General features: G+C 47.7%; 2 protein-coding genes and 2 long non-coding RNA genes across 4 annotated transcripts; 2 read left to right on the forward strand and 2 right to left on the reverse strand.

Moving 5' to 3' along the window:
• Positions 1-25,981: 25,981 nt before the first annotated feature.
• On the reverse strand, positions 25,982-31,427 carry LOC146254533 (uncharacterized). The gene is made up of 3 exons (XR_014731535.1): positions 31,289-31,427; positions 30,857-31,062; positions 25,982-26,815 (listed from the first exon to the last, which is right to left on the reverse strand). It is a non-coding gene; the product is annotated as an uncharacterized LOC146254533 (long non-coding RNA).
• A 19,271-nt stretch (positions 31,428-50,698) lies between these two features.
• Positions 50,699-77,759, forward strand: frem1b (Fras1 related extracellular matrix 1b). Its single transcript, XM_084676290.1, has 36 exons — positions 50,699-50,877; positions 52,243-52,685; positions 52,768-52,862; positions 52,977-53,275; positions 53,431-53,630; positions 53,841-54,164; positions 54,302-54,410; positions 54,707-54,838; positions 57,144-57,488; positions 57,751-57,893; positions 58,144-58,340; positions 58,603-58,693; positions 59,085-59,252; positions 59,465-59,673; positions 59,820-59,913; positions 60,096-60,348; positions 60,747-60,941; positions 63,076-63,261; positions 63,459-63,655; positions 63,883-64,108; positions 65,339-65,483; positions 66,533-66,674; positions 66,770-66,965; positions 68,187-68,451; positions 70,580-71,006; positions 72,416-72,620; positions 73,004-73,148; positions 73,344-73,473; positions 75,140-75,212; positions 75,318-75,467; positions 75,826-76,184; positions 76,376-76,423; positions 76,511-76,699; positions 76,931-77,049; positions 77,161-77,246; positions 77,332-77,759. Exons 2-36 carry the CDS (start codon positions 52,452-52,454, stop codon positions 77,541-77,543), a joined length of 6,588 nt encoding a protein of 2,195 aa, XP_084532416.1. The 5' UTR covers positions 50,699-50,877; positions 52,243-52,451; the 3' UTR covers positions 77,544-77,759.
• A 211-nt stretch (positions 77,760-77,970) lies between these two features.
• On the reverse strand, positions 77,971-94,491 carry grin3bb (glutamate receptor, ionotropic, N-methyl-D-aspartate 3Bb). Its single transcript, XM_084675782.1, has 8 exons — positions 93,860-94,491; positions 90,459-91,551; positions 90,128-90,273; positions 88,049-88,164; positions 83,874-84,025; positions 80,112-80,276; positions 79,377-79,444; positions 77,971-79,161 (listed from the first exon to the last, which is right to left on the reverse strand). The coding sequence occupies exons 1-8, from the start codon at positions 94,471-94,473 to the stop codon at positions 78,537-78,539; spliced, it is 2,979 nt and encodes a 992-aa protein (XP_084531908.1). The 5' UTR covers positions 94,474-94,491; the 3' UTR covers positions 77,971-78,536.
• Positions 94,492-106,865: 12,374 nt separating this feature from the next.
• LOC146254536 (uncharacterized) lies at positions 106,866-108,157 on the forward strand. Its single transcript, XR_014731460.1, has 4 exons — positions 106,866-107,000; positions 107,112-107,210; positions 107,677-107,909; positions 108,047-108,157. It is a non-coding gene; the product is annotated as an uncharacterized LOC146254536 (long non-coding RNA).
• Positions 108,158-132,975: the final 24,818 nt, after the last annotated feature.

A 132,975-nucleotide genomic window follows, 5' to 3' on the forward strand; every position in this document is an offset into this window, starting at 1 on the left:
ATAAACAAGCACGCCCGTCTGTGGATCCCCTTACTGTAACCCCACGCTGGCCTGCAGGAACCCTGGCACAGCCCTATCTGATGCCTCCTGCACAGCCCCGGAGTAGGGGGCTTATCAAACACATGCACGGAATTATATCGCTTTGAAAAAAATTCATCATTACACAGTAATAAGACATCAGACGTCTCCCATTACAACTGAACACTGACCTCACTACAACCATTTAGGGGCTTGAGTGTGTCAAAGAACCAATCGGGAGAGAGATGTAGAACGTGTAGGAATTGATTGAAATATTGGAAAGTGCTGAGCTAATGATTCTGTTCGATGTGTCTGTCCATTCTGACTGTTTAAGAACCAAGACCCGGCAGGGGGATTTTCTAAAGCTTGTAAGGGGATATAAACAGTACAGATTAGACTAAACACAAGAGAGGGAGTGTATGTGTTTGTGTATGTGTTTCTGTGTGTGTGCGGATGAAAATGTGTGTTATGTCTATGTGTGTGCGTGTGTGTTTCTGTGTGTGTATGCATGAAAATGGGTGTTATATCTATGTGTGTGTGTGTGTGTGGGGGGGGGGGGGGCAGGGGGCGGGGGGGGGTGATTGGTGGTTTGGGCCCACTGTTGCCTCCTCCTTCTGCCTCTAAGCAGCCAATGCTGGAGTTAAGCCAGGATCAGTACAAGGCCTCAGCCAAACCCCCATATCCAGACAGAGAGAGAGGGATGGGGGGAGAGGGAGATGAGAGAGTGATGGAGGGTTGGAAAGAGGGAGGTGGTAAGAGGGTGTTAGAAGGGAGGAGGGGTACGGAGCAGAAAAAGAGGGGGGGGGGAGAAGGGAGTGGGGGGGTTGAGATGAGAAGAAAGGAGAGCCAATCTTCCCAGCCTAACTCACGATAACAGAATGCCAAAAAAATCTTATCATTACAAAACAAAAATTGCACCTCAACAACAACGGGGTAGGATTTGTGAGAGCCACAGACTGCATTTCATTCAGGAATAATCAATGAATGTCCTCTGGAAATATATTTATTTGAAAAGATGAAATTCACTCCAATTCTATTCATTGTCGGTTGGTACATCCAGCGAGAGGTCTCAGTACAGAAAGGCGGTTCTCGACCAAAGTACAAAAGGTTGGGATTTGACCTTGTGACAGATAGGATCCTGTTACACTTGGCATTCGAAAACTCAAATCCTCCAATCCCTCAACATTTGCTCATTAGAAGAAGGAAAGAAAAAAAAAGTCCTCAAATCATGTCGGCATTAACAAGCTGCTTCAGTAGCATCTGAGAGGCTGTGTAGGGGTGTGCTGAGGAGGCCTGTTCTGTGTGCTCACAGAAGCTCGGATAAAAAGGAGAGCCAGTTGTGCTATGAAAGGACAAGGTAGAGAGAACAGATGGGCCTGGGGAAGCAAGGGGGGGGGGGGGGGGCACATGCATGTCACCTCCACCAACCCCTATTGATGGAGAGAGAGAGAGAGAGAGAGAGAGAGAGAGACACAGAGAGAGAGAGAGAGAGAGAGAGAGAGAGAGAGACAGAGAGAGAGAGAGAGAGGTGTGATATAGAAAACCAGAACAGCTATACACTCAGAACACCAAAAATGTGAGAAGAAAAAAAATACTAATTTCCTTTACACTTCACAACACGCACACACAAACACACACACATACACACACACAGCCACAGCCTTTTAGCTGGCCCTCTAAAAACAGGTAGGCCCACTTACAAAAACTGGATGACCAGTCTGGCCCCCTTCAGCTGCAGCTGGGAATGAAAGACAGGTAATGATGGCACCTGCCACCTGCCTGCCCCCGGCCTAGAGCCCTCCACACACACACACACACACACACACACACACACACATGTACACAGCCTAGTAAACAAGCTGTAATCCAAACAACAGATACTTCATTAAGTGTGCTTAGGACGAACATGACAAAAGCCCGCTAACTCATATGCAAGCATCACAGCGAGCCTTTCACATGTAAACAAAAAAAAAAAGCACAATGTTATTTACCTAACAAAACAAAAGGTCCCAAAGTTGTCCACGTGCCAAATAAACAAGACTTCATCTTTCTGTTTCTACAAGCCTGGGACATAACCCATAGACATGTCACCAAAACAGCATTTAGCTGCCTTTTAGCTGCCTTTCCTTCAAACTGAAGGCCTTCATTCCGATTCAGACCGATCCCTGATCCAACCCTGGAAGTGTTTCCCTGTCTGGTCTGCTCTAAGCCTCCCTATCCGGGGCAGGGCCGGGCCAGTCCTAAACCATCCCCATGGAGGCCGCAGGACGGGTCAAGGTAGGCAGGCCCACCACTGAGCCGGGCCCGGCGGTGTGGATGCAGAGTCAGCAGCCAACTGCTCAGTCTCAGTGATCCGCTGCACGGGGCCTGGAGAGCGGGGACTTGTCAAGCAGACAGGGATGCAGAGCTCATCCACGGGTAGATAAGTCAACGTCTCCACTTTTCCCCCCGCGCGTCTCTCAGGATTCAGGATGAATGGCAGCGAGCTTCCAGCAATGGTTGTATACATGCTGCATGCAGTATTACACCCCTTACATATACATAAATATACACAATGTATTTCACGTTTTATACACAGTATAAAAGCAGACTAAATACTTTATACTACAAAATAGCATATTATATAAAGTTATTCACAGTATACATACAGTATATCTTGTTTTTCTATATTTGATATAATCTCATACTGTCTTATCCGATAAATAGGTATTTGTGTGTGTGTGTTAAATGTAGTCTTGAAGCGTAAACATCAGATGGAGAAAGCGAAGGACACCGACAATAAATGTGGTTCTGCCACTTTGACAGTGAGTGTGTAAAACTCCCACTCACATCCACCCCCCCACACTCACAAACAAACCCATATATCACGTATTAATACTTTCACACTCCGAGCGAGTCCCTCGAGCAGATTGCCCGCGCACGCCAGGTTTGCTGAGGCCCAACCTGACAGGACGGCCCCCAAAATGGTGTCTTTAAAAATCGAGCCTGTAGGCGAGTTCGGCGCGCACACAAGCTGTTGGCATGGCTGGGCATATGCTGGGTCTACCTCACACATCTCCCCCCTCCCGCCTTCCTCCTTCTGTCTGTTTCATGCAGGGCAAGCCCATGACTGACTGACAGACAGCTTGAAAGATAGACAAGGCAGACAGACAGACAGACATGCACACAGACAGACAGACAGACAGGCACACAGACAGACAGACAGACAGACAGACAGACAGGCACACAGACAGACAGGCACACAGACAGACAGGCACACAGACAGACAGACAGACAGACAGGCACACAGACAGACAGACAGACAGACAGACAGGCACATAGACAGAGAGACAGACAGACAGGCACACAGACAGACAGGCACACAGACAGGCACACAGACAAACAGACAGGCACACAGACAGACAAACAGACAGGCACACAGACAGACAGGCACATAGACAGAGAGACAGACAGACAGGCACACAGACAGACAGGCACACAGACAGACAGACAGACAGACAGGCACACAGACAGACAGACAGGCACACAGACAGGCACACAGACAGACAGACAGGCACACAGACAGACACACAAACAGACACATGGCAGCACAGAGGCTTGCAGCAAGACAGACAGTGTCCTGCATCCAGGCCCAAATGAAAACGAACATCCGCCTTCCTGTCTTTTTGATCACTGAGCTAACGATGAAGGGTGCAGTCGGCAGGGGGGGTGGTCGTTGTGGCACACACTGCAGTTTGTTTATCAGGGTTTGCTGCCAGAAAAAAAAATGTGTTTAGTCCTCCTGAGAATGCTGATGTCGGTAATGGGGTGTAAACATTCCAAAATAAGGAGTCACAATGACCAAAATACACAATATGCAAGTCATCGAACCCTTTCAAGTCTTACTCTTGACATGTGAAAGTGCAATACAGCACGATGTAGTCATTGTGCTGTCAAAGTGCTACCATATATGTATATACACATACTGTACAGAGCTCCATAGCCAGTCTTGTCCAGGGTGCAGCTAACAGGTCTGCGTGTGTCTGTGGCAGATACCAGGCGGGGGACTGGAGTGGATCATTGAATATAACACCCTCCACAGCACACACCTGAACAGTGCCCACACTTCCCCACAGATGTGCAGGCACCACAAGCTCCCTGCACCCCCCCCCCCTCCCCCAGTGCAATATGAAAACACCATAAGACACCTGACAGCTGTTCACAACAGCAGATCTGCACACAGCTGGAATGCGGAGACAATACTACCCCCCCCCCCCCGGCCCCCAACACACACAAGTGCACACACAAGCACGCACGCACACACACAGACACAGGTGACTGGAAGCTGAAATTAACTAAAGGGAGGTTTCTGAGCCAATGTGATAATTACAGCCACTCGTTATGGTGGAGCATTGTGGTTTAGCGACTAACGAGTCTGGCCTGAACTAGGATAACCACAGGGCTGTGTGCACTAAATAGCCATGGGGTCTGGCTACAGATGAATTAAAATACTACAATATAGGCTATTTAAATAGATAGTCATTGAGAACCGTGAACGCTAACCAGTGTACCAGAGCATTTAAATCATATTTTTTTGTTCTTAAAAGCGTCCTTTTAAGGCTCTCAAACACGAAAAATGGGACGTCTTCTCAGTGAGAAACCGCTGGTTTGCAAAAGCCAAGGTCATTCTGTGTCTCCGACAACCGTCTCCGTCGGACTTGAGCTACAGCGTAATCGCATAATGCTCTTTTAATTGAATATCCCCATCCTATATTTTCTACATGCGTGTGGGACAGAAACTGTCTGTCGTCCATTCATCTCTGTGTCTTAGAAGACTGGGGAGGCTGCTGTGCGCTGCTGGGACATAGGCAGGCTATGTGACAGCAGAGCCCTGGTAGGCCTTTGTGGCGCTCGGCGGCGGTTCGGAGTCTGCGAGCCGAGGGCCGTGGTTGGTTGGCGGGAGCCCGTCCAGGGCCTCTCTCCTGGGGTGTGACTAACGCGGGCCGACAGCGCCAAGGCGGCCGAGGGCTGCGGAACTGCCAGGGAGCTTGCGCCGTTCGGCTGGGCTCAGGGCCGCCTTTGTTGTGGTCCCCGCTATCTTCCCACAACATGTGCTTCTGTCAGTCCGGAGCTGGCCAAATCCCCTTCAGAGAAAGAGGCGAAATCCTCTTGATGCGCTCACGCTCTGCCTTTAACGGCTTCATTTGCTGTACTCGTTTGTCTGGGAGGTGGGGAGGGTGGAGATGTATAGAAGACGTTCACGGTTCCTTTATGTTCTTCTCTGCATGTATGGAATCAGGAACATTTGATCTCTTTTGGAACCACAGGCACTGATATTGTTTATTTTTATTTTTATTTTTAATTAATTAATTTAGCTAAATGGAAATAGAAATAGGTATGCCTACAATAATCATGTACTTTAATTACAATACGAAAAGCAACTGAACCATGGTTTTCTTCGCTATTTTATTGATTGATATTCAATCAATAGATTGATAGATTATTTTTGCATTAAAACAAATTAATTGTTAATAAATTATAATGAATAAAAAGCTTTATATATAATATAAATCGGAATAATATTTTTCCTGTGTATGACAAATCATAAAAAGCACAACATCGAATTAAATGAATGGGAACAAATTGACATTCAAAATCATTGATGGAAATGAAATGAGTAATTCTGAACAACACCTGCTTCATTTCCAGATCAGTTCCAGACTTGGAGCAATGTCTCCCTCTGCTGGTCAAAATTGGAAACTACAGGCAAAAGTAAGGAATGAAAGCATTCCATGTAAAACAATTTGTTTTACCTCCCCTTTAATCCCTTTTGAAGAAAAGAACTAGAAATACCACTTTCACAGCTCAAATGAAGTCCTCCATACAATCAGTTGTCAGTTTGGGAGTTTTCGTCCAATGACTGAGGTCTGGATATACAGTGGATAGATGAAGCTGATCACAGATCAGTCTATGTGGCAGTGTCCACCTGGAGCGTCCCAGACAAGGGGTCAGAGAACAGTCGCCCCCCTCCCATCTCTAACCCCACCCCAGAGCCAAGCCTCAGCGCAGAAATTGGTTTTCAGAAGAATGAGTATCGAGGCTCAGGCACCAGATGTGGTTGTGGCCTACGTGGAATTCTAATAAGGCCCCGGACTGCTCGGCCTAATCTCTCTCTCTCCTCTTCTCTCTCCCCCTCTCTCCCTCTCTCTCTCTCTTTCTCTCTCTCTCTCTCCCTCTCTCTCCCTCTCTCTCCCTCTCTCTCCCTCTCTCACTCTCTCACAGAGCGGAGGCAGGGGAACAGCGCGGGATCCTGCCCTCATGCGGAAAAGGACACCAGCGGTCGACAAACCAGCATCTTTTATGAAGACACAGAGGTGGAGAAGGTGGACAGGCATGCTGTGAGCCTCCCGTGTACATAGAGCCGAACTCCGAGACGAGGAGGTTGGTGTTACCGTTCTCGTGTTTGACACTTTGACTAGGCCTGGGTGGTTTTGACATACATTACATTTACAATTAGTCATTTAGCAGACGCTCTTATCCAGAGCGACTTACAGTAAGTACAGGGACATTCTCCCCGAGGCAAGTAGGGCGAAGTGCCTTGCCCAAGGACACAACGTCATTTTGGAACGGACAGGAATCGAACCAACAACCTTCTGATGAATAGCCCGACTCCCTAAGAGCTCAGCCATCTGACCCCCCGCTCAACTGATCTGTTGTCATATTTAATTGTAGAAATACATCGCTGGGAGGAACACAAGGAGCCAGGGAGACTTAAACCGCCCTCCCTTCTGTTCACCAATCACACCGCTCTCGCCATGGAATAGAGCTCATGAATACACTGCCTTTTACTTATTCAGGAATAAATAAAAAGTACAAATAAAAGACTTGTGTTTCTATCCTTATCCCTTCTCCGAGGCAGCGAAGGGGCGTTCGCGGCGCCTTGGAAGGAAGACTCGGTCAAGCAACGGACCACTGTTTCAAACATGGCGGGAGAATACCCAGGTAGAAGGGTCAGCCAGGCGGGTGCCAACCTGGGGGAAGGATGATGAGCGTGGGGGGTGATAACCAGGGAGGGGGGGGGGGGGGGGGATAACCAGGAAGGGGGTGATGAGGAGGAGGGGGGGGGGGGTGAGTGATGACAATGGAAGGGGAGGGGGGGTTGAGTGAGTGATGACCAGGAGGGGGAGTGATGAGCGGGGCCAGGATGCAGGTCCAGTGCCCCAGCCTCAGGGTGAGGATGAAGGATGCTGCAGGCAGAAATGGGACAGACAGACCCCATCACTCAGGCCCTGCTCTGAAGCTCACCCAGCGAGGGGTGTGTGTGTGTGTGAGACAGAGAGAGAGAGAGAGAGAGAGAGAGAGAGAGAGAGAGTGAATGTGTGGTGTAATATAGATACCTGTTTAGAACACATCGCTTTGTCTCCCTGTCATACAGAACCAAATGAACCCAAACCTCTCCTTTACTTTAGGCACACGCAATCTTCCAGCTGCATACTGTCCAGCAAGTGGCAGGCTCTTGGATGTATATGCCTTGTGTGTATGTATGTGTGTGTATGTGTCTGTGTTCAGAGCACAGCTGCAGGTGAGGGGGCTGATGAGGTCTTCAGGACCACACAGAGAACAGGCCAGCCGGTGAGACACACCGAAAGTGTTTAGATTTCCGTCTCACTTTCAACAAACCTCACGTCCATCCATTCTGCTAGACCTCTCTCCTCCTGTTGTTCTATCCCTCCCTCCCTCCCCCGCTCCCCTCTCCCCCTCTCCCCCTCTCTCTCTCTCTCTCTCTCTCTCTCTCTCTCTCTCTCTCTCTCTCTCTCTCTCTCTCTCTCTCTCTCTCTCTCTCTCTCTCTCTCTCTCTCTCTCTCTCTCTCTCTCTCTCTCTCTCTCTCTCTCTCTCTCTCTCTCTCTCTCAGCACTGCAGCATTAAATGGATGTGCCCTCATGAGCGAACAGGTCAGCACTTATTTCCGCACGGCTTAATGAGAAGCACATGGCTGTGGTCTTCCCTGTAACCCTCCTCTCCCCCTCCTCCTCTCCCCCCTAAGGCCCTCACATCCTGTCCAGCACGGTGGGGGGAAGGGGGGGGGGGGGGCAGGTCCTGGACCACAGTGTTCCACTCCCAGAAGAAGCAAGGTGGTGAAAGCTTTTCATGAACTTTATTGATCTATCTAAATGCCTTTATTTATAAAGAGAGCGGCAGGATGTGTGTGTGTGTGTGTGTGGACCATGGTTATTGAGACAATATGTGTGTGTGTGTAGTTGTGAGGTTTGATCTGGTGTCCTGCTCCATTCAGAGAAGGGGGGGACAGTGGGCGGGTTGCTATGGGGATTCTGTGTCCCCCTAACCTGTTAAATAGACTGACCTGAAAAACTGCTTCAAGTGGGTCACTTTTGCAAAACACCCCAACCTAGAAACACACACTAAACACGGGCCTAATGCTGCCATCTGCGAGGGTCGTGTGTGTTTGTGTTCACGCGTGTGTCTATGTGTGCATTAGTGCGTGTATGTGCGTGTGTGTGTGTGTGTGCGTGTCACATGTATGCATGTGTTTCGCCGTGGACAGCTGCAGACAGCAGGCTGAGGGAATAGGTGCATCATGAATATTCAGATGGAGCCTCTGGTTGAAACAGCTGCCAGAGAGAGCTGTCACGTGACCCCCCCCCCCCTTCTCCTCTTCCCCGAACACCCCCTCAACCCCCCACCCTCCCCACAGTCGCCAGTTGTAGAGGGCCACTTCCTGGTGGCTGCAGCAGGGACTGGCTCCATCAGGACAAACAGCAGCTCTGAGACAGGAGAGACGAGAAGCTCTGACTACCAACAGCCAGCCTGGCTGCCTGGCGTCTCTGCTGTGTAGCTACCAGCCTGATCAACCAGACTCTCCACTCCCGGACGTAGCAGGTTTAATAAGGCTTGCTGGGCGGGCCACTTTTAGCTGGAGTCTCGAAATTGTGGATGACGATATCAAAGCGTGAGGTTACTAAGAGGGATCAGATAGCAGCAGAGTTTGAAGAAGCATCGCTGGCTTTTAGGAGACCTCCCGAACTGAGACTCTGACTCCTTGATCTGACTGTGGCGAACAACAGCAGATGATTATCAAAGAAAAGCATCATACAAGCCTAGCAGCCTAGCGTACGTGCCCCGTTCTGCTAACGTGCACTGCCCGTTTCTCTCAGTGTCTGGGTTGACCCCTGGTACTCTGACATCTCGATCCAATGTTAAATTGAATCAGATGCTATTTCCTTAAAGCAACACATTCTTCCCTTCTTTAGATTCTTTTGTCATGTTGTGGGAATTCTGCTCCATGACCCGCAGGCAGTTTCCAAACTGTGTACTTCAGGGTTAAATCAAGTTCCCTCCAAACTTTTCCCCTAAATATTACAATTATACCGCTCGCTCTTCCTCGCCTGGGGAATCAAGACAAATCCTCATTTGGTCGACCAGATGTTTCCGCGACGAGCAACAACTGTCTGTTAAAGCTGCTATTTCTCAGGAGATCCACCGGGATCACATGTGATTCATCTGTTTGCAACAACAAGAAAACAATGATGGGCGCCACAACAACAGGCGCAGGTACATCTTTTTTTTCTTTTCAAATCAGGCACCTGGCGATAAACTACTGTCAAAAACATAACAAAAGACTGATAGAGTTACCGTTTGGTTGCATCTTTGGTTTTCATTGTTATTATTATTATAAAATATTCACTTTCAAGAGTCAGCCATGCTCTGCTGCTCAAAACAAGTGGACGTATCTTTATACTGTAAGGGCCAAGAAGAAAAGCTACACTGATTCACTCTGAGCTCCAGAAAGTGCGAAATGCAATGGAAAGGATGAAGCTATATTTACTTTTCTCAAATTTGTTTATTTCAGTTTGTTGAAAAGTCCATGTCTTCCACCCAGCGTCCAGGTTATCGGTGCAATATGAGCCAAATCTGTTTCGGAAACTTCAGTGTCATGGAAGTGAGGCCCAGAGAACAGATGGGATGAATTAATTAGCCCATGTATGTTTAAGTGGAAAGGTATTTATTTGCGTGAGTGGCCAAGGGCCGGAATTAACCAAGAGGAAAGAGAAAAAGGGCACGGACAGGGGAGTGCTTCTTTAACCAGAATCTCGATGAAACCGGCGTTTTCACAAGCTCACAGCGATCATGTTGCAACACAGAGTGGTTTCGGGGAATTATAAATAAATAAGAGTTAAATCGGCAATCTGGGTTGGAGGAAAGCTCTTTGTTTACAGCCGGCGCTGGAGACCTGAAACGGACCCTCCGAAAAAATAAATACACCCGCTACAGGAAGTTCAGACGCTTCCCCTCAGGTTCAGTTTAGTTTTATTAGCTACAGTCCTGTAGAGATACCAAACAACGAGCCTCGCTCCCCTCCTTCCCTCCCCCTCTCCCTCCCTCCTCTCCCCCCTGCCCACCCCCCTCCCCCTCACATGTGTGCTACTCTGAGGCTCTGAGGCCCCCGGCTTTCTGAAGCTTAAACCTCAAACATCTCACGGAGAAATGAAATAGACTTTGACGAAAACTGCCGCGTTTCTTCTGCCCCCGAACGAACAAGAACGCTCTGCCCGAGTCCGAGCAGGAACATCTCCGAAAGCCGCACGCTCACCCCGGTCAAAGAAAAAAGCACCACTGCGTATAGCGCTTGGGCCATGCATTCTTTAAGCCCCTTCAATAATTGAGGCGCTATGCACCTGAAAACGGCAAAAGGCACGAGGGGACAGGTGTGTGCAGAGAGCCAGGGGCCTGACTGAGGAGGCTGGAGGAACAACAGCTTGCTCTCAGTGGGGGTCCCAGGGAAGGAGCAGGTGAAGAGATATCCATTGCACCTCTTTTACAGTGTCCACCTGACACCCGCCACAGAGCAGGGAGGTGGGCGGGGCGGGGAGGGAGGGAGGATGGATCACGGGAGCGCTGGAAACGCAGGAAGTCAAGCCACGTAGAAGGGCGTGGAGCCATCTGGCGGGGGGGGGGGGGGGGAGGGGTGGCAGTGGGGAAGGGTAGCAGAGAGCTGTGTAGTCGGTCAGGCCACAGGAGGGTCAGCGGTGATGATGTCAGCAGCGTCTCTTAGGAGTCCGACCCCGGTGTAAAGAACACCGGGAGGCCTCCAGCGAGGGGGGGGGGGGGGGGGGGGGGGGCGGGGCTCCGGACAAACACCAATCACGAACCATCTCCATCTGTCACTCACCCGGCGAGACAGCGCTGCTTATTTCACTTTCGGCTGTCTCTGGGTTACCTAATTGAGGTGTTGTGTTTTCTCTCTGGTCAAGGAATAATAATCCTGATCCACAGAAGTAGTAGGAGTCTTCCTCTGGTATGAGCACCTGGGTTCCGTGCAGCACACAGGGACTGCTCACAGCCGCGGCTCCAGAGATAGCGCCTCCTGGTCAGGGTCACAACACGGCCTAGGCTGGGACCATCCAGCTGTCTTCCCCTGCATCCAGCCGTTCACAGGATTAACAGAGCTGCTTAGTGCTTGCCCCCCTTTCGCTCACTGTTCTTTTAACACGCCGTTTCATTCGCCCCCTAAAACGTCTCTTTTTATTTTCAAAGCCCTACGCCTGGAGGAGTAGGTGACGGGGTCTAAAGCAGCCTCCAGCAGTGACTGTCTGGGGGCCGCACGGTCAGGGGTGAACTGGGTTCAGGACGGGGCTGGGGGTGAGGTAGGGGGAGGCCAGTTAAGTGCCTCTCCCCCCCAAACCCCCCACCCCCTCTCCCCCTGTGCATCCCGGGCTGGGACACCTAATCTGGTTCATTAATGCTCCCAGTCGACCATCAGCTTGAGTCTGGGCTGAGCTGAGCTCCCACAGTCCTCTCCAGTTTCAGCCCCTCCACGTCTGAGGCACCTGTGTGCCCGTACCTGCCCTCCTCCCCTCAGCTCAGCTCAGCTCAGCCACACACACACACACACACACACACACACCACTCACCACAGCCGGGCAAAAGAACGCACTACAGGAGAAGACGTTTCACAGGAAAGACAATACTTGTTCCTTTGATGCCTGCTCCGAATGCACCTCAGTGCAGTGGGAAATTAAATGACTTCATTTTCCACTATACTTCACTTTTACTCATTTCATAAGACGTGTTCCACTCTTTCTATACAATAAGTTAATATTCCACTCTATATAAAACAATGTTCCATTCTTACTCTATGACAAGACCATTTTCCACTCTCTCTTCCGTTCACACTGAACCTGAGAGGGCAACACCTTGGTGCGGTCAGCTTGGTCCAAACAATGACTTCACAGAACAGTAGAAATGACCGAGCACCAATTTTGAAGTCAGGGAAATTCCCTTTGGTCAGGTGAAAGACGGATACAGTGTGGATAAAATGACTTCAAAAAGGGAGATAAGGCGCTGTGCGGTGTGTGGACACCGGCCTGCCTGTCTGTACTGCCCAGTGGGTCACCTTGCTCCTGGACAGGTAGCTGCCTCCACTACCCCTCCTCCCCCTCCCCAACACCGTCTCTACCATCCAGCTCTGAACACATCTAGCGCTGGGCCTGCCTTTCAACCCAAAGCCATTCTAAACAGCAAACACAGCATGAGCTGGATGTGTAGTCATAACACAGACGTTGAATATTTCACAGTCACTCTCGCGTTAGCTACAGTCGTCCATCGAACGAACGGCGGTCCATCGAACAAATCCTAATCTACGTGTGTGTGTGTGCAGTTAGAGACCTGCTACCTGTCCTCCCCACCTCCCTCCTGTCTCCAGACCCCCGACGGATCGCTATCAGGGGATCACAGGGGACACTAATCTACATCCTGTTTTCCCACAGTCCCTTGCAGCCCTGCCCCCCCCCTCCCCCCCCACTGACTTCCCCCGTCTGTGCTCCGTACCCTGAACACATTCCCCCGGCTCCCCTCTGGCCTCCTCCAGGCTGCTGGGAGCCAGGATGGAGGCGGGAGGAGGGGGAGGGCAGCAGACCCCCCCCACCCCCCTGCTGGGCCTGGCCTGCAAGCGTGGGGTCCTGGCGCTTCCGCAGCCTGGATGATGTGGCAGGACGGGCAGAGGTACAGATGTGGTGCCAGCTTTGCCAGGGGTCACCTTGGTGAGGGCCGTGGCAGCCTGTGTCCCCCTCACCCCCCCCAGCCCTCCCCACCCCCACCCCCCACCGCCTCCAGAACGCAGCTGGCTCCTGGCTTAATCTGCCACAGGGGGAGGAAGAGAGGCCATGCCGCCCTCCTGGTTCCCTTACAGTCATGTGTGTGTTTGTGTGTACGTGTGTGTGTGGCGGGTCTGTGTGTGTGTGTGTGTCACCTACTTTTCGGTACGTTTTACTCGCGACTTCAGGACGGCGGAGAGAGTCACAAAAGGTGCCTTTCTCACAAAGCACTAAAAAGTCTTTTTCCGAGTAGACTTAAAAGGACACGGTCGCCTGAGAGACAACCTGCCGTATTTGCAAGGGGACGGGTCGGGGGACTGGGGACGGGGGACAGGGGGCCAGTCACAGCCCCTGGAGATACCCCCGCCAGCTGCTCGCCCTCCCCCAGGGTCGCGAGGGGGTCACCGGCTCCCCCTGTCGGAGGCGTGTGGAACACGGGCGACAGGCTCAGAGGGGTCGGCGGGTGCCCCTGGCTGGACAGCCGTAAGTAATGGGGTCCACCTCCCACACAGGCAACCCTCTGAATCAACTTAATTAGATAAGAGGAGGGAGGTGGGATGGGGGGGCGGGCGCGGGAGGGGGGAGGCGGGTGAAAGGCTGGCCACGGGACAAAACGGAACGGTGAGTTTCTACACGCGCAGGATAACAAGGGGTGATCATTCTACATTAGCGCTGAGGAGGAGAGTCTCTAGGCTTTAGCTCTGAGGTGGATTTAAAAAAAAACACGGTTCGTTCAGAACTTTCAACCTCCGCTCGCGGCCCTTCTTCGACTTGTTAGGGGAGCTGTCCACTCTGGACGGAAACAAACAACCCAAGCCCTGCTGTCACCATCATCTGCCAAGCCCGACTCCAGATGTGCAACCTGCTCAGATTGTGCAACGGCCATCCCACTGTTACTCCACCGTGATAGTGCCGCCAAAGAGATCTTACGTAAAGGCTTCCATGAGAAAGCGGCGCTTCGCTGACCTCTAGAACGCGGTTCAACTCCGTGTTAGCCAATGTGTGTGTGTGTGGGGGGGGGCAGGTTGGTCATTATCAAGGGGCTCACGCCGTTTTAATCAGATTGCTGTTTTGCCGACATCTGTCCCCTCTGCACTGCTGTCCTCTGTGTGGTCTGCAGCACTGCCACCCAGCTTGCGCTGTCAAAGCCCCAAATCAACACTGGCATTACAGTAGCCCAGCTAATCCAGCCCCGTCACTTTTAATGAACTAAGTAGCAATCTAGATGTTATGGGCTGGAACAGACAGGCCATTTGTTTAATTGTTGATGTGATGTTCTGGGAACACAGTTGAATTGGAATCAAGTCTAAGTAGCTTGACAAACTACCTTTCGTGAAAATATGTTTTCCTAATTTCATAATAAATACACACCCCTTCCATATTGATGGTATTGTAAGTCTGTAATTGTAACAGCAAAGTTGGAACAAAAACAATTTTGACCTTAAGTTTTCATACAAACACACACGCACACACACACACACACACAAACACACCTGTTACAATGAGCTTAACCAGCTGTGCAGGCCACAAACGTAGTTCATATTTCATGGCGTTCGGTATGAATTGGGTGCGGGGCCAAACAGAGAGGATTACCTCCTTCACATGTCAGTTAGTGAGCCAGCTTAAGAGCTGCAACACTGGGCCATCAGACTCCACCATCAGATGGAATTACTCATTCAGGAAGTCCCATTCTGCCAGTCACAGGCCCCATTATCACCCACTGAAAACATGCCCTATCAAATTTAAGTGCAGAACTATAAGTTACGAGCTTGCTTATGCTTCAAAGAAGTGCATTTGGCTGTTTCATGCTGCCAGTGCAGTATGAAAATGTCTCTTTCAGATCAGATTTATGGAAATGATGTGTTTACTTAAAGAAAGTCATTAGATAAACCCTTTATATTAGAAACAAGCCCAACTCGATTTATCTATCTTGTGTATCTAAAAACGAGATTCACACTTAGATGTACAACCTTGGCAGTGCAGACACAGGGAGGCCCACAAAAGGTCAGAGAGGTGACATTCAAGGCCAAATTTACCACCATGTTCCTGTCCCCTATGTTTTCCTGAACAGGAATGCTAATCCACATAGATTCAACATAGACCCACAGCGCCAAGTAGGACAGCTAGGCAGGGCACAGTAGCCAAGCTGCAGATCAGTGTCCGCTCTGTAGGTCAACCTGTTCAGAGGTGAAGGCCACACTTCCAGCCCTCAATTTCAACTACACTAACACAGACACATTCAGTGATCAGAGGTTAGTAGGTTTTAAAATGATATAGGCAATTACGAGAGTGGTTAGTGGTCACAGTTGCAGACTTGGAAATTCTGGAGGGGAAAAGAAATAAGACATTCCATCTGTCACATCCCTTCACACATAGAAAGCAGCACCTTCCTTCACGTGACAAGAGCCTGAGACTGTCTCTTGGCAGCAAAGTGACGGAGGTACGGAGACAGAGATGAGAGCCGAGGATGGAAAGCGATCAGTTCTCTCTCTCTCTGTCTCTCTCTCACCCTCTCTCTCTCTCTGTCTCTCTCTCACCCTCTCTCTCTCTCTGTCTCACACATATGCACTCACAAAGTCTCCCCCCCCCACCCTCCTACCCCCTCCCCCCCCCCAACACACACACACACACACACATACCTCCAAATACCAGATGGCGTTTCTGGAAAAGGTTTCAATTTTTGTGTGTGTTTTTTTGTGTTTTTCGTGTGTGTGTCATCTTGGATCATAACAAAAAAAAGGAGAACTCTCAAAGAACACACAATCCTCCTAAATCAATACAACTTGAACACAGAAAAAAAACAGAAAAAACAAGATGATAATAGGTCTGTTGAGTAACACAGACCTAAAACTTCAATAGGAGTCTGCAAAACAACAAAGGTGGACCGGAGTGGGGGGGGGGGTTGGAGGCAGGGCCTTGGAATGCGGAGCGTAACCAGACCAGCGAGGACGAGGGACAGCACATGCAGCATACAGCAGGAGCCAGTGTCCATGATTGTTTGATACTGTGCCTTGGGTGGCACCGAGCCACGGACGAGAGGAGAAAACAATCGCCACTTTGTTTGGAGCCCCTCCCCCCTCGGGTTCACCGCTCCCTTCCAGAGAGACAGGAGGCCGAGACTCAAACGGCCACGGGGAGACAGGTAGACAGAGAGAAGGCGAGAGAGGGGGGTAGCACAAGAGACAGAGGCGGAGGGGGAGAGACTGAAACGGTGACAGAGAGACAGGTAGACAGAGAGAGAGAGAGAGAGAGAGAGACAGAGAGAGAGAGAGAGAGAGAGAGAGAGAGAGACAGAGAGAGAGACACAGAGAGAGAGAGAGAGAGAGAGAGAGAGAGAGAGAGAGAGAGAGAGAGAGAGAGAGAGAGAGAGAGAGAGAGAGAGGAAAAAAAGATGGAAAAAGCAACAGAGACGGGTAAAAAGCGAGACTCGCAACACCTATCCATGCCATCCTGCTAGTTAGTACCAAGTTAAGGACTGTGGTGACGCGAGCGAGAGACACAGCTGTTTCTTGCCTCCTGCTGGTTGACCCCAGCCTGAGTCGCGTAGATCCCCCCCCCCCCCGAGTCACTCCCCCCGTGATTCATGCAGTCGCTCACTCAGTCATCTAGGGGCTAAAGCATGATGGCTTGATTAACAGCCAAGATGGCTGCCCCCATCTCCGACCCCTCATGGTCGGGGCGGGGTAGGGTGGGGGGGGGAGGGCAGGGGTGGGAGCATCCTCTACTGCGTCCGCTATTGTTCCCCCAACCCCGACAACCCAGCTTCGCAGACCGGCACCGTGGCGGCCCAAAGAACCAGCTGTCTTGGCCACTGGCCATGCTTCTCAGGGGACAAGACAGAGAGAGATAGAGGGAGAGACAGGGAGAGATGGGAAGAGAGGGGGAGATGGATGGAGAGAGAGAGGCTGAAATGGCCAGGGATGGAGGGGAGTAGGAAAGGAAGGGTAGGGGTGGTAGTGTGTGTTTGGGTGTGTGTGTCTGTGGGGGGGGGGTACCCTGCAGAGAGTGGCGTTCCACACAGAGCCATGCCAAGAATAGAAAGGGGTCTTTTTTTCTCACAGAGTGACCCATGACCCCTCCCTCCCCAGCCCCCCCACCTTCTACCCCCAGACAGCAAAGATTTCACACGCATCTCTTCCACACAATTGATCCCTTCATTCCATAGCCCAGAGAAGGAGTGTGGCTTAGACAGACGGGGGGGGGGGGGGGGGGGTGGAGGGGGGAAGGAGGGGGGCTAGTGGGATTACAGACAACATTTTGACAACACTGAGGCGTTTCCAACACCAACTTAATCAGAGCTGTCTTGTGTTGTCTATTTGAATGACAATAGCTGTGAATTAGTGATGCCTACCATTAAAGGGATGTTACGCTATGCCAGTATCCTGGGGTATCCTGTGTCTGTTGTGCTTCCTGCCTAATGGAAGATGGCGGCTGAGGTGATCAGAGGGGTGTCACACTGCAGGTCATTCGGCCAGTGTTACACAGATACGGCCTGAGCCGACCAGACCTTTAAGAAGCCTGATCACTGCAACTAGAAACACCGCAAGACACAATAATGGAGGAAAGTCAAGAAGAGGAACAAAAAACTAAAACAACACACAAATGGTTGAAATATTAATATAAAAGGGAAGGCATAACACCTGTTATTCTGGTGTTTTTCCAGTGAATTATTTTTTTCTTTTTTTAATTGAAGGTTTGCTGTCAGACACCAAATGTGATTCATTGACAGCACATTGATTGACATACAAATCACTGGCAGACGTTGAGAATGATACTATTAGCGAACACGGTGCTAATTATAAAAATGACTAAACCCAATTTATATCTTCCTGAAAACAAACATTAGACCTAGGGACAGATTCTTCTTTTTCGAAATTGATTGGACGGCTTTCCAAAAAAAAAAAGAAAAAACACCCGTCTTTTCTTTTCATCGTAGTCTAATTTTACCAGCGGCCTTGATCCAAATCTGATTCCTGCCTCTCTCTCTCCTGTTCACCAGCCAACACCAGAACAAGGTGCCAGCTAACAGCTCCACTCACAGCTTCATCACTAACCCCATCCATCTCCAAAAACCGACACATCCATCTATGTGGTGGGAGGTGTGGGGGGGTTGTGTGTGTGTGTGTATGTGTGTACGGGGGGGGGGGGGGGGGTATTGCCTAAAACTAAATTGCCATTATTATTAGCATAAATAAGCATAAGCACGTCTCATGTAAAAAGGGTTGTGAAGCAGCAACGAGCGATGAACTATATAAAATGCTGCTTCTCTCTGGTAGTACCATGCCCTCTGTTGAGATATACATCACAACAGTGGCCTGGGGTGAAGGGGAGTTTCTTCCTAAGACAGTCAACATATGAGCGGATATTACAGACTTTGGCTAAAGTCACTCTGAATGCTCCGCCGTGATATTGCAAAGGAGAATGGAAAAAAAGAGCCGTGAACCACGTTCACCCTGACGTTTCGCCCAGTCACTGGGATGTAGGAAAACGTGTTGGATCATACCAAAGACACGGGCCGTGTATCAGGACTAACCCTCACACACTAAATTACTGAACTGAAAAAAGCAACCCGCTAAAAACCCTTCACCTCAACCCTCAAACGTGAAATAAAAAAATATGTTCACTTTATTCAACAACAAAAAAAAAAAATTGTATAAAAAAAAAGATCTATTGTTTAGTAACATCCCTGCTGCCAGGTACAGTGGAGTATGTGACAGCCTCGCAGCATCCCACTATGACTGATTCTTTCCCATTACCCTGGGAGGGACGTGCCTCATCAGGCAGAGCTGATGGCAAACTGACACACGATGAGAGCTCCCACTGGGCCCCCACGGCTCCTCTGCGTGCCACACACCCAGCCCCCAAACCTACATGAACCAGTAATCTGCCAGGTAGGGCCATCCTGTACACTACGGGCGAGAGAGAGAGAGAGAGAGAGAGAGAGAGAGAGAGATAGAGAGAGAGAGAGAGAGAGAGAGAGAGAGAGAGATGGGGACAGAGAAAATGAGGGGGAGATGGGGAGAGACAAAAAAAACGAGAGATGGGGAGAAAAAAAAACAAAAAACAAAACAAAAAAAACAAGAGAGAGAGAGATGGGGATAGCGATGGAGATGGGGAGAGAGATGGAGCATGCAGCGTTCAGGAAGTTCAAGCAGACAATTTTAATCCTCCAATTTCCTCCTCTCTAATCATCTCTCTCCAGTCCGAGGCAGACTCCAAATTGGAAACATCTTCCGCCCAATATGCCACTCACACTGTAAACCCACACCACATAGACCACATCCACGTAACAGGAGCAGAGAGGAACAACTTCCCCCTTCTTCAAGGCTCCATGCTAGGCTGAGAGATTAGAGTCGCAAATTGAGTCACTTGAAAAAATCCACTCATATACGTCTTCACAACCACACAAATATTGCATTAAATTAGACACAATATGGCAAGAGAATAGCTCATTTGTTTTTATAAATTATGATCCTGTTAAAATCTCAGCGGTAAAACCAATAATAAAATGCTTCACAAATAATAGAAAACGTACACACACAAACACTTGTATCACTCTCATCTGCTCTCTACTGTACTACAATACAGGTCATGTGCTCTCTACTGTACTACAGTACAGGTCATGTGCTCTCTACTGTACTACAGTACAGGTCATGTGCTCTCTACTGTACTACAGTACAAGGTCCTGACCCAGCTACAGCATGCCAGGGTGGACATGAGTCCGTACTAACTAATGAACGTGACCTACCACAGGCTACAAAGGCATGACTTGTGGCCCTGCTGATGGTGCGAGGCGGCAGTGGATACAAAAGGTTGATTCACTGTGCTGGGAGGTTTGGTTTGAACTCTGGCACCCCTGGAGATCAACTCAATTGAATCATTTGATTCCCTGAACAAATGACTCCAGTCAGACAATAAAATCATCAACACCAATTATGATGAGCAGCTGCTGAGCCGTTCCTGCTCTGCGTTTGCAGGGTGGGGAGTTCCCGCACTGTTCATTAGTTCCTCACAGCTCTTTGAAAGTGAACCGTGAGTAATTAAGACTTTTGATCACAGATTTTTTTTTTTTTATCCCAAAAAGTGCAATTAAACAAGACATGCGAGCAGAAGAAGTAGCAGAATTTGTCTTTAAAAGTCTTAAAACTAATATTGTGTAGTTGGCCACTAATTTCATGATTTTACATGATATGACATAAGATGATATTATAATAAAGTCACTAAAATGTGAGGTAATTCATTGGCAATTGAATAATGATATTCTTATTATTTTGCACATTTACAAGCAGGGAGATAAACAACTTATTTTTACTAAGAAGGATTTCAAACCTTAAAGTCCAGCATGGATCATAAGCATAATTTGTTATACGTTTTTCACATCTCACTAAAAAGATTACTATTGTTGTAACAGAGTACGGGCTAAATGACTGTCCTGTAATTATTCTATGCCCTTTTGCCATCCATGCACCCTCTCCTCTTCCTTCCATCTCTGATGGCTTTGAAATGCTCATACACATATGCACACTAACACTAACAGCATGAACAATAAACACCTCAAACACACACACACACACATTTTGCCTGGTGGGGTGGTCTGCTCACTGACAAGTGGATTATAGGACCACCACTTGTACTGCAGCAGAAATCCCATTAGCCCCTCCGGTGGTACAATATGACATGAGCGCAGTGTTAACGCACTGCTGGGTCGAGCAGCCCTACAGCTCAGGCACTAGCAGGGTTAATTACAGTGGCTGACTTCAGACAAAGCCTATATGCCTTCTGATCCAAGAGTCACCCTGAACACATCCGTGCGTATCGCCGTCAGAACCTTCCGGGGAGAACCGACAGATGACCAACATTAAAGCAGGACAGTTCATAGTAAAAGTAGATATATTTGTGGCCAAGCTGGATGTAAACCGGCTTAATCTCAAATGGCAAAATGAGTTGGTGGCTGTTTAATCCCGGGTACTTGCACCTGACAGCACATTGAAATAATGGACACAATTAATGACAATAATGTGATCTGGCAGTTAGTTGTAGGGTCGTTTTGTAGTTTTGGGTACAAACAGCAAGAAAAAGTAGGCCGTAATATGTTAACGTTTATCAGTTGCACTATGAGAGAAGCCTATAATTCTGCAATGTTAAAATAAGATTCCTAATAAAGATTAGGAATAAATATATAAATGGCAGAGGACTATATATTATATTGTTTGGGGATTAAAAACTAAGTTTACAAAATGTGTATTTTTTGAAAATGTAAAGACAAAGCATTAAAAAAATAATTCAATTGCAAGATGAACGATTAGAAGTAATTATACTATAAAATCTAACCAAAGCAGGCTTTTGCAAAGTTTTGGTAATGAATCAACAAAAGTGAACAGGACAGTTAATTTAAATGTACTTAACCAGTAGCCTACATATGCTCCTCAACATAAATGTTTCAGTTGAATCTTTGACCTCATATTCAATCTCAATCAAAGGGGTCGATTTTCAAAACTGAGGAAAGAACCTCAAAGCAGTTTCATGAATGTGACTAATGATATAACATGAACGTGTAATCAGAAACAATATAATTCAGTTAATAAAAGTGTTACGAATTTCACACTTGACAATAGACGGAGGGGTGGTCTGAAGGGCTTACTGACATACTTTATCTCACTGTGGGTTATTTGAAATAATTATCATAACTGTCGTTTTGAATTAAGCATATAATCCTCTTTCCGCAGTAACCCAATTTCACCTTCAAAGCCATAAAAAATCTGATATAACATTACAGAGATGGATTAAGTTTGTCAAAGCAACTGTTGACCGATTAAAATGTACCGGAATAGATTTTTGGGCATGTCAATGAACTTTACAGAGAAAGCCAAACTATCCCAATGTCAAACCAGATGTATTATCACAATTTAGATTTTTATCAAATAATAATTGTATTTGTTAAATTTTCTATTTTTATGCATTATGATACATAATTGGATTTTCTACATTATTACATTACACATTTTTCAGAAAGTCAAATTGTCGGATTCAGATTTGAATTAAAGATATTGATCATTAAAAAAAATCTTTAATAGCTCAATTTTTGAACAGCGCGTAAACCCTGCTCTATTTGTCTATCAGCAGGAGATAATCATTGAGCAATTTAGTGACAAAGGTCTGTTGACTCTTTTAATCACCCCAGTTGTTTAAGACCAATTGGAAGAATCCAGTGAAAGGTTTCTTACAACCTACTTTAGTTAACTGTTAGGGAGAACAGAATTGTTGATGAAAGTATTTAGTGCCAAAAGCTCAATGTGTTAGAGATGGAACAACAGTTGTACTCAATCTCCCAGCTCTATCCACAGAAGGACACTCCAGTGCACACTTTTCCACTCCAGACATTTACATGTATCCAACATAGAAGCAACATACATATCCATCTAAAGTCACATTTTAAACATCAAAAATAAACTAAGATTTTTATATATTGTCAATATGAATGAGTGCATCTAGTTCACGAAAAGAGAATCCTCTCTACACATCTTCATGCTTGTGGGACCCAGCGAGGCAGAGACAGCTAGGAATGCCCACACATGACGACCCCCTGCCACCTCGAGACTAAACCACCGGCTCTACCACCCACAACTCCTGGAAAATCTTTCCACTCAGCGAGGGTCCTGTTCTCACTGAGACCCACACTGACAGCAGCAGCAGACTGACACTGGCACCCACTCCTCTCCCTCCACCGAGCCCCAGAGGTACGGGGCTGAGGGCAGAGCTGACCTGGATGCAGAGCGAGGGGATGAGCGAGGGAGAGGGGGAGAGACAGAGAGAGAGAGAGAGAGAGAGAGAGAGAGAGAGAGAGAGAGAGAGAGAGAGAGGATGTGGAGAGGAATTCTAAAAGTTCACTGTCCTCTTACAGGAAGAAGTGGAGGACAAAGGGGGGTGGGGGTTAAATAAGATATTGTCTCTCAGGAAAACACAGCAGTCTTCTTTTGTGGAAACTGGCAGGGCTCCTGCAACCAGAAAGAAACCGGTGCACGGCACCACACTCCAGTCCAGAAAATAATTATTCTAATAACGCTGGCAATAAGAAAGATAATGGTAATAACGACGAGAGGGCTAACGAGTCCCCCTCTAATGAACACAGCACGCCGGGAGTTTCAAAGCCCTTTTCATCCAGCCCGACTGGGCTCATTTGTATCTGCCGGTCACAATAGTCTATTGTGCACCCCCCCCCCCACACACACACACACACACACACCCCTCTTCTACCCCCTCCTGGTCTCCCAGCAAAGTCTCCAAACTCAAAAAAACTCTCTTGTTTTTTTCCCTCCTCCTTCACTCTGCCTCCTTTCGACTTTAACCTCTCCCCGTCCCTGCTGGAGTGACGGAGATGTCAGAGGTGGTCTGGCCTCGCTGACCACAACAAGCAAGTTAATCAGGCCGGCCGCCGCGGTCCGGCTCGTTCAGGGGCACGAGGGGAGAGGGCTTTCTTCCTCTCCCCCCCCCCCCTTCTCCGTCTCCTGTGTGCTTTAATTGCCGGCGCGGCGTGTCAAGAGCTCGGCAGCGGACAGCGACGCTCCACACACCCGGCATGGCGGCGAGCAGGCGGGAGTGCCACACACACACACACACACAGAAACTTGTGCCTCAGTGTATAAACAAGAGATTCCACAGAAACGCTGGCGCGTGCACGGAAGGCGCAGGAAAAATACCGGCAGATGCTCTTAGGACTGAGCGATCCGGTTCAGAACAGAAAAGGACTCTCAGTTTTTAATGTCTGTCAAAAAGGGAGGATAAATACTGAAGAAGAGGAACGAACCGGAACAAAAGGTACATCGTTCGTGTGTAAATATGTCTCATTTGGCATACTGAATTAGAATGGCAATGCGAGGAAACAGGAGGGAAGAAACCATGGTGACAAGACTGACAAGACTCCAAAAGAGAGAGACACAACTTTGACACTGACAACAGAGAGGAAAAACAAGCAATAATTCATTACTTTAAAAAGGCTGTCAACGATAAATTGAATTTCTCAACATCCCCAAAAAGACAACGTTTCTTGTTATTTTTTGAAGACCGTAAAAAAAAAAAAAAAAGAGGGAGGGAAAAGTTTAGGCTTTTTTTTTAAGAAAAAGGAAGGAAAGAAGGAGGAAGAAGAAAAAAATCAGCTTCGATTGCTGCCAACTTACCATCCACCAAGTCCTGGCCGAGATGTCGTAGCAGAGCTGCCATTTGATGGAGCCTTCCGAGGTTTTGCCTGCCATTACGCTGTCAGCAAGCTTCATCTGATGCTAGTGCACTCACCGGAGATAAGACACCTAATTGAGAAAACATTTGCACTGGCATGTTGGGCAACATGTAGCCCACTCCATACCATATGGAATCATGGGTAAAAAAAAAAAAAAAAAAAAAAAAAACCTCATTGACAATGAACCAATCTCACGCAGACCCCGTGGCAAGGTGAGCGGCAGTCATCTGCTCACAGAGCGCGCTGTCTTAAAAAAAAAAAAAAAAACACCAGAACGATGAGCCTTTTTTCCACATCGCTGAGCGCTCGGGTTCTTTCCCCCCCACCTTCCTCTCTCTTTAATTAGGACTTGTTCTTCATCATCATCATCCTCATCATCGGCCACCACCACCGGTCCGTTGACTTGATCTGCACAAGTTCTTCTTTTTTTCCGCACTTTCTACTCTTTTTTGGAGGAGTGGAGAGATTTAATAGGACAGAGTCAGGTAGAGGGAGTGAGGGCAGTGGGCTGAAATGCCACAGGCTATTAGCCCTGAAATTTCGGCTGGACAGATGGAACTGCTTAAAGACTATCATGCAATGTTTTGTTTTGGGCTACCCCCCCCCCCCCCACACACACACACACACACCCCTCAACCTCTCGTTTCCCTCCTCCGGCAAATGTCTATTTTTTGGCATAAATACCTGCAGACAATAGAAGACAGAGAAGCTCATATAAACCGGACACAGGAAGGTATCTTTAATCGGCTGTCTAATATGACACTGTACCGGTTAGTTTTGATCTAGACAGAGTCTGGACATAGTGAGGTGGAACTTAGGTTGTGTAGGAAGCTGACCAGAAGACACTTCATTATCTGAGGAAGGATAAGTAAGTGACCTTAAACACAATATATTTACATTGAAATAATTTGAGTAAAAAAATGAGGAGTTTTATACTTTACTGTCTAAACTATTGATTATGACATTTGGAACCCTTGACTGCCTTATGAAGCAAATGTAAATTAATTAAATTCACTGAAGTTAAATATTTATGCCGTACAAGAATTATATTAAAACTAATTCAAGCTCTCAAGGTAAAATACTTTTGACTTTTGCATGAGTCAGGTAGCGTCGGTCGCAGTACCAACAAATAATGCATTTGAATGCATGACTTTTAAGAGTTAGTTTTTCTCTGTCTTCCGGGAGCCAGTTGCAGTGAGCAGGGCTGGAGGGGGCAGGAAAGGTGGCTGGGCTCCCTGCAGCTCAGGTAGCTCATCTGGGGGAATACCTGAGCCAGGGGGGAGTCTAAGACTGAGAAAGCCCATCAAACAGTTCTCCCATTGTGACACAGCGGCTATGGAATTTGATTCAGCCAAAGATACTGAGGGCGCTTTGGGGAGGGTATCTTGAATGCCCAGGTACACAGCACCTTGAAGAGTGAAACTCTGTAGAGTCAGGGAGGGGAATGAGACTCACTTCACCTTCTGTACAACAGATTTTTTTAAACTTTCTAGCACACCGTGTTCCTAAAACGATTACAAAAATATAGAAACTTGACCTTTCCTGTTTTAGGATGTTCTCAAATACCTTTTATTGATGGATAGTTTAAGATGTTATGTGTAAAAAATATCTATGTTTTTACATTGATAATTAGGATACTTTATCATATTTTATCAAAATATTTGAGCAAAAGGAAAATGTTGGGGTGGGGTAAAGTGGGATATATTTTCAGAGGGATACCGGAAAATGGTCATTGGATCATATTTAAAGATTGTGTAATATTAATGTGTATTATAGAATTAATTAGAACTTGAAACAACTTCCTCTAGAAATATATATCGGAGGAAAAACTGTAAATCTGTGTAGTTTAAGCACTGGTAAAATAACTGTACCACTACTATTTTATGGCAAAATCATAATTCCACATAATACACTGCAAAACATATTTTAGCAGACTTCTCACATAAGCAAGACATTACTTTGTATGAAATGAATGTAATAAAAATAAGTAATAGTGAATAATTACATATTCTGTATTAGTTTAAAATGCCATGATCTTAAGTCCTTACAGAATAATAGTCACATAGACATTTAGTTAATGATTTGCTTGTATAATATAATATAGCCTAAAAATCACAACCAGTCAAATCCAACTAAATCACCTACAATATCAAAACAATGTCTAATATATTATCTTAAGCCAGCAATGCTCTTTTGATACTAGGACAAAAAAATAACAATTAAACAGAACTGTTGGTCTGAGTGAGTGACAACAGTCAGTCAAGTCTTCCAGCTCACCAGTAGGAGGCAGTGTTGTACTGACAGGCCTTCAACTTATCATTCTTCCTCTCACAGTTGAAAAAGTTCTATTTTCACAGACAAAATTATTTTCCACTGGATCTCACATTTACAGAGACGGGTCTTACCGGGATCTTGGATTTCACGCTAAGCATTGCTACCCTCCGAGTGTAGCATGCCGTCGGCAGCAAAGATCTGCAATGTCAAGAATAGAATTTACTACATTTTTACTCTTTTACTTTTAAATTACAAATTGTTACAATACATGTTACAAGTTATACACACAACATATAACAAGTCAACAAGTATACAATAATAACCAAATATTTGAAATGGTTTAATTGTGTACATCTTTTTTTGCATCAAAACTCACTCTTTTGTGCTCATGTTTTTTATTTTTTGTATTTACTATATGCTGCAGCACAAGCAATAAGAAGCGAAAGAGACCATCACCTGCAAGACCAGACCTCCTGTTAACAGAGAGCCATGTGGAAGAAGAATGGTCTACGGAACAAACCACGGCCCCTAACAGCACACTCATTTATCAACACCCAATTTTGTAAAAAAAAAAAAGAAACCTTAACAGATTATAAAACAATCAATTCAAATTCCCCAAACCCAGATCGAGTGTCCGTGTAAGGATTTGAGAGCGGTACACATTTTTACAACGCCACAAAGTGAAGCCAGTGAGCACATTTTTTCAATTTATCCCCAAATCCAATAACTTAACCAAATGTGTGCATTGGGTTACTTCCTCTTGCTAACCATAATTCAAAACGCTGAAAAAAAATAATACATGATTGTCAACATCTGTTTTGCTTTTCCTCTTTGTGAAACGTGCTCGAGCCCCCTGGCCGAGCGAGGGCCTGCCACCCAGCCAGCCCTCTTCCCTCTGCATGGTAAAGCACAGAGAAGCCACCAGAGTGTCACTGGAAAGAATCGCCTGGTTTGACAACAAGCAGGTCTCAACCAGCATCTTTGTTCTTTTTTTTTCTTCTTTGTATCTTATTGTTCTGGGTGATTCATCAGACCGCTTTGTTGACTTCTACCAGGCCATCATTTAGCCACATATTTCTTCAGCGTATTCTTTTTTCCCGGCATCATGACTCATAGGCAGTTCTACATTAAAATGTTTAAAACGTTTGGTGAGTCAGAAGGATCTGGGTAACTTTTTTTTTTTTTTTTTATATCGCTTATCTGCCGTATCGGTACTTGCAGAACTTAAGAGGCGCAGAAAACACGAAGCGTTTGACAAAACGCAGGAAGCTCTACTCCAAACAAGAGTGTTTGTTTTCATGCATTTTTCCACTGTGATGGTTGTCAGATGTCTTAGTGTTCCAGATTGTTAAAACTGCAAAGGGAAACGCATGCAGCACAATAAATACCATCTCCTCCACACTGACCATCGTGTCAACGCATGTATCCCACACAGTAAGATCTGTAAACAGTGACTTTGAACTTTTAACAACCTCAAGGATTAGCCGATCAAGCTTGATCGGGGTGCCACATACTGGCATGGGAAGATGCGTTCCGTCTGCAACACTGTGAAGATTCAAAGAAAGTGTACAGTAGATTCAAAGAAATCGACTCCATTGAAAAGGTAAAGTACTGTATGTTTGTGCCAGGACCAAACTGCTAGCTCTTTCTAGTCTGATGGACCGGTCTGATGTGTTGTTGACTTAAGGGTTTGGGTTGAGGTCTGTTGTGAGACTGGATCCTGAGTGAGGACAGTAATGGGGACCTGCTGCACGTGTGTACCGACAATTGGAAACACACACACACACACAGGCCCTGGCTCTCTTGCATCCTAGTCATCTGTTTTAACGCACCCCAGAATGGGTCAATTTGCCACAGGAAGCCAGAATGAAACCGTTGTAGTATTGAGTCCATCGGTTTCCTAGAGCTAGAATCGAAAAAATCCCTCTGGAATATATCAAGTTGACTTCAGATCCTCTATGTGCGTCAGTATTTTATCACATGCTCATCACAGATGACTGACCTCCACACGCGGTATATAACACAAGCAAAAATGGTCGAAACACCTAAGAATATAAACAGGTAACATTTATATCCTTTTCCTTCCGTGCAGAATTGTAAGATTAAATCTCCAGAAAATAAGACACTGATCTACAGACATTCTTCTGCTGTGATCTAGTATATATAGTCTATCATAAGGAACAAACATTAGTGACACAAGTGACTTTAATAAATAAAAAATACTGAATGTCACCAAGGACGACAACGAGAATGTGCATGTGAATTAGAAAAATGGCTAAGGTTAATAAATTCAAGATATAGAGTCTAAAATACAACCATCCTGACACCCAACTTTACATCCAGCTGGTCCTGCATCTCTCTGGTGTGTGTGTGTGTCTATGTGTGTGTGTACATGTGTCTCCCTGAAACATATTGTAGACTAAATCTACAACCAGCATCGCAGAGCCCAGAGGGCTGGCAGGGGTGGACTAGGGTAGAGAGAGAGAGAGAAAGAGAGAGAGAGAGAGAGAGAAAGAGAGAGAGAGAGAGAGAGAGAGAAGGAGAGAGAGACAAGGAGAGAGAGAGAGAGACAAGGAGAGAGAGAGAGAGACAAGGAGAGAGAGAGAGACAGAGAGACAGAGAGACAGAGAGAGAGAGAGAGAGAGAGAGAGAGAGAGAGAGAGAGAGAGAGAGAGAGAGAGAGAGAGAGAGAGAGAGAGAGAGAGAGAGAGAGAGAGAGAGAGAGAGAGAGAGAGAGAGAGGAAGGGGGATAGGAGAGGGCTTGAGCACTGGCCATAAGCACCATCTGCCTCTCCATCGCTGACAGAGCCAAGATGTGCGGTCAACTGCTCTCCCGTTCTGGGAGTGGTGGTGAGCTCACTGGCTCTCCCACGTGCATGCAGGGGACGGACCAGGCAGCGGGGGGATGAAGTGGGCCGAGGATTGCTGTTGTACATGACCACTTGGAATATTTTTGGGCGTTGTGTGTTCACGGCACACAAGGAAAAAAAACTAATCCAATCATGTTACCTAAACTAACTAACTAAACAATTTGCAACAATTATCAACATATTAAAACATGTATAAGAATAATAAATTAAGCTATAACTAATTGAGAAACGATAACTCCAAGAGCACCAGTATATCATACAGTATAAGCATACAAAGATAAAAAATGAAGGAAAAAAGCTAACCCCACTGCATCAGATTAATGACTGGAAAGCGTCATGCAACCTCCCCCTGGTTTCCTGCGAAAAGATCACATGGCGCCCTTGAATGCTATTTATACCCGTGGACCTTTAGCTACGTCTTAATGGATCATCAGAAAGCACTCATCAATTTAGGCGGGTGAGAGTTGATGGTCAAGTTGGCAGAAACGTTCAACTTTTGGAGAAATGTGTTCAGAGGTTTTCTGCACTCGTGGCAATCAAATCGGAAACCGTTTTTTTTTTTTTGCCTTGCCCTGCAGACACTTGGAAATAGCAGCCAGACGTCGTCAAAGCGAGCCAAATGCCAAAAGCACCAAGAACCGTCCCTGAAACAAGACATTGTGCTGTCCGCACCATTCGAGGCGACAGGCCCTCCTCCCCGCGCCGGGACCGTTACCCTGAGAGCCACCCGCCATGCTGACGTCCATCTTGGCACATCCGACTGAATCAGAGAGAGTAGGGATGAATGGCGGCCAACAGTGTCATCCTGATGTCCTATGTCAGCCAGCAGCAACCCACGCAGTGCTCCTCTGACCTTCACTCATCCCCTCCCCCCTTCCCCTTCTCCCACCCCCCTCCCTTCCCCCCACGGGCCCTCTCCAGCCTTCCGCTAGAGAGCGAGCATGCCCTCGGCCCCGGCCCTCATGTCCACGCTAACGCTGTCCGTGCCATGATGTAGATTATAATGCACTGATGAGAAGAGGAAAAAAAAAAGTATTCGTCAAATGTGACAGCTGTTATCGCCAAACACTTTTTTTATGGTACATCTGAATATGTTGGGAGTGACTTCTTGTTTTTTAACTGTGAACAGTGCATCTGTAAAAATGTAAAAAGGGACCATACAGTTTGTTTTACACTTCGTCTTATGTGTGTGCAAGTCATGCAGTAAAGCATTTGGAAGGCTCCATCAACACAAAGCAACACAGACATATCACCTCATATGCCAGCTGTTAACGATGGTTGTTGAGTGATAAATTCTGCTATAAGGGTGTTAATTGTTTAAAACAGCTAAATGCCAACCAAGTTGATTATGTACATCTAAATATCTCACCAGGTCTCTGCTCCGCTCCCAACAATGTTCCTAGTCTAAGGAATAGACCCCAGGGACTAGCTGGCAAGGTACAAGCCACTTCTTAGGATTTGGCACTGGTGGATGCACAGGAACTTCAAGCCAGCATTATCAGCAGCAGTCACTTCCTTTCCAAACTTAGGGATCTTCACAGGATGACACCCAAGACACAGAACCGTGCTCCTCCTCTGAAGAAAAACACTTTTGGAAGTCAAGACACAATACTGTGCTTTAAAAACAGAGGCACAACACATTATGTTCAACAAACCTAGCAATGTATTCCACAAACGTAGGCTATTGTTACTACAAAACTGTACAAGGATTGCAGGCGCCAATTGCATGAAGTGTTTTACGAACCAAATATTTTGAACTGAGGACTTGGAGCAAGAGAACGTGTTATTACATTTCTAATACCTTTTGAAGTTCAACGTCGGTATGAATATCGAAGACAATTGATATTTTAGTACATAACATTGTTGTCTAAAGTTGAAAAGTAGTAAGAAATAGTAAACTTTGTTAAACCGCGACAACGCGCGTAGCTTAGTACATAAACATCCGTAATCGCGCGCTAGATTGAAAGGTTAAGACCTCAAATGATGTCACGTGCTGACAAACTTTTTTTTGCTATGATATAAGGCGAAACATGGAATCTTTAAGATATTATGTTTATTTGTATCATGATTTTACCCCCAAAAAAGTAATAAAGCCTACCACCTCAAGTCACACAGAATGTTACAGATTCTGAAATAGTAATATATTTCTTGGGAGAAGACTTTCGGCAAGGTGTGATGTCAGTGCCTTTGTTAGTCAATATTGTGCTGCAACTTGTACCAACTATTGACCAACCAGTATACAGAATGTGGAGATGGCCTATAGCCTACTCAAGAATGCAAAAATGGACATCAGTCTCAAGTATTGGTAGGTTCAGTTATTGTCAAATATAAAACCCAATGACAATAATGCCACTGTCACAGCTCAACTTAACTGAATAAAAAGGCAAAACCTGGATGTGAATAAGTTAGGTCTAAACCATTAATTTCATGTAACCCATGGGCCTATTTGCATTATGGAACACGTAAAGCATCTTTCTTCCATGAGAAGAGTCAATAATTTCAAATGTACACAATTTGGGTGGCAGGGAGGTTAGGTAAGGTTGGTTCTTAGATTTCCCCTTCCTCGCACAATGCACCCATTGTTGTGACTGCAGATTAGTGACTGGAACTGAACTTCACAAAATACCTTCTCTCCCCTGAGTCAGTTACCTGAAAGCTCACTTTTATTCGTGCTACCTTTGAAATTCTCTCTCAAGGCTGCTTCAATGGCTTGTCGGAGTAGTCGGCTTTCATCTTCTTATTTAGAAATATGGCTTATGACTAACGGACCAAATTAGCCTGTCCATCTTTGTGACAATACCTTGAAGGATCTCCTTTGAAATACAATCCATTTCAGGTTGTGGAAGTATATTAAGCGGGGATTGAAAATGACTGAACAGTCACAGTAGAGACTTAAAAAATTACAAAGAGGCCTATGGTAAGGATTTCACTGTGGTGGATCTGAAATGTGCTTGGATTAGAAGTTTTTTGTTGTTGTTGTTAAAGTTCAACAGAAAGCAAACTAAACAAAAATCAAGTGCCCATGTATCCGTCTTTTGCTTGACGCTCCCTTAGAATAGCGACATCCAGATTTAGACTAGTCAGAGTTGATGAATGAAAGCATTAATTGAAAATCGTCACTATAGGAGACCAACATGATGCGGTTTTGGCTGTGGGCCGTGCCAGCCTGATAAAGTGCTGAAAGAAAAATGAGCTGCTCCGAGGAAAAAATGGAGAAAGGGAGAAGAGGGAGGGAGCAGCTAGTAGGACAGGGACACAAAGGACAATGTGGGTATTGAAGGTGATCTCTCTCTTTTCTCTCTCTTTCCCATTTTCTCGCTTTCCAGACCATGAAAGTCTATTTCTATGCACAGTATTTCTGATCATATAGCGCCTAGTAAAATATTTATTTTTATATTGAAGAAGACAACAGCTACATTTTAGCTTTGGTGTCATTGCTCTTTACTTCTTCTTGCCTTGTGTGTGATCGCAGAATTCAAACCTAACCATTTCCGCGAGCCGAGAGCGGGGGCATGATGACATATGACCTTTTCAAGGCGCGATACATATCAGGATCTCGGAGGTCTTGTGCTCCCCTGGCCCGACCCCCAGCGCCTATACTGTATCACAGGGAACAATGCTGCTGCAGACCCATTTCCCTGTACTGCTGCTTAGCATAATTAATTTGATCGGCCTACAGTAAGGCTCAGCGCGCCCGTGCCTTCTGCCACGGTGAATCACGTCCTCGCACTAACCACACCGAGCGAACTTCACGCTGCACTGGCTGGAGTCGGACTCGCCAGCCAACCCCTCTGTTGACTGAAGATAAGCTCACCACAGATATGCAGATCAAGAACATCTCGTTACTTTTTTTGTACAAGGTTGATGTAACTAGGCTACTTCTCTAGACGTGGCTTGCAGATTATTACAGTTACTTCCCTACTTGAAAGACCTCCAAATTATCAGTTATGGAGAGAAGACTAAAATTGTACTGTGCAGTTGGCCTATAGTAAAATATTCTAGTCATATCTGACATGGCGTTTATCATGACAAAGTGTACAATCCTTCTCCTAATCAAGATTTCAGAATCGAGTTTCTAGGTGAAGGTCTTTGAAGTGGATAACCTGAAAGAAGAAGTGATTTCACCAGGATGGTCCATACATTCAGATTTTTTTCAGGTCTTAAATGTCATGTTTACACTTGTTCTGTTTCAGTAACTTGATAGACCTGTTTGTTTGAGCGCATGGAGGACCCTGCGGCCTTGTAGTTCAGGAAAACTTAAGTTCTGTGCGAGATCCGTTTGTGAAATTTGGAGAAAAAAAACTGCAAAGCGTGTAGGCTAAAGCCTTGTAGCCCGTGTTACCATCAGCTGAGAATGAGGGAGAAGAATGGGAGAGAGAGAGAGGAAGGTTGACAGAGAGCGAGGAAGGTTGAGAGAGAGCGAGGAAGGTTGAGATCGAAAGAGAGAAGGAGTGAGGGAGAGAGAGAGAGAGAGAGAGAGAGAAAGAGAGAGAGAGAGAGAGAGAGAGAGAGAGAGAGAGAGAGAGAAAGAAAGAAAGAAAGAAAGAAAGAAAGAAAGAAAGAGAGAAAGAAAGAAAGAAAGAAAGAGGGAAGGGGCCAAAAGAGAAACAGAGGATGTCTCATAGAAGTGTTGCCATCTGCAGCCGGCACTGTGCTTGGCAGCTTCTCCGTCCGCCTTCCATTTCCCAGCGAGCAGAGATTAACAGACAAGCAGAGCAGTCTGGCAGTCACGCTGGTCCTACCGGAGGGACAGCTCCCCCGAGAGGGAATTATCCAACCCCTCTGCAGGCCCTGATACCACCACCGCTCAACAAAACACCTTTTCACATCCAAAACCCAGAGGATGGAGTAGTCCTAATATCGCTTGGAGAGGACTGCTATTGTTCCTCGTTGCAGAAATGCCCATTCTGGCACGGTTCTGCTCCAATCCAGCCTGTCTGGTTTAATTCCAAACCACAAGCATATTGCACCTCTTCATTTTTTTTATCTCTTTCTCCCCTGCTGTGCAAGTTGATGTCATTTTAAGGCATTCAATGTCACCGATTTGGGGAACCCAAGAAACGTGAATGTCAGAGAGATGAATAAGATCTGTGATTCGGACTCATAAAGAGAGACTTTAAGCCCAGACACAAAACAGGAGATGATGCCACTGTGCCTTGTGAATACTCCTGTGTGCTGTGTGTTGCTGGCTACGTAGCCTACACAGTTCAGGGTCAGTGGCCTGAAACAGAGCTTGGCTGGGGCCAGGAAGCCTGGAGAGTTGCCCCAGTGCCTGGCTCTTCACCCTGGCCTTCCCTCCCAGGGTTAGAGAGGCCTGCTGGTGGGTGCTTTGGCTAGCCAGGGTGGGGTGGTGGTGGTGGTGGTGGTGGTGGTGGGGGGGTTGGGCAACCCAGACAGGGTCTAATGAGGTCCCGATGCCACTCCAAGTCCTGAAATCTGATCCTTGTGATCCCTTCACGCTGGCCAGGTTTTTGTTTACCCCGTTTGGACGGAGCAGCAGAATGTCAAATGTTAATGTAAGGATTGATATCATACTGTTGCAGGGCTGTGGAGGGTGCTGTGGTGGAACAGAGATGTGGACCCTGCCAATTCATCACACAGACATGTTTTAGTGGGCACAGCTTCTTTTGGCAGAGTTTAACATAGTCCTCACCAACCTGTGAAAAGGAGATGTTATATTTTGCATTTGTAGTTACAGCGCAATACTAACACTTGAAGCAAATTCTTCAAACGAAGAATGCCAAGAATTCCATATTCATGCAATATAACCTTATGTCCTACCACAATGTCGTGTCTGACATACATGAAATCCCTCCGAATCAGGGTGCAAATATATGAATTGAACTTGAATTGCACCAAGAAAGGGCTTTCTGAAATGCCTGTGTCAAGGCTGGCCTGTTTGTAAGAGAGTCATTTGTCATTGCCCATGATTAGCACCACCTGCTCAGTGGGAACTTCAATATGGCCGCCCCCATGCTTAGCGCTGGGAGGTAACTGCTGTGACGGTGGGGTCCACATAGGGCTGTCCCTGCCTCGACGACAGGCCTGATTACTGGAGATTAATAGTGGTTAATAGTGCTGGGGACTTCCACTGTGGCACTGGGGGACATACTCTCATTAGTGCCTGGTTTTAATTACCGCCATTAGCCCGAGCTTGTCCTCTCTAAACAGGCCATTTCGAACCTTTGTGTCCCTTTCGGTGACAACAAATCAAAACAGTATGAAAAAAAACAGGAAACAAGCTGTTTTTTTTTTGAAGTTTTTGAAATCTACCGTACCCTTGAGTCGAGCAGAGCAGTTGGACTTTGTGTTTGATCACCATGTGCTGGTTTCTATCCTGTCCGGACAAGACCGTATTTACAGTAGCTGAGGTTCTTTTTGTTTATGGACCCCCTGTTGCTGGGAGGATGTCGGTATAGCTAAGCAGACAGATGCTGGGTAATAAGTGTTTAAATGAGATAAATAATGAGTGCTGTCAAGTGAGCGCAGTCAGCTCTGCTGGCCAGATTCAGACCAAGAGCTGGTTCTCTGGTTCTGACAGACTCTTTCCCATCATCATAGATCAGCGGCGCTTGACTGTACACTCGGAAGCCCCTCACAAGGGAAGCATTATTACATTAAGGAGCTCAGCTCGCAACTGCCTCAGTCCCTTCACTTGATTGGACACAAATGGCTCGCTACCTCGTTGTCATGACGTGTACAGAAGCTATACGGTTCCTTTGTCAAACCGAGTCTTTTCTGATACCCTCTCAGCAGTGAAAGATGGTTGCTAAGTAGATTTTTATTTCTGAGGAGTCCTTAAATTTGATTTTTTTATGTCCTTTTCACACAGACGGTGAATCCCAAAGCAGGAGCTCAGCGTGGCTGCAGAGTGCTCGGGATACTCCTTATATGGCCAGGTAGAGAGTTTAAGGTCACACTGCTCGCGTGTGGACAAAACACACGGACGGGAGTGATGAACGGGGCCCATGACTCTCCGCCGGGGGAGCGACACACACAAGTTCTTGAGCATGAGACCACCACAACCCCCCCCCCCCCCCCCAAAAAAAATGAAACAAAACACTCTCCAATATCAACTTCCTGTTTGTTGTTGTAAAGTGTTGTTTTGGTTACCTGGGCGGGAAATGCTGAGAGCAGAACACACTGATACGCCGAGCGCTCTTCCCTGCTGGGCCAGACTTGGACGAGGACTTAACAGTTGGTCACGCTTCCAAAGTGCTTTCTTTTGATTGGCAGATCCATGTTGGACACTGTCTCTGGATGGGTTCCTTCCCAAACAGAGTCCAGGCCAGAACTCAATCAGTCTTGGACACACTAGTAGGGTGTGGATAATATTGGCATGGCTCTAACTCACGTTCTGAAACTAATTCGGTGGCAGCAAAATGAGTATGAATTATTGAGGGAATAATAAAGATGGCCGCCCCGTCGTGATTCCTTCCTTCCTCGCGGCGATTCGTGGAGCCAGGCCCTCATTAAGAATGGTATTACTCTCACCGGTCCATTTCCATGATTCAAGAACAGAGCTGTGAACTGTCAACTGAACTGTACGAATCCAGAAAGGAACACTGCTTTCTGATTTTTGCATTTCCTTCACCTAAAGTCAGTTATTCCAGTGAAATGGATAATATAATTGGGCATATCTGTTGTACGCATCTATTGTGGCTCAAAAGTATATAGCTAGCTGGCATTCCTTTACTTTAGCCTATTTAATGGGTGCCTTGTTACACTATGACATGACCCATTAGACAATGAGTGGACGGGCTCATTGACTGTCATGCATGACTGGCTCTTCACCACATGCTTTCTCTCCTCTCTGGTGGTTCTCATCCTGGGTTTGTCTCCCGCTCTGTGCTGTGAGGGTCAGGTCAGGCAGGCTGGTGCCCCACAACGACCCTCCCTCCCCCCTCCCTAGTTCCCCGCCCTCCACCCCCCCCAGATGAAAAACAATAAAGAAGAGAAATCAAGAATGCCTAAACCATATGGAGGGGAGCACTGGGGGCTTCGGGCAATGAAGAGGAAGATCCCTGAGCCAGTTGAGCTGGATGATGTGGTGGGGCTGGGGAGGCGGGAGCAAGGGGCCAAGAGGTGGGGTGGGGGAGGAGGCTGGCGGGGGACACGGCTAGGTCTGGGAGGACTGGGGGTCCCATGTCCCCGCCCCCCCCCCCCCCCCTCCCCTTCGGTGGCTTACCCCGGAGCTGTGCGGCTCACAGACAGCACATGGGGTGAGGCAGGGCTGGGGCTGGGGGTGGGGGGCGTAGGGTACAGGGGGGAGGTAGTGCCTGCCAACAGCAGGTGTCGGCCCATCCTTGGGGGAGTGAAGCAGCAGGCTGGGTACTGACGTGTGGCAGGGAGAGGGGGCCTGGCAATCTGCTGCAGTAGGCCGGCATGCTGGAGCGTCTGGACAGAGAAGAAAGACTGACAGACAGACAGGTAACCTGACAGAGATAGATGGCCATCTAACAGACTGGTACACAGATAGACTGGAGGACAAGAAGATAGGTAGCCTGACAGATCGAAAGACAGACAGCTAGGTGGATAGACAGATATAATGACAGGTATATCGATACACTGGTGGACAGATAAACAGATTGACAGAGGAAATAGATTCTTTATGTAAGGTTATAAGTTTTGTATGTATGATTGACATCAAACATATGCCTATAGATGTCACTTTAAAATACACATGTGTGACATACACTCATACACCCCTCAAGCAACCTCTGAATAATTCATATTTTATCCCAAGTAATTGAAAAATATCCATGGCCTGAATATAAAAGAAAAAATGCAATTATGTATGAGAATGTCTTGAGGTCAATAATAGTCCACTGTTCATTTCATATGGTAGCATATTGTAAATGCTTTCACTGAACATCCAATAAGCATACCATTAGGCGTATCATCCTGTATAATTGCATGACATGGACTTGGACAGTGAACCGATGGATGTGTGTTATGTCTAAAGATGCTCAAAGATGACACGCGGTCTATTCAAGCTGCAATCCCATACCTCTCCCAGTGGGTGTTTTAACGGGCACTGGTGTGAATGGGCATACTGGTGAGTTGGGTGACCCTGTCTTCAGGGTCCCGCCCACCCCCCCTCCCTCCCCTCTGTGCGTCATGTCAAACTCGGATGACGTCCGGGGCACACCACATGCCCGTCAAGACACGGACACTGTCCTTGGCTCCGTGAGCTGCTGTTGTGCTGCCTGCTGGTGATCCTCCTTTGCGAAAACATGTGCTTTGTGTGAAAGAGCCATGTGACAGAGGGGGGAACCTGCCCAATTTGTGTCAGCTTAGCTTCCCACTTGTGAGTTGGTGTGTTTGTTTTTTTTTGTGGTGTGGTGTGGTGTGGGGGGGGGGGGGGGCGCTTGGCTGGGGGGCGTCTGGGTCTTGCAAACCCCCCATGGTTGTTTTTTTTTTGTGTTTTTTTTTCTAAAGCAGAGAAGTGACACAACAAACCAAATGGGTTACGTATGGACAGCCTGGCAGGAGTGAGGATTGGCACAGTGTGTGTGTGTGTGTGTGTGTCTGGCTGAGAGGGTCTGTGTTTGAAAAGTGAGAGCTGGTCTCTGTCCTCCCCTACTCACAGCCAGGTCTTCAACTGCAGCCAACAGCTCAGGATTCTCCTCAGCCCCCCAATCCCCCACTCGTCAGATCCCTCTGCATCTGAAACCTCCTGGGCTCCCTTCACAACTTTGTGCCAGTGTGTGTGCGTGTGTGTGTGCGTTTGTTTCTGCGTCTGCGTTGAGACAGAGAAAAACTGTGTTTGTGAGAGCGTGTTTGTCCATTGCAAGTGTCTTCGTGGGAGGCGACCACCAAAATAGAGCGAGGAAGTTGTAATCCGTTTTAAATAAGTAAAGGTGTTTGGTCCTTTGAAATGACCTGCCCATTCAACTGTCTGCCTAACCCGCATCTTTGGCAACATCTGGGTGTTTTTTTCCTCCCCATTCTCCCTGTTAGATTAGGTATGTATAATAGATATGTTAGGCCTCTAAATGCTCAAAATGTTCAGCAGTTAGCCAGGCCTCAGGTGAGCAGCGTAGCAGTCAGAACCAATTACCTTCGCTCTTTACACTTCCTCCCAACCTCGCCTCACCAGAGAGGAGACAGATGCGGGCGCAGAGACTTCTGGGTAGGATCGCATGTGTGCTGGTATTATACTGCACATTACACATGTAATTGGGATGATCAAAGTGGAAACGATGCTCGGTTGTCAATTCTATATATTCTATATATATACCCAAATCATTTGTGATCAAGGGGAAAACTTTCATTGTAACGGTCCATCAAATAAAAAAATTACATTTAGCAGTATTGTTTCACCTGTACATGATGTATTTCATTGGATGTATTTCTATATCTGTATGCTTTTGAAAGTGAATGTATGTGTAACAGAGTGTATTTTGGTGGTGCACTGGGCTGCATGCTACAGTCAGCAAGCACATGGCCACAGCCGTCAGTATTTAATAACATGATGAACTAGTGGACCAAATCATTGTGTCGGATGGCAGTTGTTCAAGCACACATACTTAACGTTATTTCAACTATTTGGGGAATTCAAATAACCTGCCCTTGGGCATGGCGTGACCTAAATTAACTCTGTTCATATGAGGTTGGGCTGAGACCACAATCAAATAAATGCAATAATTGTGGTGATAAATTGTCTTCCTCAGAGTAGGTCGGTGAAAATGTATGTGGACATGTTTAATCAAATTTAAATTACAAATGTGGTGGATATTTTCTCATACATTTTAAAGGGCTTCCTGTCCAGTCAAGTGAGGGTTAGCGGCCTCGGTTTGATCAAATGAAAAAAAGAAGTGAATAAATGAAGACGTCGTTGCTGAGGATATTTCCAATATAATCCCAAGTATTCTCGTAGGAATGTTAAGGTAGAACGTAGATTTGCCTAGAGCTGCTTTCTATTGATTCACCAGCAGGGGGAGGCCCACTATAAAGTGCCAGACAGAAATGGCACTGCAGCAATGGCAGTACCTGAGAGCACTGAAAACAGAGACAGTCGGGAAGCTTACAATCCAATCAAATAACTTTCTTTGCATCCCCCCCCCCCCCCCTCAAAAACATTCAGACCTTTTGAATTATTTGTATGGAGGATGTTGTATTTTTAAAGAGAGATATAAAATGTATTGTTCAAAAAAGGTTGAGTTATCTGTAATCTCAGATTTAATTGAACACATTTCACATTCTGGCATCCTTCTGTTGATTTCTTGAGATTTGTATACATTTACAAGTAGTACTACTTACCTTTGAAACAAGAATACCACATACATTTCTATATTTCTAATATCTATGTTAAACGTATTTTTGTTGGTTAGGCCCACTTTCCCCCAAACCATCAGCAATGTTTACAATCTTGTCAGCACTCAGAAACAACTAGACAGACACATGACATAGAAACACAGCTCCGGGTCATATACTCACAATTTTTTTGATGAACACTCCACAAGTAATTGATTAAATTAAAACATACATTAGCATAATCAAGTGTTTGTATATTCCCGTCTTTAGTTTAACCAAGCCCAAAGCATATCCCCTCATCTTCTTGTCTCTCCCTCTCTCTCTCTTAGTTTTCCTTACCATCCATGCTTGGACGGCCAGTCAGTCACTCCAACTGTCTGCGCTGTCAGTCCACATCAGCCTCAGTCTCCGTGACGACCTGCCCTGACGGGCGGGGTGGGTAACCCGCGGTGATGGGAGGACACTCTGATATGTAAAGCAGGGCGTCTGGACAATGGCCGATCTGTCAGCCTGCGCTGGGAGGGAGACTGCGACGGGGGTCAACGAAAATGTATGCAAATGTGACATTTCCCAACTTCATTTGCATAGTGTACACATCAAAGTTTTTTTTTTTTTTTTTTTTTTATAATTATCATTGTCTCCTCTGTGTTTTTTCTTCTTCCGGTTAGAAGTACGTACCTTTATTTGCTCATAGGGAGTGTACACACGCACACACACACACATGCTGTCCAAACACACACACACACACACACTGATAGACACACACACATATCTGTTTCAGAGCTTATCAGAGCTGCTTTGACATGTGGCTGTCTGTCCACAGATCCATCCTGCTGTGGTGACAGGGCAGCTAGCTCATCCCTGCTAGCCCAGCCAAAGGTCTCCGCTCCAGGGCTGAGGGCTCCCATCTCTCCCTGGAGCATGGAGAGACAACCACAGCTGTGGCCAGAGAGGTGACGCCTCTGCCATGTTGTCATTGCCAAATCACCAAATGCCATGCTCCTCTAAAACATACACGTGCAGCTACGGAGAGATAGTTTCACCTCTCTGCTTGTATTTTTCTGTAAAACAGACGTCTGAATTCATATGGGATGAGGATGAAAATGTGGTTCGGCTCTGCCTCGACTCAAACTCCTCTGTGAAATGATGGAGTACAAAAGTACATTTTGGTGATTTTTCGGGGGGTAATTACTGTCAGATGCAATTGTTCTTCACCCAAGCCTGGTTCAGAAGGGTAAATGCATTGGTAAGTGCCTGGTTCAACTATCACACTGACATTTAAAGACCACATTCTCCCAAAAGTGTTTATTCAGCCACTTACTACATGCCTGTGGGCAGTGTAAACGTATATGAATTTGATTTTGGTTTCATATAAGTTTCTTAAATCATTTGAGTATACTTGGCTTGTAAGAAGAAATACATATTACATTACTTTCTTGATTTTCCAAATGTAAATTATTGTTGAGATTATTATTACGACTTTAGTTCATGAAAATCACCGCTTAACCCATCCCCCAATGAATCACAACTTTACATTTTCTTTTTATAATATTGGAATACTGTCTCAGGAATTAACTTAATAAAGCTACAAATATTCAGCCAACCCTAAACATTTTCGACATGACATCTACAGTAACACAAGACAAAAAGAGTTGATGCACAAAAATAAACTGGCATGAATGGAAAACAAATCTTAAACAACTTTGTATCGTGCCTTTTTGTACTTTAAGTGTACTGAATTAGTTTAATATTTACATGTGAAGTGTCGTGAAGCAGTCCCTTTTCACATCTACATTCAAATTGGTTCCAACCTCTGTTCTAGCCAGGTTGTGGAGACACTTTGCACCACAAATATTCTCAATCTCAATTTCAGTTAGTTTCTACCTCCAGTACCCACACACACACACACACACACACAACGTGAGCACACTGGTGACAGAGATGCGGTGCGTCTGGGGACAGAGACTAGGTCACACAGCGTTGGCAGGGCCCTGTCTTGGCTCTCCCACACAATCTGTACTCATGGTCTTGGCAGGTTCTCATTACCCACCACCACCACCAGCATCCCCCCTCTATCCTGCCCCTCATCCCCTGGCCCAAGCCCCCCTCACCTCCCCACGATCTGGGGCCACCCGCCTCCCGTCTCCCTGGCTCGAGATTACACACCTGCATGGCGGTTGTGGGGCAAGCAGAGAGAGAGAGTGAGAGAGAGAGAGAGAGAGAGAGAGAGAGAGAGAGAGAGAGAGAGAGAGAGAGAGAGAGAGAGAGAGATGGAAGTAGGGGAGGAATGGGGACAGAGGGGGAGCCATTCCCCCGTCACTCATCCCCTCTCCTCTCTCTCTTGCTGTCTCACATGCTCTCTCTCTCTCTCTTTCTCATTCCACTATATTACTATAACTCCCTCTCTTCCTCTCTCCCTCTCTTCCTCTCTCCCTCTCTCCCTCTCTCCCTCTCTCCCTCTCTCTCTCTGATGTCAGCTGGCTGTGAACAGCCAGGGTCGCAGAGCGCTGACCGCTTGCTGTGATTAAGCACCAACTGGGCCCCGTCCAGAGTACTGGAGCCGCGCCACGCTGCCCCTGTCCTGGCGCGCCAGCCAGCCAAGACCCTCCCTCCCTCCTCCACCATCCTCCCCTCAGCTCTGTCAGCCAGCCCTGCAGAGGGACCAGGCCTGCTGGTGCTCAGAACCCAGACCATGCCCATGTACACACAAGATAAGCACTGGGCTGGCTGGATGTTTGTGTTTGTGTACGTGTGTGAAAAACAGAGAGAGAGGGTCTCTTTACAGATTTTGCGGGCTGGTGATGGCGGTAGGTGGTACACAGAGACACACACACACACACACACACACACACATACAAACACACACACACACCCAAATTATACTCGGTTTTCACAGAGGCAGACTTTCAAGTGATGAGAGCTGGCGAGGTGATGATAAAGTTATAGACAGTGAGAGGGTCATATTGTGTTGCCCCTCGTTGGCCTTGACACCGAGGATGTCTTTGAAGTCAGACAGCTTACTTTCTCCGCCATGGCAACATGAAAGTCCCAGCACAGTCCCAGTAGATATTAAACTCTCTCATCAAGGCTTTCGAACATCTGTTTTAAATTCCCCAAATCCTCTCTCAAGTGCACCAACACTGACAGAAACACCCAGTAATGGGCACATACTTTCTCTGACCATTTGAGACTGTGCTGAGAGGATGGGTTCTGGAGCATTCAAACTTTCTTTGACTTTGAGTTACGCATCGTTTGAGGTAGAATCTGGTTGACAAAGTAGCATGACCTGACACAAAGAAGGACAGAACGGGGAACAGGCTAATCTGACTTCTGGAAAACTTCTAGTCGCTCTGGATAAGCGCGTCTGCTGAATGACTAAATGTAGTCAAAAAAGCATTTAATCTGGATTGGAATACAAGTCTGTGGACTGATAATAATAGCCACACAGTTCTACTATAGACGTCACATTGTGTTATGTAGTACTCTGGGGCTAAGCTTTATTCAAGTCTATGTTAAAGATATTTAAGACTGCAGCAACAGTTATCCAAGATGCTTTATGCTGTGGTACCATGTGCATGCAGTGAGCCAATGCAATTAATGTCCACTGGCAAGTTAACATACACACAACTGGCGTTGGAGGTGGACGTCTCCTGGCAGCTGCAGTGTGTGTGTGATAGACAGAGAGAGAGAGAGAGAGAGACAGAGACAGAGAGAGACAGAGACAGAGACAGAGACAGAGACAGAGAGAGAGAGAGAGAGAGAGAGAGAGAGAGAGAGAGAGAGAGAGAGAGAGAAAGAACAATAAAGAGAGAGAGAGAGAGAGAGAGAGAGAGAGAGAAAGAGAGAGGGAGAAAGAAAGAACCCTAACCCTAAGAAAGAAAGAAAGAAAGAAAGAAAGAGGGAGAAAAAGAGAGAGAGAAAGAGAAAAAAAGAAAGAGAAAAAAGAACTGTGGCAACGAAACAAATATAGAATCTTCTTTCCCCCCACGTTGGACAGCAGTCCGTGATGATGCATGAAGCTAGGACCATGGCCAAGTCCACTCCAGCCTGTGCTCTTAATATGAAGCTACGGGGGCCTCTGCTGCTTGAATGAGCTCCGGAGGACACACGCTAGCTAGCCTAGCCTAGCCGTAGTCACATCTAGCGTAGCCCAGCGGTAGCCGCCGGTCAATCCTGCCTCCATCAGCTTTCACGGCCCTGTCATGCCAGACCAATGCCTTCACTGAGGACCGTAATGCAGCCCACGCACAGCCCAAACACATAACCTCAGGTAGAGTCCAAGTGGAAGTCGTGTCAAACGTCATTATATGCGGAATATACATGGGTTGCATCGAGGCTAATATTGTTAACGTTGCTTGAAAAAGAACCAGATAATTAAGGCTGGGAGAGGTCATATTATAGGAGACATGAAAATAATAATAAAATGGTTGTAGTTGAAACTCTGGGTACAGTTGAATGCGGACCTTATTCTTTTCAGAATCTTGTTAGAGATTCTTGTAACTCCAGAGAATACATTAAAATGTAAATTGGGATATGGATATCTATTGTCAATACATCATTTATATGAGCAGTTTCTTGTGCCAAGCAGTTAGGAGGGGTTTCTTGTGCCAGAATGAGATTCGGTAACCATCTCGCCAGAGGTTCTGCCTCAGGAGATAACCAGCGTCTGGTTACCTTGATCTTAACAAGGTCATCAACTGATATAATGGTGCCCTTCAGCAGGTCAGGGTGTGTCGAAGGATCAGTTTGATATGATTGGCCATGGCCCCTCTACACGTGCGTGTGTGTGTGTGTATGTGTGAGACCTCACCCAGGACCCAAGCACGACCCCCTCCCTTGAGGCACCAACAGAGACACCCAGTGCCAGAAGTCATCTGCTCCCCTCTTCCCTTCACGGCCCCCTCTCTCCTTCACCCGTACCCCGGGTACTCCCACGGCGTGTCCACGCCTCGCTACCGCAGGGCAGGGCCGGGGACCCTCTCTCCTCCCTCTGCAGGACCCAGGGAGAGGTGGAGGCCGGCTGGGTGTAGGACCCAGGGAGAGGTGGAGGGCCCGGTCATGCGAGAGACGAGCCAGGGGTCGTTGTCGTGGAGATAGGAGAGGACGAGACGGGGTAGGAGACTGGGACCCCAGCCTCCCCCCTGGCGGTGAACGCACCGTCAATCCGCTTGCTCATTTCAAGTGGAAAAACCAACTAATTACGTGGAAATATGATAATGTATTGCGCTGGGGGAGTAGCCCCGTCCGGCTCGTTAGGGACCCCGAAGAAGTCGGCCCATCTCTTCTCCTCCCTCCCTCCCCTCCCCTCTGCCCTTCTTTCCCCCTACTTCCTTCCTTTCTCTCCCTCCTCTCCCCCTTGTCCCTCTCTTTCTCTCCGGCCGGCTAATGTGCTGGTATTTCTCCCAGGGAGCGTTGCCCTTTCACGAACTGGTGAACATTAGCGACCGGTCCGGGGCGTTTTGCGTCAACGACGCCTCGTTTACATAATCGGGGAGGATCACTCCTCCCTCCTTACCGGGAAGATCGCTCCTCCCTCGTTACCGGCGCGGCCACTGAAGGTCAAACACCCCCACCCGTCTCGCATTTGCTTCCGGGAGGTGACCCCCTCCGACACCCCCACCTCCGTGAAATCCCATCCCTCACTTCTTCCACTCATCTGTCATCCCTCCATCCTCCCCTTACCTGATACCAGAGGCCTGACTGGGAGTGTGTGCAGGGGGGCGTCCTCCTGTCCCTCTCCTCCCTTCCTCCTCTCCTCCCTCCGTCGCTCGATGCTGTCACTGAGAGATGGAGGAGGAGACAGTCTGACAGTCACACGGTCTGATTGTATTTGACAGGTTATGAGTGGGGCATGTGGACACAACGGCACCAGTAAAGCCAGCGTCGGGTATGACAAAAACACAAGTCAACATGAATCCTATGAAGGGTGGGTAGGCTATACGTGGTACTAAATGCGGCACTGCAATTATGCTGTGCCTTCCCATAAGAAACAAGAGCATTTTTTTGCGCATTTGCAACTTTGTTACACATACAAATCAGGTTCCAACATGGTTTTCACACTCAAAGTCAATTCAATTATGTTAAATAGACAATTCTGATGATTAATACCTGCCTGAATTATGAATATTCACCTAAGTCAGTAATCAGTGACGAATAAGGGCATTTTAAAGTTCTGCCGTTGCCAAATGTTGTCGCTTCACTTAAGTTTGGAGAGCTTGGGAAGAAAACAGGCGCTGATGGAACAGTGAGGTCCTTCCTGTGCCATGGTACGGTGCCATCTATCTGAGAGTCTGCCATCAGGCTGGCAGGCTTCATTTCATGCCAGCATCACCGGTTGTAGAGATTCTCCGGCGATGGTCCGCTTCCAACCTCACTTTCGTTTACTGCTCTATTTGCGTGTTCGGAGACACGTTGTGAAACCCGTGTCTTTGCTCTTTCACGAGTGTCTTCACTCGCTAGTGTCGGTATTTTACCTGTTAATTAAAAGACTCAAGATTTTTTTGAAGAGACGCTGTTAGGTATTCAGCGTCTCTGCCAATGGAGCTGTGAGAATAGATCTCTCTCCAAGAAGAGCAAGCCTCCAGTTCTTCCCTTCCAAAGTGTGGCATGAATCTCCATCGATTTCCACACCCAGGAAAAACGACAATAAGTCCGTTTAACACGGGTGGTGCTCCCACAAAATGTTTATCAACTTTGCGTCCAACAGAATAGCTCAATCGAGAATCGTGTTTAATGTTTTGCAGTGGCGAGGGAACGTTCCAGAATTTAATCATGGGTCAATGGGAAGTGAAATTAATTTCGGAGGAGGAAGAGCGGAGGCGCTACCATGACAGGGGCCCCAGGCCCAGGTGGGCAGATGGCCAGTGTTGTGACGAGCTCCAAAGTCTTCATGCAAAGGGTACCAGTCACAAATCATCAACAGACTGGACACTTGATTGGACTACAGTCAAAACTTCAGCGTTTCTGGCAGTGTTACCACGAGGCAAAGTCAAATGAACACATGAAATCAGAACAAACTAACTTCAACTTGACATTAACTTTCATATGACGATAAGATGGTAAAGCTTGACAATAAAGAGACAATCCGTTTGAAAACAATTATAGCAACAACTTTTTTTCAAGGCAGTAAAACTCGGAATTCAACTAAATTAACTAATTCAATACCTTAAAATGGGAGGGGAAAAAACGACAAGGAAAAAGCATATTATTCATACGTTTATTGTATGTTTTGATAAGGATTGCTCTATAAACAACAACATAATATTCCTTGTACGGAAGAGAGAACCCTTTGCAGCCAACGCTTAGCTAGCCTAGCAAACTTCAACACCTAGGGGAGAGTTTTGCTACTGAGTAGATTTGGGAGGCTGGTTTGAGGCAACAGCAGAAGGATCAGGGCCGATAACAAGTGGCAGTGCTTTGTGTCAGCCTCGTGTTAAACACGCCTCACCACATTCCTGATGGGACGCAGTGATGGCTTAATGAAGACTGACAGGTCATTGCCGTCAGCTTGGCCTGCGTTGATCCCCCTCAGACTTCCTCAGCGAATCATTGGCCACTGTATGTGTGCATGTGCATCCTAGAATGTGTGTGTGTGTGTGTGTGTTTGTTCATTTGTGAAAGACTAAAAGTGTCTTCAAGCATGTTTGTGTTTGCCAAAACATCCAGTGTATAGGAAAACAAGCTCACCACAGCAACTATCAAATGACTGCCTGGTTTTATTTGATTCTAACAAGCATATTTAAATACGATTCATTAACATTTGTCGGATTTGTCTGATATATCTCTATTGCTTGACCAATAAATCATGTGACAATGGTGTCTAGAAGCTGATTCCGAGACTGCTCCAACACATTGGTTTTAAGAACTACAAATGGCCAGAATCTGACCTTGTCTCCAAATGGAGTTGTCATCAGTGAGACAGGCAGTCAGGCAGACCAGCAACATGTGTTTTAGCACTCAGATTCACCAGAGCCATCGTGGACGGGCATGAACGCTCTAGAACCTGAGGTCCTTAGCAGCTACTGAACATCCAGGAGGGGAAACAGGAGAGTTATTCTACTGATGACTTTCTAAGTCGGGATGTTTTCTTGCATCAAGTGTTCTTCCCCTTCATACCCAGGCAAGGGGTGTGAGGGGTCTGTGGTGTTAACGTTGCCAAGGTTTCATTTGGCGAGGTGGGTCTTTGAAAGTCATTTGCAACTCTTGAACTGCAATAACGTTCTCCCTGTTGGCAGGAAACTATTTCCTCTCTTGTCTGGAAGTTCGACAGGAATTCTTGTGTCAACAAGATAGGTAGTAGCTCTTTAGGACTGGCTAACCAACTGTCACTGACACAAGATAGCTTTTACTATCTATTAACCATACTTAAACTGAGCTATGACAGAACACAAGATTCGCCTTTTAATTTATTCTCTCTTCACTATTACAAAGTCGTTTTATATACACAGGCTGAATGAGAAACAGGCATCAACCAAATGGTAGATTAATTCCCTGATGAAGACACTTGAGGAAGAATACCTGCAGGATCTATCAGTGAAATGATGGACTGTGTAGTTACGAGGCCTAAGCTATGGATTAAGTTATGTGTTTTTGACAGCTGTGGAGGTCTTTTACATGTGTGTGTGTGTGTTTGGCAGACTGGGGTGAAGAACTATGTTCCCCTTCTCTCAGCTGAGAACAGCAGCCCAGCAGGGCGGAGGTATGGCTTTGTCTGCCTCACTGTTCTGCATTCTCACACAGAGAGAGAGAGACAAAGCAAGAGAGAAAGAGACAGAGTCAGAGACAGAAACCGCTGGTGTTTGCTTGTGTGTGGATGTCTGTGTGTGTGTGTGTGTGTGTGTGTGCTAGTGTGTGTGAGATGTTGGATTCGGGAGAGCTGAGTGAGTGTGTTGAGGTGAGTGTGTGTGGCCTTTGTGTTTTAAAATCCTTTCTCTGACTTTCTTCCCCGTCCTGCACCCGGTTCTTTCAGGGGCGTCTGTGAATGTGCTGCCATAAAACATCAAAGCTACAGACTCCCAGCTAACTGCTCGGATCAACTCTTACTTTTGGAAAACGATCTCCCTGCCTCCAAGCTCTTCTCTTTCCAGAAGGGAAAGAGAGGTTCCTGCAAAGTAAAGCCTTGAAAAAGAAAGCACAATTTCTCTCTCTCTCTCTGTGTGTCTCTCTCTCTCTGTGTGTCTCTCTCTCTCTGTGTGTCTCTCTCTGTGTCTCTCTCTGTGTCTCTCTGCTCTCTCTGTGTCTCTCTCTCTCTCTGTGTCTCTCTCTGTGTCTCTCTCTCTCTCTGTGTCTCTCTCTGTGTCTCTCTCTCTCTCTGTGTCTCTCTCTGTGTCTCTCTCTGTGTCTCTCTGTTCTCTCTGTGTCTCTCTGTGTCTCTCTCTCTCTCTCTGTGTCTCTCTCTCTCTCTCTCTCTCTGTGTCTCTCTCTCTCTGTGTCTTTCTCTTTCTCTGTCTCTGTCTCTCTCTCTGTGTCTTTCTCTGTCTCTGTCTCTGTCTCTGTCTCTGTCTCTGTCTCTCTCTCTCTCTCTCTCTCTCTCTCTCTCTCTCTCTCTCTCTCTCTCTCTCTCTCTCTCTCTCTCTCTCTCTCTCTCTCTCTCTCTCTCTCTCTCTCTCTCTCTCTCTCTCTCTCTCTCTCTCTCTCTCTCTCTCTCTCTCTCTCTCTCTCTCTCTCTCTCTCTCTCTCTCTCTCTCTCTCTCTCTCTCTCTCTCTCATATCTTTGGGGAATATGAACATCTGGCTTTAGGAGTGCAGAGGAGCGATAGAGAAGTAGAACCCTTGGAACCACACCGTACGTTTCCTGTGTTTTGAGGTTAAGCTTTTTTCCCTCTTACCCCCCCTTCTACCCCCCCCCCCCACCTCTCTCTCTCTCTCTCTCTGTCAGACTGTGCCCTGGTCTGGCAGATAGACAGACTAACAGCAGTGGAGATCTAGTCAGTCTTTGTTCCCACTATCTCATGTTTCTCTTTTCTCCTTTCCTGTTTTGTCTCACTGTGGTCTTCCCTGTTCGTGGGATGCCAGACTCTTTCCCATTGATTTGGTTTCCGAGGGTGTGTGTGTGTTGACAGGATTCCTTCCATTCTGAGTGTGTGCAGATGGCGAGAAGAAGAGAGAGAGAGAGAACAGGTCCAAGAGCAGGTATGTGCCAATGCCTCTGCATGCACCAGAAACACACACACACACACAATCAGAGTTAGACACTCACACTCTGTGTGTCAAACAGATAAGAGTCTTACCACCCTGTCTGGAAGTGAAAGCTACATTTTCAGGAAAAGTAGATTTCATTCTTTTCCTTATTCCCTTCCTCTGCCTATGACCCTCTCTTTCTCTCAAACACACACACACACACACAAACACATGTTCTGCCTAGTTTTATAGTCTGGCTTAATTAGAGCTTTAGGAGTTTACTGGAAACTTTCTCTGAAGTGGTTTACAGTGTCTTTAGCAAGGCAGACTCCTGAATGTGTGCGTGTACCTGTTGCACAACAGCTACTCTGTAGCTGCAGTCACCCTGCATGAAAAACGTATTTAGGGATTTCTAGTGCCTACAGTAACCGCAGTGTTGTAGCGTCATGTTGATGCACACAGTACAATACAATGGAAAGAATGGTTCCATTGTGTTTCTGTTACAATAGTTTACATTGTACCTTACAGTAACAAATAATTGACTTTAGGCTGACTTTAATGACATATCTTCATCAAATGGGCCGTGAGGAGGCACTGAGCTCAAAGTTAGCCCATGAGCTAACTCACATTGTTAGCTAGGCTAGCTAAATCAATGTTTTTTTACTCTACCCCTGGTGACTCATTGCAAACAATAGCAACAACAGCTGGTGCAGTGCCTACAACACAGCGATTCCATGTTTCCCCGCTGGAATTCAGTACAGTGTTTCCTTGTGTTTTTATTTACAACAGTTAAAGGTGTACTTTGATATCAACGTGTGTTTCTCTTGTTATGAATCTAGCAAAGATCCAGCTAGTTGTCGTTCACAGTGGGAGAGACGGAGAAAATGAGAGAGCGGGAGAGGGAGAAGGAAAGAGAGTGAGCGAGAGAGAGAGAGCTGTAGCCTCTGTAGTCTGTGAAACAGACCTCTAGGTTGTGGTCTCCGGGGCCTCTATTCAGCTGGCAGGCCCCACAAGCGCCTCCCTAAACCAACCAACTAACGCACGTCTGGATGAATAGGAAGTGACACGCGGGCTCCAGATCATGCCCTCCTTTGATCCCCCCACCCCTTCCCCCGTCCCCCAATGTGGTTTCCAGCACCTCTGAGAGGTCACGCAGATTAACCTCTTGTTTCCTGCAATGGGCTTGTTTTCAAGTGAAATGGAGGGTGAAAGCGGTATCCGGTTCAAATAATCTGTAGACTTGGGGCTGTGAAGCTATGGGTGCGTGGGTCAGCTTGCAAATCTGCTTTTCCTGAAATCAAGACCGTTTCAGTTTGTTTTATGAGGATGATTTTTGTTGTTGTTGTACTGTATAATACTGTTCTTTGTTTTCTGCAGGTTCTGGTGACCTTTGTCCTGAAGAGATGAAACCAGTCAGTCATCGCTGAAGCAGTTTTCCGGGAGAGTCTGGCAGACATCTAAAGCTTTGAGAAACAGACTATTTCCCCCTATTTTGTGCATTGAACGTTGCCTTTGCTCAGTCTTTTCAACAAGATATAACTCAGAATAACCCCAACACTCTGAAAATATTTGTATTTTGAGCCAAAATGGCCGCAATCTGGGTCCACTCATGGATTTTGACTGTGATGCTTGTCCTTCCACATGCCTGGGCTCAGAGTCTGGTTGGAGTGAACTCTGGTGTGCAGGTAACACGAGGCAGATCTGTCTTTGTGACAGAGAAGGACCTGCTCCTCAACTTTGACCCCATAACAGACTCCTGTAAAGTGGAAGTTGTTCTCAATGAACCAGTGACCCAAAGAGCCGGGACTCTCTCTCCTCTGGTGAGAGGGAAAGATTTACCTTCCCAAGATTTCCAAAGACGTCTCTTTGCTGTGCTTTTACCAGTATTGTTTTGCTACGCAGGTGTTTGACTGTCATTTCCTGCCAGATGAGGTGAAGTATGTTCATAATGGCAGTCCTTTACTTGAAGAGGATACAGTCATGCTCCGAGTCTACAGGTGAGGCCTATAACTTGCGTTTCGGGGCATCCCTACTTTCTACGGTACATGCATTTCCCACATATTTTTCAAGATTTTTCCTGATCTTTTTCATTCCTCAATAAACTGCTCAAGGTTCACCGACTCTGACACCTTCATGGAGACATTCCACCTCAGGGTGGTGGTGGTAGAGCCCACTGACAGCCTGGTGGAACTGGGTTCCAGACCTCTGGTGGTTCCCCTGTTCTACGGCCTGTCCAACGCCATCGACGGCTCGGTTCTGACCATCCGCAGTCGGCCTGACGTGGCCTGTACCGTCAGGCTGATGACCTCAGAGACCAGCGCACCCTCACTAGGCCAGCTGGTGACTGAGGAAGACTCACATTCCCAGCATGCATCTGGACTACAGCAGCATGACTCTGCGCAGAGAAGAGGTAGATCAAATGAATGTTCGTTTAGCATTCATCAACATTGTTGACCGCTAACTTGAACTTTGACGACTACTATTACCCTCGCGCCCCTCTCTCTCTCTCTCTCCCATTTATCCTCCTCCTTTCATTTCCTCACTTTCCTCCCTTCTTCTGGCTAGGCAGACAAACTGTCGTCCCCTGCCCAGGGAACAAGCCCTGTCTCCATGGCACCAAGGAGGTGAGCTTCCTCAAGGCAGACTGTGCAGAGTTTCTGACCTCTGGTCTGAAGTACCAGCACCTCAGTCCTCCTTCCCCAGAGATCGACTACATCCCTCTCAGGGTGGAGCTGCGGGACCAGACCTCCAGGGCCCTGCTGGAGGTACTGAATCCCGGCCATGTTGTCATCCACGGCCTCACAGTCATCCACGTGTTACTAGAAACAGATCAAAGGATGAGACGATGCTCCGGCCTCAAAGTTATTCTTGTCCAGCGGTAGTTCTGTCATGTATAGTAGCACGTTTAAATGGGCATACCCCCCACCTCCACCCCCCCCCCTCCCCCCTCCCCCCACCTCCACCCCACCCCCCAGATGGAGAGCGTGTGGCTGCCCGTGCTCATCCACGGCGCCATGCAGAACCAGCCCCCCAAGCCCGCCTTCATGGCTTCCTTCATCCTGGAGGTGGACCAGTTCATCCTTACCCCGCTCACCACCGCCGCCCTGGACGCCAGCGACCACGAGACCCCCCAAGAGCGGCTGGTCTTCAACGTGACCTCGCCCCCCGCCGAGGGCTACCTCACCCATCTGGACGACCACACCAAGCCCAGCAGCTCCTTCACCTGGCAGGACCTCCACGAGATGAGGGTGGCCTACCAGCCGCCAAACAGCAGCCACGCCGCCCGCAGGAACTACGAGGTAGGAGGGTTCAAAGGTCACCTTTCGGAGGGAGTCAGTAGACTGGGTTGAGTTCAAATGGATCAGGGTTTTATACGCAATATAGACCATAAAAAAGTATTTTATACCTGACTGAAATACGACTTTGTGTGCTCCAGGTTGAGTTCCAGGCGATAGACGGATCCTTTGTGGCCAGCCCACCTATTGTGGTTCACTTTTCCATCAGAGTAGCAGAGACCAACGCACCACGAGTCTCCTGGAACATGGGTACTCTGTCAGAATGAAGCTGTTCAACGTCATCACGCTGATCCTTTCAATGTTCTATGTACTGATCGTATGAGTTCTCACACTCAAAATTGTTGTTTTTCTATCCAAAATGTGACAATTTAGCAGCCGTGAAATGTACAATAGTAACAATATATTCATATATTCATTTGGCAGCATTATTATTTATAGTCACTTTAAAAAATCTAGATATATTTGAATATAAACACTTAACACTTTACATTTTTTTGTAAACTGTTGCTGACGACAAAAAAAAAAATGTGATGACATCAATTCAGGGCTTGATCTCTTGGAGGGTCAGTCTCGTCCAATCACGTGGGAGGATTTCCAGATCGTGGACAATGACAACCTTGAGGCGGTGTACCTGGTGGCTGTGGACGGACCCCTGCACGGACGTCTCAGCGTCAGAGGTCAGGGTCATAGGTCAGGGTCAGGGGTGAGGGTCATAGGTCAGGGTCAGAGGTGAGGGTCAAAGGTCACGCAGCTCGGCAGAGGTTTTTCCCTGTTCGCGCTCAAGAGAGTTATCAACAGATTTCAAATCTCTTTAATGAGTTAATCACACCGCTGTTATACCTGACTTAAAATCCATTGCAAGTTGATCCAGAATTGTTATGATTCAATTACATTTTTTCTCTGGTCGTCACTGAAACAAGGACAGTAGCCAGACCATCCCCCCAGAGTACCAGTCAGTTGACACCAGCGCTGTTGCCTGAACCCAAGAAACCCCCACCAGAGATGCTCCTCATTGGCTAATGTGCTCCTGTATCAAAGAGCATTTAGAGACATTTTAGGGTTCGAGCTCTCAGCGACCCTCCTGCGCCTCCCCACGCTGGTATCTAGGATACCACCCTGAGGATTCCCTGCGAGGGTCACAGGCCTCTCCCAGGCCTGTTCCTCCGCGTGTCATCCGTCCGTCAGGGCGCGGCGGGCCGGCTCGTGGAGCATATGTGAGGTGGCCCTGCATGTGTTTCCTAATCAGGTGTAAAATGGGGACGGGGGGCCACTTGGCCGGTGGGGCCTCGCGGCCACAGAGCCGTCTGTGGGGCTCGTCTGCGTCTGGCCTTCCACTCCAGCGCACGGGAAGGGGGGGGGGGGGATAGCCGGGGCTTTGTTTGCACCGGCCCTGAGTGGAGCAGATTGGGAGACTTATGCCATTTCATGCCGCCGTGCACAAAGAGCAGATGCGCCGTCCCCAAACAGGGTCCTGTTTTTTTTTTTTTTTTTCTCCTGGTTGTTTACAGCCAGGTCTCCGTGGAGAGGGGCACTACTGAGAGAGAGAAAGGGAGACGGGAAGAAGGGGGAGAGAAAGAAAGGAGGAAAGAATGAGCATCCTTTTAATGCATGTAGGGTTTCTTAGGTGAGGGAGTTGACCTTTACAAGACTGCTTCAGACAGAGCAAAAGAAGGAGTTCTAGATGAATAGTTTCTGTGTTGAGACTAGATTTAAAGGGATCGATAACACAACTGAACGTAGAATGGAATAATTTGTGAAGTGAATAGGCTTGGTTGTTGCACTACAGTAAAAATACTGTTGGGATAATATACTACGTCATTGGCCAAAATAATCCCCTCATTCCCATTCTCTCTTATTTAATTGTGCTAAACAAAATAAAGTACTATTTCATTAATGTCTCTATCGCTTTTCCAGTCTTAGATTGACACCTCATTTAATACAAGGCAATAATCATCACAAAAAGTTTGGCTTCCTCTCTGCTATACAGTAGGAACCTATTTGTTAATTCCCACCCAGATTTATTTAGTTCAGGGATATTTCTGGCCCACAAATGCATGGTCTCTTAGGGGGACTCAGTTGGCGCAGGGAATTGATGACCCTTGACCTCCGACTCGGTGACGTGGACGCTAGGGACAGTTACAGTAGGCCTGGTCCAACGCCTTCAGCCAAATGGATGGCTGCCTGTCCCTCCACAAACACACACACACACACACACACACACACACACATACAAACACACTGTCCCCCTAAGTTGGGAACCAGTGTTTTCTGTTTTTGGGCCTGTTGCCCACTGCCACCTTTGGGCCCAATTACCAAGTTGTTTCTCCGCCGGACTCGTAGCTGTTTCCCCTTGGTAAAGTTGCTAATGAGGTTCCAAGCGTGACCATTCATCACTCAATCTGTCTGGTGACCTTGCCCTTCTGTCTCCCTGGCAAGCGAGATTCGCCCGTCCTGGCGCCGGCCTGCCGCGGCACGCTCGCCCCGGGAAGGACGCCATTTTCCCCGCTCTGTTTTCAGCTACGGGGAGCTACGCGAGCCAGCGCATGGTGCCTTTAGGCGCTAAGAGATACTTGTTATTTCCAAGCGACAATATGTGTCCAACGAAGAACAGCGTATGTGTAAAATGTGTTCCCGAATGGGGGGATATAACAGAATTGGCTGGAAAGGGACGTCCACTTGATATAACACATGTTAGTATTATTTTGGCTAATTTTCCAGTGTTCTGTGTTAGTCTTCCTAAGCTGCAGGGATGAATGATCTCATCAAGGGGAGAATGTCAAGTGTAGTTCAGGACAATCTTACAACACATGACAGAGACAGACGCCTAGCAGATTTAACTGGGAACAAAGTTGTCCTTTTTTTTTTAACGCTTTTATCCTATGACATACTGAGGGAGGTACCCCAGTACAGTCAAATTCCCCACCACTGAGCTACGCCCATCCCCTCGGAAAAAGCAACCTCTTTTTCTCCCTGTCCCGCCAGGAGGAAAAGGCTTCATGTTCCGGGTGCGCGATCTGCGCGACGGGGTTGTGGTGTACCACCACTCGGACAGCGACACCACCCGCGACCACGTCGTCTTCCGCATCAGCGACGGCCGTCACAGCATCCGCCACAAGTTCCCCATCAACATCCTGCCCAAAGACGACACTCCGCCCTTCCTCATCAACAACGTGGCTTTGGAGGTCCAGGAGGGAGGGGCCGTGCGGGTGGAGGAGTACATGCTGTTGGCCTCGGACCTGGACTCCAGCGATGACTATATCCTGTATCAGCTGCTGACCTTCCCGCGGGCTGGGGAGATGGTGAGGAAGGTCAGCCCTCTGAAGCCAGGTACAAGAGGACAAATCAAAGTGCCTTTTATGATTTTCCCCCCTGAACAAAAAGTTTTAAAAGCGCCTGAACTTTAGAAGCAAGCCGACTTTTTCGTTCACCGAACTCCACACACAAACAACCCGTTTTAGCGTTAGTTTGGAGGCCATTAAGCTCTGCTTCATGAAACTCGAATCCCACCAAGAAGCAATGTGACCTATGTGACCTGCGTGACCCTTAACCTGTGACCTGGTGTAAGGGTCAGTGCTGATGTGTCCCGCAGGCGTTCCTGTGCAGAGCTTCCTCCAGAAGGATCTGTTCCAGGGTGTGATCTACTACAGACACTCGGGGGACGAGATGTTTGAGGACTCGTTTGACTTCACCCTGTCTGACGGCCACCAGCCCCCCAACCTCTCTCACAGACATGTGAGTGTGGCAAGGGGCAAGAACAAATGGCACCATATTTATTTATCATATATTCTAAGTCACAGGAAGAATAGCCAGTCCTCGTTTGATTCCACATTCTCACACCAACTTCTATTGGGTTTTGCAATGTAATTGGTTGAAATGTGACTTCAGCGTCAAGCCATTTGTTGGGGATTGGCCCCACAAAATCCCTGTGTATGGCCCACTGTCCACTTCCTGTTGCGACATCCTCACTTCCTGTCCCCTCCAGACCGTGGTGGTCCACGTGTTCCCGGTGAAGGACCAGCTCCCCACAGAGACGCCCGGCAGCGTCCGCTCCCTCACGGTTCCAGAGACCCACGTGGCGTACCTCACCCCGGCCCACCTCCACTTCACAGACGCGGAGAGCCCAGACACCGACCTCTCCTTCTTCATCACCCGGCCCTGCTTCAGCCCCGTGAGACACGGGTAAGGCTCTCCTCACTGGCTCAGTCTCCTCAGAAGGATGTGCGAGGGCAGTGTGGAGGTCCAGGCAATGCGAGTGTCTCGTTCCTATCTGTATTTTTTATTTTATTCTTATTTTCATCTCTGTGTATTATTAAATAATATCTCTTTATGAATTCTCCTTGGGAACAAGAAAAGTGCTAGATGGATAATTCATGTTACTGTCATTATTCCGGCCCAGCCTGCTTTTGGAAGTTGATGAGATCAAATGTTGTGTTTGTTGAAGGCTCCAAGATGCAGGCCGACTTTTCTACACAGACAGCACCAACTCCATGAAGAAAGACAATGTCGTGCCTGTGTTGAAGTCCTTTACACAGGTACGTCAAGGGGTTGTGATTGTACTGTACATGTCCTTCTCATTCTGCAAAATGATTTTGAGTCGACAAAAATATCCACACCATTATGAAGACATTTAGTTTGAAGGTTATAAAGGCTTTTGTGGATCAAGTATAGTATGATATGTCCAATCTTATCAGATTCCAATTATAACTCTCTCTAGTATCTCATTGATACTCTGATAAGACTGTAATAATTCATAATATATCAGCTCATATGCTTTTGTAATTATGCCTCAAGCATTAACATCATCCTATCCAGATTGCAGTTCAGGGAGAATTCTGGCCAAAAAATGGTCTCTTAGGGGTACATAGTTGGCATATGCCACACATCTCTCTTCACTCAGCATTAAGAGCTTGTCACTGTTTCCAGCACGCTGTGAACCACATGAAGGTAGCCTACATGCCCCCGATAGAAGACATCGGGCCCGAGCCTCTCTCCGTCCAGTTCGTCTTCTCCGTGAGCGACCATCACGGAGGCACCGTGTCAGGCCTGGTCTTCAACATCACCGTCACACCTGTGGACAACCTGGCGCCTGAGGTCAGGGTTCATCTGGGCCTCGGTTCCATCCGGGCAACTGTTTGGGGCTGCGTTCTCTGGGTTCTGTTTTGGTTGTTTTTCAAACTGATGTTTGTGATGTTCGAAGGAGTGCGTGTCGTTCGGCCGTTTCGCGCTAGCTTTCGAAGCTTGAAGCGAGAGGAACGGACGCCAAATGTTCTCCTCCGGCTCCTTTTCACTTCCATCTCCTCCAGGCGTTCACTAACCTGCTGAGGGTGGAGGAGGGCGGGGGCGCCTTCTTGACGGAGGAACACCTGTTGGCGAGGGATGGGGACAGTGTGGAGGGGGGGCTGAGGGTCGGGTTGCACAGGACTCCCCTCCATGGCAGGGTGGAGCTGCAGGGGCGCGTTCTCCACCTGGGAGATTCCTTCACCCTCCAGGATCTGCGAGGGCTGAGGGTCAGGTGGGACACACAAACACGCATACACTCATACACACACTTATACACAAACACACACACATGCAAGTTAAGGGCAATGGTGGTTTAAAGAGCAGGGGCTTCTTTCTCAAATACATCATCTCACACTGGTGATTCCCATGCGCTTCTAGATACATCCATGATGACTCAGAGACAGTGGAAGACACTGTCGGGCTGACGGTCACTGATGGAGTCAACTCTGTTGATGTAGTCCTACCAGTGCAGGTGAGTGCTCTCCCAAAACTGACAGACCTGCTGTGGAAACTCCCTTACCCAGAAGGCTGTCCTCGCAACAAATCCTCCAAAGACGTCACATTTGAATTTGTGCACGACATACAGCTGATCCGTCTTTTTAAGTGTGGTCAATCTCACCTTTTGCGCACGTGGACCACACGACACCTTGACAGATTCTACCCATCAACGACGAACCCCCCCAGCTTGGCCCAGAGCTCCGCGGGGCCCTGGCCTGTGAGGAGGGGGGCCGCGTGCAGGTGACGGCCGACTACTTGTCCGCCACGGACGCTGACAGCGACGACGCCAGGCTCACGTACATGCTGGCCCGGACCCCCGGCCGAGGGGAGCTTCAGAGAGCAGGGGTCAGCGTGGAGAAGTTCTCCCAGCAGGACGTCATCCAGGGCCTGATCTACTACCTTCACTCTGGTGAGGCTCAGGGCTGGAGCCGTGGAACTGGAGGACTTTGGATGTGACAGGGTGTTAGAATGGATTCTTTTTGGCAGAGACGTACAGGGGGGATTTGAACATGGGAACTCTTGAGATACAGGCAATCGCTCCACTTCTGAGCTACGACACTGAGCAAAATGTACTTTGAGTAAAATAGAGGTCCACTGATAAATGATCTGTTCCAGATCAAGATTTTCGGATTGAAAATGCTCTGTTCATAAGGAAAACCCTTTTGACCATGTTACCCTAGCATTAGGAGAACGTCAATGTTAAGATAACCCGATGTGATGTCTGAAGTGAAAGCTAACTGGGGTTTCAAAGGTAGCATCGTTTTCACCCCTACGACACCTCTGACTTGTTCCCCCTGCCTGCTCTAGGAGGTGAGATTGGACCCAGTCCCGTTTCCGACTCTGTGACTCTCATCGTGTCCGACGGTGAGGCGGGAGGAACGCACAGCTGCTGCCATGGCGACGCCCCACCCCCACCTGTTCCGCTACACGGGACACTTCCTGTTTACGACCTCAATGTGACCGTGCTTCCTGTCAACAACAAATCGCCAGCCATCATCCTGGGTAAGACGTATGTCTTTGGCATCGGACTCAGGAAAGGCAGCCATATTACTCAATGGAAAGTATGACTTACAAAATGAGGCGATAACTTAGACTTAAAAGTCACCCTTCACTTTCCAACGACAAAGAATAAGTGGTGGTTTTGAATGAAGGTAAGCAAAATACACGATGTAAAAGTCTGGGTTTGTTAATTCTGTGGGACACATGGGGGGGATAGTGTGGTTGGACTGAGCCACCACAGTACCTCCTTCATGTCCCTGTTAGCATTGGGATTTGGGCTAGCTGTTTCCCTCCACACTAATGACCCTCTCCTCACAACCTCCAGTCCTAACTCCCCTAACCCCAGCTTTGACTCGCGCTGTGATGCTGGGAAAGGTGGTGGAGGCGTCACGTTTAGGAGAGCAGCTTCATCCGTCACGTACACACACTCAAAAACACGTACAACCCGCACACACACCCATGCACGCATGCATGAAAACACAAATGCACACACACACACACACAGACATGACCCCCCCTATCCCCTCCCCACACACACACACACAGACCCATTCTTGGGGAAGGATAGGAACGTTCCGGAGGCTGAGCCAGAAGAAGGGATTGGAGGGTAAAGCCGTGCGTGTGAGAGGCGACCGTGCGGTTATCAATGGAGAACAGTGACCGCTGGGACAGAAGGAGAGGGCTAAGATGATTCGTTAGGGAGGGGATGGAGGATGTGTGTGTGTGCGTGTGCGTGCGTTTGCGTGCGCAGGTGAGTGTGCGCACGTGTATGCGAGCTTGTGTGTAAGTTTGCGTGAGCTTGCGTGTGTGTGTGTGTCATCATTGTTCTTCCTTCATGCACAATGATGTGTGTTGATAAGAGGAAGTGACATGGGGGGGAGGAGCAGGGGGGTGGTTACGATTGTTGGGGCATTTAAGTGAAATCCCTGCCTGGGAAGAGCCTAACCTGGACTACCATTGTGTGGGGTGTTTGTGTGGGGGCTGGCGCTGCAGAGGGCACACAGCTGGCTGGGATTACTGGGATTACTGGGATTACTGGCGGGCGAGGGCAGGAGAGGCTAGCGGAGACGGGGGGTGGGGGGTGGGAGGGGCGTGTCGAGACACACACACAGATTCCCCTGAAGTGAATCCCCCCCCCCCCTCTCCCAATCCCCCCCCCCACACACACACCGGACAATGCAGGCAAACAATGGCCACAAGCGCATCCCTCTTCTGACAAAAGACAGACAAGTCCAAGGAGCCTTCCTACCTCTACCCCCCTTCCCCTCCCCACCGCGCCCCGCTCGCTACTAGGATTAGCCGTCTCCTTCCCGTCCCGACCATGATCAGCTAATTCGCTAAGCCCAAACAAGAAAAGAGTGTGTGTGTGTTGGGGGGAGGATCGATGCATAGCAGTGCCAGCCAAGTATGGGGAAGGTTTACGGGAGGGAGATGTAGTTGCCTAATTAATTTGTATTGAATAAAGACAGGGAACACAGGAGTAAGAGCATTAGCCGGGAGAGACACGAAGATTCCGGCGTGTTCTCTTTTCAGGTTTCGGGGAGCCGGATGATAGTTTTATCACCTACATCCCAGACTGTTGGTCATTAACTTACCTCCCCCCCCTTACCGCCCCCCCCCCAACCTTGAATACACACACAGTGATCCAAGCCATCCCACCACCACCCATTCTCCATTCATTATTTATCAGTGCTGTAAATGGGCGCAGATGCCAGCGCCGCGCGGGCATGATGGCTTCATCAGCACCCAGGTGCCAGAACACTGGCCAGGAGCCGGGAGGGGGGGGGGGGGGGGAGAGGGATGGGGGGAGAGAGGTGGAACACGGAGGAGGGAGAAAAGGGAGAGGGATGGTGTGAAAGGGCCGTAGGGGAGGTAGTGAATGGAGGGATGATCTGGGATTTAGAAGACAGAACGCTGGATGGATGGATGATGGATGGATGGATGATGGACGATGCGTGATGGATGGACCCCAACACCCAACAGGAAAAATCTGCTGTGCGACTAAGTCCAAAGTACTGTTCAAACAACCAACTGATCCGAGGGACACGCATACAAACACATATCCTGAGCATGCAGTCCCATCTCCTTGCTCTCCAGCTCCAACACCTTCCCCCCCCCCACCTCCGTGTGTCTCCAGGCGATGTGTTTGCGGTGGACGAGGGCTCGTCGGCCTGTCTGTGCGGGGGGTTCCTGGGGGCCACGGACCCCGACTCGGACCCGGGGCAGCTGGTCTTCCACCTGGAGTCCCAGCCGCTGCGGGGCTTCCTGGAGAACACCTTGCCCTCGCCTGGCTTTGAGAAGAGCAACGCGGGCACCAGAGTGGGTAAGGGGGACCGCCTCCTCTCTGCGTGCCGTCAGCAGAGTCCATCTCACCGTCAGCTTGCTTTGGGATGATGCCCCAATTCAAAATGCCTTCCGAAGAACAAATGACGCGATGAGATACTAGGGTTGCAGAGTTCCATTTGAACATATCATGTCGAATATCTTGTTGGTTGATTTGCTGTGTCTGTATTGGTCCAGCCTCTTTCAGCCTGGTCCACCTGATCTCCGGCCACATCAACTACGTCCAATCAGAGCACCGGGGGGTGGAGCCTACGGCCGACCAGTTCAGCCTCAGTGTGAGCGACGGCGTGCACAGGTCAAGCCCCGTCCCCTTCTACATCATCATCCACCCCACCAATGACGAGAGCCCCTCCTTGGTGCTTGGTAACTTCACTGTGAGTTCACTTCCTGGATCGCACGTGGAACATTTGTCATCGAGTTGTCTTGGGGCCAATAGCAGGTCTGGTTCTTACGATTCAGAAAGAGGGAAACGTTTTTATCGTGAATTCTTGACGTTCTCGTGAGCCTTTACGTTTTTGTAAACGTAAAGTGAAACGTAAACCTCGTCTCGTCTCCCGTCTCCTCCCCTCATCCCTCCTCTCCCCTGCCTGTCCCCGGGCAGGTGAAGGAAGGCGGGATGAGGGATCTGACTCCGGCCGTTCTGAACGCGTTCGACCTCGACTCGCCCGAGGACACGTTGACCTTCGCGGTGGCGGTCCCCCCGGCGCACGGCGCCCTGCTCCACGCCATCTACGGCATGGACGCCAGCCGCTACGAGGACATGGGCCCGAGGCTCCTCCAGCAGAGCCTGCCCATCACCTCCTTCACCATGCGGGAGCTGAAGCAAGGTGAGCCGGTCGCTTGTGGGTGGGTGTGTGTATGTGGGGGTGTGGAGGATATAGTAAATCACTGGGGTACGTGGATGGAGGCAGACATAGTGTCCCATTAAGCCAATGTGCCCTCTGTCACTGCGCACACACACACACACACACACACGTGCATAAACACTCTCACTCACTCACACACACACACACACACACCCTGCCTGGGCTGTGCCTTCCAGAGGTCTGGCGGTGGTTGTCGTGGCTGGGTCTGGCCCCTACTGAACAGATGTTGGAAACAGAGGTCGCTGGGCCCCTGTGGTGATGCTGCCTCCTCGGTAGAAAGTCCTTCCAACTGCTCCCCCTTTCTCTCTCTCTTCCTCCCCCCCCCCCTCTCCCTCCCTCCCTCTCCCTCCCTCACTCCCCCCCCCCTCTCCCTCCCTCACTCCCCCCCCCTCTCCCTCCCTCCCCCCTCTCCCTCCCTCCCACCCCCTCTCCCTCCCCCCCTCTCCCTCCCTCCCCCCTCTCCCTCCCCCCCCCTCTCCCTCCCTCCCCCCCCTCTCCCTCCCTCCCTCCCTCCCCTTCCCCCCTTCACTCTCTCTCTCCCCCCTCACTCCCTCTATCGCCATCTCTCTCTCCCCCTGCTGCGCAATTACCTCTCAGTCACTGTGCACGAGGCCGATGACAGTACGCTGCTCATAGACAGAGCTGAGCACGTCCGGATGTGTGCAGTCCCACGATCAGGGAAGATGAGGCCCACACGCCCGTCTCTGGGACAGCCTTCACCCAGATGAGCAGCACGTCAGACCCACGGAAACACCAGTGGCCCAGGTTTCAGCACAGAGATGGGGTGCCGGGTCTGTTTGCTGTGAGGCGCGTGACCTTGCCTCATTCAGAACAACAGCTGAGAGGAGGAAACAGTGTTGACCGTGTATGAATAGATGGTCCTTGTTGATCAGGTCAAATCACATGTCATGCTCCAAAGGTAGCCACTGCTGTTGAATGTGTGTTGGGAAGGCTGGCCCAACAAAACGTGTACGGTGACGTCATCACGCAGAACCCGTGCTCCCGTTCACCGTATCCCCTCTCTATGACTCTTCCCCTCCTGTACCCCAACCTCTCTCCCTCTCTCTCTCTCCCTCCCTCTCTCCCTCTCTCCCTCCCTCTCTCCCTCCCTCTCTCTCCCTCTCTCTCCCTCCCTCTCTCTCTCTCCCTATCTCTCTCTCTCTCTCCCCCCTCCCCCCTCTCTCTCGGCAGGGATGAAGATCGTGTACATGCATGACGACACGGAGACCCTGCAGGACTCGTTCACGGTGCGGCTGACAGATGGAGCTCACACAGTCCAGGGGACAGCAAGGGTCCTCGTCCTGCCGGCCAACGACGAGCCGCCCAGGCTGCTGAAGTGAGGGGACGGAGGGAGGGGGGAGGGAGGGAGGGGGGAGGGAGGGAGGGGGGAGGGAGGGGGGCAGGATGCCCTGGGAGGAAAACCTGGGAGCCACAGAGTCAGACACATGGATGGGGGGAGGGGGGGGGGGAGACAGTGAGGGACAGAGGGACGAGGAGATGGATGGGTGAGGGGTGGTGAGGGAGGGAGGGCAACCTGTGCGTGCACATGTGGCTGGGGGAGGGGAGGGGAAGAGGGGGGAGGCAGGGAGCGGTGGATGTTGTGTATGCTGGCGACTCCCGCCCCGTACGAAACGATCGCCCGGGAATGAAAGTTACATCCTTGACTAGGTCTCGCCTTTGTTTCCTGTTTTACGTTCATTCTTTTGACCGTTGATTTATTCCATTTTTTCCTCTTTTCACCTCAGATCAGGAGTTGTTTGGGTTTTTTTTTTTTTTTTTTTTTTAGTCACTGCGTTGGCAGCGGGTTCAGTCGCCCTGTTCTGGTCACCAAGGCAGAAGTAACGCGTCTTCTTGGCAGCTGTCAGGATCCTTGTTTGCGCTCTCCTCGTGGAGGGAGCTGACGGCTCTGTCCTGCCTGCCTGCCTGCCTGTCCCCCCCCCCTCCCTCCCCACGTGAGAGCAGATGTGGTGGCTGTTATCTGGGGCTCATCTGAGCGTGTGCAGGAGCCTCTGAGGCCCTCTGCCACCTCCTCCCAAACCACACATCTCGGAGAACATCGCATTTCCTTTGAGTCCTTTTCACTTTCGTTCACAGCGACGTGTAAATACTGCATATGGTGCAGAAATTGGAAACCATGGATCAGAAGTGCGTAGTCCTAACTTCTTAGCATTCCACAGCGTAACCCCACCCCCCCCCCCACCCCACCCCCCTCCGCACAGCTTTCAACTTAATTTGGGTAAGCCTTGTTTCGGGGTTTTAGGCGAATTTGACAGGATTTTTAAAGAGGTATATCAGGTCAGATCTTAAAGTGCAACCTCCTAAACCACATGTATCTGACTAGAAGGAAGCCCTTTAACTTCCTCTTGTGTGTGTGCGTGTGTCCAGGAACGCAGGTCTGGAGGTAGGCTGGATGGAGCAGAGGGTCATTTCCAGCGTGGTCCTGGAGGCTGAGGACCTGGACACCCCCTCCAGCCAGGTTTGGTTCATCCTCAACGCCAGCCCCAGGTTTGGCAAGCTGCAGCTGAAGGTTGGTGTAGCAGGGATGACATGATGAACTGAATGACCGTCAGGGATGTTATTAAGTGTGCGTGTATGTGGGGTGTATCCTGTTGCCTGGCTCAGACAGAGGCTGGTTGGACTGATTTGGGTCCGGGTCAGAACTTCACCCAGGACGACGTGGAGCTGAACCGCCTGTGGTACACGCACGCCACCAGCGCCGGGTTCAAAGGTCACGACAGCTTCCGCTTCGTCCTCAGCGACCTGGACAACGAGTCTCCTCAGCAGAGCTTCTTCCTCTCCGTCCGCACGGTGCAGAGGGGTGAGGACCCGCCGCATCGACACGGTCGTCACTCAGAAGCCGGTCAGGAACATCAGGAACACAGAGAGAGCGTATCTCATATGCCAGAGCCAGCATCTGAACCGCATCAAACATTTAACCACCTACTGTCCAAAGACGCTAAACGGATTCTCGCCAGGTCAAAACTCAAATCAAGTCGAATTTAATCAAGGGTATTTCTGTCACATACCAGATAGTTATCATTAGTGGTAGACTATGCACATGGCTCTATCCTTTCCTTAAGCTACAGCCAGTCCCCAGGCCTTTTCCGGAAACACCAGAGCACATCCAGGTGACATATGGCAGCCGTTCCGTGTGCCTCGGTGCTTCCCTGCACGCACCGTGGTCGCCCAAACTTTCTTAAGCCATGGGGTCCAGTGGCCATGTATAATTGAGCAGCCCCACTTTCCCTGTAGCCGGGCTAGCGTTGCCAGTTGAGCGAGCATGCTGTGAGAGGTTGGAGGGGGTGGGGCGTGGAGGTACTGGGGGGTGGCCGGGTGAGGGAGGGAGGGGGCGTCGCGAGGGTCTTCTCCTGGCTCCAGGCCCTGTGGTCCTGGAGGCGTGGAGGTGAGAAGCACCCGGGCGCCAGGGCGTGGAGTAAGAGGAGCCTCTCGGAAGGTGAATAATTCAAGGAATTAGGAAGGAACAGCTGTGCGGCGGGCGACACCTCCCTCCCCCAGTCCCCTCTCGTGGATGGCCCTGCCGTCGAAAATAAATAAACAAACAAACAAACAAACTTATTTGGAATGGGGTTTTTTTACGTCTTTTCAGTGGGTTTGTGCTCGGGCTTGTGGTTGTTTTGAACAGTTTTCTCATCACGGAGTGACTCGATGAAGCAGTCTTGTGTCAGTGTGTCACATTTGGTCACTAAAGAGTTTCTGTTTCCCTGTCTTAATTTTACAGTGCTTACTACAGTAGTGTGTAGCACAAGTTCCAAAGCTACCATACTTTAAAAACTGCAGTCTGGCTACACATATTGTGGAGATTTCTATTCTGGAACAGCAAGAGCAAGTTATCAGCCCTGTGTTTTCTGAATCTTGTAGTCCAGAGTTGTCTTGAAGGATGAACACAGATGCTTTCATGGGTCTCTCTCTACTCACCAATATAACGTAACATGACCTCTCTCTGAATAACAAATACATGCTCGGAAATCAAATGACAAAAGATAGATATCTAACTTCAGGCTTGTCTCCGTGGTTCCAGGTGACCTTGTGCTGGTCACCAAGCCCGTGACCCTGATGGAGGGCGAGAGGGTGGTCTTGACCACAGACATCCTGCTGGCCAATGACGGGGCTGGAAGACCGGAGGAGCTGTCGTACACGGTGCTGGCTCCTCCCACACACGGCCTGGTGCACGGTGTGCAGCGTCCAGGGCTGGCCCTGAGCAGCTTCACCCAGCTGGACGTGGCAGCGCAGCGCGTGTGCTACACCCACGACAACAGCCACTCAGCCCCCACCGACTCCTTCAGGTACGCCGCTCGCAGCAAGCGCAAGACTGAAAAAAAAACTTAATAACTAAAGTGTGTTTACAATGTCTAAGTACAAACATTCTTACATAAATCACAGTCAATGAGTACTGTAGATAACTTAAAATGATTACATTTTTAGTACTTCCAATTCTTTAGAAAAATATCAATACAATGGAAATTTGAATGAGAAAAGGTATTGTTAAGTTTTCATTTGGCACATTGAAATTTGATTTAAGTTTACTCTCTTTACAACATGAAAGAGAATCGCCCCTCATAATTCATTTCATTGAGCGTTTTCATCCAAAGCGACAAAACAACATGAAGGAGCAAGAGGAGGTGACTCTAACTTCATCTGTTGAGACAAGTGATTTATCTCTGGCCTTGGACTAAAGGTATTCTGTATCACTGCATGTGTCTCCTGGGCCGGAAGAGAAACAGACAGGGTTTTTTTTCCCTGTTACAGTACTCTGTGTTTATGTGCTTTTTCAGCCAATTTGGCTGCATGTTTGGGTGAAATGAGCTGGATGGAGATGCAGGGCTGACCTGTCCTGTGCGAGGGCCTGGGTCTGTCACCCAGAGGCCTGGCTAGCTTTCACCTCAGGGTCAGCTGGGAGCCAGCTGCCTTTCTGCAGCCAAGCCAGCTAGCAGCCTGCCAGCCAGCCAGCAGCCAGCCAGCCAGCCAACCAGCTAGCAGCCAACCAGCTAGCAGCCAGTCAGCCAGTCAGTCAGCCAGCTAGCAGCCTGCCAGCCAGCCAGCAGTCAGCCAGCCCCCAACCAGCTAGCAGCCAACCAGCTTGCAGCCAGTCAGCCAGTCAGTCAGCCAGCTAGCAGCCAGTCAGTCAGCCAACCAGCTAGCAGTCAACCAGCTAGCAGCCAGTCAGCCAGTCAGTCAGCCAGCTAGCAGCCAGTCAGTCAGCCAACCAGCTAGCAGCCTGCCAGCCAGCCAACCAGCTAGCAGCGTGCCAGCCAGCAGCCAGCCAACCAGCTAGCAGCGTGCCAGCAGCCAGCCAGTTAGCCAGCAGTCAGCCGGCCAGCCATGGTGGAGATGGGGAGTGTTTCATGTAGTTCCTGTGTTGATAAGAAGGTGAGGTAAAGCCTATCCACTACTACAGCATGCACAGGAGAGCCTTCAAACAGACCATCCCGGTCTGTGTGTGATAAAGAGAGAGAAAGAGATAGAGACAAAAGACAAGAGTTGATGTGAATCGGTGTGCCCGTCTGGACGGAGGCTCATGTGTGTGTGTGTGTGTCCCGTTGGGAAGGCTGGGGTGGCAGGCGTTTGGACGTGGCGTCCTCTCAGCTGGGCCCGGCACCTGAACACACACCTGTGTGTCAGCTGCAGCTGCCTGGCTGGGCCCGAGCGGGCAGAAGGTGTTTTCAGCACCACGCGCTTCCTCCTCTCCGTCTCCAGCTCGCTCCGTCCTTGTTGCCGTGACAGCGGATGATGAATGGGCATGATTAGGAGAATGATAACGGCGGCTGGCATGGGTTGCCATGGCGGCCAGAGTGGCGTGTTCAGACTGGCATCCCTGGGCACAATTACCCGGCAAACATGGGGTGGCGGTGGTGCCAGATGTTACACCGGTTTGGAGAAAGGGGGACCTGTGCGTGTGTGTGTGTGTGTTGTGACTGGTGTGTTGTTTGTCGTTGCTGGTTGTGCCTGGGGCAGTAGTCAGCTGCAGGGCTGCAGGCAGGTCTGTCTGTGTATGAAGCAGATTGTCTTGGCAGAGGGTTGAACATGGGGATACAATCTGTACACACACACACACACACACACACACACACACACACAAACACTCTCATCCAGGGCTTTGTCACAGTACCATGGCATCTATGGACAGACTGGTGAACTCACACCCAGACTCACTAAGCCTGAAAACAAGAGGGGCCATTAAGAGTGATTTATGGCTATTCAAATGGATCTTCACTCATTGTAGCTGAAGGGAAAAAGAAGGGAATATATTACACATCGATTTTTCATTTGTTATTAGTGGGGCCTTAAATCTTTTTGTTTCTTTCCTGAGGTAAACGGACCGAAGAGAAAACAATAGGCATGGTGGAGATGTTACGACTCGATGTCACAACACAAAACATGTTTTTCACGTTTGACCAAATCTTCCCACCGCAGTTTTGTGGTAACCAACGGCGACAGCTCCCGCCGAGGCGCCTTGCACTTTGCCGTGGAGCACGTCGACCGCATCCCCCCCACCCTCAGCCTCAACGCCGGCCTCCTGCTGGCGGCGCCGGGCGCCACGCACGCCATCACCTCCGCCCACCTGCGGCTCAGCGACCCAGACACGCCCGCGGTCAACCTCACCTATACCGTCACCCAGCTGCCTGGCCACGGCAGGCTGCTCCTGGGGGGGTCCCCCCTCCTGCCGGCCCCCCCGCGCTTCACCCAGGCCCAGGTGGACCGTGCGGAACTGGCGTACCGGCACGACGCGGGGAGCACCGCCCAGATCGACCGCTTCCTCTTCCTGGCCTCCGACGGCACCAATCAGGGTTACCTGGAGTACGGACAGCTGAGGGCGGAGCCAGCGGTCTTCACCATCCAGGTGAGTCCTACTGACGTTACTGTCTGTTGGGGAGAGGGTGTGCTCATTTCAAGCCCGCTAAGCTATAACCAACCTTGACATCACAAATGTATTAAGTGTAGTTAGTAATATAGTATTTCGATGAAATTAGACTACAAGTACCAAAAATCGAGTATTCAGGAAAGTCATTTGCACGCGTGCATGTGTGAGTGCGTGTGTGCATCAGTGCACGTGTGCAAAAGAAAGAAAGAGAGAGGGAATGTGCGTGTGGATGAGTGCGTGTGTGTGTGCCGTCCCCTGTCCCATTCCCCTGGCCCCCCCCACACACACACACACACACACTTTGATATTCTGGGTCTGGTGCGGTCAGGCGGCTAACCTCCTGGCCGGCCCCTGCCCGCCCCAGGCCTCTCAGAGGGTGTGTGCGTGTGTGTGTGTGCGTTGGGGAGGGAGAACCTGTGTGTGTGCGCTGCGTGTGTGTGAACACGTTAAGCAGGGGCAGGTCAGGTGATTTGGACAGAAAACGTTCCTGGTACCCCACCCCCCTCTCTGGTCCCCCTCTCTGGTCCCCCTCTCTCGTCCCCCTCTCTGGTCCCCCTCTCTGGTCCCCCTCTCTGGTCCCCCTCTCTCGGCCCCCTCTCTCGGCCCCCTCTCTGGTCCCCCTCTCTCGGTCACCTGGCTGGAGTTGTGCTACGTTCTGTGCTTCGGCTGCCTCAGGCCCTGAACCAGCTTTTCATGGGTTGAGTCCTGCATTCAAACAATCATAAAAAATGGTTCTTCAAATGCCAGTGGACTGCTGCATTCAGTGCATGACACTGCACTAGGAGTTATAGGATGTGAATATGCAAGACATTAAGACTATTGACAATATTAAGTTGAGTACCGGCTTCGACTGATCTTTTAATTGATGTTTTAAAATACATGCTCTTAAATCAAACGCAGTGCTCAGACAACGTTGATGTTAATAAGCCATGCTTTAGTGAGCCAATGAATTCATCTAATTCATCTAGGCTAATAGCATAGGAACATCTGTTAGTCAGGGTCAGCTGTCCTATTGCTGCTGAAAAGCAAGAGGGTGCTCAAATCTAGAACAATCCACTGACCAGCATCCCACCAGGACACGCAGTGCTGCTGCCCTCTACTGGCTGGTTGTTGTTATTGCAGCTCTCTCAATTACAGATCACAGCATGGATGTATTAGCGTCATTTCTAGATCAGTATTAAATTATAAAATATCAAAAATAGTATTTCCTAAGGACCGTTTTGCCTGTTATGTTTTACCCTGCTGTAACACTCATCTAAAGCATTCGCAATTGAGATGTTCTCGTCGCTCTTGTGTGACGACGCAATTCCACTGACGAGCCACTAGAGGGAGTCCTTCTCTTCGTCCATAAACTGAACACGTCCGCCCCGCCGCCTGGGTACCTGCAGGTGGAGCAGGTGGACAGGAGCCCCCCAGGCCTGGCGACCAAGCGGCCCCCCAGCACGGTGGAGAACCTGGGAGGGGGCAGCAGGCAGGGCATCTACATCACCTCCAGACACCTGCAGGCGTCGGACCCCGACAGCCCCGCCCAGGAGCTGGAGTACGTCATCACCCGCCCTCCCCACTTCGGCTACCTGGAGAACGCCCTCACAGGTACGATGACCCTCTCTCTCCCCGCCACAGCTGCTGCGATGATGTCCACACAGCGGACGAGGAAATGCACTATAAAAAAAAAAAAAAAAAAAAGAGTTGACCAGATCATCGCACCAGTTAGTTACCACGTTTAGTCATTTAGCAGACATTCTTAACCAGAGCAACTTACAGTAAGTACAGGGACATTCCCCCGAGGCAAGTAGGGTGAAGTGCCTTGCCCAAGGACCCAACGTCGTATGCCACGGCAGGGAATCAAACCAACATCCTTCTGATTAATAGCCCGACTCCCTAACCACTCAGCCATCTGACCCCCAGAGTCATGGTTCTAATACCTGAGTCAGAGGGTTCTAGAATGAGGCAGATGCTGTCGCCGTGTGTCCTAGGAGGCTACATCAAAGGACGCTTCACCCAGAGAGACGTGGACCAGCGTGCCGTCCTCTATGTGGTCCCCGGGGACGTGGACGTGACCGGAGACAGCTTTGAGTTCCGCCTGACGGACCCAGCTGGAAACACCATGCTGCCCGACGTGTAAAACTCAACCTCTTTTGATTGGAGCGTTTGCTTTAACACCCATCGTGATCCACACACACACTCAATCACATGCACACACCACACATCCAAGAACACACACCTCAAGCCTCCGCGACTCGAGGTTGAAACCATTTCCCTTGGAGGGAAAAGCCCAGGCCTCTCTCCACTCTCACCACTCTCCTCCCCTCCCAGACTGGAGCTGAGCTGGTCCCGCGTTGAGCTGTCGGCGGCGTGCTACCGTGTGTGTGAGAGCGCCGGCACCCTGCAGATCCAGATCCAGCGCAGTGGGAGGAGCTCAGATCCTGCCTACGTCGCTATCCAGGTACCCTGATACACACCGCTATCCAGGTACCCTGATACACACCGCTATCCAGGTAGGTACCCTCTGATACACAACGCTATCCAGGTACCCTGATACACACCGCTATCCAGGTAGGTACCCTCTGATACACAACGCTATCCAGGTACCCTGATACACACTACTATCCAGGTACCCTGATACACACCGCTATCCAGGTACCCTGATACACACCGCTATCCAGGTACCCTGATACACACCACTATCCAGGTACCCTGATACACACCGCTATCCAGGTACCCTGATACACACCGCTATCCAGGTACCCTGATACACACCGCTATCCAGGTACCCTGATACACACCGCTATCCAGGTAGGTACCCTCTGATACACACCGCTATCCAGGTACCCTGATACACACCGCTATCCAGGTACCCTGATACACACCGCTATCCAGGTACCCTGATACACACCGCTATCCAGGTACCCTGATACACACCGCTATCCAGGTACCCTGATACACACCACTATCCAGGTAGGTACCCTCTGATACACACCGCTATCCAGGTACCCTGATACACACCGCTATCCAGGTACCCTGATACACACCGCTATCCAGGTACCCTGATACACACCGCTATCCAGGTACCCTGATACACACCGCTATCCAGGTACCCTGATACACACCGCTATCCAGGTACCCTGATACACACCGCTATCCAGGTACCCTGATACACACCGCTATCCAGGTACCCTGATACACACCACTATCCAGGTAGGTACCCTCTGATACACACCACTATCCAGGTACCCTGATACACACCGCTATCCAGGTACCCTGATACACACCACTATCCAGGTAGGTACCCTCTGATACACACCGCTATCCAGGTACCCTGATACACACCACTATCCAGGTAGGTACCCTCTGATACACACCACTATCCAGGTACCCTGATACACACCGCTATCCAGGTACCCTGATACACACCGCTATCCAGGTACCCTGATACACACCGCTATCCAGGTACCCTGATACACACCGCTATCCAGGTACCCTGATACACACCGCTATCCAGGTACCCTGATACACACCGCTATCCAGGTACCCTGATACACACCGCTATCCAGGTACCCTGATACACACCGCTATCCAGGTACCCTGATACACACCGCTATCCAGGTACCCTGATACACACCGCTATCCAGGTACCCTGATACACACCGCTATCCAGGTACCCTGATACACACCGCTATCCAGGTAGGTACCCTCTGATACACACCACTATCCAGGTAGGTACCCTCTGATACACACCGCTATCCAGGTACCCTGATACACACCGCTATCCAGGTACCCTGATACACGCCACTATCCAGGTACCCTGATACACACCACTATCCAGGTAGGTACCCTCTGATACACACCGCTATCCAGGTACCCTGATACACACCACTATCCAGGTAGGTACCCTCTGATACACACCACTATCCAGGTACCCTGATACACGCCACTATCCAGGTACATTAGCATACAGGTATACAGATAGACTGGTGTACTCTGGTATACAGGAACACTGATATACAACGTTAGTTGATAGTTATCGGGGTACACTGGTATACACTGATCTACATTGCTATCCAGGTAGACTGACCTGAGAGACTGACCTTTCACCTCCATCTCTGTTTCAGGTGGAGGATGGTTCTGCCAAAGCAGGCCAAGATTTCACCCACAGCACAGCCAGTCTGATCCAGTTTGATCCAGGTCTCTACCTCTCCTGGTCGCTTCCCCGAGCTGTAAACGCAGTGACTCTCATATCCAGTCATTCCAGACTCTGACCTGCCCTTTCTGTCCCTGTGGCGCATTCAGGAGTCAGCCTGAAGACGTGGAACATCTACCTGAGGGAGGACGGACTGGAGGAGAACCACGAGACCTTCAACGTGGTCCTGAAGGAACCAAAGAACGCTGTTCTGGGTCAGAGAAGTTCAGCCAGCGTGGAGATTATTGACCCCCGGGGAGGTGGGTCATGCCCAGGAACAGGGATGGATGAGATCTGGTGACTGTACAGTAGGGTCCCAGGCCTGTATTAAACACATTATCGAACCACCCTTTAGTTCATTAAAAGAATTGTCATTCTGGGTCATGGCAAATTTGTGCTGGACTGAGGCTTGACACAAATCATCGTTTAGCCACACACAGTCATTTTCTCGATCTCATCTTTCTTTCTCCCTCTCTCTCCCTCCCTCCCCTCCCTCCCTCCCTCCCTCTCCCTCCCTCTCCCTCCTTCCCTCCCTCTCCCTCTCTCCCTCTCCCTCTGTCTCCCTCTCTTTCCCTCTCCCTACCTCTCTCTCCCTCCCTCTCCCTCCCTCTCCCTCAGGGAGGTGTGACCCTGACGATCTGAAGGTCGAGGAGCACGAGAGACAGGCTCCGCCCCCAGCCCCAGCCCCTCCCCCCCGCCCCGCCCAGACGGAAGAAGAAGGAGGGGACGGGCAGGACGACCCGCTGACGGACATCCAGACGGAGCTCTCCTGGGAGAGCCGGCCCCACCCTCCCAGGGGCGACGTGCCTGACCGCAGGCCCTTCCTGGAGCTCGACGAGGGGCAGCCTCGGGACCAGGCGGCCCCCGGCGACACCTCCGTCCACAGGAGACCGTCCTCCTTCCACCCCTCCACCCTTGGTCACCATCTCCCCGGGCGTCCCCTCAGGCTCCTGGGGAGCGGAGGCAGCGGCCACAGGGTGAGTGCGGGAGCTCCAGGGAAACCGGAAGCCTGTTGTTGGGGGGTGAAGGCATCCGGTCATTTGTTTGTGAGATCAGCGCAGGAGTACGCGTCTCCTAAACAAACGTTTGCGGTAACAGGTACGAGAGACGAGTGCCTGATTAGTACAAGCTCACATTCTAGATGTTTCCATCTGCTGTGGTTCTACAGGTCCAGTCATCAGGAGCCGGTAGGAAGACCGAGGAGAAAGTCTGGACGGTATGTTTAAGCCACAAAAAAGATGGAGGACTTTTTAAAGACTTATACTTTCCTCCTTGAGTTTAAATGACCCCCCCTCCCCCCCAGTTCCATAGTGTGACTGCTGTCAGAGGTGGGCTGAACCCTGACCCCGCCCCTCAGGTTCACCCTGACCTCCGGGTGACCCCTATCTGGAGCTGGTCTGGCCGGGATGCGTTGCTACATGACGTCCGAGCAGGGGACGACCCCCAGGTGGACTCCTCCCCCAGGTCCCAGCGGGCAGGGCGCCAGCGCAAGGTGAGCACGCTGTTGCGTTGGACCTCCGTAGTTCAGACGTGACAATACTTTGATCTTCGATCGGTGGGGAGTTTGGCTCACCCACCCAGTCACTCCTGCACCTCCCATACACCTGGCTCCCTCGATCTTATTCCCTCCTTCCCTCTCCTTCCCTCTCCTTCCCTCTCTCCCTCCCTCCCTCCCTCCCTCTCTCCCTCCCTCCCTCCCTCTCTCCCTCCCTCTCTCCCCCAGGCAGGGAGGGTGATCAGCAGCTCCTGTCCCAGTGGTTGGACTCACTACAGGAGGCAGTGCTTCCTGCTGAGTCCCGGTATCGCCAGCTGGAACAGTGCCCAGAGAACCTGCACCCTGCTGTGAGGACACACACACACACACACTACAGAACAAACATCATCATCACACACGCACACTCACATAACCCTATCATCCAATCAATGTTCTTTCTATCAAATTACCTCTGGAAGGTTTGATAGCAACCTCACAAGCGTCCACTCCAAAAAAGACATGACCTGGCTCTGGAAATTCGCTGGAAGGAAGCCATTTTGGATCGGTGAGTACCTGTTACACCTCACACCCCCTTCAACCTCACATGTCTGATCTAGTACGGTGAGCTCTATGGGTTTGTGTATCTGCAGGTCTCTCGGGCGGGGCAGGAGAGTGGACGTGGGCGGACGCGAAACCCTTTTCCTTCTCCAGACTCGAGAAGAACCCACCTCGGGAGAACCAGGGAGCGGAGAACGTCTCCACCTGTGTGCTGGTTCAGAACACCAGAACATGGACACCTACGAGCTGCAACATGGACTCCGAGCACAAATACATCTGTTCATCTCCTGCACAGACTCTCTGAGGAACCTAGAAGATGACCACATGCACAGGGCACAGAATATACACACACACCTCCATCAACTTTTGTTAAAGTGTACTGTTTTACTGCTCTGTCATGTCATTGGGTGCGAGAGGGTTATAATGTTAGCACCCTGAAGTGTTTCAGTGCATTGGACATGTTGGGCTTGGTTGGTTCGGAAGCCGCTTGCTCGATATCGCAATAAAAACATTTGAAAGTCCAAACATTGTGAATAAGCGGTCTCGGACAAGTTTCCTGATGCTTCAGCTGAAAGCATTCATTTCGTCGATAGTTTGGAAGCATCATTACATTTTTTTAAATGGCATCCGTCTTTATGCTTGTTGAGAGCATGGACGTTTGGAAATTCTTCTATAATTCTATTAAGCATTCTGAACAATATGTCTGGTAAAAAGTCACAAATCACCCTTGGTTATAACCCACACCTCAACTTTATTCTTGGAAAACATGTCAAGGCCAGTGAACAATACCAAGTCATATCTCAGGGAAGAAACGAATCATGTAAACACCATTGAAGCACCACTCCCTCACCTTGTTCTCCCGGTATCTCTTGACTCCTAGAAACCACAGATTGTCGTTTTAGGTTCAGTCAGAAATGGGAGGCGGCCAGCTGGTCTGTGGCAAATGAACATGGGGAAGAGAAGGTGGAAGCGCAGGAGGTCAAAGTTCAAGAAAAGTGTCTGCAGCAGATCTTGGCTATGGAGGCATGCTAGTGCCTTCCCTCTCCATCCTATTGGCCGGTAGCCTCTCCCACGGTAGTCCCGCCCCTCCTCACACACAGTTCCATCCGTGCAGGGACCAAGAGGGAGGTGAGAGGGGCTCGTGAAATAGATTCCTCTGGAACAACAGCTTAAAGGCTGAGCCCAGATCCTACCTCTTTGTGAATGGAGAGGAGCTTCCATGCTCCAGAGATGAGAAGCCCGGCAGATCCACGTTCAAAACAGCTATTTGGCTCCATTCACCAAGGATGGGGGAACATCACCTCTTCTCACTGGTGTGTCTGGAAGGGGCGGTGCGCAGTTTGGGCAGAGTCTTGAGGGGCGGGTCTGTCATGGTTGTGGCACAGCGAGTGGTGAGGGGCAGGGGTGTGGCCATGGGGAGGGGGACGGGCGGCGTTCCTGTCACCGTGGGGACGGGACTGGCCTTCTCCTTGGCCAAGGAAGTCTGGAGCTCCGCCCTCCTGGCCAGGGCGGCCCTCAATTGGTCGCGGATGTTCTCGATCCTCTCCTGCAGCTCCTGTAACTCGCCTGGCCTGGGGGGACCCACCGAGGAGGAGGAGGGAGGGGGGGGAGTGGAGGAGGAGGGCAGGGACAGGACGAGGCTGGCGAAGGAGGTGGGACCCCCGTTCGCGCACAGCCGAGAGGTCAGACTGGCCACGCCCCCTCCCGACCCCCTGGCCACGCCCCCCTCCGACTCGGAGCCCCCGGCTTTGGCGAGCAGGCGGCGACTGTTGAGGGTCTCCAGGTTGAAGTGGACGCGCTTGTTGTCCCGGGCGGCGGCGTCCGCGGCGTCCTGGCCGCCCTCGTTGTTCCACTTGGCGGAGGAGCCAGGGGGAGGGGGGCCCGGCGGGGGCTGGGGGGGCTGGGTCTTCTGGATGTTGCAGCTGGAAGGAGACACCAAAGATCTGTCAGATGGAAGGAATTACACACCAGGGAGCACGTCGTAAACATCCTGGTCGGAGAGTGAGGTGATTTGATACAACGGCAGGTTATTGACACAAGGAGAGATCCAAGATAGCAGTCGAGGTTGTCGACACAAGGACAGATAAACCAAATTCTGATTCTGTTTCTGAGATGATTCCCGCTCGACAGACTGTACCTTTTCTCAGGGTTGGCTTGCTGCTTTTTGACATCGTCGTAGGTCATGTTCAGAGCCCGGTGGATTTTCTGTAGAACACACGGGTCAAAGATAACTCAATCTTCATGACGTCATTGAGTTACTTTCCAAAATAAAACATATTTTGGAAGATAAAATACATCGAAAGTATATGTCACGTAAAGTAGTAAGTAAATGATTCATAAAAAGGGTGGGCACCATTTCAAGTATATTGCCTGTGTGGAGGTTGACACACAGTGGCACCAAACATGTTATACGTGGGTCTTAAAGTTGTACTATGCCAGTCAGTGGTCAAATACAGGATGTCCCAACTAACTGCAGGTACTGTCAGATTACATTTTCTTTGACCACTAGATGGCACTGTTTGCATTTCTCATAAATGAAGCGTCAAGGTGATGTACTGTTGAGTGTCTCTGACTGTGACTTCAGCCAAGAGGAAGAAAAACACACACTATAAACATTCTTTTACAAGCAATAACTGTTCAATAATACTGAATTTGCCTCAGATATTTGAAGTGTAAGTGCTTTCAGAAGTAGACTTTGTAAAACAGGTGCCAGGGAGCCACAAATTTGTCGGAGTGAAACAGACTGTTAAAAGCCAATAAAAGCACAATGAAAAAACCAAGATGAAGATTCAGAGAAAGACCAAATTCATTGGGCATTGATCTGCAATAACTTCTCTTTTTCACTCCCTCACACACACACACACTTCCGTACCTGGCTGGTGTGGAGCCAGTACTTGAACTTCTGCCGGCGTCGGATCCTGGGCAGGACCAGGCGGTAGAAGGCGTGCTCAGCCGCCAGCGTGAGGAGAGCCCCGGCCACGCCCACACACAGCAGCACAAACAGCCCTGAGAAGTGGCGGATCCCCATCTGCAGAGTCTGGACGGGGGCGGGGCCACAGGGGGCGGGGCCACAGGGGGAGGAGTTTAACATGTGCACGGCACTCTTCACACACAGCAACATTCTGACACCGATCACTGAACCCACACATCGTCATTGTCTTTGTTGGTTATAGGAATAAAGAACTGTTTATTTGTCGGAAACGACTACCCTAGAAGTGTAATACACGTCTTGCCCTCCAGGGGGCAGCCTCCTTTCACCTCTACTCGTCTAGCGGCGTTCTGATGTGGGGAGAAGCCGGCGGAACATCCTCCACGGGCGAGGCTTTGATGGAAAGAAAGGGGGCAGGGTCCCGCTGACAGGAGCTAATTGCAATTTAAAGAGCAACTCAGCTAATTGAAATTGATGCTACGCTCCTGCTATATGACTGTGGCTGCTTGATGAGGGTGACCGTTGCACAGAACATCTCTATTCCCTGTCCAATACGTAAACATCCCTTCCTGCGTCTCTCCATTCTGTACTGTTATCCTCAGTCATGTCTCTGTAGGAGTGGGTAGTAAATGAAGAACATGGCACTGATGAATAGTCGTTTGCTCGACCTAATGCTGAAGAATAGCAAGGTGTAACAGCAGTTTGTGATTTGGGTTCTTCCCGGGACTGAAATTCTGCCTTCAGGACACTGAGAGATAGGTGTGAGGGAGGGAGGGGCAGAGAGAGAGAGAGAGAGAGAGAGAGAGAGAGAGAGAGAGAGGCAGAGAGAGGCAGAGAGAGAGAGAGAGAGGCAGAGAGAGAGAGAGGCAGAGAGAGAGAGAGAGAGAGAGAGAGAGAGAGAGAGAGAGAGAGAGAGAGAGAGAGAGAGAGAGAGAGAGAGAGAGAGAGAGAGAGAGAGAGAGAGAGAGGGAGAGAGAGAGAGAGAGAAAGAGGGGGGGAGGGAGGGCCTGTTTCCGGAGTGCTGACATAATGGACCCTAGGGGTGCAGTCCAGACCAGCCCCATCCCCTCCCTTCATCCCTCCTTCCCCCCTCCATCTCTCACCTTACTCCTCCCATTTAATCCTGGGCCTTGGCCAAGAGAGCAAGCTGGCCACCTCAGCCTCGCAGAGCTCTTCCCCTCCCCTCTTCTCTCCTTTCTTCCTCCTCTGCTTCTCTGTCGTTTTGTCTCTTTGCCTGCCTCGACCCCTCATCTATATTCTCCCTCCATTCCTCACGCCTCCTCTTCCTACTTCCTCCTGCCTCACCTCTCTGTCTCTCTCGATCCCTTTCTCTCCCTCTCTATCCCTCTGTCCCTCCTCTCTGTTTGTCTCTCTCTCTCCCTCCCATTCTCTTCCGCTTTTTCACTCACTCTTTCTTACACACACATACACACACACACACACACACACGCACTCTTTGATCCAGGGCTCAGTACGCAGAGGGAATAACTCATCCTATTAGCACGTGTGTTAGCCTGTCCGCCAGGTATCAGAGTGCCTGTCCCCCAGTGTGGTTTCAGATTGTAGGTGACTGTCCCATAACACACACACACACAGGCAGACACACACACACACACACACAGAACAGGTACACACTCACACACACAGCTGTGCAAACAGTTCACACACACAACACGCACTCACAGATGTACAGTTCATTTACATAAAACACACACACACACACGTGTACAAACACACACATATATACAGATTTACATACAAGCCACATACATAACACACACACACACACACACACACATCCACAGATGTACATATAGTTCCTACCCACACATCCACACTCCCCAGTCTCTCTCCTTCTCTCCTCTACAACCACGTGACTGGAAGGATTTAGAATGGAAATGAGGAATAATCTTCTCATAGCAGGCCATGGTAATTCTCTCCCCCCAAATTAGAGTAAAATAGAAATGCCATCCTGGTGTCTCCTCTTGCGGCGTGAGCTGTTCAGCCTCGTGTCGGCGGTGGGATTTACAAGATTTCATGAATTGCCTCGCTATAATTGAGGCAAGTGTAACTTTAAGTGTCACTCGACCATGTGAGGAATGTCAAAATGGGAGATAAGCGCGAGCGTCGTCGTAAGGTCACATGGTGCCGGTGCACTCTGACAACAAACTTCAAAGGGCGTGACATCATTGTTCAAAGGAGCGGCGGCGAATCATCCAGGACGGGAAAAGCACACGGCAAAGAAAATTAAAACAAGATCAAACTCTCCGTCTTAACGACATGTTCATTCTCATTCTCGTCGCGCGCGTCGCTCACTCCAGCGGAACAGATGAGGAGGAAGAGGGGTAGGAGGAGGAGGAGGAGGATGGGTAGAAGGAGGAGGAGGAGGAGGGGGAGGAGAAGCAGGAGGAAGAGGAGGAGGAATAGGAGGGGGAGGAAGAGGCGTCTCGTAGGAAACATCAGCGTTTCCTTCCCTCCCTCCCTCCCTCCCTCCCTCCCTCCCTCCCTCCCTCCCTCCCTCCCTCCCTCCCTCCCTCCCTCCCTCCCTCCCTCCCTCCCTCCCTCCCTCCATCCCTCCCTCCCTCCCTCCCTCCCTCCCTCCCTCCCTCCCTCCCTCCCTCAGCCCCTGAAGTGAAGCGGGTGATGATTTGATCATTGGATGATGAGAAGAGAGGGACTGCCGTGGTGCCCGTGCCCAGATGGCGTGGTTCGAGGCCGGCCTCCCCAGTGCCATGCTCTCCCCTCTCCGAACACAGTCTCACGTACACAGGTACGCGAGCTGACAAACTCAGAAGAGGACCTGAGTGAATCGACGCAAACGTGCAGAACGCTCCTCTCTCTCTTCCTATATCTCCTTTGTCTCATCCAGCCTTTATGTAATATGTCTGTCTGTCTTTCTGCTTACTTCCTGTCAGTCTGTCTGCCTGTCTGATACGTGTGTTTTTCCGTCTGCCTGTCTGGCCGGCTGGCCAGCAGCCCACCTCCTTATTAGGACGGCATCGGCTCTTTAAAAGGGAACCAGGACAGAAGTGTCCATGCACTGGATAGATAAGGACACCAGACTTAATGAGTCAGTTAAACGGCCTGCTGCCTCAGAGCAGAAGACTTTACCAGAGGACAGAGAGAGCTGCAAGTCATCGTCCATAATGTCTTTCTAACCTGTCCCTCAGCTCGCCAATTCAAGTTGTTTAGCGTCTTTGTTTTGATGATAACCACTTGGATTTGATCATCTACAAACCTACTGGAATAAACCGGATCATCAGGCTGATGGAAACAAATGGCTGTTGGATCAACATAAATAAAGTGTTCATGTAATGAAATCAATAGCTATTGTAATTGGAGTTTGGGCTGGCTCAGTCCCAAAATATATCCACAATTATGGCCGTCATTGCATTACAAGCTTAAACATCTCCCCCTACCCTGCGGTGCTAATAAAACCCATCAGTAGTCTATGTGGCAATTTATAAAACAGCAGGCCACTCTCCTGCAGCTTAACAAATGGCTTTGTTATGGTGGGTTCCGTGTTCAATAGACTTGGAGCACAGAAAACCACGTCACTAAAGTCAAGTGACGAACAGGTAATGGCTTTAGACAGGCAATTCCAACTTCGTTCCCAGGAAAGGGGGAGGGGAAATCAATTTTAACAATCGGCTTAAGAGGGTAAAGAGGCGACATAGATTTGATAGCGGCCGGTCCCACACTCACCTCGGTCACGGCGAAGACTCGCTTTCCGCAGGGAACCACCTTGTACCATTTGTCGTGCAGCATGTCCATGTAGCCGTCGGATTTGTAGCGACTGATGAACTCCGACACGTTGGAGGTGAGAGGGGAGTTCTGGGGCAAGCCGATGCCATAGCCTGCGATACGGAACAAGACGAAGTTACCTTCGGCAGACACACAGCGCGGCATTTTAGCATCTGTACATACACGTCGTCACCATTTCCTTTCACAAATCGGTTGAGAAGAAGTGTTATTATTTTCACGGGTTTTGTAACCGGAGAAAGTTTTTGGCTGTAGAATAACCATGCGTGACTGAGTTTAGCCTACTTACAAAACTGCTGGGACGTACATTTTTGGGGGGGCCTATTTTGTAGGTGATTTTGAGCTTCCCTACTCTGTCACCAAAAAATATGTTTGTGGTACAATGTGCATAACAGTGATGCGACGTACCATAAGCACTGTGATTCATGAAATATAAATGGTGACAAAACAAATGGGGAAATAAAGGATTTATGTTTGAAAAGTAAACAAACTAGCTAAACCTATTTGATATCTGTTCCACATAAAAATAGAAATAAAGACTGCTTCTGTGTTTTTCTTCATTGTTCCTCATGCAAAACCAGTGACTACCCGGCTAGACTATTAAGGCATAGAGTCAGCATTTGATGCTTGTCCAAGGAGATGAAGTGGATCGATACCAAACAAAAGTCTGATGACCCTACCAACAACCCCTCAAGTAAGGCGATGCGAGGACGTGCAATTATTACAGGAAACTAATTCAGACTCGAAGCGCATCTTTAAAACCTTGCTAATTCCTCTACCTGCGCTTCTGATCCTGTACTTTCATATATTTTCCTTTGAAGATTTTTAATGGAATTTCTAAATGAGATTTATATATCAAAGATTCCTGGGGTGTATGACAAACCCCCATCCTTGAAGTAGCAGGCAGTGGGAAATACCTTTTTTGGGGGGAGGGGGGGGGGGGTTGTTAGGGTTACAGAAGAGCAAAGAGCTCCACAGTCATAACATCCCAAAGTGTGTGTAGATGTGTGGATGCACGTGCAAGCAGGCGGGTGTACTTGTGAATTGAAGACCTGAGCCTGAGAGAGTACAGGGGCAAACATCACTGAGACACATCCCTTCTTTACCCCCTCCCTCCCTCTCCCTCCCTTCCACCCCCTGCCTCACCTCTCCATTCCTCCCACTTCTTCACCCTCTCTTACCCCATCCCTTCCCACCTCCTACTTCTCCCTAGCTCTTCCCTCCCTCCTTTCCCCCCTACCCCTCCCCCCCTACCCCTCCCTACCTCGTCCCTCACTCCCTCCCTCCAGTCTTAGATGACAGGCAGACATGCTATTTCATCAGATGGTTCGTCCTCCCCCCCCCCCCCCACACACACAGATATCCTCCAGTCTCTTTTCTTGCCTCTGCCTTGCCCTGGTCTTGACTATTCACCTGACAAGAAGAATGATGCTTGACCAGACTTGACATCTACCAATCACACCTCGGCAATAAGTCCCTGCAGACACACGCACACACACATCTAGGGGTGCACACACACACACACAGACACACAATGTGTCTATTGTTTCACCAATTAGCTAGACAAGTACAAGACATTACAATACTCTGTCATAAGTATTTCAAAATCAATAGTAACTTTCAATGGGACAAAAGGAAACGCAATGAATGCCCATCTTCTTTTAACGACGAAAGTTATTTTGACTTAATTGTAATATTTATAATGGGATTGCCTTGTCGTTAACTACCCGTTGTCTAGTAAAGATGCAGGGTGAATTATTTGCAGCTTGGTGCTGATGAGCATGTTGGGTTTAATAAGCCATGAGCTCCTCTATTCACAGTCATTAAACAGTCTGTGACTTTAATCGCCAAATCAACAAATGGAGTCTTGGCTCATTCAACAGTTACTCTGCTTATCACGACCACACAGATCCATCCTAATGGAAAATCCAATACAGGGAGAATATGGCGTCCGATTCCATTGATCAGGTTCGGGCTGAAGGTTGCTAACAGTCCACAGCTTTGTTGAAGGTTCTAAAGCTTTCAGAAGGCTGTTTTGACTACTGGTGACTAGGCAGAGCACTGTGGTGCACTTATCTAATGCTGCACCTCCTCTCCACTGAAAGCAAACACAATGCATGTGTGCGTAAAAAGTGTAAGGCTCTTTCCCGGGGTAGACATTATCTCTCTCTCTTCCTCATCCCTCTCTCCTTGCTTTCTTCATTTACAACACTGTACTGCATTTGAGGTACTGTATATGTGTGTAACTATACAGCATCTGTGACTGGACAGTGTTAGTGACAGCACACTGCGTGACTGAACATGGCTGACAGTATGGGTGTTATGTTTGACAGTGACTGGCATGATGAGCAGGTCTCCACGTCCTGGGAAAGAGTAAGGGGAGAGAGGGAGGGTGAGGGATGTAATTAGGGGGAGGGGAGAGAAGAGTTAGTGAAGGTCTAATTGAGCTAAACCCCAATTACTGTTTTACTCTTGTAGATCATCTTGAGGTCAGGGCTGAAAATTGAGAACTTTCCAACAGTACCTAAACCGGACAGAAGAAAGACGCTCAAGACGTTTTAAGTTTTGAGGAGGAGAGGATGCGTGTTCCCTCACATCGGCACATTCCTGTCTGAATCCACAACTTTAAAACCAGATCTGTATCCCCCCTTGGGTTATTCATGACTTTGGGACACAACGTCAGAGCACAGAGTTTATCATGTGTCTCCACTGCTTTGTTTGGGCAGAAATTGACGCGTGCGTGTTTGTGTGTGTCTAGCGTGCGTATGGGTGGGTGAGTTAGGGACCTTTTAGGAATAAAATAGAACAGCTTGAATCCAATGGAATTGAATCGAGCCCCTCTGAGCTTGTGACATAGACTCATGAAAGACATCTGACTGACAAATGCCGCCGTCTCAAAGCTAGTGGGCTGTGAAATTCACGGGAGGACTTTAAAATATGCAAATAACATGAGAGGACAACTCCCTCGTTCTCACACAAACTGTTAAGAAATACTGATGCATGTGCAGCTATTGGTTTTAAAAGTTCAAATGTGGAGGGAATATAAGTGTGCGTGTGCGCGTCGACGTGGGAGCGTTCGTTCGTTTGTGTGTGTGTGGTAGATTGGAATAGTCAGCTTGAGCTCCCACACTCTGCGACCAACCACGAGCTTGCCCTTTCGGCGTAATGGAAAGCACAGAGAGATGACAGCGTCTTCCATTACCCTCGCTTCATCCCCTTCCCTAAAAGACGAGCCTCCCGCCGGCCCTCACTCACCTCAGCTGGGAATGTTAGGTCCCTCACAGACAGTGAGACAGCCCACTCTGTTGTACAACACCCAGCGTCACTATCCTCTCATACGTGAACGCGAGGAGAGTTGTGCATATTTCTTCAAATAAAAAAGAAATCAAACCCTGAGCGCTTTTAGCTTCAACTTTCACTCCGATAGCTGAAAACTGGCTGCGTTTGAGTTGAGAGTTGTCACACTTCCCCAAAAATGTATTTCCCACTCGGGCAATGACGTCGTTGACCTTGACAATAGTCCTTGACCTTGACTGGAGGTTATCAGCCCGGATGCATGAGAACTTTGGGATGCCACAGACTGTCCAATCCGGCCCAAGAATCACTAGGGCCTGGGAGATAAGCCACGGAAAAAAGTCAAGAACTGGACATATACAAAACCTCCATGTGGCCTTTTCATAGAAACTAGGATTAAGAATATTGCCAGGAAGCAGACTGAATGGGTACAAGATTAATGCTCTTCTAATACTTCCGCAGCAATGCAAATGACAAACACAAAGCAGAAAGATGCAGGAGTGTGTTTTCTGCTTATTCCTCATAATCCTACGCCGGCTCCCCGTGCAAGGGTGTGATGTTGACTCAGACAAAGTATGACCGAATACATTTGAATAATCACTGATCAAAATCAAGAAAGATGTGAATTTCAATTGGGTGCGAACTAGAAAAACGAGAGGACAAGGAGGCACATATAGGAATCCACACACACAGACACACACACAGAAAAACAACATTCCAGTCTCAGTTGTAACCAAACAGTAGCAGCTTTGAACTCAGTTCCCCCCGAATTGGGAAAGGAAGCTAGCGACAACAGGACTGGGCCCAGAGCTTGGAGTCCTTACCTTCGATGGCGAACGGCTTGCCGACGGTAGCCAGCTTGCACTCGGCGTCGATGGACACCTCATAGTCCAGCAGAGCCTTGTCCATGATGAAGGCATCCAGGGTAGGGGGATCTGTCCTTCAACACACAGGGGGAACGGGTTATAGACGGAGCACTGGAGATAACGGCACAAGAGGGTCAGTCATGGGCGAACTGGCACGCCCACCTCCCGGGTGTGACCTATCGGGTGCGAGTACGTTTGATGAGCAAAAGTTAATGTTTCACCTAGCTTTGAAACCAGTAGTGGTCAGTGAAGGGCGCGCAGTAAGTTTACATTAGATTTACATTTAGTCATTTAGCAGACACTCTTATCCAGAGCGACTTACAGTGAGCAAAGGGACATTCCCCTTGTAAGTAGGGCGAAGTGTCACAACGTCATTTTGCACGTCCGGGAATCAAACCGGCAACCTTCTGATTACTAGCCCGATTCCCTAACCGCTCAGCCACCTGACTCCCTCAGTTTGGGGCCAGAAGGTTTGGTCAGCTGGAGGTGTTTTCCCCCATTTTTCCCCCCTCGTTCCCACACTGAACAGGCCCTCCCCACCCAGTCTCCCCACCTCCAAGGCATCATGTCTTGATTGCAAGCCGTCATCACACAGCTGACATGGAGCGGGCAGGGTGAGATCAAACAGGTCACACGCTCCAATCTCTGCACTCCCGAGCTGGGGATTTCACAACGGACCGAGTGAACACATCAAAAGGGCCCGGCGTCGGAGCCAGAGAGGCCGCCGCCTAATCACCAACCACCCCAACACTCCTCGTCCCAGCTTGTCATCCAGCCTTGGGGACCCCCCCCCCCCCCTCTCCCTCTCCCTCCCCATTCAGAGTGTGACCCTCATCACCATGATTACACTTCATGTCTGGGCGTAAATGGGGGGGGGGATCAGAACCGTTCCTCCAGGGAAATTGGGCAGAAGGAGAAGGCTAGCACACAACCATTAATCGTCCGTCGTGGAAAACAAGAGAAGAATACATTCAAAAGCCGTGAGCTAAATGGAAAAATACCCGAATCAGTGCAGGACTTCTCTTTGTGAGGCCGACCTCCAGCCTCACATCTGAGAGAGAGGATGGGCAGGATTACGTGTGGGTCATGGGAACCCAACCAGAATGAATGTAAACTAGAGATTAGGATGTCTGTTCTGTACAGGGGGAAATGCATGTCAATTTTGTGGGCCTTTGATTTGAAATGGGAGGAACTGTTTTTGAAACAAGGTTATTTTCTGGTGCTTTAAAAGAATGTTTCATGGAGCTTCCAATACCTCCTGCTTCACCCTCTGTGTTTTCCTCTCACTTTTAACTCAGAACCATAACTCTTTATTGATCTTTTAAACATCATGTTTGAATATCTTAACAGACATCTGAGATAGGGAATTCTAGACAGTTGCGAAAATGGCATCTCAGATTTTTTTCCAGTTTTTTCTTTTGTCCTCGGTGAACTCACTTCCCAAGTACATCTTTGCCACCGTGCGTCTGGAGAGCGAGTGCACTTCCACTCTTATTTGAAGTGATTCAGATGGCCTCTTCGCACTCCGCTTTTCTCTCCGGCTCTGTCTGAATGACAGGCTTCTCACCACAGCGGTTTCCCAAAGGAAGCGAGAGAAAGAAAGATTCGCACTCTTGACAGAGTCCTCCTTTGTGTCCGCCAAACTTCTCATTCATGACCTTGCACATGTATGGGATGGACTCTGTCTAGCAAAATTGAATCATGCTACCGTAACGAATTAGATGCGATGTCTTATGCCTTTTTTAAGTGTAATGTACATCTGAACTAAAAAAAACTTAACCTTGACATTGACCTTGATGTAAACTTTTGTCAAAGGAATGCCTGAAGGTACATGCAGCTACAAAGAGCAGTTAATGCTATGTAATGATGTGGTAAATATAGTGTCGGTTGGTTTATTACGCAATAATATGTAAGTGTGGGATCTCCAGGTCTACAATCAGAGATAAACAAGAGCCCTTCCAATTGTGTCAAACCCTTCCGATGCCCCCATGGAAAAACATGCAAACATGGTCGGACGGAGACTTCCTGAACTCTTACTTGAGGTTGGAGACTCCGTCTGGCGTGGTTGGCTCGTTGAAGCGCCTCATGTACTCGTGCATCTCCGGGAAGCTCTTCTTCATGTACTCCTCGGCACTGCTCTCTCTCACCGTGCCGAAGCGGAACCCGTAGGACGGGTGGTGGAGCTGGGGCGGACAAGGACGACAGGAAGAGGAAGAGGGGGAAGAGCGGGTGAGAAGGCGAAGGAAGGGGGGGGGGGAAAAGCGGGACAGAACGTAGGTCGAGGACTCGTCGCGAACGCGTCGCATTTCAACGACGGGGGGACGGGGGACGGGGGGGGGGACATCGACGACAGCCCCAGCGATCTCACCTTAGCATCGTGGACCCCGGTGACCTCCTCGAAGGTCTTCTCTCCCACCATGACGGCGGCCAGGTTGGCCGTGTAGCTGGAGAGCACCAGCAGGCAGAAGATGGCCCACAGGTTCATCAGGAACCTCCCCGTCCAGCACTTGGGCGTCTTGGAGGACACGGTGCGCCCAAACAAGATGGCGTAGCACAGGTTCAGCGCCGAGGAGTAGGAGAACACCTTGGCGCGGTTGCGTCCGTGCGGCGTCATGCCGAAGGGGCTCTTCCATTCGTAGAGGGTGAGGAAGAGGGCGGTGATGTGGAGCGCCACAAAGATGCCCACCCACATGGACCAGTGGAGGGGCCACATGAAGGCACCGATGGGCGCCGCCGTGTCCTTGCTCCGGACCAGGATGCCCAGACTGGTGGAGAAGAAGGGCGAGGTGAAATCCACCACCCTGCTCCTCACCGAGTTGATGCTGAACGACGTGACGGCCATGTCTGCCACCCCGTTGAGGAGGTCCCCTACGAGGCCCGTCCACTGGCCCCCCTTGAGCGCTCCGTACTTCCCGTCCCCGACGATGTAGAGATCAAACTCAAACCTCAGGTCCTCCGCCAGCTTCTCCAGCAGGTCCACGCAGTATCCGTAGCAACACTTGCCGTAATCCGCCGGCAGGGAGCTGCCGTTGCCCGCCGCCACCTCCCGGAAGTAGCGTTCCAACACAGCCGTGTCGTTGGTGCCCGCGTCCAGGCAGAACTGGCCGGCGGGGCAGTTCCCGTCCATATCCACCTCACGCGTGAACACGAAAGGGTGCTCCACCAGCGTGACCACGGCCACGCGGCTGCCGGCCACGGGCATGCCGGGCCGCCACCTCCCTCCGCCCCGGCCGCCCTGCCCCTCAGCCCGAGGGCGGTTGGCGGGGCCCTGCCACACACCCTGGTCCTCCACTTCCAGACGGCCCCCCTCCCAGCTGCCCACCGTCACCCACGTGGGCTGGCCCAGGGCGTCCCGCCGGAGGCTCCAGATGTGGAAGCGCTGGGAGGTGAGGACGCGGGACAGGTTCCGCTGCACCCTCACTGGTCCCGTGAGCCCTGAGAAGGATGTGTTGGACAGGAACCTGTGAACCACATACAGTTCGGTTTGCTTTGATTCAACGGAGTGGATCACACTGGTGTAAACATGACCCTTTGTGACCCCCGTGTCAATATCTGCTCATGACTGTAGGGTAGTGTGGGACTGAAACCGACCTTCTTTACGTGGGAAGGTGAACATACAGTACACAACCTACAGACAAAATGGCAGCATAAGGTCTGAGAACCATGACCCAAATACTGGCACCTAACACAGCAAACAGTCAACAAAAGCCTACTGTAACTCTCCTTACCTGACCTGCAGCGTTGATTTCAAACACAACATGTCAAAACTAGGATTGGCATCTATTGAAGCTAGTCTAATCCCTCCTGCAGCTAGACTACCAGCAAAAAAAAACATGGACTGACAGCTTGTCATTTCCCCTGGCTAGGATTGCCTATCTCTCTGACTGACACCTTTTTGGACTTCCTCGCAGACTGTAAACCAGAGTCTTGTTCTCACAAATGTATTCCATTTCCCAAACCTGTCCTAGGCAAAGACTTACAGCCCTACGCCGTATAGCGAGCTAAGCGCTAGCTGATAGCGACCTCAATAAATTACGACCACTGGATATTTAGCCACACGTTAGCAAAAGGGGTCAGTTCAGGGAAAGAGACGTCGTTGCAGTGAGGCAGAGGATGATGAATGTCGCCATCGATAATCAAGATGGCATGTGACCACCAATGAACTCACTCCTTTAAGGAGAATGGACATAGGGGGTGGGAGGGGGGGTACTTGGGGGGAGGTGGATATAAAAAAGGTAATTTGGCCCAAACCTTTAGATCATTAATTTCCCCCGTCTCAGCCTACAGATTGCCTAACCTCCTGCCCAACCACCCCCTCCTCCCTTCCATTTTTCTCCATCAAAAGACCCCCACAAGGAAAGAAAACGCAATTACATTGAGAGGGTATGGTATCTCTTCAACGAGGCAGCGGGTAGTAATTGCCTAAAAGCTGTTCACCTGTCTCCTTGAGTTTCTCTCACACTCAGCCTCTGCTTCTCACTCTCCCACTGACCTGAGCACTAACCTGCCTTCACGCACAGATTCCTTTTTCATGTTCCGGAAAATATCAAACTGTTGCATACAGTGTGATGTTGGTACGATACTGTCATTCTTTAGCCTCATATCCAATTCCTTGGCTCATTCAACTCAAAAATGGATTTTATTTGCATTCATTTGCAGTAACTTTTGGTGCTCAGTGCACAGTTTTTGATAGGATGTGGGATACTGTTTAACGTCATTTGGTTGTGAAGCACGTATACTTCCCTTTTCCACACAGTGGGTATAACAATGAGCTTAATGAAAGCCCATTCATATTTAAAGCACTACTAAATGAGTCCAGTCATATAATAGGATGATGTGATTTGAAAGATTTTCTCAAGGAGGGAAAGCAATAAGTTTGCACTCGCTCGGCTTTGTGTGACGCTGGAGGCTAACATCCACAGTGAAAGTGCTTACAGCTCACCTTGGCGAACCACTTGCAATTTCTCAAACTCAAAGCACCTTTTGTCTACCCTTTCAAAACCGCTGGCCGGGTGATCACTGTTGTCATTTCCAGCGACATGATCCAACACTGTCTCAGTTCTGTTGGCACAATGGGGGAGGTTCATTCTATTGTGTTGCCTTGTATTGTGTTCATGTGAGTGTGTGTGCGCGCGCGGTCTTGTTGCCTTGTATTTTGTTAATGTGTGTGGGCGCGCGTTGCTTTGTGCTGTTGTGAGTGTGTGTGTGTGTTTACGCCTGTGTGTCTGTGTATCCATTTCTGCATGGCTAGGTTACATGGTGAGTCAGATTTCTTCTGGTCTTTGGCAGTTGCTGAGGGAATGAAAGGCTGGTGGTGCTCTCCCCCCCCCCTGTGCTGTGCTGCACCTCTTAGACAGAGGCAGGCAGGGAGTGTGTGTGAGAGAGAGAGACATAGAGAGAGAGAGAGAGAGAGAGAGAGAGAGAGAGAGAGAGAGGGCTCCAGGCTCTTTTGATATGAGTCTGTTGGGAAGTCAACTGCTGGAACTCATGAATAAAGCTTAAAGCTCTCACTGTGGAATGTTTGTATTCACGCGTGTGCGTTTGGGAACGCGCGCGCGCGTGTGTGTCTAAGATAAAATTAGTTTTTGTGCACTCAAGACATTCTTAACACAGGGGACCGGGTCTGTCGCAGGGCCTGGATGATATGTGTGGTATGGGGGGGGGGGGAGAGAGACAGTCTGGCCTGTGGGAAAAATAAGTGCTGTCTAAAGGTGTCATTGACTTCTGGACTTTGTGTGTACTGTCTGAGGACTGAGAGGAGCCCGTTACCTGGCAAGGTACTGCCCTGACGACGGCACTTCGTGCTTGTTGGGTTTGTCGTAACAGTTCACCATGTTCTGGATCAACGCCAGGTCCGGCCGCACCACGGTCGCCGCGGAGACGGCCCGCGCCACCAGCTGCAGCGCGTCGCGGATGTAAAAGTCCAAGGGCTTGCGCTCCACCTCGCCGTACGCCAGCAGCCCCAGGGGCAGCCCGATGGAGTGGAGGGCGTCGGGGCTCAGCGGGTGCCCCAGGATCCAGTGCACGGCGGGCAGCGTCAGCCCCAGATCCTGGGCGCTGCGGAGGACCAGGGCGGCGCACTCCGGGTCGGCGCCGAACAGCAGCGCGGAGGACGGAGGGGCCGACGGGCCGTGGCGGAAGTGCTCGGCGAGGAACTCCTGGATCTGGGTGTCGTCCTGGGCGGAGCGGGTGAGGTTGAGGAGGGCGCGGAGGTGCCAGCCGCCGGCCCCCCAGCTGGCGCGGCTGTGGCGCTCCAGCCGCTCCAGCAGGCCCTCCTCCTCCCAGCCCTGGCACAGCACGGCCGAGCCCTCCTTCCAGCCGCTCCGCCGCAGGACGGAGAGCAGGAGGTCAGACAGGCCCGACGGGGGGATGCCGGTGGTCATCTGGAGGTGGAAGCGGTTCTGGAGGACAGAGGTGGGAGAGAAGCACGGGTCAGGTTATGGAGGAGAGAGAGAAGCACGGGTCAGGTTCTGGAGGAGAGAGAGAAGCACGGGTCAGGTTCTGGAGGAGAGAGAAGGGAGAAAAGCGTGGGTCAGGTTGGGGAGGAGAGAGGTGGGAAAGAGATGCATGTCGAGTTCGGGAGGAGAGAGATTAACATACAGTGGCCTATATTATTTCAAACAGACAATAAACAGCTTTCATTTGAATTGATTGATTGATCGACTATTAAGCTGCTTGCCTTTTCCTTCACTGGACACTCTGGACATGAAAGCCAAAGAAACTGAGAAGTCTGCACTGACTAACCATCTGTTTTCGAAGACATTGTTTTCATTGGGGCGACAACGGCCTTGAAGTTGGACCGGGGGCCTTGCGATGACCCTCTCTGACACGCTGCTAATTCTGCTCGCCACCGAGCGCCAGGCGGCAAAGACAGGGATAGCCCATTTCTATTTGTCCTCCGTCTCCACGGACTCTTCCTGCGTCACAAGCTACCCTCTCCCTGACTCCTCCACCTCAAACGGAGCTGCTGGATGTCGCTCAAGGAGCCGAGAGCTGGGCGTTTGATACGAGCGAACGTTTGATAAGGTGGAGCTGACACAGAGGCGTTCCGGGAGCGCTTCATCACAAAGTTGATATTCTCCACCGGATCGAGAGATCAAGGCCGGCTATCTCGGGGGACGGCGAGAACGTGGATGGGGGCTCTGTGGAGCGAAGCAGAAGGAAGCTGCTGCCTCTCCCTGGGGGATCTTCACCCAGCAGGAGGGTGAGGCTGGTGTACTAGTACAGCACGGAAAACTGGCCAGTTTACTGTGCTTCCAGGAGGCCTAAGAGTGTGCAGGTTTGCTCCATCGCAGGTCACATGAGCCATTTTGAGGCCATGCCATTAGACGATCCATACCCTGAGAGAGTCGGGACGAATGACTTTAGACTTCCTGTCGAAATTGAATGAAGAACGTTGCTTTCGCGCTTCATGCCGCGCAAATTGATTAAAGTCCATCAACTGATCGAAGATTGTCAGTACCATCTAATGTTACAGAAGTTACCAAGGATACTGTTATACTTTGGAGTTTTTCTCTGACCATTAAGGTCAACAGGTGTAACTAATCACTCTATTTCCTGTGTGTATGTGTGAGAGTGTGAAAGAGAGAGAGAGACACACAGAGACAGACACAGAGACACAGAGACAGAGAGAGACATGGGGAGGGGATATGGCTGTAACAGGTAGGTGTGGGAGAAATACGAAAGACTTCCAGGATCCATTTTGAACTCTATTTCAACTGTCTCAGTAAACAAAAGGAATGGCTTTAGAAGGGAATATGAGGGATGTTGATATTAAGCATACCTCCCCACATTGCAGAAATGTCACATTTATGAAAACCAACAGGAAATAGCAATCAATCGCCTGTGGCTCAAAAGCGTCCATCAACCCTTTATGGTAGAGAGGTTGATTCATCAAAGATTGTCGAGAAAAAGATTTTGTCAGTTCTGTAAACGTGTCATATAGTTTTTATCTTCACTGAGCCATTTGCAGTCTCAAATCAATCTGTGCTGTCAAAAGGATTGTGAGTCTGACATACTAAAAGCCAAGCACACTCTTATTGTAAATGGTAGAAATTGCACACCAAACTATCAAACTTGCTGTTTCAAACTGTGTCAAACTGACCTCATTTGAGTAGGATTCACAAAGCTGTTTCATGGATGAGGCCCAGACTGCTTCTACACGCATTCAAAGTTTTCTAAAGCAAGTGAGAGACATAAAATAAGACCATGAAACTGTGTTTATCTATACCTGCAGATCTTATCCTTGTCAATCTCCTTGTTCTTCCTTTGGTTCAATCGTTCAGTCTTCTACCTTCCCTCTAGATAAAACCATGAAACTGACTTTTCTTTGCACTTTGAGATCTTATCACCAATCCATATTTTACCTTTGGTTCAAATATTTATGTTCTTCCTCCAGGATAAGCCTAGAGTGTACAAGCCTCAGAAGGACCCCACTCAGGGAAATTACTACTTAAAATGTTTTGACATTTTAAAGTTTCCCAATTTATTACATATTTTTGTATGAACAGTTTCCCACAATTTTTGTCTTTCAAATTATTTCAAAAAGAGAAGTTGTAGTGACGAGCAGGAGTGGAGATGCACACAGTTGAAGCCAGGACCTAATTGACACGTCAGACTAAGCTTCTGCATGTGTGTCAAAGATCATCAGTTTTCGGGTTGATGAAGTGACCTGCCTGTCTGGTTGTCAGCGCTAGTGTTTGTCTGCCTGACCCCGTTTGTGCCCCCGTTTTCTTCCATAATCCTACAGCTTCATTCCCCAACACTGCAGAAGCGAGTCTGAGCTTATCTGAGGCCTTGTCATACCCACCATCGTGGGTGACACGAGAACCTGTTGAACGAGCAACAAAGTCGATTCGTCCAGGACCTAGGCCTTTGGGTTCAGGGTTTGCTTTAGGATCCGTTGGGCTCTCCAGAGCCAGAACTCTGCACTGTTGCTGGGTGTGGAGGTGCTCTGCAGAGTGCTTCAGCTCCGGAGGAGTCAGGAACAATAAGAGAAACCCAGAGACATCGAACTCAAGGACGCTACAAAGAAAAGAACAAGCTCAAACCCAAATCTTCATTTCATACATTAACAGCATCCTTCACTTCAATTTAATTTAAATGCACACAAAACCAGCTCTGCATTTTTATCCTTCTATTTTCGGGGCTCGGGAGTCTGATCTCAGAATAGTTGCGTTTATCTTTTTCTTACAGTTTGTCTGCTAGACAGAGGGCTTTGTTTAGCGTCTCCTCCTCCACTCAGTGAACTCTTCATTTACACTCCATTTCAACTGACATTGTTTGCGTTTGTGTACAACTGTCAAGTGGGACTTTGTCAAGGACGGGCTTACTAGAGATAACATTTCTGCTTCTCAACAACGCTCGTTCAACACTTGAACCCCAGAGAACGTGACCTGGATAGCAGCATCAGCAACATGTAAACAAATACATGATTTGTGAGTAAAATTGCAGAAAAATGCCAGAAAAATTAAATTCTTTTGATTGTAGTTTCAGGGTGAAGCGTGAGTTTGATACTGTTTTTATGTCAATGGACAGCCACAGTTTCATGTGAATGTGATGCCTGTGTTGAATCCAATCCAATTCACAATCAGCCATAAAGCAATTTTTTTTTAACACAATGGGCAATTAAGTTACAGGGCTGTTCTGTTCATTTAAAAAGAAGCCAATCCAATAGACATGCCTTATCGGAAATTACAGTATTAACTTATCAAAGGGATTCAGACACCATAATGACATGTAACAAACGGTAGCCGCTTAAGAAAGGGCTTGATCTGAAGATTTTTCTCATCAATGCTGAAATCCATATTAGGGATTTGAGTGTTGGAAGCGGTCATGCGTAATGTGATCAAACTTCAGTCATCTACTTTGCGCTGTGAAATGCATTGAATATAGATCAGTCTAAGCTCAGTCTAAGCATAGATAGTGGAAGGCGTGGTGAGAATTTTAAAAAATGCAGCCTTGTTATAACAGAAACTTATGGGAGAGGTGTACCCTGGCCTAGGGACACCAAGTACTGTATACATCCTAGATTAGTAGGAGCTGCTGAAAGTTACATTTGTGTACGGTATTTTCATTCAAGAATATGTATGGCGCATGAATATTAGTGTAGGTGTTTTACTGTAGGCTATTACCACATCCTTCAACAACTTCCCGCGACCTGCTTGTGAATCAGCAAGCGTCCCAACGCAGTTAGCACTGTGTACTATATTGTGTACTGTAAAATCAGCGTAAACCACGGCCTCTTGGGGCTTATTGCTTTTCTAAAACTGTTACTACAAATATTTGATATGGTTTCATCAATAAAAACAATTAGAAACAAAATAGTTTAATAATAAACCGTCATTCTTCTGCTACTACAAAGTATAGTTCCTACATAAATCGTTGCCACGCAACAGCCAGATGGACATTTTTGCCGTCTTTTTCAATTTGAAATATTCGATGCGCAGTAATATGGAATGTTAAAGAATGTTATGAGGACAACCTGTGAGGTTATGCTGGATTTTACAACGGCATGGAACGCGATGTAGCCAATCACAATCAAGGATGGGAACAACCATTTTTAGAACTCTCAATAAACAATGCCGTCTGCTTCCTTTTTCTCGACACAACAATGAAAGCTAGCATAAATACTTTCCAGTACAGCAGATAAGGGGTTGGAATCTTTCAAAGACTTCCTTCGCATTGGGCAATAATAAATATCAACCCCAATTAAAAAACATCCACACCAATTAAAAAAACACTGTATGAGCGCTCTGTACAAGCCTTAACTCAACAATGTATTAATTTCTGTAGAAGTAGAACAAAAATATATACATTTTGCGGCCTGTGACTGTTTCAAGGTTAACGGATAGAACCTTCTCCTGAGTAAGGAGAGAAAAACAGGGAGTACCAGTTTACCTGATTGACAACAACATTAGGAAGGACTGTGAGCCTTCACACTACACTCTGTTCTTGCCTGCAAACTTGTATAAAAGTCAATCGAGCCTCAGAACTCTTGCTCACTTGTTCCTTGACGGTCTTAAGAACGCGACTCGGCAAACCAGGGAAGCAGACTGAGTTCAACAGTAACAAAGCACAGTACTACAGTATGTACAGTGGCTTTCACCAGCAGAATGCTGCCAGAGGATGACTCAGATGAGAAGATGGTCAGCCCCCTTTCCTTACACAACTCCCATTACATAGATATCAGCAGAATGGGGTTGAAGTACTATATGCTTGTGAAAAAGTGGTGACTAGAAGGAGGGACAGCGTAGTGAAGACCAGAATGAGGGACAGCGTAGTGAAGACCAGAATGAGGGACAGCGTAGTGAAGACCAGAATGAGGGACAGCGTAGTGAAGACCAGAATGAGGGACAGCGTAGTGAAGACCAGAATGAGGGACAGCGTAGTGAAGACCAGAATGAGGGACAGCGTAGTGAAGACCAGAATGAGGGACAGCGTAGTGAAGACCAGAATGAGGGACAGCGTAGTGAAGACCAGAATGAGGGACAGCGTAGTGAAGACCAGAATGAGGGACAGCGTAGTGAAGACCAGAATGAGGGACAGCGTAGTGAAGACCAGAATGAGGGACAGCGTAGTGAAGACCAGAATGAGGGACAGCGTAGTGAAGACCAGAATGAGGGACAGCGTAGTGAAGACCAGAATGAGGGACAGCGTAGTGAAGAGCAGAATGAGGGACAGCGTATTGAAGAGCAGAAGGAGGTGAATGGACCAGGAGACGGAGCTTGTCTCACCGAATCCCCCCCCCCATTCTTCCTCCCTCCCCAGAAGACTGCAGACATGGCACCATTGTCGAGACCCAGGAAGCTGTGGACGCGTGCGGCCGGAGGCGGGACCACGTTGTGCCGTGTTCGTCCTCGCTGACAAGCGTCCTCGCTGCGAACACTCGCAGACAAGCGCATCAGGAACTGGAGCAAGCCTGTTTTGCATTGGCAGTCCACGGCACATTTATAAGGCCGTGGAAACGAGATGAGTGTTTGCAGTGTGGAAATTAAATATTGAAAATCTGATACACACCCCCCCCCTCCCCCCCATACACACACACACACACTTCCGTTTCTAAATCCCCAACTGCATGTTGGGCATGCGAGCCTTACACACATCCCACATGAGTCTGTTTGCATTAAAGCTCCATCTGCAGTTGTAGCAGAAACGTGGCTGTGACCTACAACACTCAGTAGACATTCCAAACTCTCCCAGTTTGGGAGCAGCAAACACAGATCTAACTAGAACGAACTGCTGAACACTCAGGCAGTGTTACCAAACTAGATTCATATCTACATTCACTTACTCTTGGAGGGCAGCCCCACGCTCTCTCACCCCCCCACCCCCTACTATCCCAGAACATTACAATGAAATCTCCGTTCCGCAATGTCTGCTTTTGCTTGGCACAACATTTCCCCCCTTGATTAAGTATGTTAAATTGATCTCAGTTCAAGAGGGTCAAATGATGGTCAGAGGGGGAGAGAAAGAGAGAGAGAGGGGGAGAGAGAGAGAGGGGGAGAGAGAGAGAGGGGGAGAGAGAGAGAGAGGGGGAGAGAGAGAGGGGGAGAGAGAGAGGGGGAGAGAGAGAGAGATGGGTAGAGAGAGAGGGGGAGAGAGAGAGAGAGAGAGAGAGAGAGATGGGTAGAGAGAGAGAGAGAGAGAGAGAGAGAGAGAGAGAGAGAGAGAGAGAGAGAGAGAGAGAGAGAGAGAGAGAGAGAGAGAGAGAGAGAGAGAGAGAGAGAGAGAGAGAGAGAGAGAGAGAGAGAGAGAGAGAGAGCGGCGGGCGTCTTGCAAGGCTGGTGTTGCACTTTTCTTTCTGTCCCTCTGCTTGTCCATGTAAATGACTTAGATTTATCTGGACCGAGCAGGCAGTCATAGGCAATATTCAAGTCGGGAGGTTTTAAATGGGAGGCCGTTGCCTTGGGGATTAGAGGAGTCAGGAACAGTAATACACTGTATAGGAGAAAAATGGCTTCCTGATTTTCATAATAACTAACTCTCATTGTTGAGAGGTAAAGTAATAAGAACAGGTAATCCTGAGGCTATTGGGCTACTTTACAAGGTCTTAAAATCACAGTATGTCTAAAATAATTATGCAGCAAAATAAACCCAACGGACAGTAGATATTTAGGCTAATGGTTGTACAACAGGCCTGGCCCTAGAGATAGAGGTTTTACATAACTTTACGATGGATCAGAGCTGTCGTAATCAGGAACCGAATCCTTGAAATCTTGAAGTGGGAAAATAGAAATGATAATTGCGTGGTACCCTGTCAACACACTGAGAACATTGCGTGCCAGTACAGAGTGTCATTTCTGTAGCTGCACAGCAATCAGGATTTGATCTAGGATCCTGCTACCAAACAGTACTTCAGTCCCAGATGTACAGTACTTCCTGTATGCATATATACAGACACATTGAAATGAACAAATCGTTCATTTCGGTTATCTAAACACTGAATGTTATGTGATGCTTAGGTGTAGGTTTAGTGGCGGACAGCAGCGACATGTCTACCAATGTATAGAGACCCTGGAAATCCCCTCGCCAAAACGTTTAAATCTCCCTACCAAAAAAGATGCCCTCGGTAAAAATAACTTGAAACAGCAGCAACAGTAAAAGACCCGACCCTACTTGGGTTCAAACCTCCATGCTCACCCCTACAGTCGTCTTGTGCACGAGGTCACGAGGAGAGATGGCCTGTGCTCCACAACATTGATCCAATGATCCCACTTGCCAAGGAGAGACAGGGTAAACCCATCAGGCTAGCCTGGGCAAACTAGGAGTTTAGACAAGCTTTCCCCTCTGAAAATGGCCTTTGCAAACGAGCTTTGCCCAGTGCTCTCAGATTCATTGGTGGCAAGGCTCCTTGCCTTTACGTAATACACATATTGAAAGAGACCATTCAGGATGCTGACATTCAGTAATGGGAATGACTCGGAGGATGAATACTGTAATTTTCAGCATGCCCCTGAACTACTCAAGACAAATAACTGCAATAATAATGACTTAATATGTCTGGACTGAACTACATTATATAATATAGAGGAAGAACATTTACTCCCTTGGAACATCAGCTCTGGATTTTCCCTCACATATGTGCCTGGGTCAAATGTATTATGTTGGTATCAATACAAAATGACCCCTAAATGAGGATAACCTCATCGGACATATATTTGCTCAATGGTCCCACGTTCCTGACAGGGAACATCTGGGGAGAACATTGAGTGTGACACACGTCAATACAGAGAACTGCTGCCAATTGATTTCACATTTGTAAACCAAGAACGTACGTTTGTAAATTACACTAATTAAAACGAAATACTAATCCGAGCTCAGACATGACATACCACGGTGTCAATTCTGATCAAAGCATTCTGATCTAGCTTGTACGTCTTCCATGCAGAATCTAAAAAGTTTGCCTTCAGACTTAGGTCCAATAGCAGCACAGAGCATTTGTCCTCTCACCCCACTTCAATTCAACATTGTACAAACAGCAGTGTGAGCTCAGACTCAGGGCTTCCATGAAGCACGCCTGTCATCACTACGTAGGCAGCTTCACTACCTACACCAATCATGAACGGCCCACTATCATTCACAATATCCAGTATTAGCATTCATCATACCATGTTCATATTCTGAGTTGTTATTGCATCCGGTCGCCCTCACTTCATTTACCGGGGCGCATGGCTGGCTGGCAGATTTGTGCCGTTTTTTCCCTCCCAGAAGATAGATGGATGAACGTACTTATGCCAAATTACTATTTGTCACTCTGAGTAGAGCGCTGGGTATAAGGCGTACAGCCCACTTGCATGTAAATATATGAGTTTAGGCTGTAAATCATTGGCAGGATAGACAAGCCCCCCCGCCCCCCCCCCCCCGCTCCTAACCCAGCAGCACACCACCCTGATGAATGTAAGGCACTCCACATGGAGTGAACTCACTCTTCTTGTCAGTGAGGTAGAATTGTTCATAAGCGTTTTAAACGTGCAAGCCGGGTTTTGTTTAAGAGAAGGCTATGAAGTTGGTCTGGATATGACGGGTACATATTTGTATATTACTGGGTTGGTTACCATTCATTTAAACATATTTACCTTTTGATTTAACACCATGAACTTGGAGATAACAACAAACAGCACATGCAGCACATGCAGAGTTCTCAAATGTAGAGATTCATTCCCATAGTGCAATACCACAATAACTGTTCTCACTTTGACTGTGTCTGGTATAAATGTGTCAGAGAAGTATTTCAGGCATTTTTTTTACTCCCACTGTCAGATTCAAAGTGTCAGATTCAAAGTGTCAGACACAGTCTTGGCTGCATGCTTACCTGGGAAACCAAGCTTCACCTCCGAGAGGAGATGGAGAGGAGGGGGGAGGGGGGGGGGTCCTGGAGTTAGACAGGGGTGAGGTGGGTGGGGTTGAGGACCTGGGGAGAGAAGGGGTGAGTTCCTGGGGAGAGAGAGGGCTGGTGGGTGAGGTTGAGGCCAGAGTGAGGGGGATGCTTGGTGACAGGGGCTGGAGGATACCTGTTCCCCTGGGAGGCTCTGGAGCCTGATTGCCCTCAGACCGATGGTTTGTCATGGCCCTCAGGCTGCACTCGCTGATTCAATTCCTTTGATCTCCTTCCCACACACACACACACACACACACAAGCACACGCACACACACGACTTGGCTTTGTCCTCCAGAGGTCACCCCTACATGATGGAGGGACCCTTTTTGGGAAAGCTGAATGAAATATTGATCAGTCTCTATGTATTCTCTCTTTGTACCACCACAGCAGAGTGTGTATTTTATACAAGCCAATCCACTCGCAAGGCCACTTCCTGCTTCTTTTCAACCATGACAGAATTCAAGAATGCATATGAGTGACGGATAAGCAAAGCTGGTGAAAAATGACAGAGGAACAGGGAATTCAAACCACAAGGAGGAGTAATGATGACAAATGACATCTGCCTTGTTTCCAGCAGGGTTTTCCACACGTGGAAGGGAGCTGCACAAATGGTAAATAGATGTTGGCTTATTTGAGCGTCTCAGAGACAGGAAACAAATGTGGTCTTTGTGTTGTTCGAAGCAAAACACCTGCACCATGAAACGGTTGAGAATGGTGACGCAGCAGAGCGAAATGTTTACTTCAAAACGTATGTGAGTAGTTACAATGACATAACTGTATTTAAATAAAGCCGCACAGTGTGTATCAACCCTACTTCATAACTGCGTACAGAAAAATGCCCATTCAAAGAGATAGTGTTTTTTTCGAAGTTGCCCCCTTTCCAACCGCACAAAACTGTTAGCATCATCAAACACAACACCCTTTTTCCGAATTTACAGCAAACATACATTTGACTACCAGCCTAAGCAAACTCTATATTAGCCTAACTCTCACCCATAAGGACATTTGTATCCTTATCGTATCATTACTCTCTACAGTGTACCTTATAACATTATGAAAATGAAAAACATTATACTTCCCAACGAAAATGCTTGCAACATCTATCACGTTCGAAAATAAAAACGACATTATAACCCTCATCTATTCAAGTTTGCCATTTAGCTAATCCCAGATCCCCAGGGGCGGAGGGAGGGGGGGAGGAGGAGGGACAAACCTAATAGACGTTTGTCTGTGTCCATATTTAATGCAGTGGAATGAGCAGTAAGGCTCTCTCTCCGTCACTGACAGTGTAAAGGGCAGGGGGCCCATCGAAGCGCACGGCCAGACTCCATCTAGACGCAGACCTGCCACTTCCCAGCGAGCACCATGGGGAAGCAGGGCGCTAATGGAATTTCGGGGATCCATTTAAATGCCATTGGTTTTTATCGGCTTGGTGAGGTATGGAAGAGGACAAAGTCCTCGTTGAGGTTCATGTCAGGTAACTGTAGGTTCGGGTCACACCAGGTCATTCTCAGTATGTATATGTTATGATACCATCCATATTCAAAGTCTTTTTTGTTGGTGTCATGCTGCAGAGATGTAATAATCCGCACAGTCTCCACATGCATCACCAGGCCTCAACACAGGAAGTGAACTTTTTTTAAGACCTCACTTGCGGACCAAGTTTACATTATATTATACCTGTGCTCAGGTTTTGTTCCCTTCTCATGATGAGTCTTTCACCTGTGTCTAAATGAAGGGGTGGGTTTCTAGCCAGCCCACCTGCGTCAAGGTGTCAGCCAGCTGAGGAGGTCATTATTACCATGTCAATCTACGAGGATGGAACAAGAGTCATCATTTAAATCTGTCCCCTCTCCAACAAAGTGGAAAAAGGATGATGGCTTTCGGTAAGCACTCTGTAAAATTTCACTCAGTCATACTCGCGGAATCATAACGTCTCGAGTCATTTAACACAGAGAAAAGGAATGGGGTCGCACGGTATATCTGTGTGATCTGTGTGACACGTAATTCATGTTTCATTGCAGTCTTTCATGGCTAAATTATGGAGGCAGTGATCAAAGAGATATCTTAAACAGACTTTGCTTTCTTTACATGGAACCTTGACAAAGGTCTTCAGTTAACTTTTTCTTCAGAAGCTATAAAAGTCTAGTCGTCACGCTGTGTCGTCATGTCTGATCATTGTTCATGCAGGTTATGTGTCACATTGAACTCTTCACTTGAGAAAGTGCTTTGACTTTAAACAAATGGCAACTCCTACAACTCTCAACACACTATTATGATTTAATACTGTAAAGTAATGATGAAAGCAATGTCAAAATGTGTATAGAGAACAAATTGGAAATGCATTAAAAAGCATGTGTATGGAAGTGCCAGGAATGGTTTTGCATATAAATTATTTGTTAAATATAAATGCCAGACTCGAGGGTCTTCTGTTAACAGTCACGCAGCATAAAGTGTTTGTCTCGGACTGATGATATTGATGCTAACTCACACGCTAACATGTATAACGCATATTTAAAAGAAAAATGAAATACTGCGTCACTGTGAAGTAGCAGCCTGTGACAGAGCAACACGTGTCCTGAAGGGATGCCAGGGTGAGTCCCTGGCCTGGGGGAAGACTTCTGAACCATGACCAGGCTATCATCAAACCCCAGCCAGCAGGACAGAGGCTCAGACAGGGACTTTACTGGCTGTTTGAAGTCACAATGTGACTGGTGATTTCTAGGTGGCTTAACGTTAGGTAAATGTTAGGGTTAGGATGACATTAAGGGTTGGGATTCAATATTACGCATCATTTCAGGGTTAGGGTCAGAAAATAGGTAAGGTAAGTTTTCTGGGGTTAAGGTTAGGGTCACAATTAGGATTAAGGTAGGTTTAGGGTTAGAGGTTAGCAAAAAGAGGACTTTGAATGGGACTGAATTGCCCCCACAATAATCACAAGACAAACGTGTGTATGATGTGCGTGTGTGTGTGTTTGTGTGTGTGGGGAGCCGTTTATAAACAGAACAGTGAAATCCCACATGCTTACGGGTCCCACGGGCAACCAGAGAAAGGCTGAAGTCAGTCAGAGAGGAATTACTCTGCTCCTGCATCAAGGATTCATGCCAGACTAACCCGTCCTTCACCCTGAGCCCAAAAAACAACAACAGCCATTTATACTGTCCGGGGCTTTTAGGGGGGTGAAGAATGTTCTTTAATACGCAGACTGAATATGATCACTCATATTGAGCCTATAAGAATATTAAAGAGCCACCAATCAAACCAACCTTATTTGTAATCAAATACGGTTTGACTAGAGAGACTACTTAGGGACGCGCAAATTAGATATGATCCATTTAAGTGAACGTCCTTTCTGTAACCACACCCTCCTGGCAAGCTCACAACAGTACAGTGTCTGTACACGAATCTGCAAGAAGAGTAAAACCTCTTCATAAGACACGGGAACACCATTTAAAGGTGCAATAGATCAACTGAATTAATGGAAATGTGCCTCATATACTACAGTAAGGACCAGGAGAGAGTATAAAACTGGTAAATATTAATATACATTTCTGTATAGTGTTTCAAAGGATTTAACAGGATATGAGTACAGATGGCCATAGATGTCATTAAACTTGGCAGATGACTCATTTTACCTTTCAGATGGACTTTCAGGTTTGGCAGCATTTCTTCCACACCTATATTCAGTCGTGTCTTTCAGTGTCTGTTTCGAACCTGACGTCTAAGATCCAAGTTGACAAGGTAAGAGTGTGTTGCTTCAACTTAAATAAATCCAGTGCACTGTTTAACAAGTGTTACAAATGAAAGTATTGTATTGTATGACATGTGTTATCAGAGGCAAATAAGATAAGAAGTCATGTAAACATGACTTGATGGGATGTAATATGATGTACACGTCCCATCATGGGCATGTGTGTATGTAACTACACAGTAAGATCCACTGGATCTTCGGTTCAATTATATATTTATACCATTTAAATAAGAATATTTGGGTCAATGAGGACTCTGTATTACTGGAGGTGGCAAAATATCAGCTGAATGATTGTTCCACTAAAACAAGATCCACATGATATTCTTCTCCACACCAAAAACACATGGTCAAATAAAGTATAAAATATTCATTAAAATAGTCTTGGACTCAGGTTTTGAAAAAAAGATTATTGCCATGCTGAAGCTTTTCTGTTCTCATTGTACTGCATGTGCACAGTGCTGTGTCTGCAGGTCGATCGGATCATGATGGCATCCACTGTTATAGTCCAGCAGTCTGCAGCTTACACACAGAAGATGTGGACCTCGGGCATCTGTGACTGTTGTCAAGACATGAATAGCTGTGAGAGTGCATCTTTTCCAACAAATTTTCACTCGCAAACAATCCCACGGATCCAAACACTTCCACAAACAGCTTGTTCCAGTCCCCTGTCATACTCATCTGGCATAAAGGTGTAACACTCTTTCAATCTCTTCATAACTAAAATGACATTATCAAAATGTCACTCAAAGTGTTGTTTTATTTCACTTTAATGCCTTTTAACCAGAGCACCAATTCAAACCTGTTAAACCTCTTGCTATCAATACAGGTTGTTTAGGTTTCTGGTGCTTGCCATGCGCAGCCTGTCAAACCTCGGCACAGTTTGGGGAAAGCACCTTCCTGCCTTTACTGGACTTCCTGGGGTCCGCTTGGCTAGCACTGTTTGGGATTCCCATATGTGCGCCACCTGTTGCCTTGTCTCTACGAGTAGCCATACGCCACAAATATGCAATCCAGGTGGGTTTCCGAAAGGTGTCGGGGGTGAAAGAGGGTTTCCCCTTGCTTTAGAGGACTGTGATGTCATTTGACTGGGGGATGAGAGGGGGGGGGGTGGATTGTAATCCAAGTATCTGTAGTCTTTCTGTGATCTGTCTGTTAACCGAGTCTCTCTGTGCTCGGGTTCTGCACAGGGTTCTATCTGCGATGACATCATGATCTCCTGTTGCTGCATGGCATGTTCCTGGTGCCAGATGTTCCGTGAGATTAAAGCTCAGAAGGTCGGCCCCACGGTGCAGTCTGCGACCTACTGCATCCAGCCTCAACCCGTTACAACCGCACCACAACAGTTCATGCCTGGTCCGCAGTCTCAGAATATGAGGCATGATCCCCTGACCGGTCATCATCAGATGCCTTCAAGTCCAGTCAGCAAAGGCCCGCCTTCCTACTACGCCAAGCATTAAGGTTGCTGAGATGTGGTTCCTGTGTTATGTGCCCAGTAAATCCAGACCGTTCCTTGAATCTGACTACAAGAATATTGTTGAATTATGCATGTCTGATCCTTGCTCTTCAGGTGTAACTACTTTGTAAATGCACAAATTGTATGTCACTTTCAATAAATGTATCTGCAATACAAACAAAGTTAAATGGAACTGGGGTCAGTACCTAAAACAGCAGCCAGGGTCTGTGACAACCCCTTGATGCCAAGTCTGGAGAAAAGAGGATATTCTTCCCCTCGTCGGCATGGTGACACTTCACATGGGATGGCGAGGAGCAGGCTTTGCAAGGGAGCCTAAACCCCCAGAGCACATGGATTATTGGGATTGGAAATGGAAGGGTAGGGAGTGCCAAGACCTAACATCTAGAGGGGGGGAATTTACCCAGGGAGGCAGGAGAGCTCAGAGGAGCGGGGCCCCGAGAGCCGAGCAGGGGAGGGAGAGCAGCTGATTCGCTGCTGACAGGCGAGGTACTTAGGGGCCGTACGGGGTTTTGTCACGTAGGCAATTACCGTCCGTCTCGGCTTCGGCTCGTCTTTCTTCGTGTTCCAACCATCATAGGTCCACATCACGAGGAGATGTGTGGTGAGCTCACTGGGGCACGGGAATTAGTTTCCTCACCTGAAATGGTCAGGATTCTACTGCCGTTCATGAGCGGATATTTTCGTCTCGAAAAAAATTGTCTGCTTCCGAGGCATTCTTTACCCGACTCTTGCCAGCACCTGTTAGATAATAAGATGAGAAAAGGAACCGTGAAGGCATTCCGGCTTGTTTACCCGTCAGGAACAGGTATGTAAGCCTGATAACATAAGGTGAACTCGCCTCACATTAGATATCAGAAGAAGAAGAAAAAGAAGAAGAAGAAGGGATTTTATTTGCCATGAGTGTTTGCACAAACAAGGAATTTACTTTGGCAGGGAGGTGCATACATTAAACATATAGGAATATTGAAACTTAAATATGTGTACTAACTATACAAAAGGAGCAAAGTCTAGCTAATACTAAGGGGGGTCTAGCTAATACGAAGGTGAATAAAATAAAATATGAATTTAAGTAGTCATAATTTATAATCTAACCTAAAAAAAAAACAGATCTCCACGCAGGGCTGGGAGTTGACAAATCCTGACACACAGGGAATTGAGCTGCAATTAGTCTCCCCCCCGCCCTCCCCTGCCCCCCTTCCCTGCCCCCCTCCCGGACTGGCCGAGACAATGCTACGCTGTAAAAGCCCCCCCTCCTTTGGGGGGGGGGGGGGGGGGGGGAGCTGAGAAGGACGATAATAAAAAGGACACTTCTTTACCCGGGTCTTAAAACATGTCTTTGAAGACCAGCTGAGGTTCTCTTCCCTTCAAACCGGTTGCTGTGAAAGAGCAATTTGAAGTAAATGCAAATGTGAGGTTTGGGACGAAGTCTGGGGGTATTTGATATCGGAACTACACAGTCCCTAGGTGGACCAGAGGAGGCTGTATGCTTTGTGGCTCATTCTGCATTTCTATACCATACCACATTATTTACATTGTTAAGTTTTCACAGGAAATGATGGGGCTATAACAACAGATTTGTACAGTGCAGACTGTATGAATGTGCGTGGAAATATTTTTGAAGGTAGTTAGTTTATGTGTAGAATTCATTTGTGTGTGTCTTGTATGCAGTGTGATGTATGCAGCAAGGTGGAGGGTGTCAAAATATTGACTTGTAAATGTTTGACAAAAGTGCTTGTAAATGACAAGTTCAACAAATACCCTTATTACAAGTGGTTTATTGGCTAAGCCTTACATGACTAAGCTCATGTAAGACAAAATATTTGAATAAAACTAATTTGTGCTATTGGCATAATTGTGACTCGTATGTTGTTCAATCTAGCAGAATTAATTTGACATATTGATTAAAGAGGTTATTTTGGGTTATTATTGATTGATTATTTTGTCTAGATTATTGATGGCTCCATAACAGTGTATGAATGCTGTTGGTTATTTTCTCCCACTGAAGTTGAGGCCAGACGATGGAATATCTGTCATTTTTGATCAATTACACGTGGTATATTATTTTGGGTGGATGAGTAATTGCCACATTGTGATAAATGATCAATTAATAATTAACTCACTTCGAATGAACAGAAGATGAATTCCTCTTGGAAGGAACCCTGTGTCTGGGAGCGCTTGGTTTGATGTGCTTCACGCCCTAATTACCTGAGAAGTGGGTATAGGGAAACGACACCACCACATCTATCTTAGACAAGGACCCTGCAGGATGCCTTAGCTACCCTTCAATGAAGATAAACCTGACACCTTGCAGAGCGATCCCAAGTGTTACATGGTCATCAAGCCGATAACTCCACATTAAAGGAATGTGGATTCCAAGGTTGCTTTCAGCAGAGGGTTGAGGAGGTGGAGGTGAGAGAAGGAGGGAAGGTTGAAAGTAAGGAGAAGACACTCTTACCTGTGGGCATCTTTAAACTGAGGGTCTTACCATTGAGTGGAGAGAGAGCAAGAGAGAGAAAGAGAGCGAGAGAGAGACCTTGTAGCGCTAGGGCCTATGGTAATCTCTCGTCTTTCCCATTAACCTCCAGCACTGAGAAGAGAAGCCACGGGCTTTCATCTCAATCGGCAGCCTTTAATTACTCCACTTAACCTTGCCTGTGATACAGGCTCGTTAGTGGGGTCCGGGATTACAGCTTTGCCAACGCTTTCCAACCACACAGCCAGGCAGTTTACGGAATCAATGTTTACAGAAGGTAGGCAACTGCCTCGCAACAAATCATGCGTCATTTGAGACGCCTTAAGTCGACAGCGTTTACATAGCTAGTTTATCTTGAGGACCCCCTGGTGAGTGATCACATTCAATCCCTCAGCTGAGCTTCCGCGTTTAATAAATCCATACAATGCATAGAGTTGCGATGGGCTTCGTTGGCATCGGGAATGACAAGCGGAGGGACGCATTCTAAATGACAGGCTAATGACCCACTTTGCTATTCTCCACCGACACACACACACAAAGTAAGACCCATGTACTGAATTGTAAGAGCTGTGGAATATGAATCAACCCCCCCCCCCCCCCCAGCCCCCCATCCAAAAATCCAGGGCTTAGAGTAGCTTTCTTAGAGCGAGGCAAAGTCGTAAACGTTGACGCCTGTCGCAGACGTGCTGGCTCAAGTCGAGCGCCTTCCTGCTGCGCTCCAAATCAAATCTTTATTGCTTGTCGTTTTAATCGAGGATTCGAGGCCCACGAGAATCTCTACAGTGGAAGATAGCGGTCTGCACACTCGACTGCAGCTTTGATCGTGTTTTCCCCTTGTCATACTCACAAGAGAGGGGGTGTAAGAAGGTACAAGTCGACATACAAAGACCGGTCTGTACTCCACAGAAGTACAAAAAGCCTGGGTAGAGCTCGTCAATAGAGCAAAATCTTGACTGCCCGACACTTCAATGGGTGCAGCAGACTCTGATTTGATCGGTTAAAGGTCAACTCAGCTGGATGTAGAGTACATTCAAAACCTGCAAAGACATCCAAGTACTGACAGTCTTGACTATAAAAGGAGGGTCGTTATCAATGTGAAATGTAATTACAGAGAGTTGTAAAACAAGTAGAGGGGTTAAGCCGAAAAAAGGGAGTTCTTTTCATAGGGTTCTTTCCCTAACATTGACATTTTAAAAGATAAAAAGCAGGAAAGAAGAAGATCTTAAGAATGGCTTCGCAACCCTTTCTAATGTCACTTTTTGAGCAAATACCGTACTATATTTTTGCAAGTCATCTGGTATTCTCTCTGATAATCCTACCAAGAGAAGGACACAGAGGTGAAGATCCACAGTCTCACCAATGCTTAACCTGCAGCTCAGTTCCCAGGTTCACACACAATGCAAATGAATCTACCCTTAAATCTTAAGACTTAAGACAGCGTATGTCTGTGTGTACCAGTGTGTGTCTGTGTGACTGCGTGTATATGTGTGTGTGCTGACTGACTGACTGCCACAGCAGGGGCCCCTCCATGTGAGATGAAAGAGGCGAGACTCAGGGAGCGGGTCCATCAGTCTCGCGAAGACTCCTCCTGACAGGTCTCATCTGCCGCTCACTCTCTCGTCACTCACGCCGTCACCGCCGCAGCCACCCGGCCCTGAAGCCGCCTGGCTCACCCGTCTGATGTGAACGAGCTGGACGGGGAGAACACCGCTCTCCCCTCTGTCTGGGGGGAGGGGGGAGGCACACACGACGAGGGGGGAAGTACAGGGAGTTGGGAGGGAGGGATGGACAGAGTGAGGGAGGGGTGAGTGGGTTGGAGGGATAGAGTGGGGAGGGAAGGGGAAGCAATGAGGGAGAGGGAGGAGTGTAGAGGTGGAGGGAGGAGGATGGGAGAGAGGGGTGGAGGGGTGGCTGGAGGGAGGGAGGAACAGGGGAGAGGGAGGACTGTAGAGATGGAGGGAGGCAGAGGGGGGAGGATGAGAGAGATAGGTGGAGGGGTGGCTGGAGGGAGGAACAGGGGAGAGGGAGGACTGTAGAGGTGGAGTGAAGCAGAGGCTGGAGAATGGGAGGGAGGGGTGGAGATAGGGAGAGGTAGAGCGATGGGAGGGAGGGGTGTAGAGGTGGAGGGAGGGTGGGGTAGGTAGGGGACTGTCAGAGACCCATCAGCCACCGCTGTGCACAACCAGCGCGACGAAGTTGGCGCTCGTCAAGGTTGGCGTCGTTTGTCAGTGCTGACTCTGAATTCAGAATCTTGTTTGGACAAAATAGTTTTGCGATGAAGCGACAGTGGAAGAGTAAAGTGTCTTTTTGGACCGGTGTCTGGGTGGCAAACTGCCTCAGTGGCTCAGACGTCATGTTAGTTCATCTCCTCGACAGTCAACAGGAGCCTGGCACTGTTACTTCACTTCCTCGTCGAATCAATTACGTCCCACAATCCTAAATTAATGACATCCTACAATCCTAAATCAATTACATTCGATAATCCTAAATTGATTACATCCCCCAATCCTGAATCAATGACATCCTACAATCCTAAAACAATTACATTCTATAATCCTAAATTGATTACATCCCCCAATCCTGAATCAATGACATCCCACAATCCTGAGAGATGCACATCATGTTCAGTCTGGTTTTCTAGCGACAGAATGAGCTTGCGTTTGATTGAGTGAACCGAGAGGAACCCTGAGAAAGATGTTTGCCATCAGTCATTGACAAGTCAGACATGTTTTTTTTGGTCATGCTTGGGTGTCCATGGAACATGGAAGTCCAGTACTTGAGCTAAACTCTTTGTGAGGATCACTTGTGTGTGTGTGTGTGGGGGGGGGGGGGGGGTGTATGAAGTAAATCTGAACTGCCAGGTAGTCTGAAATCTGTCGGATAAGGAACCAGAGAGTAAGGGCTCAGCCCGGTTGTCAAGGCTACAAATAGGAAGCTGTGCTTTTATTCCATGATCGCTGACTCAATCTCAACGGTCAATGCTTCGTCTTGTACATGACATGAATAGATACGTACGCAAATCCACAAGGATCCAGTGCAAGTAAATGTACTTATTCCTTGTAAATTGGTGATGTTGTACATGCTTATCGGTTATACATAGGTCACATGCTTCAGTCAACACAGCCCAGGCCATGTCAATATGTCATTTGGTGGAAGGATGAGACATTGTGATGCAATGAGTCAGCAGTGTATGGACCCTTGAAACCAGACAGGGTTGGAATTTCCAATTAGATCATGTTCTTATCAGGGTGCCAGTAAGACTTCTGAATAGTCCAAAGTACATTTTCCATGAACAGGGGGCTTGAAGTTGTTTGTTGTTTTCACATTTGAACAAACCCCAACAGCCCTGGGTAGAGGAAGGGCATAAACAGAGAGCAAAGATGAGACCTGCTAATTAGAGGTTTCACTCTAGGGACGTTACAGCCAACACAAGTTCCACTTTTTGGGTCAGTCTCAGAGGAACAGAGGAGCTTGTTGTCTTATTATAATTACACCAAGGCAGAGAGCTGGAGATTGCTCAAAAGTGTAGGTTTAGTGGCTAATGTGCATACTCTTTTTTAATACTCAGAGCTTCAAAAGTAGAACGACTATGTTTGCAGTTAAAATGTAATAAAATATCTGCACGATACATCAGGGATGACTACGTAGTGATCAAATTCACTTCTTTGCTGTGTCTGATACAAAAGTGTTCCATGGAAGCTTTCAAAAAAGATGTAGCACCCAGGAACTTATCTCAAATAAACTGTCTCCCCAGAAACAACAGACTAAAGATTCATGAACCAGGAAGAACTGGATCTGGAAATTCTTTTATCTGTGTTCAGCCATTTTATCTTTGTCAAGCTGCAAGAAAGCCTGCCATGACTTATTGTTGAGATACACAATGGGACAAGTAACGCGTTGCCCAGTGTTGTATAACAAATTGACCCATCTGCAGTGCCAACACCAACACACCTAAGATGAAGCAGGAAACTCGCCAGGTTGACACCTACCACCTGCTGTGCGCACATAGTAAACAAGCCTATTAGCTCATAAGTCAGAGCTGGATCCAATAGACTTTTTACTTTGATGCAGGAATACGCAGACGGGTATGCACAGTCACTGGGTTGTTTGAAAGTAATGGACGCTCTAAAAAAAGGATGAATTACCTTCCGCCGTGCGTCATGCCTGTGAGAGATGGCCAACCAACACCTCTGTTTACAACACTTTCATTCCAACTTTTCCTGCCTTCCACTAACAGCCGCATATAGAAAAAGGACAATACAAACTTCCAAGTCCAAAATACCAAAGTTCTGTTTTGCCGAGGTCCTACTGTGTGGCTTAATGTCAACAATGTAGTGTCAGTTAATCATCTTGCACTAGAAATACCATAGTTTCAGGCAGCCATATTGATTTCTGCTTGGACGAAAAATATGTTACCCTTACAGCCTCATATTTCCCTACATATTAAGGATTGGGGCCATATTATCCATCTTGAAAGAATAAATCATCTTTCACCCTTTCTTTGTCCCCCATATCTGGTGAAAGAGGAAGGAAATGCACTCCCTGATGATGGAAGGCTCTAGACTGTTGAAGTGTCTATCTGGTGAAGATGCAGAACAGCCTTGGGGAGATGAAACATCAGGACGGACTTTCTCCAACTGTCGGCCTGCTGTCTCTTGTTCAGAGCAAACTAAGCTGTATCGTAGACGGTGGTGAATCCGCAGAGAGACCTCAAATTACATTACTCCCCAAAAAAGAAAAGAATTAAATGTCTCTTTACGTTGTAAAAATCCTACATTCGTTTTGGGAGGGAATATATCAACTGTGCGTGGGAGGAAAGGAGCCTGAGGGAGAGAGGGAGCCTGAAGGGCCTCAGAAGGTGACAGCAGCTACAAAGACCAGTCACTCACATTCAGTCGCAAAGACCTCATCTGTGAGGAAGATGTTACATCCAAGCCAAGAGTCATGACTCACTTCCTGGTTTGGTTTGTGCCGGAGAGAGGGGACAAGGTCAAGTCGAAGTTGAGCCGTGAAATGTCAAGGTGCGGAGATCAAACACCTGACCTTCTCTGGAGCCACCAAGCTCATGACAACGGCAAACAATCCTTCCCATGTTTGAAATGTTTGCCGGCCACCTACGACACAGTCAATGTACTCTCATGTTCTCTCCTGTTACACAACACTTGCCGCTTCTGAAGGGCACAGGGGTGTAAGATTGATTTTAATCGCATGGATTTTAAAAATCCACTGTTGGAAATGTAACATCTTATGATTAATCTTCAAATTAAATCCTCTCCCTAGAGATGTGATACTCCCACTCAGTCTGTTTCGCTTCAGCACATGGATGCTCCTGTATGTGCAAAGATGACAAAACCACAAAAACACAAACGTTGGAATCACGGGCCTAAATTAAGTTGCTTTCAGGTCTCTGCATCGCTTCGTCACACATGCCGATCAATAATTCTTATTGTTTGTATGACAACAAAGTACAAAGTACAAATTATGAACTAAGACACAGAAAAGGATGTTTTCTTTTTTTCTTGTCATGTAAGATGCTGACTGATGGTTTTGTCAATAACACCAGCCAAAGGATGGAGACATTGTGTTGAGCAACTCAAAGTAGCCCTTTAATGACCAACAGTCACATTTCACATTTATAAAGGCTTCTAGCAAGGAAGGAACAACCAAAGGATGGAAAAACAGGTGGCGCTTTCGAGCAACAAAGCTCCGCAAACTCAGATTGTTTTGCAGCCATAGGGGGCAAAAGAGCTCATGTCTAGAAAATGGCGGTCGCGACCTGAACAAGAGGATCCTAACAACTATCTGTAGGATAATAACAATTGGGATTCTGTGGCAAGGATGCAAGGGAGGACTTTGGCAGACAGGAGAAGCGACGCAGTCTGCCAGGCCACTGCTTGGCAGTCCAAAGGAAAGACTCTGGATTAACTCTGAAGTGAGATGCCAGTCGAGTGACTCCAGCCCTCAGAGCCCTGAGGCAGGGCCCTGCTGAGTTCTGTCTGACTTAAAAACCAGTGAGCACATGCAAAGCGTCCAAAGAGGGTGGGGGCATTCATAGTGTAATGGACGCTCAATAACAGTGTGCCGTGAATCAGAAAACAACATGGTCGGTTTGACAGCGGGAAAGCGGGAATTTGCTGGTTGCGTTTGCCGACTAGAGGGTCATTGAGCATTGAGGCCTGTCCAAGTACATCAATGTACATGGTGCAGTGTCAACGGCTTACCAAATCAACCACTCTGGAATCACAATATGAACTATGGCCCACAACATAGTCTATGGTAACAGGTGGAAGAAATGTACAGTAAAGATCCATACAAGAAACCTACTGTACTTTGGCTCTATACCCCCAAACAAGCACTAAAGCCTACCAGCTGTGTTTTTTAAACCTGACATTTCTTTGAACGCATGTATAAAAACACCCAAATAGTCAACTAGATAACTAGAGCTTATACCATCTCCATGTGCTACATTACAAAACCTATAGACCTGATATACATTTCTTGATGTAAACACCCCAAGGAACTCCCAAAACATTTCCTTTCAGCTCACTTCGACATGTTATTTCAAAAGAATTTGGAGTTTCAGCCGAAGTAAATTGTGTTATAAAGGATGACATTTTACTGATGACTTAATGGTGCTCGTTCTAGCGGTGTACTTGCAGCAAAAGATAGATCCTCAAATATACTGTATCTATTTCAACCATCGCAGTCTGACATCTCCCCACACCTACAGCTCTGACATCCACTGCAATCCATGCATGATTTATTTTGCTGAGAATCCTTCTCTGTTCAACACGCACAGGATAAACAACCAATTCAAGCCCAGCAGTTGTTTACCCAACCAAAGCTCGTTGTTTTTAAAAGGGGGACTGGATCAAAACCAGAGTCCAGCTCCGCGGCTCCCTGGACTCATGCGTCACTGTCATTGTTTAAGAGAGGAGGGCCGATCGGATGCCAAGATGGGTCTGGTCCAGTTAGCCGGGCTGCTGGCAGCCCTGTCGAGGGGGGTGAGGCTGGGGGTTAGGTAGGGACTGATGAACAAGCCTCTTGTTTAGAGCAGCATCATTACAAGATTACTTTAAATAAACACATCTTTCTGTCAACTAGACGGCTCGGTGGTAGCACTTCAGGACTCGTCCCTCAGACCGAGGTGAATGTGCTTTATTCAGGGTACTGCCTCCCACAACGATGGGACTCGAAGGTCTCCAAATGACGTTTACCTCGCTGATGTTCTTCTCACAATATCTAAGTGTTAGAGTTCAGGTTTACAATTCATATGAATCTGCAATGTTGTGACTGTAGTGGTTGAGTTAAATGGTAGATCATCTAACCTAAATGTAAAGTGTGATATTGTCCTATCATCTTCTATGTCAAAAGTTATTTAAAACAATTGTGTGTATGTTTTTAGAATTATTATTGTTTGGACTGCTTTCGTAACAGATTACGTGTAACAACAGGGAAGCTGGGCGCTAATGCTATGATTTCACGCTTGGATTCTCACTATGAACAGAAGGCTCAGTGCTCTGCTCAAAAATACAGGAAAATGAAAGGAATGCTTTCCACAGAAACAATACTGACTGCTTTATGCAGAAATATTATGGGATGGGGAGAGTTCCATGGAGTTCCTGGGGCACTGGGGTTTCCTCTGCCTAGAAGGAAGGCTGACCAGCCTTCACCAGCCTCTCTGTAGCCCCCAGCCTCTCTTCAGCCCCCGGCGACCTGTCCTTACCAAGCTGTCTCCCCAGGGTTGACAACCCTCACCCACAGTCCAGACCCTTACACTGCCTATCGCTCTCTCACACCTGTGAGTAATTACCAGCTATCTCCCCAGGTTTTTCACAGCTTTCTCGACACAGCTCCCTCAACTTTCAACGATTAGGACAGGCCTGCTACTGTCACCCGAGAATGAAGCAAGAGGTTGTGACCATTCTGACCATTGTGACCGATGTGCATTTGGGTGATGAAGACAAAGTGGAGATTGATACAGTAGAAAAGCAAGAGGAGGGGGGGGGGGGGAGAGAGAGACTTCTAGATTATTATTACTGAGATGCTTCATCGATTGGGAGAGGAGAAGTAGCAATGTAAGCATATTCTACACTCAACGTTCTGAACTAAATTACTACCGTTTCTCTGCTGTCTCCATCCACCTTTTAGGCACAAACAACTTAAAGTTCATGTGTATAGCAGCAATGCACCTGTGACGGTCTACAAGGTCTAACAATGTCCAACCTCATCCATTCCTCTTTAATCACCTTTACTAGACATTTAGCGCACCACATGATCTTTGATGACTCATCGCCTCTAGTTCTGACTGTGCCAAAGTCTTGAAGGGGAGTTTTTAATCGTGGCGCGCTCTGCCCTTTGTCCCCTAAAGCAGTAAACTGGGCTGGTGGCATGAAAGCTGAAGTCTCTATCTTTGGTGTTCAGGAGTTCAACTGACTCAGACCTTTTTTTTGCGCTAATGCACCGGCCCGCCTTGACACCGACCACTGCAAGCCGAGCTTCTGCTGCAGACAGCAAAGCCTGGATTGGATCCGAAAGAAACATTTCTTCTTTTTCTTTTTTTTTGTACAATGGCTTTCCCCCTACTATTTAACAACGCCTTCGAGAATTTCACTTTTAGATAATCCTAATTAAATGTTAGTTTTCAAACCAGAGGGAGAAAGTTAACCTTTGAAAAAGTTGAGCATTTGAAACAAGAAAGTGAGAGATCTATTTCAACCCCGAGGCTAAATCCATTTATCTCCAGTACGTGTTTGTCTGACTCATCTGTAAACATTTCTCTGGTGTGGACATTTTATTTAACAAAACACGCTGAATTTTTGAATAATGTTACGCAATGAGATTAAGAGGCGCACAACTGAACCCTTGCACAAAACACATTTGATGTTCAGGACAACAGACTATTGGACGCAGTGAGATTTAGTCATAATCTTCAAATGGATATTGAGTTATTGATGCATTCATGATGAGTTTAAGTTTACAAAAAGGTACCCTTTCCTCTTTCAGCCGTAATCATCACAAATCATAAAAGGAAATTCAAGTCTGGGGGTGCGGGTCTATCAATTAAATAATCTTCTAAACGACTGATCATTTGAGCTAATATAAGAAAGTGAGTTCAACTAATTGCCTGTCAGACTAAAATGTTTTAAACCAAGCAAATAATTAACTTTAGCTCTCTATATAGAGTCAAGAGTATAGATAATCAAGTCTGCCAGCTGCGAGTAATACCACTCACACCAAAACATGCACAACAACTTCATATCTCCCGACGAATTAGAGAAGTCTGATCGCTATCCAACTGTCAAATCTTCAAAACATGCTTAGATGTGAAGGAGCAATGTGTCTCTTTTCATATAGACCCAGACGTGATTGTATTGCGAGAGTGGCTCTCAAGAAGTATGACAGCCAACTGTTCATAGGACCAATCGCCATGCTTGTTAGAGCCAACGTTTCACCAAAACAGCAGGGACATTTTCAGCTCAGTGCATCACACTCGCATGGCGCTTCTATCAGTGCCTGATCTAAGTGGCCCAGACTCTCAGGCAGTAATATGCATCTCAAAGCCACTTCAAGACAGCCCATCCCCTTTCTACAGCATTGTATTCTACAAACCCTTCTCTATAACTCACTTTCATTACATTTTTGTTGCACAACATGAGGGAACCAATAAGAGCTTTTAGACTGATTGGCAGACATGGACCAAGCGAGAAAGAGAGAGACAGAGGGAGAGAGAAAGAAAGAAAGAGAGGGGGAGAGAAAAAGAAAGAGAGAAAGACAGAGGGAGAGGGAAAGAAAGCGGTAGAGAGAGAGGGGGGGGGGAGAGGGAAGGGGAGCTGTAAGGAATCTTCAAGATCCCCTATCTCTCCTCAGCACCAAAGCATGCCAAGCCACTCTTGTCCCACGTGAAACCACCACATTTCACGAGACAAAAAGTCCCTTCTCTTATGATGCTGTGTGCAAAACTGTGTGAAGTGTTGAGCACAGTGCATGACCTACATAAAAATGACATTATTTGGGGTGCATGAAATCAATTACATTGTTTCAGACTTTTATCTTCTTTATCTGCCATCTTGGTCCACGTGGGACTTAAATAAGACCTAAGACTCCATGACATTAACCCTTCCTTGACGGATAATCATTGACAGCACATGTTAACAGAGAATTTTGCCGTCAGTTTGTTACAGTGCCTGAACTGTGTTGGGGTCTGCAGTCAGTTCTGAAGTTAGGTTGATTAGTAAAGTGTTGACATACCATGCCATGAAAACAGTCAGGGTTGGTGGAATTGATGTTGTCATGAATGACTGAAATCTGTTTGAATCTTTAGTGTGCTGTCTTGATTAGGAATACTGTGTGTTGGCTTTGAAAATAATTGTACAGTCGAGGAAGGCAATGTGTGTGTGTGCATGTACAGACTTATAAGGATGATTTCACAGTCAGTTAAGCTACCCAGCAAAGTGATTTTAACGGGCAGGCTTTAGACAAGACAAATATGTGCACTTTTCCCTGCCCAGCAGACAATTTATGGTGTGCAATCTTTTCACTTTTTAATTTGTTAAGTACCGTGTGATGTAAGCTGTTTGAGACGGGTCAAACTTGCCAAGTCTAACAATACAGTACACGAAGACTCCGACTGTGCAAGTCCAGGTAGCAGCACGACAGCTGATTGACAGCACAGGGTGATACCAACTTGACAATGATGCACCCAATGTACCCATTTTAGAGGGAGGATACATCACGCAACCTCCCAGCACTGAATCTTGTCAACCACAGTGTCTGCTGTCCAAATCTGCTGCTTAACACCAAAACACACCTCCCCTCCCAAAACAACATCCCTACTCCCCCCAAAAAGGTCATCAATATAGACCCATCCACGCTCAGAATATCAGAAGCCTTCCAACTCAAGAAGATAACTTGAAAGCCAGCTGGTGTGGAGAATTAGGATGCTTCACCAGGACTCACGGAGGAATCCCCGTAGCAGAGACTTGGGGGTTCCAGCTACAAGGGCCAGGGACGAGAGAGTTCTCATGTACCGTTGTAGGGGCAGCTGCCTGACCCTTATCTGTTAGGGCAGTACAGCTGCTGCTGTGACTGGAGTGATTCCTCGAGGCTTCTGCAACCGATAGGTGTATTCGAGGCGGCTTGGAGTGACAGTCAAGCCCAGTAGAGGCTGACTGGGAGGGAGGGGTGGGGGAGGTTAGAGAGGGGAGTCCACCTGAACAAACCCTGTCATCGTCCACTGATGGAACTGGGCTGCTCTTCTGACAGTTGTGACAAGGCAGTGGACAAGGAGGATAGAAGTTGTCATTCTGTTGTGAGGAATGGGATTGTGCAGTATGGTGGGGAGCTGCAGTTTAAAGTGAGCTGTGGTTGCTATGGGCTGGGAGATGCCTTTAATGCTGGTGGTAAAGTATAAAGACTGAAGCAGGAAGACATTTTGGAAGCATCCACAAACGAGCCCTTTTCTTTAAATCCTTAACCTCTAAACACCACTCCCCCTTCTCTCTCTGTTTCTCTTTTCTCTTTGTGCTACCACTCGCGTTCATTTCCTCATTTATGAAACATATTGTGGTTTTCTAGGCTTGAAGAGATGAGTAAGAACCTTCCAACTGCTTATGATATCCTGATATAAAAATCCTTCTCAAAATCATCAGGTGGCACTGTGAAATCTCTCACGTTATCAAGAAACAAATGATGAAAATACAAAAGACTAAATCTGACAGCAAATGACAAACCAGTCCAGGTGAATGATAAAGGTCCCCCCACTGGCTAACCTCACAATGTCCTTGTTGGTCCAGTCATGTTAGTATAGTTTGTTGCTGTAAAATTGGGAAGATCATATACATCCAATATGATTACATCCAATGTATTTATAGATGTTAAGGTTTAAAAACAAGGAGATAGGAAGGGAGAGAGAGAGAGAGAGAGAGAGAGAGAGAGAGAGAGAGAGAGAGAGAGATGCGCAGAGAGAGCATATACATATGTTGGTGTACAGTATGTATAGAAAATAACAATCAGGTTAAATCATGGTAGTGTATTGTCAGCAGACTTTTAGCTACAAAAACAATTCACCCAGGCAGCATAGGAACGTAGATAAGAAAGGTATATGTGCTAAATAAACAACAAAGCCTATTTATAATATGAATCTGCAATTTGGATACATATTGTAGTGTCCTTTCATCAAGGTACATATTAGCTGTCTGTAGGCTATAGCATGCCACTTGGAAGTAACATTTATTTATACATTAAACCAAATCATTAACTATAGGCTGCTGATGAGAAAATTGCATTCCATTATTGGCATGCAATAAAATGTTGACATACACATTAGCAATATTCTCACTCGAAATAAATGTCTTCAAGGTCGACTGGATAGTTGGTTAAAATTGGGAGAAAATATGGGAGGGAAACAACTCGAATCTGTGCGCTCTCGCGCTGCGCGCGTCACCGACACTTCATACGTGCTCTGGTTAAGCACGTACACACATTGAATAACAATGCCTGCAGCTAAATGGGCAATAGGTACAATATGTCATATACGTGGATGCATCTAAAACATAGAATATTAGAAATATAGAAATCAACATGGCAGTTGGAGAGAATGTGTTCTCTGGGCATTAATACAATAAGCCTGACACTTCTGAGATATTCTTTCAATTAAATAAAGTTGATATTGACATGTCTGAACCTAAACACTGCGCTTGTTCGATTATATTGTCAATAACAAACAGCTGAACATATTTGCGCACAATCGCACACCATAACGCACAGACATTTGTTTGCCAAACTTTCCTGCGGTGGCGCACCATTCACCTTCAAAACAGGATCTAAAGATGTTTCATCTGGGACACATTCATGAACATTAATCGTGCCTACCTGAGTTTGCAGCGGCTCTCCGTGTTCTATGATGCTTATAAAAGGAATTTCCAAAAAAGACGACATAAATTCCACTTGTACGATCTCTTCCTGGGTCTGGGGGAAGGTGAGGACAGCGGAGACCCCCTGAACAACGATAGCCTGACAAACACACCTGAAAAGAGACTCCGGGTCTCCGTTGGCCGGTTCTCGTGGTACCACTTCCAAACTCAAGTTGTAGGGTAGAAAGTTGTCCCCTGTTTGGGCGATACCGGCGAGGGCGCGGTTGAGGGCAGCCTGAACCCTGGCCGGTTGGCGGGTGGGCAGAAGGGCACCGAGGCGCACGGTGTGTCCTATTTGCGCCAGGATATGGCACGGCTGGGGGTGGAGGTGACAAGGGTCGATAAAGAAATGGAAAATGCCTTGCAATACGAAGTAAAAATATGCCAAGAATCTTGAGAAGATTAAATTCATCCTGCTGCGCTCTCAAACGGAATGAGGGATTGTCAGAAGATAGCATTGCTTGCCTCGTTTCTTTCTTCCCTTTTTCCGGTAAGGTCCTTTATTGCTTTTTGTTGACGATGATATGACTGGTGATCCACAGATGGAGTTACTGTGCGAATGTGTGATTGGGGGGGAGGGGGTGAAGGATGGAAAGGCGGAGATGCCGCTGAACTGTCATTCCCGAAGAACACGAGCGGAGCAGTCGTGAGGTGGGACTGGACTATTGACAAGTGAACAGGCACCTGCGTGTTGGCAACATCATTAAAATGACTAACTTTTTTATAAGAGCTGTTTTAAATGTAGTGTTTTTATTAATATTTTTGTGAGGGAAATCACATAAGCCATATATATAAATAAATACATGTTAATATAAAGTATAGATACTTTATATTAACATTTGTGATTCCCCTTCCTACAATTCTTAAGTAGTATAACATATAAGACCATTCAATCCTCTTTCAATGTACCTATGTGATGGGTAAAACACCAATTCTGGAATGTCAAAAATGAGTGTCACACTGAGCGACTGATGGACCAAGAGGCAGAACTGCGTCTGCGCCGCATGACTTGGCACGGCACAGAGGACAAACGACTGGAAATACAATCGTGGTTGGACAGAGTCCAAACTAACTTCGGAAAAATGCACTGAATCACCCCGGACAGTTTACTTGACACGTTATGATGTGTCACCATCCACTAAGCATGAATTGAAATCCTGGGTCAATTCAAATACTTCCCATAATTTGATTTGATACGAATCTATATGCAAATCAGTTCAGTTAATCATAATACGCAGTTATTTCTTTATTTAAGTGCTTCTTCCTGATGAATAAAACCCTAATTTCAACGTTTGCCTAAACCGATATTTCTGTAATCTCAATGTTCTGTATTGTTCAGAACATGTTCTCACACAATGTTCCCATACTTCTAACAGATTCTCAGTGAGCCAAAAATGGCACCTTATGTAGGCCTAACTAGATTGAACCAACACGATCTTTATGTTATAGCGACATCATAAACAGACTCCGAAGAGCAGAATGGTAGCATACCCTTAAATGTATCCCAATATAAAGGCGGTTCTTTTACGTATACGATTCCATGTGCAATTCCATAATATGCATCTGATGAACTTTGTTCAATATGCCAAGAATTTATTAGGACAAAAAAAAAAAAAAAAAACATTAAAGGGAAAAGAAAGAAACACGACTTTTCTCCAATAGGAAGTCAAATGGAATCAAAAATGGAAGTCTTTCGTTAAAACGAATTAGATGAGCCTTGTTTTTGAGAGTTCGCAAACATAGTTAACAGCAGTTGTCATTGTTGCACTAATTGTTCCTCTCTAGACTGCGTCTGTCACTCACGGCTACAGAATGCCTTGGAAATTCCTTCTATGGAATCAGACAATAGACTTTTCTTGCATTACAATGCTTCATTTACACAAGTGGCATGCTAATTAGCTTTTTAATTCCGACACTGTGCTGGGGAATAGGCTCCAAAGCTTGTTAAGATGAATGACTGGTGAGACTTGGGATCCACATGGGTGAACCTGTGCTGTGATTCCTCTCTTCCTCACCAGTCAATCCGCTGTCTCTCACTCACAGCGTGATCCCCAAGCCTTCTGGCGAGGTGGGCATTTGCGCGGCACAGATAGCTAGGAGTGTCTCTTGGTATCTCTACTCTCTCTCCCTACCTGGAACTCTCTCTACCGTGTTAAATTAAAAAGGAGCTGAAGTGTGAAATGTAGTTTTTGACAACAAATTAAACGCAGCCCTGGTTTACATTGGTTCAAGGGAGGGGGGGGGGGGGAGGGTGTGTGTGCGGAGAATATGTTCGACTGTGGGAGGTCAGCTCCCTTGGCGTAGGACGCCTGTCGTTAATTTACTTAACCGTTAACTCCAGAGGATCCGCATGCTCAGTCTTCATGTGAATGTGTGACAGGTGTGACAAGCGCGTCTGGCCAATTCTCTATCTCGATCCATCCAATAATGCATGAGCGCTAACCGAGCTACAGTACGTCATCCTGCGTTTTGATTCGATTTCACTTTATTGTAACTGTTCGCATTGAGCCACGAAATGTTAACATCTAACAAGAAGTGCAAACAGTAATAGCTCAGTGCAAATAGGAATACAGATTAAATACTAGTAAATCCATCACCGATGGCAATATTCTCTGAACAGAGGAACAGAAACATTCTAATGAGGTACCTTTAAGGTACATTTTAGAATGTGAGCTGTCTAAATAGAATCAGAGATGTACTATTAGAGCAGTTGGAATATGCAAATGTAGAGTGCACATATCTATATCCATTATAATGTACCCCAGTGGTTCTAAAAACCTGAAACATACAGACATCCAGCCTACCCCACAGTAGTAGCAAATTTCCTGCTTTGGGACCAACAAAACACCAGTTTCAAATGTGGGTAATTATCCTAAATGAAATTGCGCAACCACACGCAATTAAATCGTGTTTGCCCATCCACCCCTTGCCTGACTGAAAACCCGCCACATACGTCGTCAAACTGCAGCTTCGCCACCTTAGTGATCAGGTAACGCTGACTGCGCTCACACCCATTAGAGCCCTTGCCGTCCCACCCATCCTCCTGTTAACCCACCCTCCCCCCCCCAAGCCACCCTCCCTTGGTACCCTAGCATAGCCCACCTCTTTTGCTGAAGGCCAGGGATTGATTCATAATATAAAGACCTAGTCTGTCATTCAGACCTAGTCCCCAGTATAGATTGAAACCAAACCAATTGCTCTGCTCATTCTGCGAGGACGACAACACAGTAAAGTGCCTGTGGAGTGTCTATTATTGGAAATGCTAATATATTTGAGACTTAATGCAAACACCAATTAGAGCATCCGTTTATCTGAAGGGGATTCCTACCACCTCCCTCTTCAGTTGCTATTACCACTGAGAGCTCCTTAAGCTCCTTAATAGTTACCTGAGTATTAAACAATGCGGACCTTCAAATGGAATGTTCAATGACTTTCAGATATTACATAGCCAGAAGTTTTTTTGTTTTGTTTTGTTTTTTTTTACTAGAGTTTGTGTTGCTCCAAACAACATTTCACACAAACTTGTGGCTTCAACACAGAGCTTTTTGTTGTGTTCTGCAGTATCTTGCTTCACTAACATTTCCTGGTCAAGCAGTGCTGTAGACTCACCGAGGTGACCGTGGCCAGGGGGGATGGTCATTGTTGAGCATATTGGCATTGGCTGTCTGGGTTCAGTGTCAACTGACCTTGCTCAGTAAACACACGGCTCTCAACCTTTCCTGCATCTCAGCTATGAATCGGCACTTAAAGAAGAAACAAAACATCTTTCAGAAGTACCGGGTCCATATTTTCTTCAGTTCTCCATGAGTCATCCTACCTTTATTAGTTGTACATGAGTCCAAATGCATTCAAGCGTCTGAACAAAGGTTTTCTATCTCACTCGTCATTGTTACAGTTCAACCAAGCATTATTTTAGAAGTCATTTTTCAGAACGAGAGCCATGCTCACGACACCACAGCTTGGCGAAGGGACCGGAACCTTCCTCACACTCAGTGTTCAGATCAGGGGTGCAAGTGATCCTTCTCCATTGTGCTCCCTTTTCTGGGCAGGGCACAAGACAATTTATCACCCATTTTTCCTCTAAATCAGTGATGGCCCTAGACAATGCCTTGATTTTTAAATGTCAGGAAATTCTTTTAGCATTCCATGAACATTTCTCAGCTCTATATGCGCGTGAAATATAACAGGAGTGTGTGTGTGTGTGTGTGTGTGTGGGGGGGGGGGGGCACGCCTGTAATTCCCTTCCAGTAAGGTAAATTGGAAGTCTAAAACCAGGAAAATTTGAACTTTCCTTGTGTGCGCACATGCACACAGACACAGGTCTTTCAAAATGCCACACTGACCAAGACAATTGGGACTTTTAAATAAGGAGATTAGAGGTTGGAATTTGAAAGTAAATTGTCTTTTTTTTAAATGTAATTCTAGCCTGAGGACAATATGTGGAAACAGTAGTGTCTGAATCCAATTTTGATTTGACCCAACTAGTCAGTTTTTTCCCTATAGAGTACTGCTGTAGAAATATTACACAGGATAACGAGTTAATAGACAATAACAATGATACCGAAAACATTTGGGTGTTACTTTGCTTCAGTTTATATAAAAGTAGGCTAATCACTACAGCAACAACAACAAAAAAAACTATCCTTGCAGTAAACAAGCCATTTTACACAGAGGTTCTGTTGAGTTGTATCTTTTCATTTCGATAGAGATGTGATCTTATTTTCCACTTGTCTAAAGGCAAATAATTATTTTTGGCAATTCTGTGCATCTGTTGGCAGTCTGCATTGCTAATAAACCTTCTGTACGATTGGATCACCTCAGGTATTTAAGAAGCTTGGGATGAGGAAAGCAAGTCATGAATATTCCATCATGCGCAAGCTGGGATGGTATGCCCTTAGCATCAAATGAGATGGAGCCCCATGAACTTTGCAACGTCGGTTTAAGTCTTCTACTGTACCAAGGAGACAGGAAACAAAGGTAGAGAATCTGTTGCTGTCTCACTGATTAGCTTACCTGCAAGGAGATGTAAAATCCGGATGGCTTCCCCCTATTCCTGTTGAAAACCATTCACTAATTCTGGAAAGTATTTATATTTGTTCATGAAAAACATCCCCAAAACCTAAACAAATACTAAATAACATTTTTCAAAGCTATCCCCCTTGGTGAAAGCTCCCCCCACCATCTTGGTTCTTGTGGGCAATGTGTGTTTTCCTGCCAGGAATCAAAGCAAACATTTGGCAATAGAGTGCCTGATTTCTAAAACAACCGAGTGAGGGAGGGAAACCCCCTCGGTGTATCAACACAAAGAATTTCAAAGAAGATGAAACCAGCCAACTGTTCATCTCCACGTTGACCTTTTGGTACTTCCCTTCTGACACATGCATTACTGTGAACGACAGGTTCAGGTCTACTCGGGCACATCCTAGAGATGTCGTTCTACTCTGTGCCGGGGCCAGGTGTGATCGACTTCCAGCTGAAAGTGGCGTTCCAAAAACAAGACGGTGTCAGAATGCAGGAGTCCATATCCAGAGGGGGAATGAGAAAGGGGATTTTGCTGGGAGCTCAGTTACTTAGGAGAGACCCAGTCCCAGAGAGATAATATTCCTTTAAACTGCCATTGGGTGCTCTCCTTATCAACATCCGTTTTTGATATGTGCATACTGTATGAATCTAGACACAGGAGTGTGGTACTAACTGAAGGTATTCGTAAGCATTATCGTGCATCACTTTGCTTTTATTTGGGAAGGTGGATGTACGGTTTGCCAGACAGTGCAACATATTTAAATGATCTTATGTTTTACTGCATGAGGTACATCGCTTCCCATTAGATTTCTCTCCTCTAGACAACCTCCATTTCTGACGCCTCCTGACATTGACGGATACACAGAGCAAGCTGTCTTACCAGCTTGCCAGCTGGAGGAGTCTTCTTCGCTCCCCTGCCTCTCCCCTTCTCACACTCTCCACTGTGTCCACGAGGCTTCAATGTTTGGATCTCCAGAACACAGATCCTCCACGGGCGTCTCCACAGCCGATCTACCGCTTCACCGGTGAGCTTTGCTGGCAGGGTCCAGACAGGAAGGAGGTTGCAATAAGAAACGGCAGGTATGTGCCGTTGATATGCAGATGATAATTTGATGGTATCTTTAACTTCTTGTTAAAAGGTTGTTTCGAAAGAAAAAAAGCATCCTAATATTCATGCATGAATCAGTAGTGAGGATGCCTTTTTTATGATGAATTATTCAGCACGTATCTTTTTTTTTTTTCTAAACAGGCAGCGGCTCAAACTGTCGTGTCTGACAACTGAAAAAGTTTTGTGCTATGAAATGAGAGCTGGGAACATAAAATTGAGCTTTTCGAGCCGAGTTCGTGACAATCTCTCCAGTGGATTAGCACTGACAGTTGGCCTTTTTACGAACCTTGACCAGACCACCATCATCTACTTACAAAAACACATCAAGAATTTGTTCTGACACAACCAAAGTGTCTTGCGAGATTTGCTGAACTTTGTATAAGACATGCTACAGAACAAAGTAGAGGAAAAACCACAGAGAATAACTAACATTCTTCTAGCGCTTGGAGAGGTGATATTTGAACAGATAATCATCTATTTTGTATGGATTCATCACTCTTCACATACATTATCAATTCATTAACAACCTCTCAATTCACTAAAGATATTTCAGAAAGCCCTGTTGATTTCTGTCAGAGCTCTTACTGGAAACTGATGCTTTCATAAGGTTGCTTGTTATGCGATGTGTGTTATGCGATGCGTGTTCGTTGGGTGTCCAATCCTTGCCGCCCTGGCAGACTGACGCCACCCTTAATGCACTCCTCAATAGCATCTGGCTAATGAATCTTGATTTCTTCTCTGTTGATTTTCCCATGTTCATTTGAATATCTCAAAAACACAATTTCCCAGCAGCTGGGATTTTGATGAGAGTGACTTACACAGAGCAGGTGGTTTAATTGCTTAAGTCAGCGGAAGTTATTCTCAACACAATATTTAAATCTCGTCATCCAAAGCCAATAGTAATGAACGCAAACCAATACCTTTCTTGCTCCACAATATCGCATTCTGAGGAAATATACCCCATCTATGACCCCAAATGAAATTTATTTGGTTTTTCTGTTAACCAATTTATAGGTTCAAACTACAATGTTTCTGTTTTGTATATCCTAACATCAAATGATTCTTACTGTACATTGAAGGGACTAGTATGAGTAACCAGAGTAAGTTTCATGCACGTGGCACTTTCCTAGTAAGGGTTAGCAGGGGGTGCATTTCCTGGCAAGACACATTACAGCCCTACCCTGAAAGGCACCCCCCATGTAATTTATGTTCTGTATATCACAGCATCAAATGATTATTACTGTACATTGAAGGGACAGGTATGAGTAACCAGAGTAAGTTTCATGCATTCTTTGGCAAGACGCAATACAGCCCAAGTTTTTATTTCCTTGCGTTCATTATCGATCTCTGGAGGGTCAATCTCTTCACAAAACAAGGCGAGTGTGTGATTTGAGCAAAGATGCCGGCCCACTGGATCTACTTAGTGTTGAGACATCTATAGGCAGGCATCCTCGCGGCACCTCATTTTGGTCAAGTTCAATTTATGCCCCCCCCCCCTTTTCTCCAACTGTGCCTCACTGGGATACTCTGCGGGAACAGATACAAGCTAATGAGTTGCATCTGGTTACTCCCGCTTCTCGTCGAGAATTTGGGGATTAAACGAGGTTAAAGAACAGGAGCAAATACTTTAACTGGAGTCTGGAAGCCCCTCCGTGTTCTCTTCTCTATTAGGGCGGATTCCATTCATTCAATTGAAATCAAGGTATTGACTTCTCATCTACTCAAAGGAGTAGGCCGAAATGAACTGTTGGTTTACTGTTCAATTTCAGGAAGATTTGTTCAGTAGTCGGTACCTTCTTTTACGGTCATCAAATAGCATACAAGGTACGGTCCATATTTCTGTAGGTAGTCTGGTATTCAGCGGTTTAATTGTCTTCAGCCATAACGCCAACATCATATTGACTTTGCGTCCCACAATCAATAGCTTTTTGTTCCTCCGTGGCTGGCATGTTAAGCATGTGGACATAAAGAATTGTCATCTCTTTGGCAGTTAGCTCAGATGACAGGGAACATCTCTATTAAAGCCAAGGAAAATCGACCACGCCTACATGTACGTACCACCCCCTCAGTCGTTTAGTCAGAATTATAAATCCTAATTCCGTCATGTTCTTTTGTACAGAAGGTATTTTACAGTTAGTATTTCAACACTGTTACAGAATGTTCCACAACACTGTTGGAATACAGTGTTCCACAACACTGTTGGAATACTAAAACACACTTTTAGAGTAGGCTTGTAGCATTGAAGGTAGTAGAAGGCTAGTTAGACAGAGACAGACTTTTGATGTTGGGAAGTCTGATTTCAATTTCAATTCAATTAGTCTGGGCCAGGTCAGATATGGACCAGGCCGGGTCCTTGTTGTTGTGTGGCCTTTAGTCTTCTCTAACAACACAGTCGCCTGTACAGCCTTTCTATTCCTTTGTACATTGAGCTTGTTATGAATAGTGAATTAACATGAATCATTCCTCATATTGTTTAAACAGACGAGATAAGGATAGAGGGTGGATTGCCGGTCTCGAGTTCAGTCAAGCTCACAGAGATGTGAGACAGAGATCAAGTGGGAGGGAAACATAGATGTCAAGGGGTAGACTCTATATATCCCTTTTCTCCTTTGTCCCCAGGCAAAATGGATGAAAAGGTCTACCTTTCACTGTAATGCCGGCTCATTGGTCCATTGTACGAAGCAGAAAAATAAGACAGGAGACACGTGCCACTACAAAACAAATCAGTGAGAAAACAACAGAGTAGGCAGTCAGTATGAAACAT

This window comes from Hypomesus nipponensis, chromosome 16, assembly GCF_054491055.1.
Source record: "Hypomesus nipponensis isolate SF chromosome 16, ASM5449105v1, whole genome shotgun sequence".
Classification (NCBI taxonomy): domain Eukaryota; kingdom Metazoa; phylum Chordata; class Actinopteri; order Osmeriformes; family Osmeridae; genus Hypomesus; species Hypomesus nipponensis.

Excerpts from the sequence above, each read along its gene's own strand:
- frem1b (XM_084676290.1), top strand. The coding sequence starts at position 52,452 with ATGGCCGCAATCTGGGTCCACTCATGGATTTTGACTGTGATGCTTGTC. Across the intron at positions 63,262-63,458 it reads CAACGCGGGCACCAGAGTGG|CCTCTTTCAGCCTGGTCCAC; the intron begins GTAAGGGGGACC and ends GTATTGGTCCAG. Across the intron at positions 75,468-75,825 it reads GATTATTGACCCCCGGGGAG|GGAGGTGTGACCCTGACGAT; the intron begins GTGGGTCATGCC and ends CCTCTCCCTCAG.
- grin3bb (XM_084675782.1), bottom strand. The coding sequence starts at position 94,473 with ATGACCACCGGCATCCCCCCGTCGGGCCTGTCTGACCTCCTGCTCTCC. Across the intron at positions 88,165-90,127 it reads GACGGAGTCTCCAACCTCAA|GACAGATCCCCCTACCCTGG; the intron begins GTAAGAGTTCAG and ends TGTGTGTTGAAG. Across the intron at positions 84,026-88,048 it reads CAAGCCGTTCGCCATCGAAG|GCTATGGCATCGGCTTGCCC; the intron begins GTAAGGACTCCA and ends TCCGTATCGCAG.